A 144,179-nucleotide genomic window follows, 5' to 3' on the forward strand; every position below is an offset into this window, starting at 1 on the left:
ATTGTCTCTGGACAGTCTGTCCGGGCCGTCGTTCAGGTGGCCTGGCACGTGCGTCGCCCTCAGCGGCGCAGGTGGCACTGGGACCAACTCAGTATGCGTTTCGTCAGATGGAAGAGGTTCCTGGATCTGACACCGCCCTGACGGTTTAGGTAGGATACCACAGATCTGTTGTCCGAGCGGACCAGGGCGTGGTGACCCTGAATGACCGGGAGAAAGTGCACGAGCGCGTACTCGACCGCTATCATTTCCAGACAATTTATGTGAAGGAGCTTTTCCTGAACTGACCATAGGCCGAAAACCGGAGAGCCCTCGCGAGACCGCGCCCCAACCCGTGTTGGACGCGTCTGTCGAGATGACTTTCGGCGAGATACAGCTCCAATTGTCACTCCCGCTGATACCATTTGGCCACTGTCCAGGGCTGCAGAGCTGAAATACAGGTCTGAGTCACCTTGATGGGCTGGCGGCCTGTGGCCCAAGCCCGGCGAGACGCGCGGTGTTTAGCCAATGCTGAAGCGGGCGATGTGCAGTAAACCCAGCTGAAGTACTGCTGCGGCTGAGGCCATGTAGCCTAGCACTCTCTGAAATTTCTTCAGAGGTGTGAGGCTGTTCATCTGAAATGACGCGGCTAGTCGCTGCACACGCGGCAGCTGTGTAGATAAGCGAGCCGTCATTGCCACTGAGTCTAGTTCTATTCCAAGGAAGGAAATTGCCTGACTGGGCTGTAGTGAGCTCTTGGTCCAATTGACTGCAAGGCCCAAACTGTTCAGATGACTGAGGAGAACTGTCCTGTGAGACAGAAGCTCCGTATGTGATTGTGCCAAAATCAGCCAATCGTCCAAATAGTTCAGAATTCGCAAACCCTGACTCCGCAGGGGTGCGAGCGCCAGCGTCCATGCACTTCGTGAAAGTACGGGGTGCTAAGGACAGGCCGAACGGAAGGACGGTGTATTGATAAACCTGGCCGTCGGCGAATCTCAAGAATGGCCTGTGACGGGATTTATCTGAATCTGAAAGTATGCATTTTTCAGATCGAGAGAAATAAACCAGTCCCCTGGCGCATCATGCGCGAGGAGTTTGCTGGTTGTAAGCATTTTGAGCGGTCTTTTTGCAAGCGCTTTGTTCAAAACCCTGAGATCTAATATTGGTCTGAGGCCGCCATCTTTCTTGGGGACAAGAAAATAACGGCTGTAAAACCCCGACTCGCTCAGGGAGGCTGCACTCTCTCTATGGCCCTTTTGCACAGAAGGTTTGCTATTTCTGAACGAAGCATGCACGCTGCTTCCGTGTTCAAAGTAGTTTCGAGCCAGCTCTGAAGCAAGGAGGACGGCGATCGAACTGTAGCAAATAGCCCTGTTTTATTGTGCTTAACACCCATTCGGATATCCCTGGAATATCTTCCCACGCTTTGAAGCGTAATGTTAGAGGGTGAATGGCCAAATCGCTCTGATTGCCGCACACAGCGCTGAACAGAATGTGTGGCGCACTTACTGTGCTTATGCTGGACTGCTCGCAGACAGCATGGACAGGCTGTTCTGTGAGTGACTTCCGATTGAGGTGAATGGGGAAAGAGTCACGTCTGTTAAGTGATGCGCAAGCATAGCCACGAGCACGGGACTTACATACAGAGTTAATAGTGTTTGCTGGCCGTGTGACAGAGCGGGCAGAGAATGGGCGCGCGCACGTATTCGTGAGCGCATTTATTGACTCTAACACTCGAGTGGTTCGTAACCGCTTTTGAGTGTGCTCTGATGGGGACACGGAACGTGTAATGCTTGTGTGTAGAGGTGAACACTAGATTGTGGGCACATTTTCTACACATAAGGCTGGTCGTGTGACAGAGCGGCCAGAGAATGGGTGCGTGCACGTATTCGTGAGCGCATTTATTAACCCTAACACTCGAGCGGGTCGTAACCGCTTTATGTGAGTGTGCTCTGATAGGGACACGGGACGTGTAATGCTTGTGTGTAGGGGTGAACACTGAATTGTGGGCACATTTTCTACACATAAGGCTTTATTTTGAGTCGCCGTGGAAGCGGCGTTTGAGTGCAGAGCAAGCGGGTAATATCACCGGCTTGTTGGCTGCTGAATCCACCACTGCAGTAGCCTGAGAGAAGGGGACTGACAGGGGCGTCACGGGACTTACATACAGCTGGCCGTGTGACAGAGCGGGCAGAGGAGAGCAGCGCGCGGGCTCGTGGTGAGCGTTTATTAACTCTAACACTCGGCGGTCGTAACCGCTTATGTGAGTGTGCTCTGATAGGGACACGGGATGTGTAATGCTTGTGTGTAGGGGTGAGCACTGGATTGTGGGCACATTTTCTACACATAAGGCATGTTTACTCTTTACAAGATTTCTTTGGGTCGCCGTGAAAGCGGCGTTTGAGTGCTGAGCAAACGGGTAGTATCACCGGCTTGTTGGCTGCTGAATCCACCACTGCAGTAGCCTGAGAGAAGGGGACTGACAGGGGCGAAGCTTTGACGGTGGTCCGGCCGTGGCGGGACTGAGCCGTCGTTTTCTCAACAACGCTAGGAGGACTTCGGTTGCTCAGGTTTCAGTACAATCTTAGGCCGAGGCCCGCAGGTGGCGGCGGTCTCGCGGCGGCTGTCTGAGCCTGATCGAGGGCGGCGCCCTGTCGACGCTGAGAAGTCTGGCTTGTTGAGCTGGGCTGTGAAGAGGCTCGTGCAGGAGGCTGGTCACGTGGGCGGCCTGCAGAGGAGCTAGCGCGACGAGGCAGAAAGAGATTCATGGCTTGGGCTCGAGAACGGTCAACAATGCCACTCACCGCGGAACCGAAGAGACCGGACAGAGAGAGCGGCGTAGTGCGTTCAGCTTCTCCCAAGTCGGCTAGTCAGATCTGAAACAGCCTCTGTCTGTAAGACGGCCATGGAATGCAGAGCAGATGCGCTTGGCCGGCGGCGGTATAGGCGCGCCAACACAGGCGGAAGTAGTTCTGCAGGCCTTAGGCGGGAGCACCAGCTTAGACCGCCATCTCGCGGAGGCGGGCAAAGGTGCGGCGTGGAGTCTGTTGGGAGCCTGCTCAGGGGCGGTGACCACTTTCGAGCCCGAGGCGGTCGACGGCCTGTGTGAGGAGGCGCGTTAGTTCCCCGCCGACTCGGCGCTGGTCCTGCTGGATTCCTGGGCGAGGAGGAGGCGTGTGAGCCTGACCACTCCTCGCTGTCGAAGCCATGATGGAACAGCCCTTATCCTCCGCTTCTTCGTCCGAGATGGCAGCAGAGCAGCCGCCGGCGGCAACTGCGCGCGTCCAGGCGGGGAGGGTGAAGGCGATGCTTCGAGGGAGGGGCTCGGCGAGGCAATCGCTTCTACCACTGGTTCCGGCAGCCTTTGAGAGCGGCGCTTTTACTGCTGCGGCTGAATGGAAGGCGCGCGGCGGCTTCGGTCCTGAGCGCTCGAGTCGAGCCCGCAGGGTCGACATCGAAGCTCCTCGCAGAGATCGCATCCGCCTTCAGCGAGGGCGAGCTCTGCATGCCCCAGTCCCAGGCAGAGAGCGCAGATGACGTGGCGGTCTCCTGTGCTGAGAGGGCGCGGCATGAGGCGCAAGTGGAGCGAGGCATCTTTAAAAAGACGCTCGTACTCTTTTGTGAAGTTCATAAGAACTAGCTTGCTTTAAAAGGATACGTCGCCGGATGGCGTAGCTCGCAGGGCGGCTGAAGGTGGCGAAGACGGCCGGCTTCTTCGGCGCTGTCCACGCTTGCTTGATGCCCCTCGAACAGCGACGCGGCTTCCAGTTCAGAGATGCGAAGAGCTTCGCTGAAGAGATGAAAATCAGGGTTCCAGCCTACGAACTACGCTTATATGCACTCTAGTCATGCCCATTTTGGCGGGCTTTGTTGCAGTGAGCGCGGACGCCTCTCATTGGATGCTGAGTTCAGCCCAAGCTCGTCTATAGGCTGCAGCAGTTGCCGCAGAGCAACCTATGAGCTCGCTAGCTAGCCCGCTCAAGGTCTGCAGCCGCCGCACTGCGTTGACAATGGATACAAAAATTAAGGATAATTTTTTGGCTTCAATATCTCAGAAAAGATGAATCTTTCCCGTAGCGTAAGCTAGCTTACGCAATATGAGAGAACCTCTCGTAAGAGAACAAGGAAAACTAGTTTACGAAATCCATGGTTATGACCATTTTTAAAAGCTTAGCTATATTAAACAAATGTCTCAGTGTAATACTTCAATACTAAGTAATAATGTACTCAATGTAAAAACCAAAACATCCACTATGACAACAAAATCAGTTAAGCAGAGGATTAGATCCATTACGTCATCATGCTACAGTCTGCAGTGAGGACCCTCTCAAATGTTTAAGAATGGGTATGAAGAAAGGTGAAAATTCAAAAATCTCTCACTATAAAATCCTATATTGATTGACCGCCATTCTGAATTTTGGGACAGACCTGGAGCTAGTTAAAAAGCAAATCCAATCCCTTTAGAGATAATACCCAGGTTTTTTCCAAGCAAATCATGATTTTAAACATTAATTTAAATGAAACCTTTCTTTGAATTGTTACATTTGAGTTTTTATTTGACAATATTTGAGATGGAACTTTATCGTCAGCTTCAGAATGGTCCTGCAGTGATGTGTATGGCCTCTAGTGGGCGACAGAACGCTGAATATAGCGCATCATCTGAAGGGAGAGATGACGAGGAAGAAGCTGTTAAAACACGAAGGCCATCGGAGCCATTCAACTATAAAACATGATTTGGTTAGCCTCAAAATTAATGTTTACATCTTTCGTCCAACATTTATGTAGATAAGGTAAGGTATATTTAACGAAATGCCAGCTTGATTTCTCATCAATACACATACACAACGTCGTAGACATATGATAATATAGAGATAGATGATTAAATATAGTTTTATCTTTACGGCTGAGATTTTCCTTTCTTTTGAAATTGTATAATGTTTGAGTTGTCAAGTAAGTCAGCAAATCTATTTAGTTTACTGCTTATCAATAGAAACCCCTTAAAATCTTTGTTTCCTAAATGAATATGGGTTCAGTATAAGAGACTTTCTGACATTTTAATTAATTAGAAAACTAAATTGGATGACAGTAGTGGCTACAGTGCATCTAAGTTGCCACAGTTATATTGCAGCGACAATAAACATGGCTGAAACCCCTATTGACATGGAAAATCTTACCACCAGTATTCAGAATTGATGATCAAACACAAGTTATTCAATGTCTGATTCTTAAACGTCTACATTTGTTCTCCCCTTAATCTTTAACATTTGGTTATATTCTTGAAAGTAACCGAAGTCGCTGTGTTATTTTCCACCATGTACATTTTGGGCTGATACTGATTTAAAAAAAAACCTATAGGCCGATAACGACACCAATATTTTGGCACTTAACTTTATTTATTTTACATAAATTATTATTTAAAAATGTGAAATTTCGAAAAAAGTTTTTTACTGCTCTAACAAGAATAATTTTCCACTGAAAATGGATTGGATGTGTTGAACACACGTCATGCAATGTTTTAAAGAGCAATAAAAGATACAAATAATTAAATATGATAACATGATGATTGATATGATAAAAAGGTTATTTTGTTCTTCTAAAACATTTTTGCACTTCTGTTTTTGCAGTTCATAACAACAGAACTAATATTTTACATGTATGTCCTGTATATGATTGAACATACAAATTCATACTATGCATATGTTGGACAATTCCACTGAAATGTCAACCACATAATGGAAAAATAAATATTTAAACAAAGGATAAAACCATTATGTCATCCAGACCACTAGAGGGCGCCTCTTGCTCTAGTGCTGGGCAATATGTACAAAATAGTTTAACCATAATCGCCTTAAAAATATTGTGATATCTGATTACATCATCAAGCCCCCTGCCATGGGTCTGTGAATTTATTTTTTTTATTTTATTTTTTTTATAGATTTTTCTTGATTTAAGAAAAACAATCAAAAGACATTTCTAAATTCAAATTGCATTTTAAACGGAAAAAGCAATTAAATAACACTTGAACACTTTTTTATTGATTCCAACACATGAAACAAAAGCAAAACATAAATGCACAGAATAAAATTTTAACCCCCATTATTCCCCCTCCCATCCCCACCCTAACCCCCAACAAACATCCCTGTTGTCAAAGCCAAATCACACACACTCAAAAACCCAGAAAAAGACAAATATATATATATACACACACACACATATTCAAACTATAAATCCCTCTTCATTACCCCTCCCTGAGAGCCATCCAAAAATGTCAGATATCTGCCCACTTCATATCAAACACCCTCAGGTTGCCCAGCCTTCTATCTGACATCTCCTCAAATGATGCCACCCTGCCCATCTCCATGCACCGCTCCCAAAATGAGGGCGCACCAGCCAACTTCTATCCCCTCAGACTGATCTGTCTACTGATCATGACACTGGCTAGGACCCAATTTCTTATGTATTTATCCCCTATACTAATGACCGCCCCATTGCCTAAAATACAGAGTCTTGGGCTTAAATTTAAGTGCCCAATAAGTCACACGTAAAACTCTGATCCCTCAACCAGAATTCTTGGATCTTAACGTGAGTTGTGTCCCCATCTTCTGCTTGAAGCAACATTTAAATAAATGTCCGAATTAAACACTCTGGACACTTTTGCCCATACCGCATGTAAATGCAAATTAACGGGGTGTAACTTAACTTCTTCGGTTAGTTTGATAGAAAGGCTTTGCAATGGTGAAATAGGTGCAAGAAATTCTTGTTCAATACAAAACCATGGAGGGACTCTCTGAGGTGGAAGTGACCAATAAGCCAAACGTCTGAGAACGAATGCATATTAATTAAACAAAATCTTGGGTAGGCCTAGTCCACATTGTCAATAGGCTTATGAAATGTACTGAAATGTAATCTGGGATGTTTACAATTCCAAATGAAGGACTTCACTATGCTATCAAATTGCTTGAAATAAGGGAGTGATTGTAGCAGGTAGATGAATTTTGGAATGAAATTCATTTCAATAATATTAACTTTCCCAATCATAGATAAATGTAATGAAGCCCACCTGTCCACATCACTCGAAAACCTATTAATTAAAGGATCAACATTAATTATAATCAATGTTTGAATGATCATCAACGTTAGGTGTGTAAATATGAGACTGTGCCAAAATGAGACTTTGCCCCTGGATTTCAGCTAAAACAATAATAACTCTTCCTAATTCATCTTTAATCTGTTTGAGACATTAGAATTTTAGATGTTTACTTATCAATGTAATGACTCCCCTGCTTTTACTTGAGCCAGCACTAAAGAAAACATGTCCACCCCATATCTTCCCAAATTTTCCAGCTTCCTGTGGGGAAAATGCATTTCTTGAAGAAACACTATCACATTTCTTACATTTAAGAAAATAAATAACCTTCCTTCTTTTTATGGGGTGCCCCAACCCATTCACTTTCCATGTGGAGAGAGACAATCTACTCATATTAACATTTGACATTTTGACAAATTCGTAAAAATAGATTGTGTGTCAAAAATAAAATTATAAAGACCACATTTCAACATTAGTGCAACAGCCAGACTCTGAACCTCCCCCGGAACCAAAGAAACCGAAAAAAGAAAAATGTGCGCATTAACCCTGTGCACTAACTGGCGTTCATCCCTCTAAACTCAAACAGTCCATGTATGCCTACGAGAGTCCCTGTGACAACTTTGTCATTGGATTGCTCAAGTACGGTACTTCTATACAAATTCTGCGAGACAGAAAACAGAAAATAATCTATAAAACAAACTCCAGCCAATAGGCAGAATAAACACAAAGAATGTGAAGATTAATTCACAAAACTGTATCGAAGGTGTGTTCCTTCGCAAAACCAGCTACTAGTGGAACCAGCACACACATACACAAAAATTCCATTCACTTTCCTCGGACAGTCAAACGAATGTTCAGTGAGCCGGCTGTTCATGAGTGAAGCAGATTACCTAATCCTTCCGATGTCCTACAAAAAATTATCAACAAAACAATCTCCAGCCAATAGGAGGCATAAACTCAAAGAACGAGCAGACTCATACACAACTGTCCCGAAGGAGTGTTACTCCAGGTGGAACCAGCACAACAAGAAACAAAATAGGCGGCCAGTTTCCTCGGACAGTAGTGTATGTTCAGCGAGACAAACTACTTGGGGGCAACGTGAGAAACACACTATGACTTACTCAGTCAATTTGGCCAGAAATATCAGTACAAAAGCGTTTCTCCTTCAATGCAAGAGTTTCTCAAGAGTTATTTCACAAAACAAACTCCAGCTGCTAGGCGGAACCAAGACAAAAAGAAACAAAATGGCACCCAGCTTCCTCAGACAGTCAACATTATATACAGCGAAAAGAGCTCACTTGGGGGCCACATGAAAATCACCAAATGGCTAACTCACCCCATTGACTATGAAAGACAATGCTTGCTGGGGACATGTAAATATGTTGCAGCCATCCTTAGTATCTATTCTCATTTTTGGCCAGAAACATCAGTACAAAAGCAATCTTCTGTTGATGTAAGAGTTTCTTTTCATTAGACAAGATTTCTTGGACTCAGAGAATTTTGTTTCTATTGCCATAATCAATCTACGTATTGCAGCAAGATCCTCTAAGTCAGCAACAACTTTGGACCTGTCAGAGGTATCAGCTTGAGCACATGTGTCTTTTAATATCTCCAGAGTCTGAGGATTTTGAATTCTTTGCCATGTTAACTTCAAAGAACAGATATGTAGCAGGATGTATCGAATCTCACTTGCTTATGACACAAAAATGACAAAAAATTAGCAAAGTGCGCAGAGCACGCCGTTTACACGTCTGCTCCTCGCAAGGTGTCACATGGAACCCACATTACTTTATGATTTAATCACTTTCGTCTTTGTATCTTTAAAGCAAAAATATATATTACTGAACCTGCATTCACAATGCATGCTAACCATTTGGAAATAAATTGAACTAAGCTCACAGCACCTCCCAAGATGATTGGAGATACAGTTGAAGTCAGAAGTTTACATACACCTATTATTTCTTTCATCACATTCCCAGTGGATAAGAAGTTTACATACACTTGGTTAGTATTTGATAGTATCGCCTTTAAATTGTTTAACTTTGGTCAAATATTTTTGGTAGCCGTCCACATGCTTCTCACAATAAGTTGCTGGAATTTCGGCCCCTTCCTCCAGACAGAACTGGTGTAAAGTGTCAGTCTTGTAGGCCTCATTGCTCGCGCACACTTTTTCAGTTCTGCCCACAAAAATCAGATTGAGGTCAGGGCTTTGTGATGGCCACTCCGATACCTTGTCATTGTTGTTCTTAAGCCATTTTGCCACAAATTTGGAGGTATGATTGGGGTTATTGTCCATTTGGAATTCCCATTTGTAACCAAGCTTTAACTTCCTGGCTGATGTCTTGAGATGTTGCTTCAATATATCCACATAATTTTCCTTCATGATGATTCCATCTATTTTGTGAGGTGCACCAGTCCCTCCTGCAGCAAAGTACTCCCACAACATGATGCTGCCACCCCCATGCTTCACGGTTGGGATGATGTTGTTCAGCTTGCAAGCCTCCAAACATAACAATGGTCATTATGGGCAAACTGTTTTTTTCCAGAAATTTTTTTCATCAGACCTGAGGACATCAAGTCCACAAAGTATCCCCATGTGCACTTGCAAACTGTAGTCTGGCTTTTTTATTGCAGATTTGGAGCAGTGGCTTCTTGCTGAGCAGCCTTTCAGGTTGTGTCGATATACAGTCATGTGAAAAAATTAGGACACACCATTAAATATTTTGTTCTTTTTTAAGAAATATGGACATATCAATATTTGATCTTCTTTCAAACAACATCTATAGATAAAGGTGATGTAATTGAACCATAAACAATTACATTTTAGCCATGATATAATTTATTTAACAAAAAATTACAAAGATGCTAATTCCTACTGAGGAAAAAGTTAGGACACCCTATGCCCTAATAGCTGGTATTGCCCCCTTTGGCTGAAATAACCTCAATAAAATATTTTCTATAACTGTCTACCAGTCTCTGACATCGACTGGGAGAAAGTTTTTCCCACTCCTCCATGCAGAAAGTTTTCACCTGTGTGATGTTTGAGGGGTTTCTTGCATGCAGAGCCCGTTTCAAATCACCCCACAGCATCTCAAAAGCATTAAGATCAGGGCTTTGACTCGGCCATTCCAGAACTCTCCATTTCTTTCTTTTGAGCCATTCCTTGGTGGATTTACTGGGATGTTTTGGGGCATTGTCATATTGCACTGTCCACATCCGCTTCAGCTTAAATTTTACAATTTGCACCTGACGTAGTGCACCCGATTCTAATTCTATGCATTTTAAGTAGTAAATAAATGTGGGGGTGTCCTATCTTTTTCCTCACCAAAAATTTCATTTCTATTAAGTAAATTTTACAAATCATTTTTAAAAGATTTTTTTCAGTTTTATTAGTTTATTTATATTACCTACATCTCTCAATATTGTTAAAATGAAGATCTAATGTCCATATGTTGAAAAAGACCAAGGTTTTCATGGGGTGTCCTATCTTTTTCACATGACTGTAGGACTCATGTTACTGTGGATACAGATAGTTGTCTACCTGTTTCCTCCAGCATCTTCACAAGGTCCTTTGCTGTTGTTCTGGGATTGATTTGCACTTTTCGCACCAAAATACATTCATCTCTAGGAGACAGAATGTGTCTCCTTCCTGAGCAGTATGATGACTGTGTGGTCCCATAGTATTTATATTCACATAGTATTGATTGTACAGATGATTGTGATACCTTCAGGCATTTGGAAATTGGTTCTAAGGATGAACCAGACTTGTGGAGGGCCACAATTGTTTTTCTGAGGTTTTGGCTAATTTCTTTTAATTTTCCCATGATGTCAAGCAAATAAACAGAGTTTGAAGGTAGGCCTTAAAATACATCCACTTGTACACCTCTAATTGACTCCAATTAGCCTATCAGAAGCTAATTGTCTTAAGGCTTGACATCATTTTCTGGAATTTTTCAAGATGCTTAAAGACACCGTTAACTTAGTGTATGTAAACTTCTGATCCACTGGAATTGTGATATAGTCAATTAAAAGTGAGACAATCAGTCTGTAAACATTTGTTGGAAAAATTAGATGATGTCCTAAACGACTTGCCAAAATTATAGTTTGCTAATATGAAATCCGTGGAGTGGTTAAAAAATTAGGTTTAATGACGTCAACCTTAGTGTATGTAAACTTCTGACTTCAACTGTAATTTGCAGCATTCTCATAGTTTACATTATTCTTCCAAACAGTTTTCAGACAAATGAAACTGAGAATAAAGAGTGAAAACTCTTTACATGTGCTTGTTCCACATGACAGGCTCGTCCTGCATGCCTCTGAACAAACAGCGAATCAGACACGGGCATTGCCACATGTTGCAGATAGATGAGCAAAATTACCCACGTATGAAATACATTTGGACGAGGAGCTTGTGAACTGGATTCAGCCTCATCGGTGAGTGGCAGGTGCTAATTTAACACACAGACTGTAAAATAAGATGGACAACGCACCTTCGCTCTTTTCCATTGGTGAGAACTGAAGCCGCCAGTGTCCCGATATGGCGCTGACATCTTTTGGGACTTGAGTCTGCGCAGTTGCGATTTCGGGACCAGACCTGCGCAGTAGTGAGCAGGAAATAAAGCCGTGAAATCAAGGCCCCGCCCTCACTCTCGCTGAATCAGTCGCAAGCACATGCCCCTGCACTTTTGACTTATGACGGTGTGAAATAAGTAATTATAGAAATTTAAATATTACATTTAAAGCTCCAATCGCCTCAGTCCTCCGAAGATCCCGAAAAAAAGTCAGTTGGTGCTTCAGTGACTACTTTGCTCAGAGAACCTGTCAATCACAGCTGTCAATCATGATGTCACAGCACCGTTTTTATAGCATCAAATAACTAACTAAAAACAAACTTATTTTGAAAACTTATTTTGAAAACAAACTTATTTTGAAATCAACGTGATAGTTTCTGTCATTTACTGTAGTTTCTGTCTTTGGAAAAAAGTGAAGTGAATTTAATTGTTTAGTTGGTCTCACATCCCGTTGAATAACATGGGGAAGTGGGGTTTATGACCTATACTAGGACCAGTCACCGGGGGGCGATCAAGAAGTTTTGGCTTCACTTTTGAGGGCTTGTGCAGCACACTTGGTTTAACACCCTGGCCACTGTTTAATATATTTGGCGACTTCCCAGATCCATGGTTTTGGCATTTCCTGATATTGTTGATCGGCATCAGGATCTTTGTTAGACATTGTTGATATCCGTTGACATGGTCCTATCGACCAGCCCTAGCTCGCGCACACAGTACTGAACACAGACTATCTTTTAAAGCGCAACATTTTAAAGTTTAGTCATATTGTGTTTTCAATTTTAATTCAAACAATCATGCAGCATTAATGGATATCATAGCGATGTCTCAGATGTCAAAGTCTACTGGTTTCAAGCATTTGGATGGTTTCCCTCATTGTGCTGCTTTCACAACTGTAACACTGGGTTTTCCTCATTAATGTGAGAACGAGAAAGAATAAAAATGAAATATTAGAGGTTCTTAGGAGTGCCATCCCTTCTAAATATTGTGACTTATTATTTCTGTACTGTCCATTTGAATTCACAGAGTTACTAATTATTTATAAATAAACCATCTGTTTTTCATATCTGCATTTTCATGCTTTAACCATTATGCAGATGGTTTTAATTTGGTCAATAATCGGCCGATACATCAGTGCATCCCTAGATACTATGTTTGCCACGGTATATATTTATTTGTTGTAAGAGTGGTAGATTTGACTGTATGCATTTGACTTTACAGGAGCATATAAACCTCTGCCATGTCTCAACCCGAGCATATAAACACAAGTCCTTGGGGCTTGTCTGAGTTTTTGGTTAAGAGAAGGCTGCTTGGTTTTGGGGCATTCTTGGTCTGGATGGTCCTCTTCCACTTACTGGTCAATGTATGGCTTCTCTGTGTCTTCACAAGCCTCTTAGTGGTCTTAGGTGGATGGCTCGGCTCTCAGGCTGTCCTGGACTCTGAAAATGTCATTCATATGGAGCGGTTTGTAAAACTGGAAGAGATCCTGTCTAGCTCTGAGAGTGAGCAACAACTGAAAGATGAAATCCAGAAGACAGTTGGCAAGATCATCCGAGACTTTGTCTCTTCTTGGTATAGAACTGTGTCCAGAGAACAAGACTTTGAGGATGAGGTGTACAATGCTATGATCTCCATGGCAATGGAGCTGAAGCGTCGGGCGGAAAGAGTAAATAGGAAAGCTTTAATGCAGAAGGTGTTAGATCTCTCTGGATGCCACCTTCAGTGCTACTTGAGTGCCAAAGAAATCGTTGATGGAAAAGAAGTTGGGTCAGATGGTGATGGTAGTAATGAAACTAGGCTCTGGGAGGCCTACAGCAAATTCTGCATACCTCATCCTGCTCTTCAGAGCTCTGCTGTTGAGGTGAATTACACAAGGGCCATTGTGGATCTCCTTCTGCATGTTCTTGTACCTCCTCCACATTTAGAAACCAGAACGGGTCGATTTGTGGTGGGTGAACTTATAACATGCAATGTTATTCTGCCTTTAATTGCAAAACTGTCTGACCCAGATTGGTTAAACATGTTGATTGTAAGTGCCTTTACTAAATCTAGTGAACCAACCCCAGAACCAGAATCAGTTGAAATTCAACCTCCACTAAAAGTTGTGTCTAATCAAGAAGACACACCGCAAAACCTTGAGATTCCTTGTGTTTTGAACTTGAAAGTCATTCCTGAGATCCCAACAGTAACAGATGCCCCAACACCAGAACTGGCAGCTTATGATGTCATCGACTCTACTGAACTTTTTTCACCACACAATCTGGAAGATGATGAACCACGGCCAACCAAAACATATCCATCGGTTTTCGGCTCAGGGGATTTCCTCAGACTCGGGAAGCCCAATCCGTTTTATCAAGAAACAGACTCCGATTTAGAATCTCCTTTGACAGACTTTAAAAGGGGTTCTCTAGAATCACTGGTTCTGATTGGCACAGAGGATACACTTTCAGAAAGACTCACCAAATGTACCACTCCAATAGATGTTGTCTTGGACCTTGAAGATGACATTCCAACCTACACCAATATGATAGAGAAGGCGAGTCCCAAGGTTCTGATCTCAGAACAACAGGAATTGTCATTAATGTTCACTGGTGTGAAAGAGGAAGAGTCATCAAGCTTTTGCACTCTCCAGCCGTTGGACAAGAGTAACTCGAGTGCAGATAAAGGAAGGACTATTGCAGATCAGTCTTGCATGGTGAACCCCTGTGAGCTGGCTTTGACTGCAACCCTGCAGGCCTCCTCATCAGCTGCTGGGACGCCATCACTGGAGCCTTTCACCTTTGAGCCCCCCAGCAGTCCAGAGGGTCCAGTCATTATCCAGAATCTTCGAATCACCGGCACCATCACTGCCAAGGAACACAGAGGCACAGGCTCACATCCCTACACCCTCTACACAGTAAAGGTGAATTGTCTCTCTATTTTTGACCAGGCAATAATCCACATATAGTTTTTTACTTAATCTGGCTGCCAATAGTATTTGGACACTTCAAAATATATGAATATCATGAGCGATCAACCGCTATTGTTTTTTTATTGACAATACGATACTGATTATTTTGTGTTTATACGATAATTCGAAATGCATAACCGACGGTTATCCCTCGAGCACGCACTTGCTGCAGCTAGATTATAATGCGATGGCTCACGACTTATTGAATCATAATATATGTTACTGTGCATTTCTTATTGTGAAGATTGGATAAGAGAGAGTTTTTTTTTGTGAGTTAAAGATGGATTGAAGTGAACAGAAAGGTGAGAGAGGGTAATCTTCGCCCCATTATACACTGCAACAAAAACACTTTTATGATTTGTTTTGGCTTTTTCTTTTCAATAAAAATATCTAAAACTCATTTAAAACAATGTACAGTTTATTTAGCAGCTATACTGCAGAATAAAAAAATTGTTATCTGAGAAATTTGAATATAATATTAAAAATACAAATATTTTAAAATATCTAAAAATCCTTTAAAAAAGATGCATTCACCTGAGAAGCAGCATATACGATATTTAGACTTTCATTTAGAGAATAGGTCTTGAATGAAATTATATTTTGTCTTTACTGCACTCGCAGAAGTATAACCAAGTGAAAAAAAAATACACGTATATTTTGGACTGTACTCTGGAGTAGATGAAATTCTTTCTATCTGAGGAATTAGGCCAGTTGGTGTACAACCAGTCACTTAATGCAAAAAACATCCCACAAGTTCCAGAAATTTACTGTGATAAACCCTTTGGCATTTGATTTCATGAAAAAATTATCGGAACCAAAATTAACCAGTTATAACCAGTTACCTGCAGTTAAAAATAGCATTTTCTCTCCAGAACAATTGAAAATGACTTTGTTCCGTTATTTGGGTACGTTTGGCAATTTATTTGTTTGTTTTCGTTTTCATTCCTTGAACCGTTTTTAGTCCCTGGTAAAATATTTGGTCAAACCAATAATTGTCTATCTCTAAATATCATTGTGGTAAATGAACTCTAAAATGGTCTAGAATCATTTGTTTACAGATCCCACTTGGTCTGCTCTTTTGTTATCTAATACAGCGACATTCATTTTCAAGTGTGGTTTAAATGTCCAAATACTTTTTGGGGCCACTGTATTAATATAATTACTTCTCTCAGTGAATTATATTTTACAGCGGTATAAATGGATGGATGATGTTGGATTTGTTTGATGTACAGTATGAGACAGCTGTGGACACGGAGAATCTAGAGACTTTGCAGCCGTTGGCGTATCACACTGTCAACCGACGATACAGTGAATTCCTCAACCTTCAGACCCGTTTGGAAGAGAAACCAGAATTACGCAAAATTCTGAAAAGTGAGCAGTGCAGATTACAACTATCAGTGCCAAAGCTTTTTAAAACAACGTTTTTATGGGTTCTCTTGTGCTGTTAAATGTAGATGTGAAAGGACCAAAGAAAATCTTTCCTGAGCTTCCATTTGGAAACATGGACAGTGACAAAGTCGAGGCCAGGAAAGGACTGTTAGAAACATTCCTTAGAGTAAGTTATTTTTAATACATTTTTTTAATATAATTAACTTTCACGTCATTACACAGTTCAGTCTTTAAATCATATTAGGTACTATAGATAGTGTTGACCTCCATCATCCAGTGTTTCCTGTGCCATTGCTGAATCTACAGTACAATGGCAAAATAAATTTTATTTCAACTGAATTGTAAGCTTGTAGTATTTGTCCCTCAGCATATTCAAATAAATCAATAAGAAGCACTTTTCAATATTCTATAGAATATTGACTGCACGCAACAACAAACATACAGAACGACCGAATTGTGATCAAATGAGCCAGTTCTTTTGAATGAATCGATCAGATTGACTTGATAATGATTTTCTCTCTGAATCATTGGAGCACACAAGCTCCAAGCCAGTAGTCAGTTATGTTTAATGGGAATTTCCCCCAAAAATATTTGATTTGTGTTGTGTTGAAATCAGTGTAATTAGAAAAATATAATTTTTTTACTTTATTTTTTTATTTTTTTACAGTTGGCCCTCACCATCATCTCATACACCTTCTTTTAAACATTCACTGAATTATTATTATTTTTTTTACAGCAACTTTGTGCCATTCCTGAAACTGCCAACAGTGAGGAAATGCAAGAATTTCTTGCTCTGAACACTGATGCGAGAATTGCCTTTGTCAAGAAACCTTTCATTGTTTCACGCATAGATAAGGTACTTTAAAAAAAATGCTCGTAGTATGTTTTCTTGATTGAAACACTGAATTAAAGTGCCGTCACTCTTAACGGATTGCTATATATGGCAGATTGTGGTGAACGCTATCGTGGACACATTGAAGACAGCCTTCCCTCGCTCTGAGCCACAGAGCCCTACTGATGACATAGATGCAGAGCCTGATGGGAAATTATCTACGGACAAGAAATCAAAGTATGGCAAGAGAGTGCTCGTTGTTTTATTTGTTTCTGAATGCTGGTAGCTGCAAAAATGTTCCTGCATAAGTCATTCTTCCAGATTTCTTGCATCACTGACTCCTCTTTCTGGTTCATTTTTCTAGGTCTAGAATGAGGTTCTCTAGTAAAATTGCACCTGCTATTAATGTGTCTGAAATGAGACCTAAAGTGGTTTACTGCTTTGAGGAAAGCGACACTGTAAGTAGCAATCGTCATTTCCTGAGGCTTTTTCAATGCAAGTTGTTTGACGGGGATTATGCTTACACCAGTGGTCCAAATAATTGACAATTTAATTATTCTTTCAGCTACCAAGTGTAGTGTAGTACATTGAACTTTATTTCACACATTTTAACATGCTTGATTATCCCCTCAAAGTCAGCCTCCTGATTAGCAACCCTGGAAATACTGTATTGACTTTTAGTTTTTTTTGTTTTCAGGTTTTTAATGGCTTCTCATTGAAAGAGTTTGAGAGCTTCATCTCAGAGAAGGAGTGTTTTGAGGGTAAAGCTCCAAGCTTTGATGCTGATGGAGACAGAAGTGGGTCACACGGACACAGACGGGATGCGAAACCCTGCACATGTGCCAGAGTGAAGCAAGAAAATGCACCTATTCTCAGTGACGCTGGTAAGGACTCTTGCTTAGAATGTAATGGTTAAACAGTTTTTAGGGCAAAATCCATTTTGGTAAATGGGAAACCCACATTTTATCACAGTAATCCCAATGTGAATGCTTATCAAAAGTTTGGACAACATTAATCTGAATTGTGTTGTAATGTTGAAGATGGGATTTAGGGATTTGTTGTGGAAGGGTCCTTTATCCCATACCCGTCCTCTGTGCTTGCTTAATTCATAAATAATTAAATCAGACATTTTTGGAAACATTGATTAATTTTTATTTGTTGGTAGAAACATTATTTAAATTTTTTTTGCTAAATTGGCAGATTTTTCAGGATATCTTTAAAATAGCAGTTTTTACTTTTTTCTTTTTTTTTTTTTTACTTTACAACTAGTCAATGTTGTTATTTTTTTATTCATGACCAGCATCTCTACACCACAACCACCAATTAGTTCTCTAATTTACACCTAATTTACACCATTAGTTCTCAGTGGTTCCTTAAAGAGATCACCCAAAAATGCAGAACACAAACAAATATCTTTAGAAAAATATCTCAGATTTTTTGTTTGTTGATTCAATGCAAGTGAGTAGTGTCTAGAACTTTGAAGCGCCAAAAAGCACATAAAGGCAGCACACATAATCTTTATGATTCCAGTGGTTAAAGCCATGTCTTCAGAAGTCATATTATTTATGTGGGTGAGAAACAGATCCATATTTAAGTCCTTTTTTTATTATAAATTCTCCTCTCTGCCCAGTAGGTGGTGATATGCAGGAAAAATGCAAATTGCCAAAAACAAAAGAAGAAGAATGTGAAAGTGAAAATGATGAAAGAATTAATGCCATGCAAATCAGATCTACACACCTTGCCATGCTAGTGCTTTTTGAGTCAGTCACCTCAGGAACAAATTAATTGTATTAAAGCACAGAAGGATGATTGTTAATAATGTAAAAGTTTATTTACATGGGTCATTTATAATATTAATATCAGTATGGATCTCAGGCCTTGTATTAACACATGTACAGTAACACATAAACACAATATTAATACATTCTTATCCATCTTTAGGGTAATAACAGAAAATAATGTTGATTTTTAGTGATTACGACCATTGGCTGTTAACCATAATGCCCAAATACAATTGTTAAGCATGTAGGGTCAGTCAAATAGTTCTAGAATATCTATAAAATAACTCTAGAGGGCAGCAAAGTACTTTCATAATACTGCTTAGTGTCTTGTGCATCTGGAGAAAAGCTCTCATAGTGATGGAAAATAGACTCAAGGCCATTTAAAGTTCCATATGATAAAACTTGTCAGTTATTGGATCTTTATATATTCATATTTTAGGTGTGCTCATTCACTTCAGCATGCATACAGTATGTACCCTTGTTCACCAATCCGAATGGGAGCCAAAATAATTTGAACACTTATTCCAAGATTGTGACCACTGTCTCTCATAGTGTTTTCCAGCTATGACTCATCCTCTGAGTTATATTGTGTACCTGTGTGTTTGTGTACAGCTAATGAGATGGCTCTGTCTGACCTGGCCTTGAAAATCCTATGTCTACTCATGAAGAATCAGTGGAGCTGGCTGTGCACAGAAAACATTCAGAAGACCATCAGACTGCTTTTTGGAACCTTCATAGAAAGGTGCGTAAACCACAACCCAAAGATAAGTTGACCTGATTAACAATAATTAGGACAAATTAGGACATAAAAATACAATTTCAATTAGTTCAATAATTGGGGTCTCTGATATTCGTAAACGATAAGGTAATATTTAATTAAAAGACATTATGAGAAATTCAATGTCTCTTCACAAATTTGGACAGTTTTTAAATATTCCTTGTTGCTTAGTAGCCTACTCTCAAAGACATTATTGGTGAAGCAAATACGTATTTTGTGGAGTTTTATAATTTTCCACGGCACACCTGACAAGGCACAGTGGTTGGGAAACACTGATTTAAATCTTACAAAGATTTGTATAACTTTCCTTTAGAATTTTATATAAACTTATGTATTTATTTGCCAGTGCCCTTAAAATTGTGCCGTAAAGCTGTTTTACACAAAGACAATAATAGCATTTTTTAGAAACATGTTGAACATGATGTAGAGATGAAGAAACCTAATAAAAGCCGTTTAATTTTACATGGAGTGGGACGCCCCCCTCATTGGCACTGTGTCATGCAATTGACTGAGTTACTACCACTAATAATGACAATAATAATAACATGTATACTTTATATAGCGCTTACAGCAAATGCTAAAAACTTAAAAGTATGTAAATGAAACAAGCAAACCAAACAATATAACAACAAACCCAATATACTAACTACATACAACAACGGAGCACGAGTCAACAGTATAGTCCTGTTATGAAATGGTATTAATAAACAGGAGTGTGATCCACCAGACAGTCCAAATCGAATGAGTGCAAGAGGAAAGATAAATGTCCAAACAAGAGGTCCCTGTTGGAGTCATGAACAAACCGCTACGTCCTGCAGCTCTCACGGCACTGTTAACAGATAAACGGTGCAACGTCAAAGGCCAAGTATGAGCTCAAGGCAGTGTTTAGCCAACAGAGAGCTCACAAGTCACAGTCCAGCGTGCAACAATGTACAAAAACTATTTTGTATAAAATCCAAGAACGTCCATTTTAGGGATGTGTGTAGTATAATACTTGAGAAAACGCATACTGTAAGTAACAAAACAGATGATTAACAAACAGATTTGGTGTGAAGCATTTAGTAAACAAACTTTCAGAATCCAGGACGATGGGTGTCAGTATAGAGTCCAAAACCACAAGTACCGCTGGCCCTGGGGTCAATGGGACGAGTAAGAGCCAGCTAAAATCTTACTGAGTGCACCTTTAAATTCAGCTTAGGTTCATGAATCTAAACCAGATTCAGAATATTGATTTTGCAGCTCCTTGAATAAGAACTCAAAGTTGAATTAGTTATTCAGAGTTTCTAGAAAGTCTTTTTAAATACACTGTTGAAAGGTGAAAAGTGTGTAATTTCTGCACCACTAGCATCACCAAACAAAATGGCAAAAATAAAGATAGTTTTCAAACAGGCTTTATGAACAATACTTTTTTGGCAGATAATGCAAATGTAGAAAGTATGACACTGTCTTTGAGCAGGTTATTTTATGGTAGACCACCATAATAGTTTCAGTCTTCACCTGTCTTTGCATTGTAGTCATTGAATCTCAACCGGACCTAAAGAAAAGACACATCAGATGGATTGACTGAATGAGGTGTTACCTAATGGTATCAGTCATTCCCTCCCCAAACTGCTGCACAATGGTGTGATCATTCTTATTTTTAAATGTGAATATATATACTTTCTTAAACAAGTTGGGCAGTGGGGATTGATGACAACTTAATTTAGGAAGTGAGGACTTTGTGTTTTAAAGCTGTCATCAGGAACATTTCCCCCATCCACTGCTCCACTTCTGGAGTTAATTACAGTCACAAGACAGCCATCGAGTTCAACTTTGGTTTCAGTGTGTAGTTTAAGATTTCTGCTTGGCTTTAATTAAAATACTTCTTGTTTTAGCTGCTCAATTTAGTGATGACTGCATGTCCAGTACAGATTTATCCTGTGGCACAAGAATCCCTCTTTAACAGGGTTTCTCAACCAGGGGGCATGGGCCCACAAGAGGGCCTCAAGATGATATAATGGAATAGTTCACCTAAAAAGGAAATTTTCATAATTTAGTCACCCTCAAGTCATTCCAAAACCATATTACTTTCCTCCAAAGAACTCGTTAGAAGAAATTACCTTGCTTGTGCCTGAATTTGTGTTCACAATTCTTTCTTGGTTTCTTTAAAACCATCTGGTCCATGCTGGGAGATTCAAGCTGAAAGGACATGCCTCACATTAAATCGCACACACAAGCGCTCAGCTCCGTGCACATCTGTTTTTGCAGATACACGTGGTGGGATGTCTAGCCATTCAACTGGCTTGTTTGTAAGGCAGTGTATTAAACACCTGCTTGCTGACAGGCTTCCTGCCATGTTTAGCTGATGGCGAACAGCCATGGGAGGGGAAAATTGGAGCGAGGCCCACACCACACAGTTGGTCAGAGACAGTCTTAAATACGTATCTGTTTTTGCAAAAGCTGATCAGGAAATTGTTATTTGTTCACCGAAATAAATGTAATGTGGTGACTTGAGATGGGATAATTTTTCCTCTACTTTCCTCACAATTACTTAGTTTTTAGGCTGCAGAACATATTTAATCCTCTGTGGGCTTTAAACAACATAGTGAAATGAACATTTCATCATTCCTAACTTGGTTTTTGTTCAGTGTTGTTTTTTGGTTAAGGCTTTCGTTCTGAGAAGTCTCATTCTGTGTTATTATCATTAACAGAAACTACTGTAAAAACGTTTTAATTTTAACAGTAAAAGAATGTAAAAATACTATGGTTAAAAAGAAAATTAATTGGTTAACTGGATAACCTTAACAAATACAGTAAAACATAAGATATTTAAAAAACAGTTGAAGTCAGAAGTTTGCATACAGTTTTTCACAATTCCTGACCTTTAATAGTAGAAAACATTCCCCGTCTTAGGTCAGTTAGGATCACTACTTTATTTTAAGAATGTGAAAAGTCAGAATAATAGTAGAGAGAATTATTTATTTCAGCTATTATTTATTTCATCACATACCCGGTGGGTCAGAAGTTTACATACACTTTGTTAGTATTTGGTAACATTGCCTTGGGTCAAACATTTTAAGTAGCCTTTCAATATTGTGTTTCTCACAATAAGTTGCGGGATTTTTGTGCCATTCCTCCAGACAGAACTGGTGTAACTGAGTCAGGTTTGTAAGCCTCCTTGCTCACGCACGCTTTTTCAGTTCTGCCCTCAAATTTTCTATTGGATTGAGGTCAGGAATTGTTGTTCTTAAGCCATTTTGCCACAACTTTGGAGGTATGCTTGGGGTCATTGTCCATTTTGAAGACCCATTTGCGACAAGCTTTAACTTCCTGGCTGATGTCTTGAGATGTTGCTTTAAAATATCCAATGAATTTTCCTTCCTCATGATGCCATCTATTTTGTGAAGTCCACCAGTCCCTCCTGCAGCAAAGCACCCCCACAACATGATGCTGCCACCCCCATGCTTCACGGTTGGGATGGTGTTTTTCGGCTTGCAATCCTCACCCTTTTTCCTCCAAACATAGTGATGGTCATTATGGCCAAATATTTTTGTTTCATCTGACCAGAGGACATTTCTCCAAAAAGTAAGATCTTTGTCCCCATGTGCACTTGCAAATTGTAGTCTGGCTTTAATATGGCAGTTTTGGAGCAGTAACTTCTTGCTGAGCAGCATTTCAGGTTATGTTGATATAGGAGGCATTATACTGTGGATATAGATACTTGTCTACCTTTTCCTCCAGCATCTTCACAAGGTCCTTTGCTGTTGTTCTGGGATTGATTTGCACTTTTCGCACCAAACTACGTTCATCTCTAGGAGACAGAATGCATTGCCTTCCTGAGCGGTATGATGGCTGCATGGTCCCATGGTGTTTATACTTGTGTACTATTGTTTGAACAGATGAACATGGTACCTTCAGGCATTTGGTAATTGCTCCCAAGGATGAACCAGACTTTTATTTCTGAGATCTTTACTGATTACTTTGGATTTTCCCATGATGTCAAGCAAAGAGGCCCTGAGTTTGAAGGGAGGCCTTAAAATACATCCACAGATTCACCTCCAGATGACTCTTAATTTGCCAATTAGCCCATCAGAAGCTAATTGGCTCATTGTCTAAAGGCTTGACATAATTTTCTAGGAATTTTCTAAGATGCTTAAAGGCACAGTAAACTGTGCCAGTCTGTAAACAATTGTTGGAAAAATTATAGTTAACCTGTTGATACGCGCGCGGCTTACGTTTAATATATAATTTACCATCTATACATGTAATTAATGTTAACAAATTATGCATCTTTTCAAAGGTCTAAGGGTTCAACATTGATATCTGATCTCTGTTTCATGATAACAATGCTCCAGAAACAGCAATTTAGTTATTTGTGCCACGAGTACAAATGAAAACATGCAATATCAAAACGGGACTTCATACCTTTGTTATGAAAACATGATCGCCAGATGAATCCAGTTCGCCACACTTGGGTCAATTGTCCATGACAAGCGTTCATTGAAAAGCATCCAATAGCACTTTTTGTCCATAAAAGTGATAAATCTGAGAAATATTGATATATTCTCCATTGTTTACATGAGATCTCGCCTGAAAGAGTTACCATTCGTCATCGTTCATCAACAAACTGCAATCTGAGCAGCATTCATGTTGTAAAACTGTATATTATCTTATATATTAGAGTCTCGTAAACAAAATGAGCCTGCCTCCAAAGTCTATTTTTAAAAATGCGGCATAGTTTTATTCATAATAGCCGAGAAGTGTAGTCAAATTTTGTGTCGTTTTGAATTTTACTCTGCAGTGATTTTACTGAGAAAAAAGCTTGCAGGAACATCATTTTTAGTTGGATCATCTTCACATTTGAAACGTAACTTCTTTAGACTTTTGGCTTTGAGAACATTGTATTTCTGGGATGTCTTGGTACTTTTATTATTGTTTTTTTAGATTATAAAAACATGTTCAGCACAAAATATTTCCATTGCTATAAACTTCAGCTTCTCTAACTTTAAAAAATAACAACATATATTAATTCTGAAACTTGTGAAATAAAGCCCAAAGTGTCTTCTTTCAAAAGATACTACAACTGTGTCCATACTCCAAAGGGTCAGTAAATACAACCATTTAAGTTCAGGTATGTCATTTTCATGGTTTGTGCTCAAAAAGGGGGTGCGTATCAACAGGTTAAATACAGTTATAATTACGGTTATAAAACAATAATCGGGCATCCCCAGAAGTCCCTGCATGACCCATCACATTTAATTATATTTTATGGGAATAGTTTATTTTTATTTTTAACATCAGTTATGTACATCAGAGTGTTTTGCTATATTTTATGTAGTTTAGTTAATGTTTATTGCTTTATTTTTTAATAATCACATTTTAGTGTTACCCTGATGGTGTTTTGTGTTTGTGTGAGTATCAATGAGCACTGTTTTACATGTGTATTAATTATTGTTTCTGAAAAGGGCCACTCTAGATGAACTAAGTCATCATGTGGCCTTTTGTTGTTACTATGTTCATTTAACAATACATTTTAAAGTGAAAAGCAGACTTTGCTGTTCCAGAGGGTTAGTATATTAACTTTGTCATTTAATTATAGAAATGGTAGTGAACCATAAAATGTGCAGGCATTAAAATTACATCCTGTAAAGCCTGATACGTGGTCACTGTATTTTTAACGGTAATTTTTTAGCATTCACAGATGCCAGTATTTTACTGTAATTAAAAATAATAATAATTTAATTGAAAACATTTTTGTAAAATATATTTGAACAACTCTTACTTAAATATGTCTTCATGGGTCTAAAACTATATTATATACATTATATAATCATTATAAAATTTGAAACATTTACACCTTAATTTTATTAAACATGAAATTTAGACCCTGAGAAATTTAAATATTTGTTAACAAATTATTGTTGGCAGCCCTAAAATACTACCATGAAAATAAAAACTGAATAATAATGAAAAACACTGGAAAATGAAACTTGAATAAAAAAAAAACAGTAATTGATTGAAAAAAAAAAATAATACATTGAAAGGATAAATAAAAAATAAAAGTAGAAATAAAATGTCTACATCATAATAACCCCAGTCTCAGTGGGGTAATTGACAGCACAAAAGTTTTTTGTAGTTGAGTTTTGAAAATCTTGGGTTCTTTGGAGGAGAGCAGTTCAGAATGTTTCCTACAGCCCCTAATTTTTTAGTTTTTAAACCACAATGATGGTGTCTAGCTTTGATGTTGTCCATCTCTGGATGGAAAAGCATGTTACATAATCTTGTTCGTCTTGCTGTCCTGGCCACTTTAACATCTCTCAAAGAACATGCATTCATTTTCCCTGTAAAGTATTTCAACTGTTGGATTGTGTTGATATAGAAGCAGTTGCCATATTCAATCTTATGGAGAAGTACTTTGGATGAAACAGAGCTCCATTTTGTTATGATCAGTTAAACATTATGCAGGACAAATAAAGGAAAAAGTCTGTTTTGACAATGTCAGTGGACATGCCAAAGATATCTTTTCAAGTGTGAACCCCTCATTTTCTGTCACTCGATTAAATTTACAATTGCTCAGAAAACTGCTACTAATTAACTTATAAGCTATTCACAGTCTGGTATCTGAAAGGATGTTTGGTCCCACAACACCGTTTAGTTACTAACAAACTAGACACATGATACTGAGCTGATGTCTAACTCTCAGGGAATCACTATGTTGCTTCCTAGATCTTATAGATTTTTACTCAAACAATTACTCTATTACTATATAGTTATGGGTTCAGAAAGGGTTTAATTCTGTTACAGTCATTGTAATGTAAGCGATTTAAACAAATAGTTTTTTTTTTACTTTGTGGGAAATTTAAGTTTGTAAATACTGGAGCTACAAACCAACATTTTGACCCAAACTAGCTAGCACCTACCGAATTAACATAATTTGGGCTCTTTACTTTCAACCCTCCTTACCTATTCTTGTTTTATTTATTTATTTTTGTTATATGTTGATATATTGGTGTTTACTCTTTAAATTAATATATTTTATTAAAATGTTATGTTTATTTAGTGTTTTTTGCAAGAAAATAATGAAATCAACCAAATCAGGGTTGAAAACAATATTTAAACATGTCCCAAATTTTGGTAACAGGGTTGCAAAAATGCCAAAGTCATACAAAATAGAAATTAAAGCAGCTGTATGATATTTAGTTTCATATTCTGACTCCTGAGGTGGATGATCAGCTTTTTCTGAAGGTCCTTTTTTTGGTCCTTTGTTGAAAAAGTATAAAATGACTTGATGAGCTTCAAGCCCAACTTTGTACTCTAGTCATGGAAAGTGCAATGTATTTGTAATTATGAGACAATTTTCAAACTGGCACATCATTTAGGCCTACTATAGAATTGCACTTATTAATTCTAAGATAAGTACTTTGGAAATAATTCAGGTAAAGATTTAGCTGAAACCTGTCATTCACAATTGCAACGGGTGCAGTTTTTATCTAAATAAAAACATGTCGGAGACAGAAACATGAGCCAGCTGCCGCTCATGTCTTGGTACAAACAGACACAGTGGCTGGACATCATCTCGCAGCTCTTCTAGCACTTTACCGGATGTCTTTAGCTAATTATCAAGAGGGCATCAGAGTTTCCAAATGGGAATTTACACATTCTGCCTCAATGATGAAAGCAGCTTTTTTTTTTCTTTTTTACGAAAGAATGATACATTGCTTTTAGAAAATGAAGACTGTATTTAGGGCCATTCACTCAATAAATATTTTGTCTGTTTCTAAGATTTACGCATTTCAATTTCATAACAAAATGACATCACATTGATCTGTGTTGTTTAACATGATTTAATAAATTTTTTAATTAAATTAATTAATAGTTTATTTTATTTCCTGTTAGATCACGCTGTACAATTTGATGGAATTTTATGAAATGTTTTTTATGAAGTGTATTTTTTTAAAAAACATTTTAACTTTATTTGGTATTATATTATTTATGCACATTTCCCCCCCAATTCTTATTACTGCAATGTGAAAAGTATTTCTACATCATAGTAGTACTCTCTTGGTAATGCCATTCATTTGCGCCAATTTTAATCATTACAACAGCTTTTTCTGTAATGAAGTAAAAAATAAATAAAATAAAAGTCACTGAAAATATCACAATGCAAAAAATATTAATACTCCTAAATGTTGGCTTCATTTTCTTTTATGTTTAGGCTAAACATCTACAAAAAGATGTTTAGCCTTTTATTAGCAAATGGATCAATTATCACATTAATATGTAACCATCCAAGACATAAGAATTTTACGGTAATAGCACCCTGTCCCTTGATGAGAATTATTTTTAACATATGCCTCTAGCCTTTATAACAACAGTGGAATGATCACTATAATCAGGGATATTTAGTCACCATATTGATTCCTAATTTTATCCCACTGCTTGGAAATGACTGCAAAACCTGCTGCAGCTTTGACTTAAACTACCCAGCCAAACACGCAAACGTTTATTCTTATATAACGGTTCTGATCAAGGGTAGAGGGGTGAGTGCTTCAGATCCAAGGGTGCTCATTCCTGCACCAGTGTTGCCCTAACACACCTGTCTGTAATTTTCAAGAGAATGTAAAGACCTTTGATTATCCTCTGCTTTAGATTAATGATCATGTCTTTAAAACCACTTGGTGGCAGTGTCTACTGTTCAAATACTGATTGAAGATGTCGGTAAATAAGTAGTAAAAAAATGTTTAAATGGGCCGTTCTCAGCTGTTGTTTTATTACTATCATGACATTAAATGGAGCATGTCTTAAACTACGGCGTATTGTGATGGAAGTTTTACAGGATATATGTTCATGACAGACCAGATCAATTAGTATTGTTGGTAATGGTAATACATAGAGGTATTCCTATTGCTCAACTGGTGTACAGCATGCCACTAGTAATGGCAAGGTCATGGGTTTCATTTTCTGGGAAAACACAAACTGATAAAATGAATGAATGTAAAATGTAAATTAAGGTGTTCTGGAGTTAAATGTTTCATTCATAGTGTGATTTTGAAGTTAACATGAAAGCAAAATTGAGCCTTTTGGTGACTGATTCATTGATACACAAAATGTTTGTCTTCATAATCATTTTTCTAAATGCAGTAACGTGCTCCATCTCTAAATGACTACTTTTTGAGTAACATCACCAAGCCCTCTTTTTTTTTTAACCCCTCCAACCACCTGTCACATAGAGACCACTTTTCATGAACCATTCAATTCCTGATGGAAAGTGGTAAAAAAAATACTCATCCAAAATCCTGTTTCACCTAAAAAATATCACATTATGGAAGAAAAATGGGTTGCGAATGCATTTTCATATTGACTCCAATAGTGGTTACTGTCTTGATTCACACAAGCAGTAAGCCATGAACCCTTACATTGTGCTTTTGTGCACGTAGACGCAGGTTGCTCCAGATGGATTGTTCCAGTAATATGTTAATAGCACTATTCAATGGTGACATCACATGTTTTAAAAGTTGCAGAAACAAATTCACCGTCTCTGATCATGTGGCAATGAATAAAGATTCTGACTAAATGGACTGAAAATCTCCCTTTCTGCCATTTTTTTTTTCTTTTCCTCTGATCTATCATTCTGGAGACTTTGATTCTGGCTGGTAGTACTGCAGACTTGTCTCCACACTGCAGCAGCAAGTCCGTCCAGTGGTTATGCTTTGTCACCCCAATGTCAAACAACCACAGCAATACATATACAAAAACACAGACCGTAGATTGGTCCTGTCTTTTGCAAATGACAACATCCACTCAAGCTTGTGGTTGTGCTCCAAAGGATCCCTTGATCTGACTTATTACTAACAGAACACTACATAATTTTCCTTCTTTTGTAGAAGTAAACTTTGCATGCATGTGATTATGGCCATGGTTTCTCATTTCATGAAGTCCCAAAGTCACATTTGAAAGTTTATTCAAAAATGTAATCACCAGATTTTCATAACATCCTGATGTATGATTTTGTTTTTCTCAGAATAATCTTTTATTGATTTTATATTTTCACATGGTGAGGAGAGACAATTATAACATAGGTGTTTGTGACAAAGGGCTTTTCTTTTCATCCAGGTCTTGCTTAACAACACCGTTATAAATAAAACAATGTTGATATTGTTAATCTCTCTGTGCATGCAACCACACTACCAAACACTTAAGGATATCTGATTGGAGATTAAAGTTGTTGATCAGTGATTTTGATCAGTGTTGAACAAAATTGAACATCTTCCCAGCGTTCTTAGTGGATGAGATAGCGTTATTACAAAAGCATGTAAAATACTCCATGGTTACAAGATACAAATTGCACAGTGCTTGGCAATTTTCCAATCTCCAGGCCTACACAGAATCTGTGCATGCAGAATTCCACAGAAAACTGAACTCCATACACATTGTCTACTCAAGACATGAGCAGTGCATCGTGACACATCAGAAGTAGTTTGTTATAATTGTAATCATTGAAGCGGTCTACTCTGGAAGAGTCCATTGCATGTTGTTGCGTTACGCCAATCTGAAATAAAATTATTTTACTTAACCAAATAACATAAAAGTGAATATTTTTGCCACAAATTTCATTTGTTGTATTAAAATAACTTCTGACTACAACATTAAAGCCAACTTGCGATATTTTTGGTCTCTGTCTACTAATCTTTTCAATAAATCAATCGATCAATCTCAGTGAGTCTTAATGATTCATTAGCAGTTCTGTCTGAATCGAACAAAATTTTTAAAGTCCCTTATTCAGTAAACAAAAATGACTGGAAAGGTCATGGAGAAGTCATTGCAATTCATTAGTCAAATGTGTGTGAGTGCTGTTTTTTGCAAAGGTGTTAAACACCTGACAGCAGTTTAGGGACTCTAGCTAAAGACCTAAAGACTAAACTCTGAATAAATAAGGCAGAATCTATCAGTTTACATCTGTAAATAAGACCCCACAGAGAAAGTCTCAGTAGTGAAGCTTTAATCTCATTTCACTGTCTCAAAGTTTGTGTTTGACATTTTTTTTTTTAGTAATTGCATTTACATTTACAATTAGTCATTTAGCAGACACTTTTATCCAAAGTGACTTACAATGGCCTCAGAGGAGATTTTTTTTTTTCAGCAAATGCATAGAAGATGCTGTCCAAACCAAGATATTATTTCTAGCCTTGAATATTGCCTTTTAGGTGAAATATGTTCTTGTTTTACAATAGCTATGTCTTGAGATGGATGTAGTTAATTTGGACTTTGGGAAGACAATCTGTTTCAGTCCAACATTCCTTTGGGTTTTGAAACAGACTGCTAAATTGTAATGGCTTGTTTAAAAAGCTGGAAAACAACCCAGAGCATTTGATTATTTCAGAGTGCAAATTGATGCAGTTCAGCTCTTGGCTGCCCACATAGGTCACTATGTTCCATTTGGTAAGGAAGCAGGAGCTGAATTGGTCTCCTTGTTGCCTCTATTTGGACAGGGAACTCTGATTTATTAGTCTGCACAAACACCTGTTGCAGACACCTGCACAAGAATCAGTTTTTGTCTATTTGTGGCATTTCATGGTCCCAGACTTCACCTACCTCAAAGTTTAGCTCTTGCCTTGTGAAAGAAATCAACTTTGAACACTTTGTGTTCTAAATGGATTTAAAAGTTATTATAACTCGCCTGTGAGATCAAACTTGCCAGAATCAGCAGTCGCAATCTAAGTGGAAGGAACTTGGAATGGCTTGGGTAAGGGTCATGTCAGTTCAATTTACTATGTCCTCATTATATTGGCTTCAACAGCAGTTATTGTACAAACATAGGTTAGGGTTAGGTTTTATTTTTTCAAATTCCCTAACCTGGTACAACATTTTTAAAGAGGTCATGTCATGGGGCCTGGGTAGCTCAGTGAGTAAAGATGCTGACTACCACCCCAGGAGTCGCAAGTTCGAATCCAGCCAAGTCTCTTAAGCAACCAAATTGGCCCGGTTGCTAGGGTGGGTAGAGTCACGTGGGGTTAAACTCCTCGTGGTCGCTCTAATGTTGTTCTCGCTCTCGGTGGCAGTATGAGGTTTCGTCACCATGGTAAAGTTTTCCCAAACCAACAAGAGTGCAGCAAGGAGTACTACTTCGCTCTATAACAAAAATAAAAAACCCACAAAATGATCAGACATCAAAAGCATTCAGGTAACACAAAGAAACAAGTGCTCTACTTGAGAAATGGTATTTACGGAGATCTGAAAAAAAAGTAGAGAGATCGAATACTCAACGAGAATAAAGATACAGCACAAAATGATGCATGCTGCCTTCAATCGGACAATTGGCCAAATCATTAACAAATCAAAAACACAGGGTACTACAGAGTACAGGGACCATGAGAAGGACAAAAGCAAAAGTGACAGTGGACAGCAGCGATGTTTTGGCCTTGGACACCGACCAGCCTGTTAACTAACCAGGACATTGAATTCAGCAAGTAATGCTCATGACAAACAGTGAATCACTGGTGTCTTCAGCAGCTGATCTCAGTTAGTTGTTTTTATTTGCCTACTTTGTTAGTTTTTCTTACACTGTTGTCATCTTATTTTGTGCATTGTTTTGTTCTGTAAGGGGATTTTTGGCCAGCTACTCACTAAGTTTGGAAGATCCCGGCTATCTGTTATGTAAAACGGTGGGATTCTCAATAAACAATATTATATGGCAACAAAACAAATACAACCATCTGCTACACCAATGTTAATAATGATTCCACTGTAACAGTTTACAGAACTTAGCAAGTTAAGCCATAGTTCATAAAATATAATGTAATTACATTACCTGTCCTCTTTAGAGTAGATGTCGTCTCTGACAATCTTGTTGAACAGTGTAATAATGATGGATTGCATTAATCCCTATGTTTGTTTATGTCCTCAAATCAAAAGTAAAAGCTGTATACAAACACACTGTGATGCGCCATGTTTGTTTATGTTTGAGGTAGTCATGTGAAACATGTAGACAGTAAACAGTCTCCGTTCGGCTCTCAGGTCAGTGAAAAAGCATGGCCGGTTTACAATAGGCTCCAGATTGCCCCGCCCGTGAACCAGTGGAGCACAGGCTTGGCACGAGAACCATCGCAATTTCGGAGTAAAAGGGCTATGTCTGAAATGCTCTGTTTTCTGTGCTATCCCCTTCAATACTTCAATATACATGCCCACCTTTGACTGGGGGAGCGAATCCCCCTAGTGTGTTTCGCTACTTAAAGGTGCACTCAGCGATTCCTGAGAAACACTGTTGATATTCGAACGCAACTGCCAAAACAAACACACCCCTCCCTTCAGTGCTCCTTTGAAGCTCCGCCCATCAAATTCATCCAGCTCCAGTCACTCACAGCTCTCCTGCAACTAAATCTAACATTACAACAACAGCATATATGGGTTCTGTGAAGCATAGCAAAATTTATGTTACCTAACTATCGAGAAGAAAACGAGCAACTTCTGAATTCGTCTTCAAAGCTATTACCTCTCGGAGGTCTCTCCACGCTGAAAAGCCTTGCCGATGTTGACGAGGCTCCTAGCCCTCGACTTATCATAATCCTTATTTTTTAGTTTATATTCGTCTGACCTTTTTCTATTGGTCTGTTTCAGCCATTTGTCCTCCTTGGATTTAAGAAAGTTTGCATCAGCCAGATTTGCTGTCACTCTTCTAATGAATTTCCTTCTCGCTCTGCCCCACCCCCCATCTTGTGCATGTGCAAAAACCACCCCCTGTTGCTGATTGGCTCCAGTAGAGTTGTGTGGATCGGTCCAATCTACTTTGTTTTTGTCCCAATTACAGAGCCAGGACTGTGTACTAATACTAGATTTTTTTTTAGCCCACCCACAGAACGGACATCTAGCAGATTGTGAGGAGATATTTGCAGAATTTGACAAAAAGTGTATTGGATTAGAATTACTGAGTGCACTTTAAAATACAGCGCAGTTGGCATCCCGATGCATTAATTTTGGCCAAAATACGGGACGTCGTGTCTAATATGATACGGCAGCCACTAGTGTGTGCTAGACCACTTGTCTTTCATTGTACATTGTACTACGCATTCGTCTTATATAATACAATATTTTGTAAATCTCATTCTAAATTGTTTCAACATTTTTAACAAAATCTAACATAAAACAAAGGCAATCAGAGTAAACACAAAATAAAATTTTAAATGATAATGTTATTTATTGAAGCACAAAAGTTATCCAATACCAACTGGGCCTGTGTGAAAAAGTATTTGTCCCCTTAGTAACTAAATCCCCAAATCTATGAAACTACATTCATAAAGCGGTTCAGCTGGACTAGACACTAGACCCTGTTCAATAAAATCAACTCCTAAATATAATTTTTCAGGAGCATGAAGTTGGCTAAAAGGTCTCACCCAATTGTTCACAATGCCATGGTCAAAAGAAATTCCAGAAATGATGAGGAAAAAGGTGATTGACATAAATCAGTCTGAGAAGGGTTACAAAGCTATTTCAAAGGCTCTGGGATTCTAAAGATCTACAGTGAGAGCCATTATCTCCAAATGGAGAAAACTTGGCACAGTAGTGAACCTTCTCAGAAGTGGCCGACCTTCCAAATTTCCTCCTAGAGCACAGTGACGACTCATCCAGGAAATCACAAAAAAGCTAAGGACAACATCCAAGGACCTGCAAGCCTCTTTCGCATCAATAAAGGTCACTGTTCATAACCAGTCCAGTCCGTGAGTTGAAGCTCAAGCTCAACTGGATTATGCAGTAAGACAATGATCCACCTCTGAATGGCTCTAAAGAAGCAAAATGTAAGTTTTGGAGTGGCCTAGTCAAAGGTCTGACTTGAACCCGATTGAGATGTTGTGGCATTATCTTAAATGGGCAGTTTATGCTCGAAAACCTTCCAATGTGGCTGAACTAAAAGCAGTTCTGCAAAGAAGAGTGGGCAAAAAGATTATATTTACTCAGGTTATATCTCGTTTGAAGATCTAAAACAATTTAGTATGAAAATAGCATAAATCAGGAAGGGGGCAAATACATTTTCACAGCACTGTATTTCTTTGGTACGAAACCATGTAATAAGCATGATCCGCTTCACTTTGGAGTTGTTATCATGGTTAATTTTGTGACAAAACGGCTTACTGTACCATTCCTTACATATCAAACAGACAGATGAAACAGTGTTATTTGATATTAACATTTTTATTGATTCTTATGTGAAATATCTAATAAACAAAACATATACATACAGAATCAACTTAACAACCATTATTACCCCTTCCCAACCCCACCCTGTCTGTCATCAAATATCCCTGTGGTCAAAGCCTAAATTACACCATGCACACATATAAACAAACAAATCAAAAATAAAAAAAAATGTAAAATTAGCAAACAAAGAGAAAAGAAAGAATTCCACAATAGAATTTACAATTACCACCACAATTCTGTTTCTCTCCTCATGGCACTCACTGAGAGCCCTCCAGATAGGCCAAATACCTGTCCCGTTTCTTACCATACATGTCTATTTTATATGACATCTTTTCAAATCCTCCAACGTGCCCAGTTCGGTGAACCATTCTTGAAATGGGGGAGCACCAATTGACTTCCATCCTCTTAAGAATTATTTGCCAGCTTTTTGTATATTTGTCACCTACTTTAATGACTGTCCCATCACCCAATACACATTGTCTGGAGAAGAATTAAAATAAGTTGTTTTTGCTGGGTGGAAACAATAAATGCTTTTTCCTGACTGGAGAGGAAGTTTTGAGTTCTGAAACTTACAGTATGTTTTTTAGTACAATGACCTCTTACATGTCAAAATATCAAGACAAAAATGGACCAAACCAATTTAAAAACCAAACCAATCAAAAACACATAGGCTTCTGTTGACCTGCTTCATGTGATGCCACTGTATGCTTCTTTTGCATTCTGTGTATTCTTCACGAGTTGAAAGCTGCAGTTACCTTCATGTAGATGGGATCATAACAGACACTTTGAAATTTTGTTACCAAATCAGACCAAGAAACAACACAAAAACATTTGTTACTTCTGAATGAGAGATTTTTATAATGATGTTTCTGTAAACGTGTGTACTTGTTGGTCACACATCAGACTCACCGGTACAGAGATTAATTATGGATAAAATATATTAAAATGTCTGAGAAAGTCAAATAACAGATCCGTCTTTTGGCAATGCTGTGAGAGGTAAACATTGGAGCGAGTGCGGCACGCTATGGAGGATGATTGCATATTCCTGGTTTTTCTGTTAACAAACAGCAAAGACATGGACCATGTCACTTAAATATAAAGTGAAGAGATAAAGGTGCAAGGTTTTCCCTCATTTGCTGAGGGCTTGTGTTTGCCACCGGACACGAACATGCAGAAATTTAACAGTTCCCAGACTCACTAAAATTATATATATATATATATATATATATATATCATATCATATCATATCATATTAGATGACAATAGGATATGAGAATATATCAATGTATTTTGAGATTAAATGAGCTATTAATCTACTTCGCTGACAAAAAAAAGCATTTAGAAAAGAGATACCAAACAAGTCAAACAGGGAATTATATTTACAAAACAGGGAAGTATATTCTACCAGCACGGTTGAGAACGGTTGAGTACGGTTAGCTAACCATGCCAAGAATTCCGGGCTGAAAATTGTTTATAATCATGCCGTGCCGAACTGTGCTCCAGTGGAAATGCTCCTGTAATCATTCCGTACCGTGCTGAGAACCGTTTGATACGATGGTGGAAAAACGCCTAAAGTGATGCCTCAGAAACGGGTCAATTGACAGAATATTCATGATTTCAAACTCCCACAGTCAAGCGGTTTGAAAGTATCTGTCTGTCTGTCTTTATGTCTGTCTATCAGTAACCTTCATCTTTTTTTACTTTAACACAAGACTTTGTCAAGCTAACATTTAAAGTCTTTCACATTGTATTCATTATCACGAAAGTGGCTGTGAAACTAATGACTTTTTAAATTGTTTTTCCATTCATTTACAAAGTAAGATCTCAATTGACTTTTTGAATAGTGTGGTTGTTAAACTAATCTGCATCTCTCTCATCACAGACAGTTTACCATCTCATAATTATAGCTCTATACAATTCAGCCTCCAGTTCCTACTCAGATTAGTCTTCCAGCACATCAGTTTTTCCAAGTGTATTTGAGATGCAGATTAGGCAAAGCTCCAAATGGAATATACTTATCATGTTTATGTTTTTGGAGTGTCAAAAGAAATGAAGGCTCATATTAAATTCTGAAAAGAGTAGTTTAAACTTAATTGGCTCCAGTGAGCTCCACGCACCCTTGTTTTCCACTCTTGTTGGCTTGAGAAATGTTTTCCCCACTAATTCTGCATGTCTCTGTCAAAGGTAATGCAAGTCTGCTTGAACTACCCTTTATAAATGGCAGAAATGCCATTAATGGAATAAAATGCTCTACTTGTTGTTCTGAAATAGCTAGTTTTTGTTCCATCACCTTACATCAGAGCATCTTAAGGATTACGTAGGTGCTCTGACAGAGCTGGTGCAAGCCTTTTCATAAGCTCTATTAGAAACTCCTGGCAACCTAGAATTTTGAGAGTGTAGTAGCTGACACATTTACAGAAATTAGTTTTGAATTTCATTGTTGGAAAAAAAACCTTTAGGCCCTATTAAAGTCTACTGCAGACTCTAAAATATTACTTTCATGGAACAGAATGGCCATGCTGTGAGCATGCACTCCCTGCATCTGAACATGCATGCCTTTTTATTGTTGCACAGGATGCAAAAGGCAGTACACCAAATAAGTACGATGTTCAAATACTCATAAAACTATTACTAAAACAATAGGCGAACAATACCTACTAAATTTTACATTTTACATTTTATGCATTTGGCAGACACTTTTATCCAAAGCGACTTACAGAGCCGTTATTACAGGGACAATCCCCCTGGAGCAACCTGGAGGTAAGTGCCTTGCTCAAGGACACAATGGTGGTGGATGTAGGGATCGAACCAGTGACCTTCTGATTACCAGTTTACCAGTTATGTGCTTTAGACCACTACACCACCACCACTCCACAATACTAAATGCATTCTGCACCTACTGATGTTCTGAAACGTGCAATCATTGGGCACTTTGCTATCCCATAATTCCACGTTAACCTTGAATCCATCAGATTCAGAAAAAATAGCTGAGAATTGAGAGCTTTTAATCAAGTGCAAGTGCTATAATAATGAAGAAAAGTGTTCCTTGTGGTAAAATGTTACTTTTTGTTTTTGTTTTTGTCAGTACATGATATGTCCAAGAACACATTTGACAAAGAACAGTGGCAACATAGAGGATGTAATATGTCTAGGAATATATGTATTCTTCCTTCAGAACATACTTCATCAACGTTCAAGAAGTAAGTTCTTAGTCAAATTCAGTACATACTATGAAAGTACAGGAATTTGGATGCAACCACTAAGTATTCATATTTTCATATTTTTCCAGTATTCGATGTTGTACTTTTGTAGTACGTTGTACTTTTGTCACTGTACTGGCATTGAGTGAGCATGATTTTATGACCTTCTATGGATGGTATGCAGTGTCAAACAGGCGCTGTCACCATGCAGCATCTGTGTCATTTCAAAGAGTTAAGCCCAAAATAAACCAGCTATGTAATTGAAGAGCATGGCCGAGTTAAATCATTGACACATGAAATTCCTGGGACACATAAAGTGGACAATACCTTCAGTTGTTTTCCCAGTTTCTTTTTGAGGTTTTTGATTGGGTTATTTATAGTAAAATGGGTTTGAAGACTTTTTCAACATCTTTTGTAAGTTATTGTCATCATTGCAACTTTTCAGCACTACCATTTCAGTTTATCAGGTTGTTTTTTTTTAAGAATATTTTTTATTAGGAATATTTTCTGCTGCTTTGAATCACTGGCGCACCACATTTTATTTATTTTTTTATGAGTAATGGTAACATTTTATACATAAAGGAGTTTTATGCTGTCTACAGTACTTCTATTAAGACTACTTTATTTTCATGTTAGGGTGGTTTTGCTGTCTAGATGTCAAAATCGCATCACTTGGCTACAATCTATTTTCTGCACTTCTGTAGCATTTTATTTTCTTTAGACCACTTTTAATGTTAGTCAAGGTTTCTTGTATCAGAAACTGTCAGAATTACATTTTCCTCAAAAAATAAAACTGCTCTATTTTTCATGGGGTTTACTTATCACAGCACTGTAGTTTAAATTGGAAGTACACCCCACAGACCGAAGCTTGATGCACCTTGTATGATTTTGGCCCCTATTTTGCCAAAAGACAAATTTCAGCAATCCTAAAAGATTGTTTTTATTGTTGGGCTAAATTTGCAGTCTTTGATTGCAGTTAAACATGCTTACAGATGGCTGATTAATTGCCTTTGTGAAATCTTAGCAATGAACATTGTACAGTCTTGCATAAGAGCAAGTTAATGTTGCACAATCTGCCTTAACTTTTAACTCAAAATATCACGCAGATCTTATTGTACAATCTGACGTGCAACAATCGTGAAAGACCACAGTGTGCACTAGGCTTTATGATGAAATGTACAGCAGGCTCTCTTCATGAAGATGGTGGTGTTTTATAAAACTTTCTCCACCTCTTTCATGTATTTCCATTTGTTAAGATGACTGTCTGCCAAAATGGTAGTGAATATTAAAAGATTAAACACAATCTCATCCATAGTAAGTTTATGCAACACTGCAGTTATACACAAATTCTGTAATGTATTGTGAAGTGGCCAAAAGTAATTTGTGGTATTAATGCTGTGAAATGAGACAGCATTTCATTGCTGGAGTTTTCGTTAGGACAAACTAACTCCATATGTGTCAGGTCACAGATTTTAACCAAAAAAAAGACAAAGATCTTTGTCCGCAGGAGTGGTACATTTGAAAAGCACCTTGTTAAGGAACTATCGTGAAATGTTCTATTAAATTACTGGATGTTTTCCTTGACTTCTCATTTCCATTTGGTTGACGTTTTGTCTGTATTTTGATCAAACAGGATTTATGGTGTGTTTCGTGCAGTTTCCATGCAGTTCATCAGCATGTTACAGTCGAATTTACCAGCAATATATAAATATATTTTTTTTATTGCCTTTCAAGCACCAGTAGTCAGAAATAGGGCTGGGCGACAAATGAAATAGTCGTGAAATACTGTATTCACACGTTTGCTTGCTGGGCGATAAATCAAATTGTCGTGATCTAATTGGCCTACAATGGCTGTATTGTCAATATGATGGTTCCTCTATTTGGAGAAAAAAATCATTCTTTAAGTCGAGAGAAAAAAAGTAATGTTATATCGACAGAAGACTGAAAAATGTATAGATTTTTTTTATATATATATATATATATATATATATATATATATATATATATATATATTGCCCAGCCTAGTTCCTTCCAACCCATTAGTATTTGCTATCTTAAATGTTTAAATGTTTTAGCATATTTATAGGCAGCACACAGAATTTTCATCACTCGCAAAATCACAGAAATATCCTGTTCTTTAAATTTGCATTTGACTATTTTTTCTGTTTTACTTGGGTTGCTTTAGGGATTATTTTTCTGTGGTCACAATTTATTTCTAATTGAGCTTTGTACATTTGTGTATTGGACAATGACAACTATTTTTAGCTGACACTTTTATCTTAACTTAGCCTGGAACATCCTGAGGTGCCTTGATCATTGACACAATGGTTCTAGTTATGGTTTTTCATTTGTGGGATTTGAACCTACAACCTCTAGACTACACCTTGCGTCAGCCAACAGTCAACCACTTTTACTATTCTGAAGCCTCTGACATGATAACAGTTGTGTTAAACTCTTTTTGGTTTGTTCATTGGATTGTAGATGGCTGGAGGTGGGTGCGGTTAACCTGACTTGTACGCAGTATTGGGTTATTTATCTGCGAGTGCTGCAGGAAGCCATCTGGCCCGGGGATATCTGCCGGCCCAACCCCGGCCCCAACGGAGCCGGCAGCAGAAAGAGGAGTCCAGAAAGCAGGCTTTGCTGTGCCTGATGAAACTACTGCCAGGTGGGTTTCCAAATAATATGCACACAAACATAAACCTACTAGTTGTACTTAATAATGAGGCCTCCACTGAATAGATTTAAACAATTTGTAAAATATTTTCACCTGCTTACTAAGTGACTGACCAAAAAGTGCCACTTGATTCTTCATTAGTATCTGTGATTAAATTGCAATAACAATAAAAATAGCAAAATATCAGTTCTTTCTTACTTGGTCCTTTTTATGTAAGGTAAAGATGAGTAATGTAAATTATTCCAGACCCCCGAAAAAAGAAAAAAAAACTTGGAGTCCTGTTCTGTTTCATTGATTATAAAAAAAAAAAAAGACAGAAAAAATCAGTTCTGTCATTTTATTGCCCTAAAAAAAACAAGAGCACACCATTATTCACCCCTATAGACTGACATACTAATTCCCTACATTAGTGTGTCAGTACAATTGGTCTAACAGTTAATAATGTCTGAAACAAGTAATTTATCTGAAATGGAATATGAGGAAATCAGAGAAACATGCCACATTCAGATATTTTCCTCTGCCTTTCAATTACTTAATAACTGTTGAGTAAACATACTAGATGTAATTTTTTCTTTCATTTAAAAATTCCTTTTGGGTTGAATAGTTAAAATTGGTTTTGCAAATAGTACCGTACATTGTAATTCAGACAAATAACTGTTGAGACGCACTGCACCATAACTCAAGCAAGAAAAAGTCAAGAGGAAACCAGCCTCTCAACACAGAAATGTCCTATTAAGTTTAGGAAACTCTACATGGCGTAGGCCGATAGGTTCAGTTACCGACACCCTACGTAAACATTTCAGGCATTCACATCCTTCTGTCAAAATGTATAAAACTGGTACTCACCACAACAACCTTGACTCAAGCCCAGCAGTGCACCCTTGCAAAACATTTACCCTCCTCCCCAACTCCACCTGTCTAGACCTGCTTTATGAAGGGTGGGTTATGTGATTTTGTTCAGTAGCACTAGCATGTCTGTCTTCAAATGCAGCACATTTCCAACAGCAGCAGCATATTGACTATTGTCAAGCACCTGCATCAGTGTGCATAAAGCAGATCTAGTCTGCCAATGCCAAACCTACTCCAATATAATTTAGTCCTGCAACAACTAATCGATAAAATCGATCATTATTTTTGATGAAAATCATCAACAACAAATTTCATTATCGATTAGTTGGATATGTGCGGCAGGCATGGAGAAGTTCTGTCAGTGACATCACTTTATGGAGGGAAAAATGCTTTTGCATGATGAAACTCATTTGAAAAACGACAAGGTTGAAGAGGAAAAATTATGACCCATAACTTTCATTTAACTGCAATATTCTATGTTTTATAACAGGGGTCGGCAACTATGAGAGGTAATCAGTGGCACGCTAGCAACGTCGAGAGAGGAATAGACTATTTTATTTATATAAGTTCCGCACCTGCATTCCAATCTACATCTTGATGTAGACCTCATGATCATGCAGTGTGACGAGACTGCAGTATACCCAACAGTTGTGCAGTGTGTGCAAATCATTCACTCATCACGAGCCGGCAGCGCTTCGCTTTCGGTTGATCGCAGGAGTAAACGTGCCTGCTTTGCTTCGGTCAGACTGCGTGGGTGACAGCCTACATTCCGTGTTTCATTTGTTTCTATTTGTTTTCAGAACAACACATGATGTAATAAGAAAAACACCACTAATAATTCTTGAGATTTCCAACCCAGCATACATGTACACCCTCCTTAAACCATAGTCACACTCAAAATTACATTAAATGATTAAAAGAGAAAACATAAACCCACATTGTGGGGTTCAAAAATCTGTCTATTCAAAATATAAATTAAACCTGGAACAAAATGTTTAGGATTTTGCAGGTGCGATTCACCAGAAAGGGCTAAATAGTTGATCGGCTTGTAATTTGCAAATAGCTTGCATGCACAGTGCCTTGTCACCAGGGGCGTAGCAAGCTTTTCAAGAGTGCGGGGGATGGATGTGGTTTGTTTATTAACAATAAAAATGATGAATACATTGACAGAAGGGTACAAAAGGTATAACATACAAGATATAAAAAGCTTACATCCCCCATAATCCATCCGTTTCTCTTGTGGAATTAAAATATTGTGATAATACCGTATACCGTGATAAAAGCTCAATCAATTAACCGCAGCATGAAAATGTGATACCGGCACATGCCTAAAACACACACACATGGCCTCTCTTCCTTCATAGACCTCTTTCACAAACGGTAACATTCATTTCACCTGTGAATTTTCCTGTGCTCTCTCTGAAACTGATGCCTCCAGCAACTTCCTCTCCTGAACAAGGGTGCAGTGGTAAAGGAATAGGGTCAAACAGTTACAGCTGTGGCACTAGCAAACCTCAGTGAATATTGAAAATTAATATCATGAAATAAATGCAAACAATATCTAATGGTAATAGGCTACTGTTGTTTAATGTCAACATTTTTTAACTTTCAATTACAAGATTTCTCTTGAAAAAGGTGTCAATCTTCTCCTGCCTCTTTCTTTTCTGCATCTTAATGATTCTGCGTGACAAAAAGACTGGTAAGCTTGATAGTGACATGGGTCTGACAGGACTGTGACTGCTAAATTTTGCTTACTTGTGCCCTGAAAAGGGGAGATATAAAAAAATAAAAAAATGCCCACACAAAGCTTTTTCTCTGGTGGTATAAATAATGTAACAATTTACTGTTTTTAAACATAAAATAATATACACTTTTCTTTCATATTTCTTCAAAAGGTATGCAAACAATGTTCTATTTATGTCAAAAACATAAATAGAACATCTTCCCAAACACATATCAAGCTTATTTAAAAACCTCGAAAGCATAAACACTCATTCAAAGCACCTGGAAAAGGGAGATGCAAATAACCATAACCATAAGTTCCCTCCTCCTCAGCACGAGCTAACCGATAAATCTTTATCGGTGGCAGCATATACTGCCACCAAGAGAGGCGGGACTTAAGGTAGAACAGCCAATCATCAGCCGGTCACACTCAAAGCCGGTGTCATGTTTGAGAGGGAGGGGGAGAGGAGGCAGCCGCAGCGAGCGCAGACACAGAGCGGCCAGAGACACGGAGGAGCGGCTGTAGTAAGGCGTTTGTGCAAAACTGCGGCAAAACTGCAGAAAAAGTGTGGGTGTTGAACCCTCTCATCGGGAAAAGTGTGGGTGTTAAAACACCCACATCCCCCACAGGTGCGACGCCCCTGCTTGTCACACTTTATTAGTGTTTAGTTTCCCATTATGCTGATGAAATCACGCTGCGTGATCATGAGGAAGGATTACATCAATAGGCGGTCCGCAGGCCTCATCCTGCCCTCAAGAGACAAATGTTTGGCCTGCATTAAAGGCCTGTTCACACCAAATCCGTGACGATTTTGCAGATGAAAGGTCTATGCACACAGTCTGTAAAACTAATTAAAAAACGATTTCACCCCTGTACAGTAGGTGGTGCTGTTGCTGTTCCACAAAACATTATGCCAGTCTCATGCCCGCACCGTCAGCTGTTAGAGATTAATATATTGAATGCTGTTAAAGCTCTTATTTACCTAATTTGGTATTACTGTTTCATTATGTTCTTTCCATGGTGTTGATGCATTCTGAGGAGTATATAATCTGTGTTTTTATGCGAGTGAAGTGAGTAAAGAGCGCTGTTGCATAAATGTATGTCCTATTCATATTTGCACATGTATTTTCCTACAGGCAGGTTTGGGAGGGTTACTTTTGAAATGTAATCCACTACAAATTACAGAATACATGCTGTAAAATGTAATTTGTAATGTATTCCATTATATTACTCAAGGTCAGTAACATTTCTAAATACTTTGGATTACTTCCAGATTTTTTCACTTGTCTTGTCTATAAAAAATTTACAGTAAGACAAAATACACATGTTAAAAATGTATTCTCTGAAAAACCTAAATGTCTTCTGCAGTGTTGTTTCTAAAACAAGATAAATCAAATTGATCTTGTTTTAAGGATTTTTTTATATTTTTACAGGAAAACAATACAATAATGATTTTCAAGATTTTTGCCCTAATATCAAAGGTCTTACTTGGTAAAAAAAAAAAATTAACACAAGGTTTATTTCTATTTCTTCAAACTGAATAGAATGTGAAATGAAATAAATGACAATAAATTGCAAAGTAATTAAAATACTTTTTGAATGTATTATAATTACTAATTATTTAAATTGTAACTGTAGTGGAATACAATTACTTATATTTTTGAAGTACTCCCGAAGTCAACTACTTTTTTTTTTTATAATGCCTGGATAATATAACACAAGGTACTGTGATACAAATACACATGGAATAGTGCGCAGTAAGAATAACATTGTACAGTAAAAACATATGATGCATAGCATGATATAAAAAAATTATATATAAGAAAGCATTGGCTCATCAATGCTCACCAGCCTCCAAAAACAGCCTAGTCCTTCAAGAGCAAGGATCATTTGAGACTTGTCAATTTGCCAACAGATGCGTAAAGGGCAAGACAAAATGTAAAAATTTTGGAGCAGCATATACTGCCATCCAGCATTGTCTTTTCCAGGGACATCCCTGAATTTTTCAGCAGGACAACTTCAAAATGCTGCCCGGATTTGGTGCTTTTCAGCTCCACATGAACACACAGCTTCATTAGTCTCTGTCTCTCCCGGAGTCTCTCGTGGACTGCCGTTCTAGTCACGGCTTTATCTCTCGCTCGTTAAGACTGCAATCACCCACAGCTGGGCGAGATAATCCGCTGCAGATGTCCAACACGGCCTCGCTCTGCACAGTTGCCGCTCGGCCTGCCCCACTCTCCACACACAGATTTTAATAAAATACAGGATATACAATTGTATTTTTTCCAGTATAATCGATTAATTGAAGAAATAATCGATGAGTAATCGATTATCGAAATAATTTTTAGTTGTAGCCATAATGTCATTTACATGAATAAATCTTTTATAAACTACTCCTGACAGAGTTGTCCTGACTGAATTACGGTTCACCCTCAATAGTGAAAAGTAGTCCAGCAGCACTCTCAATCTCTATTGTTCTTTGTTTTCTGCTTGAGTTTATTGTGTTTTTTTTTTTGTCTTTACAGATCTAATCTCTGATATGCTCGGCTCTGAGAAATACAAGATATCTTGGCAGACGGTTGTGGATTCTTTTCAGGACCCCACTATAAACAGGTGTGTTTGAGTACTAAACACAGACAGAGATAGATATCAGCTTTGTGGCCACTTTTGCAAGACCTTGCAAACCTATTTTTATGAACCCGGACCAATACCAGACACCCTAAGACCCAGACCAAGACCTGACCCCTCAAAACGCAGATCCAGACCAAGACTAGACCCTTCAAGACCCAGATCCAGACCAAGACCTGTCGGTCCAAGAACCAGGCAGTAAAATTTTATGAACCGATATGATGAATTTGTAATTAAAGAATCTTCTTCAAAGTTTTAAAATGAAAATTTTACCAATGAGAAAAAAAACAGTCAAATTTTTAAAGACGCCTTTGGAATCGTAACCCAAATCCCAAACATTAAATGCCAAATTCATCTTTGCTAATCAAAGTTAAACAGAGAGATGGAAACTATTGCTGGAAAATTAAACTATTAAAACAACTCTGCATAAACAATGTACTTTGCTGACAACAACACTGAACATCTCTGATCGAAATATGAAAAATGAAAGATGAACACTGATATTAATGCATTCGTAATAATCGAAAAGAACAGTTTGAAATAATAATTCACGGAAATTAGTTGGACTTCTGAAAACCAAGGGTATCTAAGAATTGTGTTTCATATCCAGTATTAATAAACAAAATAACAATGCATCATTTTCAAAATCACAGACATCAGAACACAGTTCACAGTCTGTTGAACACACGAATGCAACGGCTAATCAGAGGTGTTGAAGTTGAAGTCATTGGTGCAGAAGAAATCCGCTCGGCAATGAACTACTTCAGGAGCACAGTTCTCAGCATGTTTGGAATGTGTAGCTACATAAATAATACGGCATGCAATACATTTATATTAATCAATATTATTTATAACGATTACAATATCAAGTGAAATAATATTCGGAACGTTGTTATGGACCATGCGCGACATGGACGGTGTTCAGCCATTGCACACCATCTCCAGTGTGCGAGCAGGGTCCGAGTTGGGGTGACAATTGAGGTGGCAAAGCTCATTTTTAGTGTGGAAGCTGCAACCCCATGAACACCCTTCTGGCCTCGCCACTGAGATGTACATGCAAACTTTCAGTAATAGTGAAGATGCCACTCCAGCTAGTGGTTGAAATAATGATCACATTTAGTGCACTGGTGATACACTGCAGTCTTGACCATAAGGCGAGACCCAGATCCAGACCAAGACTGTGTTTATATGGTCTCAAGAGGTCCTGTATGAGGTCTTCCTCATACAGGCCAAAACACAAACTGAAATTCTGACCCGGAAGGGACATTTCAAAGTATAATATACTGGCGGCAGCATTGTTTTCAGAGAAGCCAGTATTTACACTTAGCATGTTTCCTAAATGTGTGATAACATATTACGATAATGTTACGCTTTAGTACAGTAAATATATTACATATTGCACCTTTACATTTATACATTACCAGTCTTCTTTTTCACTACTTTCTACACTGTATTTCCTGACCAAAGCAGGCAGAAAAGAGTTAGACTTCTTGAAAGCACAGGCTGATTTTCTTGTGACCTGTGACTGTGGTTTCTCTTCTGTTTTTGTGTTTTTGTTTACAGGCACCTTGTTTTCTGCATCTGGGATCTGCTTATTGAATTTCTTGTCCTGGAGGCATCTGATGGGGACTTTCAGAAAACACTTCTGCACAGCCTGTCTAAAAATGCTGAGAAGTTGCCACCATAGGAATGTTGAAGCGGACTTCAGACATTAACACGCTTGCACACAAACATGTCATTTATAAACATGTTAAAGTGTGGTCAACTAGCAGCATCAGATGGAAATACAGGTAAAAAGATGTACTCAACAATTGTCATTGTCCTGTGTTCAGACTGTGGATTTGGAGCCATGATTGCTTATGTCTGGCACCAATTTAGTCTCCCTGGTCCTGGGACCCAAACACACTACGCACATCCGGGCTAGACTTGATTAATGGCCATCTGTTTTGTATTTTATCAAAACACAAGTCCAATCTCTAAAGCCCTACATACCGGATCTGAATTATTCACATGTTCTCAAGCCTTTATCCACCTTGTTCCCACTTCAGCTTTGGGTAAAGCTCTTACAGATGGACTTCACAATGGAGCAGAGTTAAAAATCATGACAGTGTAATATTCAGACTGATTTGAGAACAAGTCTAATTGGGTGATTCTCACGACACCTCTCAAATGTCCTGGTTGTATATTCCTAAATCGATACAAAAAGAATATGCATTTGTATTTTTATAAAAAAGATGAAGCCTATTTAGGACCATTATGATGTTTTTGCATGGTGACATTATTTTCAGAACACTTAAGCACATTTAACCCCCAATTTGTCATTACCGTAACACTTCCTGATGTTGCAATTTTACTATTCCCATTGTTTTCAGTTATGATTCTCATTACCGTTAACACAAGTCATGTTTTATTACAGCTTTTGCCATTAATGAGAATATCATAACGTCCATCTTTTTTCGCATTATGAGAATTATAGGGAAAAATTTCTTAAATTGCCACAAATAAAATTAGCAGAATGTAAAAAATCTTTAATTGTCCTGAAAATAGGCTTCCTTTTCTATATGCAAAATATCATTTTGAATAAAAAAACAAATACATTCCCTTGACAGGTTTCGTGAGAATCACCCTGTTAGCCTTTCAGACTTGATGTACCAAAGTTTATTTATTTACATTGCATTCCCTCTCTTTGCACTTGATATCCCAACTTTGAGCCTTATTAGAGATGTTTTAGAGGTCTTCTCTCTCCTTTATCCAAGGGGGAAACCTATTGTTCCATGAGAGGTTTGCTTCTCAAGTATGAAATTCAAAGTTCCTACATGCCATATCTGCTTCTGATGTCACGGTAATGCTGTACGTGCTTTGTGCCCTTTCAGCTACGTTACGAAGCCCTAAAAACATTACTTCTCTCTTCACAACCTGTGATTAAGTGGTTAGAAGCTGACAGAAAGCTGCCTCTTAGACAAAAGGATTATGTCTATATATGGCAAAAACAGGGCCAGTTTTCAATTTATTTGACGTCTTAAGGTTCGACAAAGGTCTTCTGTTGTTCATCGTGGAGATCTTGTAGATCACTGGAGATTGTGTCATTCCCATTTGATTACTGTACATTTCCATACAACACAGTGATCGCACTTGTCATATTCTCTTATTGAAGTATTTATCTTAAATTGTATGTTTAATAAAGTCTATTTCTTTTAGATTAACTGTATATAGAGAAGAAATTAAGTTCTAACACCAAATTATAATGAATGGCAGTTTTTTGGATTTGTGGATTCGCATTTTCTTTAGGCCACTGTCTCTTAAAGAAAGATCTAGCACAATGAGGTAATGTCTTGTTTACCTTAATGTGTGTGAATTTAATTTGATGCGGCTTAAAAATATAGTAACAATTGATGCACATAACTGAAAAGAACCATGAAAGCTACTGAAACAGCCTTGTTCATTCCACACAATTATGTATGTGTAAATGTGTTGAGTTACTGTCAGTGTTTTGTTACTGTTGCCTATATTTTGCTTTGCCTAGTCTTTACTATGCTTGCACAAATAACCTAGTAGGTGTGGTAAAATAAACCAGTCTTTCATTTTTGTATGTGATCGTGTGATCCACATCATGAATCGATGCATGTTGGATTCAGATTTTGCACTGTGAGCGCTGTTGCTGTTGGTTTAGCATGCATTACAATGGATGGATGGCTTTGTTACATTGTACTTGTGCTTTTAATATGCTGAATCTGTTTCTGGCACGTAAATATCATAGGCCTTACATTGTCCTGATGTATGTTGAAATAAGAGTAACAATTATGAGTGTTATTGACAATTCAGTGGAGGTGCATATTACAGGTTACTGCTACAATGTGTCTAGAGTCTGTTCACTTTTAGAATCAGTTACATGTTATTCTACTCAATAGTAATTTATTCTAACTTTATTGTGAATCAAGTGTGTTCTGAAATGTAAAAAACAGCTGGTACCAAAAACATCAAGAACTCAAATACATATTAAATGATGCAAACAGAGCTATCAAATATGAACAAATACCTTTCTACTTTTATTGGTTACACTGCAACCCACAGGTTACATTTAGTTATTAAGAGGTGAAACTTGCAGAATATAACACTAGTCTGACAAAAAGAACAAAACGAATAATTCTCCCTATCACATCACGTGCTAAACCCTCTCATAATACTCCATTGGTCTTCCATAACAAGAGATAACAAGCACTGATGAAAAACATCAGAACCAAAAAAAGTTTTTGCCCTCGGAAAAAATTCAACAAAAATACAAAGTAATTTTATTTGTATAGCGCCTTTCACAACACACATCGTTTCAAAGCAGCTTTACAGAAAATGAACCTGTAATATCTATAATGTCTTAGAGTCATTGTGTAGTTTGATTAAATACGATTATGAAGTGTGTATAAAAGTAAATAATAATTGTATTTATAACCCCATTGAGCAAGCCGAGGGCGACTGTGGCAAGGAACACAAAACTCTATAAGATGTTGGTTAAAGGAAAAATAACCTTGGGAGAAACCAGACTCACTGTGGGGGCCATCAAAAATACACCAACAACAAAAATAAAACTTGATAAAACCTGCTAATGAACATCAGAAGCATCTGCACCTAATTTTTCGCAAAATTCAAAATGATTACTTGAACTTATGATCTGGTGTCCAGATGCTTGAGCTTCCCCATATTCACTGTTACTTATGCATTTTAAATAGAAACATTATAAATTAAGATAAGGAGGTTGCTGTGGGCCATTTTTTACATTACATGGAAAAAAAGAGCAGCATCAACATTCTTCAAACTTTCTCCTTCTCTGTTTCACATATGGCTAAATTATGACAGAATTGTAATTCTTGGGTGAACTATCCCTTTTATGGAAAGCAGAGAAGTAATAAACAAAGCTTTTTGATGTCCTTCCATAAAAATCTACATCTAAAAGACGTGTTGGAAAAGAAACCTACAGATGTATGCAGCATCACATGGAAAATGTTTTGTTGTCTGAGTAAGTGATTCAAGGACAAATGAGCTAAACGTTTCTTAAAGGAAATAAGGTTCAATGGGGAGTTAAGTAAATTATTTCTGCAAAACCAAGTCGATGAAACCTAATCTGTTGGTTTTATTGAAGTCCAGCCTTTTCAATCACTGCAGCAGTGCTATGCTAATGAGGCTAGGCTAGCTCAAAGCCTGACGTCATTAACTTTTTTAATACAGCCCACTGAATCGAAACACATTTGTTGACGTTTCACATTGTGAACAATTGTGACATTTTCTGCCAGAGGGATAAGACAAGTCACATTTCTGAGTATGAAAATTGTTAACCAGTGATGCTATTGAGCTACAGTGGTTTAGATATTGACAAGCCAAAATGTATTTTTAAATCTTTAGTGTTTGCAAGCAGACACACACACACACACTCACTCACTCACTCACTATGTGTACCAGAAAGCAGTAATTTAATAACAAACACAAATCATTTGGGAATAGCTGTGCATATCAGTTGAAATGCTATTTGACAGATTTCAAGTCTCGTGTCCCAAGTCATTATGATTCTCAGTGCTTACTGTATATGGGACAGAAACAGCAGGAAACACATTCCTGTCAGCAAGAACTGACTTACCTTTAAGGGACTTCTATAAGATGCAGTTCATAAACTATCACCATTGTGCCCTTGAACAAGGCACTCTTAGTAATAATGGCCCAATTTACCTGAATTGTAGGTTGCGTTCAATAACAGTAAAGCTAAATGACAAATCAATAGTAATTAATAAAGAATCAGATATCTGTGTGGTTGTAAGTGTTTAGGAAACCAGTTCTTCCAACATATTTACACAGGAAATCCATGTTGATTCTGTAAGTTCATGCACCCTGAAATCAACCCCATTCTGCTGAATTACTGGCAAATGCTATCTCCCATCAGAGCTGTTTGCATCAGTTCAGACACAAACACCTTTACATCTAGCTTTGCTGATAGTGTGTTGCACAAGCAACCTCCCATATACGGGTTCTTGTCCCAGTACTGCCGCTCACTAAATGCATATTACACGGCCTGCATAGGGCACCAACTCACCAGTGGGGGCACCACCGGCTGCCCTCACTACCTGATAGCAGTCGCTGAACACAGACCTCGCAGCTCACACCAGGTTATCACCTTGCGTACCCGTTCCTGTTAACTGTATTACATTATTTACAATTAAAAATGCAACTCACTTTTGGTGCCACTCTGTGGACATTTCATCCAGAAACTGCACTTGGCCATACGTTCAACAACACTTCCAGCTTTGATTCTAATTTTGGTTAACAGACCGATTTCAGAAGCAAAACTTTAAATCGGCTGTCGCTGAATTCACAGTGGGAAAATGTTGCCCCCTTTCTTTAGGGCAAGATAACTTTAAGAAATGTAAGACCCTGACATTCAGGCTTGTTCAGTTTCAATGCATGGGCAAATAGAGGGTGAATAACCCTCAGAGAATGACAGAGAATGTGATTGTTTTATCGCAGGATGTCAACACCTCAGAGCAGCATTTAAAGATGATGTCTTTCATTATTTCTGGCTTAGGGCTGATCTTATTTACAATAACTTTGATTACATGTAAAGGATATCATGTTCTGGGTTGATACATCTCAATCAATTTCATCTGTGTGACCTTTAAGCAGTTTAGTACTTTAAACTGATAAATCATATCATCCGCCGTACTGCTAGAGAAAGAATATTGACAATAACATTTCCTCACTGTATCTTTGGCCATGTTGAACATTTTGGCCATATGTATATTTATTCAGTGATAATTAATTTCATAAGGCCTGAATTATCTTGTTCTTTGTAGGCTTATTGAATAATTGAAGATTAGCATACACCTCAGGCCCATCCTCATTAATTTGGAATACACATGGTTTCACTGAAGTTATGCAATCACTTGCTAAATGTTTATTCTCCAGAACCATTTCGCAAGCTTTAGTTTTGGCAAAAATTAGATTTCATATAAAAAAGCAAACATATTTTTTTTTAACTTTTCTTATTGTTCTCTCTGATTTATGCAACGCAATCCAAGTATACAGTACAAATGTTAGGTTAAAGCACAATGGTTAAACAAATACTCTTGATTTATTTTTTCCTGTGGCTTTAGTCCTTGCCAACAAGATGTTTAACACATCACTGTGTCTGACTGTGATTCTAGAGTCATGTCCTCTTTACGAGGTTTCGGTAGCACTATATTTTACAGTATGTGTACTCTGTGCTGGGTGGTAATGGATTATCTTTATTATGTAATCAGATTACAAAAATATAAGTACTTGTAATTAAATTACATTTCAAAATTATTGTAATCTGACTACAGTTACTTTTTATAGCTTACATGGTTACATATTAACAATTAACAATACATTTTTTTATTTATTGATCATCCTAATCATTCTCTTTTTTTAAACATTCTAAATCAACACACTACTGATATAAGTTCGGTAAGTCTTTGAGTGTTTTCGGAAGAGAGGGGGAGAGTAAATCTGGTTTAGGGATAGGTTGTGGTATGTCCTTGAATGGCCCTTTCAATCCATCATTAAAATCGTTGTTAGTACTTCAAGGAAGCACTGGCAGCACAGAAACCAGAGAATGTCAATGAGCTAGAAGCTTTTGCTCTTTAGAAATGTGTAAAGACTCGAATACAGAGGTCAGAAGCCTTCGAACACTTACCTGAAACATTTATTTGATGTTATTAAGGGTAAACGATGCTCTTCCAAGATTGACTTTGGGGGTTGAACATTTTTGACATGACATTTGTGGAAAGAATTCATTATTTTTTATAAAGAAATTTGGGAAAATCTCTTTGTTCTCAAAATCACTCAAATCTGCATTAAAAACATACTTAGACTGTTTACTGAGGTTTTAGTTTATGTGTTTTAATATACATATATAATTGAATAATTTTTATTGCAACTGTAACTGGTCTGATTTAGATAAAATGGCGAAATTGCATGACCACATTTGTGTAAACATGTCCCGGAAACCTGTCCATAATTTTAGAAACTAATAAAAAAGCTTGTTAAACTCAAGTCAGTCAAGTCAAATTTATTTGTAAAGTGCTTTTCACAACAGGCATTTTTTCAAAGCAGCTCTACATTAAATTATACTATAACAGAAAATGAATGAATATAATTCCAATATTAGTTATTTATGTTTAGAACTATTAGTGGCTAAAATTAGTAAGCTAAATAAGTGGTGTGTGTCAATGGTTAAACAAAATTATTTTGTATGAACTATAAAGTTTAGTGTTAAAGTCCTTGAAGTCTTCCCGAATTAACTGAGGAAAGGCATGTAAATGCATTGTTATTTGATTTTGATGAAGGCTTTTGTTAGTGGTTAATTAATTTTCTATGTATGTAATTTTAATTTTAGAGAGTGTTGCCCCTTCTTTGACCAAGTTGATATAGGTATCGCTCAGTGAGGAGCATCGCAGTCTTGCTGGAAGCATGTGGCAAGTCATTTTGGTGAACTCAATCCTGAACCCATGCTTCAGAGAGTGACTCATGAAGAATCCCATGTCTTTGAGTTTGTGTCAATTCATCCTGTCTTATGAAGTCTAGCTGGCACATGCTGCAGTTGGTCGTCATCACTTAGCGACACAGTGGGAGTCGGGCAGGACCAGAGATATAATCCCAAGGTTTAGACAGGGAATAAATAGAACAAAATTAGCGTAAATCCGTTCACTCTAAAGTATGGTTAAAGAATAAGAGACGTGTTTCCTGTTCCGGCAGACATAACTAAAGCAGCATAACTATGAACTGAGGGATAAATTAGGTGTATGCTGGGCTAAATAGAAAAGTCTTTAGTCTAGACAAACTGAGAGAGAGTGTCTGAGTTCCGAACACTGCTAGGAAGACTATTATGGTAAATTCAAACATATTTGAGTCTGTCATTGATGGAGGGCCTAGACCTCTATCAGCATCACAGGGGAAAATATGAAAACTTCGTATTTTTATATTTGAGATAATCTTTCAGAATTTGTGGACATAAGCACCCCTCAAATGATTAAACCATGCAGAATTAGGTTGAAATTAATACAAAAGTAATTGGATTAGATTAACCCAAACATTGAATCTACTAGATTACAATACTGGTTACAATACATAAGTAATCCACCCAGCACTGTGTGTACTTTCCTAGTACATAGGAAGTACTTACTTATGGAACATACATGGTAATGACTGTATGCTGTACCTCCAGACAAGTGTGGGGTAATAACAGGCACTTACTTATGGTATACATACATGGTAACTTATATGAAACATTAGGCTACTGTACTTACCAATGGTACATACATGGTAAATATGTTGTACCTACAGGCAAATGTGACATACTGTATATGTCACGGAATAAGTCAGGAATGAGGACCCAAATGCAGGAATGAGTGAAAATAAAAATAATTGTATTAAAACAACTTAGAACATGTAATGCAATTTTGTTTTATTTTTTTTATAATTTTTTAAGGACATGTAGAGTTTAAAACAGTAGAATTCTCATTAAACATGTTCAGTTTAATTGGAAAACACTTGGCTATAACTCATTAAATAAGATATGATTAATTATAAATTATACCCGGTTCTTGCATGTTCAGAAAACATGGTCGAACTCCACACATGTTGTGCACATCAGCATGCTCCAGAGTTAAGATTGCCAGAGCTCTGAGACCGTGCAGGGTGAAAACTTGTGTGTTTCAGTCAGGCTTCACTGGCTCCATTATTATTATTATTAGTATTATTATTAGTATTATTATTATTATTATCTTTACTGCAGTAACACTAACTGGTAACTTGTTCAGATTCATATTAAATCTATTAGGGCTAAACTATTACACTTCAGATATACTAAAGGTGACTTCAATCATTAGGCCTATGTCCTGTTAAACTAATATAATTCTTGTTCAAATAAAATGTCCAAAAAAATGCATGCCGTTACAATCTCCACTTTTTGTGAGGAGGGGCTAGTGACCTTGAAAGTACCAGCCACAGTGGCCAGTGAGCCGAATAGTTCATTTCAAACCCTGGTTACAATGTAGGTACACTTTTGATAAGTATGTATTTTTATGCCACGTTTGTCTGTAGGTACCATTTACCATGTATGTACCATTGGAATGTACAGTAATGTTTCGTATAAGAGACCATATATATATATACACACCATAAGTCAGTGCCTGTTTTTATCCCACACTTGTCTGGAGGTACAACATAATCACCATGTATATAACATTGGTAAGTACAGTAATGTTTCATATTAGTTATTATCATTTACGAACACTTCAGGTAAGGACCTCTTGTTACTACACATTTGTCTGTAGGTATAGCATATTTACCATATGTAAGAGTTTTTTTTTGGGAAATAAGCTTTTGTTCCTGTCTTGCAATAGAAAAGAGAAATTGTAAAGCATGGTGCTCTCACACAGTGCCTCCTGGTGATCATTCAGCACTTATAATCAGCATTCAGTCTTTACTCAAGTTTCTATGATAATCTTTACACACATATCGTCTGTAGTATGAAAACACCATAAAAGCAATGAAACACAAATTACTTGAAATTGAATAGTTAATAAAGAGGTCATTATTTTATATACTTTGGCTACTGCTCTTAGAACTTGCAGCTGCTAGTTTCATTTTATTTTTTAACAGGAAAAATCTAAATATGCATACAATTATTATTTAATTGAATTTGTAGCTGAGATCTCACTGAGCAAGGACAGTTGGGATTTTTAATTTGTTTATTTTTAAGGACAGTATGTTTTGCAGTCACAAGATGGCAGTAAGTGCAAAGACTAAAAAGTTTTGCTGTTTCACTGGCATGCAACCCAGTGTGAATTCCGACCTAAAGTGAGCATCCTTATGTCCTCCTCAGTCTGAAGGGCAGGGCCTTTGAGGTGGGCACTCTGAAGGGAGCAGGGCATTACTAATGTCTTGTGTGTGCGTGCGTGTGGGCGTGGGCAGGTTTACATGGTTAAACTTTTTTTTAGGTTACTAACTGGTAATTACAAGGGTATTATGCTATAAATGTATAGCTTAAAAAACATACTAAATGTTTTATTGAAAATTTTAAAGTGCAGAAAGAATAATTGAAGTAGAAAAATGATGGGGAAGACTAACTAAAATAATAATAATAATGAAATAATAAAGGCATGATTTTTAATCTTCTATAGATTGTCAGCATATAGTTATCCATTCATGTGAACATTTTTGTTGTGTGTTTTACACTCAAAACATTTTTTTTAAACAATACAGAAGATATTTAAATGCCAGAAAATGAATGAAATAAAGCATAATGATGCACTCTGACAAATTAAGAATTTGCTTGCTATAATGTCTCAGTTGTTATCAATAATTCAATGTATTTTATCTGTTTGAACAGTTCTCTGGAGAGAATTTTTTATTAAATAAAATTTACATTTATTTAATCCCCCATTTCTCCCAATTTGGAATGCCCAGTTCCCACTACTTAGTAGGTCCTCTTGGTGGCGCGTTACTCACCTCAATCTGGGATGTGGAGGACAAGTCTCAGTTGCCTCTGCTTCTGAGACCATCAATCCGTGCATCTTATCACATGACTCATTGTTCATGACACCCCGGAGACTCCGCATGTGGAGGCTCATGCTACTCTCCGCAATCTATGCACAACTTACCACAAACCCCCAAATCTCGAAAGCGAGAACCACTAATCATGACCACTAGGAGGTTACTCCATGTGACTCTACCCTCCCTAGCAACCGGGCCAATTTGGTTACTTAGGAGACCTGGCTGGAGTCACTCAGCACGCCCTGGATTCGAACTTGTGACTCCAGGGTTGGTAGTCAGCATCAATACTTGCTGAGCTGCCTGGGCCCCCCCTCTGGTGATCATTGAAATTTTCTTCACTCTTATACTTATTGATACCTAACCTCTATTTCATGTTTTCATGGAAATATGGAACTTGTGGCATATGATTGCTGGCAGGATTGAAGCATCCCATGTTGTTTTACTGAATGCAATTATCCCACAGAAACATTTATTCAGAGAATTCTCTCACTGTCATCCTTAGACATCACATGTGTGGTCTGTCACACCAAATTCTGGATGGAAAAATGTGATCAAATAGTCTCATTTGATTTGTTACATGATAAATTCACTCTTAATCATTTAATTGTCAAGTTATTAAACTTACCCCGCCACATCAGCCAGCCATTGCCACCGCTGAACTGGCGCTGTTGCGTGACGTCATCGCATTTAAAGATGATTCATATTGACTGATTGGTCAGTTGTTCCAGCTCTTGTGATTGGTCATGACTTCACTGGACCCGCCCCCGCCCAACACCGGAAGTCTGTTCTCTCACATCTTGATTTACAAGTTTTAGCAAAAGTCAAGGTGGGAAAATTGGAAGTTGCAGTGGCAACTTTGTTGTTGTACTGCGAAAGTGAATTAAAGTACAAAAGTAAATATGTAATACAAGTTTGTGTCTGTCATTGTATTTATATTAATATCATTTTACACATTTGTGACTATTTGTCTGCAACTTTGTCAAATTAAAAACACAGGTTTTGTATTATTGTCTGTGAGTGCAGATTGCAACATTCAACATTTTTATTTTCAAGTTTCCACATCAGTGCTGTGTGTGTAAATTTCATCTTACAAGTACAAATATTTATTGTACAAGTTCTCACATTCAAATCTACAAGCTCTCAAGTTTTGCAACAGATTTAACTTCACATAGACTTTTGCAGGGTAAACTTTGAAAGCAGAGAATGTGAGATCACAGCAAATATTATTTTCACAAAAAATCCGCTATTACATATGAATTACTTTCCAGAAGAGGAAAAAAAAAAAATAGGGAGCGACAGTAAAATGGAAGAAGATGCAAAATGTACTGTCACTCTCTCAGCAGCTGTAATAGAAACCCGCTCACAGCTGTGGGAATAATTTTTTTTAAACTAATTCCAGGGTAATATAACACAAATCATAATGTAGTAAATTTACTCTCAATATTTAAAACATTTCTAATATAAACATTGTGAGATTTACGCTGCTACATGAGGCATATCACAATCATCATAGTATGTGAAAAAGGTTTATTTAGGGGGTATTTTAGTGTCACTGGGTGCTGAGCACCCCAAGACCAAAATCATAGAATCGCCCCTGGCATTTATTATATAACGTTTTCATTATGTTCTTTCCATGGTGTTGATTTTGAAGAGTATATAATCTGTGTTTTTCTATGTGATTGAGTGCTGTCGGAGATGTATTTGCACATATATTTTGTAAAGAGTATCTTTCGAATGGACACCTGAAGCCAACTTCTCTTTTCATAATGCCTGGATTAATGCCTGGAAAATATAACACAAGGAACAGTGATATAAATACATGTGTAATAATGTACATTACGAATTTCAGTACAGTATACAACATATAGGTGTAAGGAGATTAATGGGAAGTAGGAGGCGAGAACTGGCTCGACAATATAAATTATATTTAATTACAAACTTAAACCAAAAGACACAAACACACGCATATGTCACTCTCTGTTGCACCACCGTCTGCAGTCGGCCTTTATCCCTCTCAGAGGCTTGGTTGTCTCATATTTAAGCTGGTCAGATGGCATCATGGTGAAATCATTCCAGGTCTCTAATTTAACATTGATAGAAGTTGGAAAATGTGCCTATGGTAGGTAAAGAACTGTCCCTAAAGTCCACAAATGGTGCTAAAACTGTGGAAAGTACAGGTGAAGGAAGAAAAAAATATGTATAAACCAACCAAAATGTACACAAGATAAAAGAGACAAATATTTGAAAAGATAAATATAAACATATTTAAAAATAAAAAATAATGTCATTTCTTTTATAAACCAGGGGTCATGAAAGTTCTCATTTCAGCATATAAGAAAGGGTATACAATTTGTATTAATAATGCATATTACCTCAACGCATTTATTGCTAAAACTTCGTTGTCTCTTATTTTAAAACTTCAAAAGTGGCAACCCTAGTATAAGCTGTACAGCCAGTTATAGTGTTTGCCAGTTGATTAGCGCCAACAATGTGTTAGATTAAGCGATTCTGGAAAATTACAAAAAGCTCTTATCTTATAAATAAAACCTTCGGATTGTCGGTAGACGATTTGTCAGACCCGGTGTGAATATTGCCATCAGAATCCATTTTTACCATACAAAAGCTTGTTTGGAACAAACATTCGCACTAAAAAAACGGGTTTGGGGTGAACAGGCCTTTAAGACATATTCTACATTTGCCTATCCCTGAAACATTCAACTAAAGGCCTGTTCACACCGTCTGTTTTTTCAGTACGCATGTTCATTCCGAACAAGCTTTTGTATGATAACAATGCTTTCCTTTGGCGCTATGTACATCTGGTCTGACAAAGCGTCCGCCAACAATCCATTCGTGCAGCTGTTACACACCCCTGAAAATTATATAATTAAAAATAAATAATTGCAGTTCATGAACCCGTAGTACTGCAAACATAAACCTGTTCTGTTTTTGAAAGTCTTATTATGGTTTTTTTTGCCTTAATGTACATTATTTAAAAAGAATATCACCAGGGCTTGAAATTAACACCCGCCAAATGCAGGTTAAAATGGGCAGTGGGGGGTAATATGTGAGCACGAGATGCCTTTGAGCTGTTATTTTATAATTAAAAGCTGAATTGTGTAATTTTGTAGCACCAAACCATGCAATTTCCTGTGTGAACAAGATCTACAGTGAAAAAGGCATTACATTTTGGTCTTTTCTGACCAAAATATAGATTGGATAGCTAATGTGCTTTTTGAGCTACAAAATTCTAGTCACCATTAATTTGCATTGTGTGGACATACAGAGCTGAAATATTCTTTTAAAAATCCTTCTTTATGTTCTGCAGAACAAAGAAAGTCATACACATCTGATGGCATGACGGTGAGTAAATTATTAGAGAATTTGTATTTTTGGGTGAACTATCCCTTTAAGCTTTAATTTACATAAGTTAACTAGCCTTCATGGTGTAAAGACCATTTGCGTAACTTAAAATGCCATTGATTGTGATGCTATTTGATTTATTACAGTTTTTCTCAACTGCTTAGACACTATAATCAATTTCATGAGCCAAATATTCTAAACCATAACAGAATTGTCACACAATTTGCTAATTTTTAGAATTAGTAGAAAGCAATAGCATTAAAAAACCCTGGCAATTATCACTCAATTCTCACCATGTGAACACTGTCACATTAAGCAAAATTTTCATACACCAATCAGAATGTTGTTCCAGGATGTATAGAAAAGGGCTACAGGTGAGTATCCTGCCTTTGGAAAAAATTTATTCCAACAATTCAGAGAGGTTATAGAAAATTAGAAGAAGATTAAGAGGGAAAATGAGAGGTGGTGTTTAAAAAGGAAGAGGTGGTGGTGGTGGTGGTGGAGGTGGAGTAGATGGTGGAGACGGAGGAGAAAAGAGCGGAACATTACAGTATGGGCCACCGGGCCATTGTGGATGTTCCTGATCAGTGTGGCAGCAATTTCACAATGTAGTACTCCTCTGCTATGCCATCTTGTTCTCATACAATATTGCAGATCTGACGACATTTCTTGATAATCTCTGAGATTGTTTGTCTCAGCAAGATCAGATACAGATAGGCCAGTCTCAACAGTAAAGCTACATTGTAATCTGGTACAATGTCAGTTTCCATCACACTGCTGTGGTGCGGCTGTGCTTCACTGCCAATCCCAGACTTTTAAATCTTTTTCTCACACCACATTCCCCATTTCTCAACCCCATAGAGGAGTTCTTCTAAGTATGGCATTGAAAAGTAAACGATCAAAATCCATTACAGCGAGAAAACCATCTACAATCAATAGAGCATGTTTTTGATGACACTATTTTCAGGGGTGGATAAGGTATACCAGGGGGTACATTTCCCACCTGGCCAGGGCTAACAATGCATGTGATGTTGAGGAGGTTCTTTGGCCTGACCCAGCCCAGGGCAAGATGCCCAGGGCCTCAGGCACAGTAATTGTATCTTTTTTCACAGTATACCAACCATATTTTTTCGTGTTGTTGTGGCTTCAAATAAATAAATAAATACATAAAGAGAAAAAAAATTTAAATCCTCCAACATAAAAAGAAAAATCTGTCTTAAATTCTGTAATCAGGAATATTTTCTAGAGGTTTGCAAAGTTTCTGTTCTGCTCAAAGTGTTATAATATCAGTATATTATTTAATTTACTGAAGTAAGATTTTATTGTATTGTTTTTAAAATATCTCCAAGTGTGTAATAAACGTTCTGTGCAGTTGATGGTTTTGTGCGCCATTTGAAGGGAAAGTTTGAATTAGATTAGAGATAATAGAATTTTGAATAGAGTGTTTGAATTTGTCCTAAAAGTTTGAGGCTACAAAAATTTTGTTTGTTGTTTTTCATTTTGTGGTTTTAGTTTTGAGATGTGTTCTAAGTTTTAGCTATTGAAAAACAAAAACAAAACTGTAATTACTTTTCTGAATGCTCCATTAGGCCTCTGTTATTCTTGCAATAAATATGAAAATGTGTGAGTAATCTTTGTTGTTTTTGTTCTTTCTTCTCTGTCCTAAGGATCATTTTTCATTTATTTTCTTTCTTTCAAGACTCAATGGACTAAATTGTGAAGTTTGTTTTCCTGTGTTGATATATTTCCTATTTAAACAGCAATTTTGGATGGGTACATATCAAAGCGCTCAGCTTTTTACATCTTTTTACAGCTTTAATATAGGTGATTGATTTGCTTCTTGCTAGATGTTTGCAGGTGGTATAAGGGAGAGGGACATTCTAGACATTTTCATTCTAGAGAGCATTTGATTGGACAAACATCTCTACAGTGCAACATGAGACATCAATATCTTTGGTCTGTTTTCTTGGATCAGAATGACTGTAAATTTTAAATCTGTATATCTGATAAAAGTTACTTTCGCCAACTTTTAGGAGTATGCTAGCATATAAATGGCTTCAAGGCTAATAATTGTGTACTAAAACCACAAAACTCCAAATTCAATTTCATGGGGTCTTAAATATCTTACCCAACATCTGTACCTAAATAAAAGCTTGGCTTTCATAATGATGCATTATGTTTTAATCAGAACCACTCTGGACTCTCACAGGCTGAGAAATATGTGGACTGTTAAAAGAAGAGGAGTGTTATGAGAATAGGGATGTACTGCAGTACTTCATGACGTGTCTGGGACACTGTGTCCCTAAATGACTGTGCTCTTCAGGTCAACATGTATGAAAACGGGCCGTCCTAGCAGCGTGGCGCTCTGTTTAACACAGTTTAAAGGGGCCGTGATCCAACTTGGGATGGATCTCGCGGACGGTCTCTGTCTGTCCTGTGCTTTACTTTGGCGTGTGATCAAAGGCTGAACCTGAATTGACCCGCTATGTTTCAGGGAGAGATTTACATAGCAGCATTTACAAAGAGGTTGAGGGCAGAATTAGCCATTATCTGCTGAGGGTCTTGTTGGGCTGATACAGGATGAGACACAGTTTTCATTTTGTCGGTCTTCCTGTCTTGAATTGCAAAGCCTTTGGTGGTCTTTGTGTAATAACAGAAGAACGTTTTCCATTACTAAAGAAACCCCAAAGATTGTTATCAGTGGCAACTCAGACAATTACACCTCAGTATATATGATGGAAACATATCATATCACTGCGGAAGACATGGATTTAACCACTGGAATCATATGGATTGCGCTTTTATGCTGCATTTATGTCCTTTTTGGAGCTCAACGTTTTGTCACTATTCACTTGAATTGTGTGGGCATACAGAGCTGAAATAATCTTTTAAAAATCTGCAATAGTGTTGTGCAGAGTAAAGAAAGTCAGACACATCTCTGATGGCATGAAGTTGAATAAGAGATTCATTCATTTTTGAGCTAACTTCCATTTTAATGTTTTGAACTATTTTAATATATTCACACATAGCTAACCTTTTTATCAACACCATACACTAGACAAAAATGATATTGCATGCCTAGTCTTTTTGTGTTTTGGAGATTAATATCCTTCCCGGAAGGACAGCTGATCAGCCCCAGAAAAGAAATTGACAATACCAACTGTTGGAAAGGAATATTTCTCAGGAATCTGGTATGTGTTTATTGAATTCCCGATTAATAGCACACTTTCAGCTGCAGCTGCTGTTTGGTTAAATCACTCTTTCTTTCTTTCTTTCTTTCTTTCTTTCTTTCTTTCTTTCTTTCTTTCTTTCTTTCTTTCTTTCTTTCTTTCTCTATCCTTTTCAGTGATTCATACACAATTATAAAAATCCAAACAGTCTTAGTGAAAGGTGTTTAAAGGGTAGTTCACCTAAAAAGTTTAATTCTGTCATCATTTACTCACTGTCATGTTATTCCAAACTTGTATGGCTTTCTTTCCTCTGAGAGACACAAAATATGTTTTGCTGAATATTTAATCTCTGTCACTGTTCACTTTCATTATATGGAAAAATAGATGCAGTAACGAGAATAAAGACAATTTTTTAAAGGTGAACTATTCAAGAAAAATGCAAAGGAATGCATTGTTTGGCACATACACGTCACTGTCAGCTTTTGTGTTTCTTAAGATGTTTGGCAAGTTGAAATTGTGTCCTACTAAATCTGAATTCATCAATAAAACATTTATTGGACAAGCTAAATCAGCAAATTTGTTTTTCCCCATTTTCACTGGAACAAGAAAAAGGATGATTATGGTTAACCATATGATTAAAATGTTTTACTTCTTTCAGTAGTGAGCTTTCTGCTCATTGAACTTAGTTGAACTCCCCCTATAATTAGCTGAGTTAAGCCCAGGCATTCTTATAGTAGTTCTTCAAAAAGTGAAAATTCTGTCATCATTTACTCACACTCATTTCTTATTAATTAAAACAAAAATCTTTAGCTATGTGTTTTGATTTAATGCTTAACTAAACAAGTTAATGACACTTTTATGAATGGGGTTTATAGGCCTGTTGATGTATTACAATATTATAAATTATTTTCTATTTTATTTTGTATATCTTTTATTTTGTATTCAAAATAATTTTCCAAAATATGTTTAAAATGAAAATATAAATGATGGGATTATTTGCACTCGGGAGATAAGGTACTCATATTACTCCCCACATCAAGCTCTAAATTACTCGCTAAGTGGCAAGGACCCTTTGAGGTCACACGACGAGTGAGGGAACTCGATTATGAGGTAAAGTGAACCGATAGCAGGGGCGCTAATCAAAGTTATCACCTCAACCTCCTGGCCCCTGTGACATTGGCTATGTTAGTTACAGAGAGGGCAGAGCTCAAGCTAGAGGTAAATACAAAACACAATCGTGTCACCCTCGCATATGCAGCACCTGAGGGTGGTTCTGAGGTCGCTGTGACGGGCGGAGCTCACTGCAAATCCAAGAAGTGCACGATTGGGCGGGTGGAGGTATGGTATCTGGGGTTTCACTTGGGCCATGGGCAGGTGTGTCCCCAAATTGACAAGACGGCAGCAATTGCGACCTGCCCGAGGCCCGAGACCAAAAAGGGGGTGAGACAGTTTCTGGGGCTGGCTGGCTATTATAGGAGCCTAACTATTTGGATGTCAACAGCCAGCTGACTGATCTCACTAAAAAGGGAGATCCAGACCCGGTCAAGTGGACGGAGCAGTGCCATCAAGTGTGTGTAGACAGGCCGGATGGCCCCCCGGCCTGAGTCGGGCGGTGGGGATATGTGGCAGCGGAGGCGTTGTCGAGCATCCATCCGGAGAGAGAGAAAGCAGTTAGGGCGCTTACACCTGAGCTAGATTATGTCTAACACCTGTCTCTAATTCCAGTGAGCATGTGGTGAGGGGGATATAAGTGGCCACGCCACCAGCGGAGGGGGAGAGAGAGTCAAATGCAGTGTGAGTGTCGAACAGTCCTTTGGGGACGAGTCGAGTACTCAAAAGGATGGGGACAGGCTTGTCCTAGACGTGCAACCTTTCCATCTTTTTTCCTTTTTCTCCACAGAAAAAGAGAGAATTCGCTAACCAACCGGGACGCCAGTGTCCACGTCGGGGGGTGTCACTCCCAAGGGGAAGACACCGTGGAGGTTCCAGAGGTCTGGTCGCGGGAGCCAGACAGTGCCCCATCCCTGAGAAAGAAGGTCCTTCCTCAGGGGAATTTGCCAGGGAGGGGCTGACGCGAGGAGCATGAGGTCCGAGAACCAAGTCTGTGTGGGCCAGTAGGGGCCACTAGGGTGACCTGCTCCTCATCCTCCCTGACCTTGCACAGGGTCTGTGCAAGTAGGCTCACTGGGGGGAACGCATACTTGTGTAGTCCAGGTGGCCAGGTGTATGCCAGCGCGTCTATGCTGAGGGGGGCCTCGGTCAGGGCGTAGCAGAGCGGACAATGGGAGGATTCCGGGGAGACGAACAGGTCTACCTGTCCCTGCACGTATCGACTCCAATTTAGCGGAACCACCTGAGGGGGGAGTCTCCACTCTCCCTTGCGGTGACCTGTCGCAACAGCTTGTCTGCCGTGGTGTTGAGGTCACCTTGGATGTGAGTGGCTCGCAGCGATTTGAGGTGCTGCTGACTCCAGAGGAGGAGACATCGGGCGAGTTGTAACATACTGAGGGAGGGAGCCGCTGGGGTGGCTAGCTTTCTTACAAAAGCGAGCCACGACCACAACCGCAATGAGGGCATGACGCAACCAGGAATAACACACAACCGGAATTCTTGTGTCTTGAAAAAGACGTTCCGATGTGTGCTGCTCTATTAGGAATATATTGTCTTTTCTGAGGGAAAATGCTCTTTCAGAATATACTCTTTTAGATCTGCTGAAGCGCCCAGGGGCGATCTCTGCAGTGCACCCGTGCAGAGAGGGGAGAAAGCCGCTGTAATGCACTGTAACGTTCCAGCAGAGGTGAGGGATGGAAATCGCTTACTCTGCTTGAACCATCGACCGTTCGGCTCCGAAGAGAAAAAAGAAAGAGCGGTATGCATGTCCCCTCCTTTTACATCCGTATGTCTGCAAATACCACTTGCCAATTCCCATTGGCTCTTTATCAAAGATCAGAGGTGTTTCCGGGCCCTCAAGAGTGACCCCTAGTGTCACTACATCGAAACAACGTTGAGTGAGTGACAGATAGGGAAACCTGGTTCCCTGTGTCCTCCTTCCCTCCTAATGTGAAGTCCATTACAAAAAAAATTACAATTATATTTATAATAATTTCCTTTAATTTAACAGTAATTGTTTCATGCAGTCATGGTGAATAACGGCTGTCAAATTCGCTTCAGTTATTGTTATGTCACTTTGTTATGACAAATAACATGAGAATACTTCTCACCAGAGGTCCAGATGAGTCTAACGCTACAATATGTTGTAACGTTTACAATGACATCATGCTTTCTTTGGGAAGGAAACAAGTGCTGTCATATGATTGAGTGATTAGCAGCATACCCCTCGTCTATGTTGGCATGCGTGCAGGGGAAGTTCAGTGTTTTGCGTCACATCATGGCATGTTTTCCTTGATTTTTACATGGATGTGCTTCTGCTTTAGATGTGTGAGAGTGAAAAGGGTGTGTGAAGCAGACAGTATGTTGTTTATCTGCTGATTACTGAGTAGTTCAGGCTGGCTAGAGAAAGAGGTGCTCCAGAGAGAACTGCATCTCTTGAGGAGTGCAAACAGATGCAGTGTTAGAATGGTACTGCTCCTCCTGCACATACCATTGCTGTGTAGTTAGACAATTAAAGCAATGATCTCTCACAGCCAGATTTCAGAGGGTCACTTAAATCATCAAAATTCTATTTTTTTCCCCTGATATATAACATCATACAAGAATAAATCTTGTAAATAAGTATTAAACTCACCTGTACTCTTGCGTGGCCAGACTTAAGACTACAGCAAAAGGTCTTTGGCTTATTGCTGCATAGACTGCCTGCAATCATTTCTCTGTCAGAAACACTCTGTTTTGGTGCTGCTACTTGTTTAAGACTGGACTGTAAATGCCCACTGTTGTGATTGGCTCTCTGCTCTTGACTGACCTGGCATCTCACAGGTACTGGGTGGGGCTACGGAAGTAATAAGGTACAGTGGGCATTAATGTGTTGTTGTGAGGTAGTCAGATGCAAATGACTATTGTATCAAGAATATCGATCCTCACATAACAATATCTATATGTTTTTATATGTGACTTATACTCACCAATTTTTAAAGGGTAAACAAAGCATCCTAATAATTTTCTGTTTTGGCCTATACATATATAAAATAATAAAAAAGTAATAATTTAATTTACACATTTTTTCCAAAGAATTTGTAAAAATTCAGTTCATTAGAGGTATCGATATTGGCAATACTGGCCTAAAAGTATTTTGTATCGGATCGAAAAGAAAATAAGTAGTATCGCCCATCCCTAGTACTGTCACAGTATGAACTGTATTTGATGAAGGACGCTCATATGAACATAAGAACAAAAATGAAAATTATCTTAAGTGAAAGGAACAAGTATCTTGCTATTTGTAGCACTTACAGTTGAGAAGAGCTGTCTGACTCATGGTTCACCGTTGTTCTTTTCAGACCATCATTTTGAATGTAACGTCACCTCAGCTCCCAAGGGATTATGGGATCGTTATGGGTCCAATCAATCCGGACTTTAGAATCTTGCCAGAAATAGTAGGTAATTAAGGTATTTCTCGCTTACTTCTTCATGAATACTGTGAATTCGGACATACTACTCCATTGGCATACTGTTTTTGGCATACTATAGTACTATACTATAATACTATAGTAGAGAAGTATGGATATTCGGACGCAGCGCTGGCGTGCATTAATATTCAACTGAATTTCTCACTCCCCTATTAGGCCACAAGGGAGCCCCCTATAATTGACTAATTTAGCCATAATAACTGCCTGAGTCTCACTCGCAGCTTTAAGTATATATATATATATATATATATATATATATATATATATATATATATATATATTTAAAAAATATTTTAAAAAACAACTTGCTTTTCGGGGCTGCCTTGTGGCTTAGGGGCCCTGAGCGGCCGCTTATACCACTTAAGGCTAGAAACGGCCCTGCATCATGTGAGACTAAGTCTAAAGGCTGAAACATACTCTATGCAAGTATGTGAATGCAGACGCTTCTAATTACGCTAGTTTGATTTAGTCCCAAAATGTGTAAGAATGCAGTTCATAACACGACGTAAGTATGCATTGCATTCTCAACGGTGCCACAAGGGGTGCTCTAGCGGGCATTAATGGGAGTTTTCTACTTCAATGGTGAGTTTTCTCTTTCAAGTCAGTTACTGTCATGGCGGAGTAACAGTTAGAAGAGAAAATTGTTGAGCAAGTAAGTTCATATTCCAGCAAATTACCTGAATAATAACACGTCTAGTTTAATGGCACAGAGTACAAATTCCTTCCCCTTAGGGCATGAATGATACCTCAAATTGCATTGCTTGTTGAGGAGAGGTGTCAAAGTCTTTCTAGCAAGTCAGTCCAATGCCGGCCATATTTGGGACGCTCTCGGGGGCTATTTCCAGTCATGCCATGCCACATTTACTTGAATGGGGGGGACACAAAAATCTAAAAAATGGTTGGTCAAGATTGTGATCAAAGAACATATTTCAAATCAGCAGTAACATTTTATAATATTGGAATCATAAATTGTGCTTCTTTACCTCATTTTATGCTAAAACACACAATTTTCCCAGCTTGAATAGCTAATGCACATGTGCGTTAGTGAGTTGATTGACAAACGATGTATGTATCTAAAAGGTGATTGGCTCTTTTACCTGTAAGGCGGGATTTCCTTTCTACATCTGTTGACCATTGAGCGCTAGAGCTTCTTGGTTGGGCGTTCCAATTTCTCCCATTCATTTAAATAGAAGTGGCAAGTCTCTGCTAAATGGTCTCTGGAGGTGTGCACTATTACTTTTGTATGCAATCTGACTAGCGATTTTTACCTGGGCAGTAGAAAATTATCCTTAGACATACATTAAAGCAAGCACCTAGTAATCACCAACAACACAATATGTAGCGGTGACTTTTGCACTTGCTAGCACCACTCATATTGTTTATTAGTGTACTGCTTACATATGGAACTCCACTTTCTATTTATTTTTGGTCCATTGTTCTGGAAATTTAGCGAAAAATAAGAAAAGAAGTAGAAAAAAGACTGACTCTGCTGTTTTACTTGTTATAATAACCCTTTAAAAGACTTGAGAACATTCAATCTCAGGCACAAAGCTTGGCTTCGGTGTTGTTGATTTGGAGAGAAGTTGTTTAGACTGCAGGTATTGCATAGAGTTTGTTGTGCCCAGTAGGTCTTGGTTGGCATGGCAACTCTTCTGCTGTATGTATAAGTCACAACTCACCAAGCTTTGTCCTCCATCATGTGTATTTGTAATCATGCAGTCATCATGCCTTACAACAGTGTTGTCTCCACACCCGCTGACTGTGTGTTTCTGTTTTTCCTGGAGAGTTTCTCTTGCTCTCCTAGACTCAAGGTCATTGAGAAGGCAGACATGTGCACTCTAGATCATCTGGCATTGTGACCAGATGAGGTGATGAGGTAATGATGAAACTTCTTCACCAAACTCATATTATCCATTATCCATCCTCTTGTGTCTGAATGTTCAAACATCTAGTGGAAAGCATTCCCAGAAAAGTGGAAGCTGTTAGGGAGGACCAACTTCCTATTAATTCCAATGGTTTTGTAATTAGACACTCAACAAACACAGATGGGTGTGATGTTTTGTGTCTAAAAACATTCAACATAATTTAGTGACATTTCTAATATGTCTCTAATGCTCAGAGTCTGGCTGAGTGTCTCTGGGTCAGAGAACCCTGAAAGAAAAAAAAAAAACCTGCATAAGGCAGAACAGAGACTGGCATGCTGCTAACCATGTGCACTAACAGCCAAAATGTGAATTATTAGCTGATGGTGTCACTTACAGTTGTGTTAACAAAAATAAACTGCTCTGACTAAAATTTACTTAATTTGTTGCATTTTTGTGTCTGTTCAGTTGGATGTACAATCTCTGAAAAATGGTACTGTTTAGGTACAAGTGCTGTCACCTTTTTTATGTTCCAGTTAAAATTTACAGTATAACTTGTTTTGAGTACATAATTGTACCATAAGGACCTATTGTGTACCTTTTAAAGGTACATAATATATATGTTTTTTCCTCTGAGAAAAATAAATATATAAATAAGAATATTATCAACATCACTACTTGAAAATTTTTATTTTTTATTAAATCTAGACAGGCCCCATTTCCAGCAGCCATCACTACAACACCTTGTCCTTGAGTAATCATGCTAAATTGCTGAAAATCCCTTGCCATTATATCAAACACAGTTGAAAGCTATTTGGTTCGTTAAATGAAGCTTAACATTGTCTTTGTGTTTGTTTTTGAGTTGCCACAGTCTGCAATAGACTGGCATGTCTTAAGATCAGTATTAGGTCAGATACAGCTTTCTCTAGAAACTCATCAGTCAATCATTGTTTTGAGGAATGAAGGCTATCCAATGTTCGAAATTGCCAAAAAACTAAAGAATTCATACAAAGGTGTACACTACAGTCTTCAAAGACAAAGGACAACTGTCTCTAACAAGGACAGAAAGAGTTGTGGAAGGCCAGATGTTCAACTAAACAAGAGGATAAGTACATCAGAGAATCTAGTTTGAGAAATAGACACCTCACATGTCCTCAGCTGACAGCTTAATTGAATTCTACCCGCTCAACACCAGTTTCATGTACAACAGTAAAGAGAAGACTCAGGGGTGCAGCCTTATGGGAAGAATTGCAAAGAAAAAGACACTTTTGAAACAGAAAATCAAAAACAAAAGGTTAAAGTGGGCAAAGAAACAGACATTGAACAACAGATAATTGGAAAAGAGTGTTATGGATCTTAACCCCATTAAGCTTTTGTAGGATCAGTTAGACTGTAAGGTGCGTGAGAAGTGCTCAACAATACAGTCACATCTATGGCAAGTGCTACAGGAAGTGTGGGGTGAAATGTCTCCTGAGTATCTGGACAAACTGACAGCTAGAATGCCAAAGTTCTGCAAAGCTGTCATTGCTGCACATGGAGGATTTTTTAATGAGATCTCTTTGAAGTAGTTAAATTTTTTTCAAATTGTAATAGTAATTTTTCACATGATTAATGTCCTGATTATACATTGTGTTCAGCTGAATGGTAAATAAAAGTACCAATTTCTTTCCATAAAAGCAAAATCTGTACAGTATTCCAAACGTTTGGCCACCAGTGTTTATCATCATGCACTTGTGTGTGTTCTTGTTTAGGACATGAATGAGAACTAGAGTTTATTAAGTTATTGTCCAAGATTTCTAAAATGTAGCGTAATAAATGTCAAGAGCAAATATCTCCAGTTTTCCAAAAGAGAACTGCAGGGGGAAAGACATGCATGTGGAAAAGTAAAAATAATATCCGACATCTTTGGAGCATGTAAGCAGCTCTTTTCCCCCTTAATTTTTTCAGAATAAAGACTTAATCAGAATATGGAACTTAATCAGAAAATGTTGTGCAGGTAAACTTAATATTTACCAAACTTTTCATATATACTGATACATTATAACATGAACAATCCAAAGAAATAAACTTCTTTATCTCATATTTGTATTTACATCATATTTATTCTTCAACTTTTAAAGTATTACAAATGTTCTGCTTTGAAAGGGAATGATTTATACTTCAAACAGCTCAGCTGACAATTCCAGAAGTCATTAGCAAAATGGCATTAGAACAATACAAAATCTGATCCTAGTGGGAGTCTGGGAGAAAGTCACGATGTTCCTCTGATCACATTTTCAATTTATTTGTCCACTGCACCTGGTCCTGCTTCTCAGCTCCTTAGTGGGAAAATGCTTTAACATTTTGTCATCATCCTCTGGGAGAAAAGGATTCGGTTAACTGTTGTGAAAGCAACTTTCTGAAAATCTGGCAGCAGCAGATGTGATCCAAGTTTGGCTTGGTTATTGTTACCACAAAAACCTTCCAGGAACTATTTAAATGATTAATGATCCATGATATTTAAACTATTTAAATGTTGTTACCTTAACATTTTTACTGTCGCAGAACTTCCTGACAACATGATTATACTAAACATGAGAACAGTGCAAGGACTTAAAGGGATAGTTCTTACAAAAAAAATGACATAACTTAACAAGTGTGGAATGATGGGCAGACTTTTATTTGGGAGGGAACTATCCCTTTAAGAAGCATTTGAAGCATTTCACTATATTTCCCAATGAGTGTTGAAAGGTGTCAGTCTTTATCATGTGAAATGTTCTTGGCATCACAAGTTAGTTCATGAAATGGAAATATTTGTTGTCAACTCACATGCTTGGTAAATGATGTAATGTGTTCTTGCAAAACAACAGTGGCCTTCTGACCTAGCGTATAGACCGAGGGATGCTGGATGTAGATATGACTCATAGAAACAGTTCCTCCAGTGTGTCTCAGGTTTCAGCTGAATGATACGATTTTGCTGGGCTCACTCAGACTTCCCACTGTGAGCTTTGACTCTTGCCGTGGGAGACAGGCTGGAAATAAGCGAGTGTCCTGTACTGCCAGTTCAATGATAAGTTATTGGCATCCTGAGTGAAATAGGAGGGGAGCTCCCTCCCCCATGTCTCCTCCTCATTCAACAGGAAACAGAGCAAGATATAATTATCACACATGAAAAATGATTGCATTAGTGTGACTCACCTTTCATGGAATTTGTCATGCATTATGCTAATCTCAGTGAGTGGATCAAGGAGACATTCAAGCACCATATCAGACTTTCTTTGTGCAACGACAACAATTACCCTGTGTGGAATGGATCAGTCTAACAGAAAGCAGTAGATAACACTTTATAATTACATTCAAACATTAAAAACTGTGTTTGTTTTTGTTTTGTTTTAATTTTTTTTGAAAGGGGACAGTGTACATTAATCAACATTGAAACAATGTAAATGTACCCGAGTTAGCTCAGAAGTGCTAATTTCCATCGGTAGTCCCCCATTTTGTTAGTGGTGCTTTAGTGGTCCACCGATATGGGTTTTTCCAACACGATCACACGTGAGGTCGGCATGTTATACTCTCTTTTGACGCCCCTCCGAGGCACTGGGGGGCAGTGTTTCGAATTTCGATAAGCAGATAGAGTTCAGCTAAAGTAAATTCCACCTACAATTTCCGAATTCAATGTTAGATCAGACAGTTTTTTCAATGAGACCGATTCTGACATCTATTGTGAAGGGTGACAGACATCGGCCACCATATAAAATGCAATATAATGATTGTACATGTGTTACATACAGAAAATGTTACATGTTACATACAGAAAATTGCAATTGAAAAATGAACAAATGTATTTTATTCCAATGCTGTGCACTCTGAAATCCAGACTAATGTTGGCTATGGCTGTAATATAAAAATCAGCCAAATAAGTCAGCCTGGCTGATATATCGGTCTAACACTTGCAAGCATCACTATTACTTTAGCTCATACTGAGAGTTAACCATGAGCATTTTAAGGAATATTCCAGGTTCAAAACAATTTAAGCTATGACCACAGGATACATCACTGATGATGTGTCCCAGTACATCCAAGGATATATCTGCATAACTTTATGAATTACATTTGCAATGTATTTTTAGTGATGGGAAATTTAACATGTTAATTTAATTAATAGTTTTTGTTTAACGTGTAAAAAACATTAACACAATTAAATAAATATTCCAGGCTCAATACAAATTAAGCTCAATCAACAGCACTTGTGGCATAATGTTGATTACCACAAAAAATAATTTAGACTGGTCCCTCCTTTTCTTAAAAATAAATAAAAAGAAAGTTACAGTGAGGCACTTACAATGGAAGTGAATGGGATAATTGTTTTGAAGGGTTTAAAGGCAGAAATTTGAAGCTAATAATTATATAAAAGCATTTACATTAATTATTCTGTTAAAACTTGTTTAGAATTTGAGCTGTAAAGTTTTTAAATTGTAGTTTTTACAGTTGTTTTTAGTTTTAGGGTTTGTTGACATTACATCATCATGGCAACAAAGTTGTAAAATTTGCTATAATTTTACACAGAAAAGGTTAGTAAGTGATTTTATTACACTAAAATCATGTTTACTTGCATATTGTTTGCCTTGTGGCTATACTTTTGAAAAAGTGAGTATTTCAACGTTAAAAAATTGGCCCCCATTTACTTCCATTGTAAGTGCCTCACTGTAACCCAGATTTGTGCTTTTTTTTTAAAGAAAAGGAGGGGAAAGTCAAAATAATTTTTTGTAGTTATCAACATTATGCCACAAATGCTGTAGATTGAACTTAACTTGTATTGAACCCGGAATATTCCTTTAACTTAAACAGCCATTTGTGCTACAGGTATGAATGCTACTTCAAATTGTGCAACATATTGAGGACAGGTGTGCTATTACTTTTGTAAGCAGTTCAGACTTACCTACCAGTTTTAAACTGAGCAATGCAACAGGCAATAAATAAATAATTAAATAAATAATATCCCTGTGACAAATCTCTGTGTCTCTTTGAAGGAGGAAGTGCGAGCCAGATAAACAATCCAACGTAGGTTGTTTATTGCCAGACCTTTTCAATCTAATACATACAAAACTAAATGGCTTTTCAGCATTCTTAACGTCACACACACAGGAACACACAATGCTTTGTGTGTCTCGCTCTCTCTCTCTCTCTCTCTCCGGCGGTCTGGACTGCCCTTTTTACCTCCTCCAGCTCTCACTGCAACACAAAACAATGGTTAGAGGTGATTTTCCACAGGAGTTAATCCTTACTGCTCTTCCTCTCCTGGCCTTCCTCTCCACAGACGTGGCTCGGCCATGTCCACATCATCACAATCCCATAGATTAATTTTGAAGAAGTCATGTACAGGGACAATATGACAAGTTTTACACCAGCAAGCATTAATTATATTTCCTAGTTAGATTATACAGTAGACTTCTTATCATTATACATTATATAGATCTTTAAAATACATGCAGATTGTTATAAATTAGACACAGGGCAAAGTGCCCACTCCTTTGGGATTAAGAGCACACTCTACGGAGAGTGACATCCTCTTGGGCACTTGCCAATGGCACCTCTCTAGCAGACCTCAGCAGGGCAGTGGGCTGGGCAACACCCAATACCTTCACAAGATTTTATGATCTCCGGTTTCATCACGTGCGTTGTCAGGTACGAACAGGCAACTTTACGGGACAGCTGGCCGGGTATAGCGTGTTTTTTGGGACATTGAAGGAGGCTACGTGCAGACCGAGTGCACCTGCTATTTCACACGCAGCAGCTTGCTTGCACCTGAATCAGCTTTTCATGTAGCGCAGTTCACCAAGTTGTGGCGTTTTGTATAGGGACCCCTAGTGCCACTGCATCGACACAACGTTGAGTGAGTGACAGATCAGGAACTTCTTGGTTACTGTCGTAACCTCCATTCCCTTAGGGAGGGAACGAGATGTTGTGTCCCTCTTGCCACAATGCTGTACTATCCGCTGAAATGTCCGGGACACTGTCTCGGCTCATCAGCACAAAACCTGAATGAGTGGTTGCGAGCCAGCTCTTTTTATACCCATATGTCCAGGGGAGTGGCATGCAAATTCCACTTGCCAATTCCCATTGGCCTTTTCGCAAAGATCAGAGGTGTTTGGGGATCCCAAGTGCGACCCCTAGTGTCACTGCATCGACACAACGTCTCATTCCCTCCATCAGGGAATGGAGGTTACAACAGTAACAAGACGTTTTCATGTGTTGTCAGATTTTTTTTTCATAAATTGATTATAACACATTGGTATGCATGTAAACGTGTTCATTGATTAGAAGGGCAGTTTCTATGTCCATGTGAAGAATTATCTTTTCTGTGTTTGGACTGAGAGGCTTACTGTATATGCTTTGTGGCTGACGTTTTTAGATCAGTGTAAGCAATGCAGGCACACAAGCTAGCAACTATTGCTTTTGACAGTTCTGTTGCCAATTAACCTCTGCTCTACAGGACAGAGAGAAGCCTGGTTGCATGCTGCTGTTCCCTGCCCACTGCACAATTGTTCATACAGGCAGGACCCCTAATTGTTCTGGACATATAATGACAACAGTGACCTCATTGCCAATGATATCATGGGAAAGATTGCAGCTTGTGCAGGTCATGCAGATGTAGGCCTGCTTTGCGCAACTGCCACACCACAGAGAAATAGCAATAGATTGAATGGAGCTCACTGTCCTGGATCCATGTCCAGCCCACCCTGCCCACTGTATATGACACCAATACAATTACCACAAGACCCTCAAATCCTCAAAGTGCTTGCTGAAGTGAGCATTATACAGTATGTAATCTTTGCACATTCTTTGAAATGAGTGCACTAGAAATTCATTCCGAGAGAAAGCTCTCATGAGATAAGCGTAATCATGTAATATTGTAATAATATTTTCATTGCTAATCTCCATAATTGTGCGCTAAAAGCATATTCCCAAATATGAGTTGAAAGGACACTCAGATTTCATTACCTTCCTCTTCACCTTCTCCATAGATGCTTGTTATCTTCTTCTGAGGTGCAAATGACCATAATTACCATTCGTGTTCGAGTGGCACAGATGGGGAACTACTGCCATAACATAACCCATTGATAGTCTGTCATAGAGAAGGTTATTATGATTTTATCATACATTATAATCTAAGCTCTTTTACTTTTGTGTCAAGACGATTAGGTGTTGTTTGGCTTTAAAGCTGATGATTCTTGCTTTTGACTTGTCATGAGTCTGTCTTGAAGCCTGTAGCTCTACAAAATTGTGAGCAGGCCAAATCCACACTAATCCGTTTTCAGTTTTCTAACCTGATTGTTTTCCAAAGTATGCGTTAATGGACAGTATTTTAAAAATGCTCAGTTTTCTTCAGTGGAAAACACTGTTTTAGTGTTGATGAGAGGCGTAAACATAGCTAAATTAATGTAAATGAATTAATGCTAAATTATTGAAATGAGAAAATGCATTAACATGGATGTGCAATGAATGGCTTGATATTATTGGAATCGAAAGAACAGACTTTTTTTTTTATAAATTAAGATACTTTTCTGTTTAATCACTACTTACACTTTACACTTGCACAAAAATTTTGTGAAGAGCAACCAGTGTGAAGAGATCTCCACAGAGTTAGACACATGTTTAAAAGACCAGAAATGACCCAAAAATGAAAACTTTTGTTAAAATGTACTCATCCTCATGTCATTCCACACCTGTATGGTGCTTTCTATCTTCCATGGAGCATAATAGGAGATGTCAGCAGAATGTCCAACCTCTTAAAAGGACCAAAGTACCATACAAGTAGAACACTATTTTCCTGGTCTTGAAATCCTCTAACTTTTTGTGAGGAGCTTCAAACTTGGCACCACAAGATGTGTCGCTCCAGGTATGGTGTCAAACGGCATTGGATGAGGTATCTTGTGACTTATCACAATTTATATTAAGTCTATTCTGACTGTTTAAAATGTGGTAACCTGCGATTGATACTTCAAGGATAAATTTCTACTTGATCTATCCCATAAAAATTATGTTCTTTGGTGTAACCTAATTTGTCAGCTAAATTGAATCACATAATTTTTTAACATGGTTTTAAATCAAATTTAATAATGTTATTTAGATGTTACCATAATCAAACCTGCTCGATCCGCTCTGAGTGGGATTCGATTACGTCCTCATGCCTTTTCTTCAGAATAAAAGCCTTTTCACACGGGACGTGGTGAGAGCTAAATTACTGCAAATGTATTGCATGGCCTACTGTTATGATTGTGGGATGCAGGAGAAGGCAGATGGGAGGTTTGGATCCAAATGTGGGTTTTTATTAACAAGCTTAAACAAACAAAATAAACAAACACAGGAACAAACGAAAAGTCCACGATGGGAAAAAATCAAACTCAAACACAAAATAACATCAGAAGAACTCAGGTTGAAAAACATCCACGAAGGGCACGGTTTCCTCGAACGGACACGAATGAACATCAGGGTGAACGTTAACAGCGAACATGAAATGATAACGATTGACAAAGGAAGGGGGAAACACCAGGGTTTAAATAAACAGACACGATGATGACAAAATAATAATCAGGTGTGGACAATAACGCAGTGCTGGCAGTGAGGGCCGGGAAAGATGGGAAGTGTAGTTTTTACAAGGACAGTGAAACACGGGGCGGACAAAAAGGAAAACGTGACATGGAACGTGAGCAGTGACGAGTGAAACAGAAAACACGGGGCAGACAACAAGGGTTAATGACATAGCCCCCCTCAAAAGGACCGGATTCCAGACGGTCCTAAGGAATGAAACAATAACAAAAATGACAAAACAACAACAAAAATGTTCACAGAGAGAGGGGCTAGAACCGACAGACAAAAGGGGGCACAAGGGACACAGAGACAGTCCAAGGAGGCACAAGGGGCAATTAGGCAGTCCACGGAGGCACAAGGGGCGGACAGGCATACCAGGGAGGCCGAGAGGGCAGACAGGCAGTCCACGGAGGCGCAAGGGGCAAACAGGTAGACCAGGGAGGCCGAGAGGGCAGGCAGGCAGTCTATGGGGGTGTGAGACGGGGCCAGGGTCAGGTGGCCTGGGGGGTATCCACTGGGTAGGGACAGACTTAGGAGGCCAGGGAGGTGGCCACAAGGCAGGGACAGGTTTAAGTGGCCTAGGAGGTGGCCATAGGGAAAGGGCCGGTTCAGGGGGCCTGGGAGGAGGAGTGGCCACTGGGGGAGCTGGCGGAGCCAAGGATGACTTCTGAGGCGGAGCAGTCGAAGACTTGGGTGGCGGCGCCAAAGGAGGCGTAGGCAAGGCCGCAGGAGACCCTGGGGGCGGAGCAGTGGCAGGCAGAGCCGTGGGAGACCCTGTGGGCGGAGCAGAGGCAGGCAGAGCCGTGGGAGACTCTGAGGGCAGAGCAGAGGCAGGCTGAGCCGTGGCAGACTCAGATGGTAAGGCCTTGGGTGGGTCAGGAGGCGGAACCATGGTGGGCGGAGCCAAGGAGGACTTCGGAGGCGGAGCTGTAGAAGGCTTGGGAGGCGGTGCCATGGAAGGCGTAGGCGGAGCCGAGGGAGGCTCAGGAGGCGGAGCCAAGGGGGGCTCCGGAGGCTCAGGAGGCAGAGCAGAGGGAGGCTCAGGAGGCGGAGCCGTAGGAGGCTCGGGAGGCTCAGGATGCTCAGGAGGCGGAGCCCTAGGAGAGTCAGGAGGCAGAGCCGTAGGAGGCTCGGGAGGCTCAGAATGCTCGGGAGGCGGAGCCGTAGGAGGCTCAGGATGCTCGGGAGGCGGAGCCCTAGGAGACTCGGGAGGCAGAGCCATAGGAGGCTCGGGGGGCGGAGCCCTGGGTGGCTCAAGAGACTTGAGAGGCGGAGCCCTGGGTGGCTTGAGAGACTTGAGAGGCGGAGCCCTGAGAGGCTCGAGAGGCGGAGCCCTGGAAGGCTCGAGAGACTTGAGAGGCGGAGCCCTGGGAGGCTCGAGAGACTTGAGAGGCGGAGCCCTGGGAGGCTCGGGAGGAGGAGCCCTGGAAGACTCGGGGGGCGCTGGCTCTTGGACGGTCATGGCTACTGGCGCTGGCTCAGGGACGGTCGAGGCTACAGGCGCTGGCTCAGGGATGGTCGAGGCTACAGGCGCTGGCTCTCTGACGTTTGAGGCTTCTGTCACTGGCTCGCTGACCGTAGCTGACGTGAGCTCAGGCTCGCTGACCGTGGCTGACGTGGGCTCAGGCTCGCTGACCGTGGCTGGCGTGGGCTCTGGCGTGGGCTCTGGCTCGCAGACCGGGGCAGGCGTGGACTGGGAGGCTGAAGCCCGTCTTCTCTTCCTCCTCCGGGCAGACGAAGTTGACCGCACTGGCTCATGGAAAGTGACTGGCGTGGGGGTTTGCTCAATGACCGGTGGGGCTGGCGTGACAGAGCGCTAAGGACGACTGGAGAGTCACCGCCGTGGATGGAGAGGTAGGGTCCTCCTCAGCAACGCCCTCGGTGAACGGCGAACCGCAGACCAGTAAAGTCGCCTCCACGAAGTCACGGAGCGTCCAGTCGCGCGTCGCCGGTGGCAACCGCTCCTTGATTGAACTACTCAAATTGCCCCTGAAGACCACCAGGGCGGAGTCTGGGAAGTCCGAGACATTCACCAGGTCGAGGAAGTCGTGGATGTGGTCCTCCATCGGTCGGTCCTCTTGCTTTAGGCAGAGCAGCCGGTAGTTTGCTTGTTGCACTGCTGGATCCATTGTTGGTCAATCGTTCTGTTATGATTGTGGGATGCAGGAGAAGGCAGACGGGAGGTTTGGATCCAAACGCGGGTTTTTATTAACAAGCTTAAACAAACAAAATAAACAAACACATTAAACAAACACAGGAACAAAGTCCACGATGGGAAAAAATCAAACTCAAACACAAAATAACATCAGAAGAACTCAGGTTGAAAAACATCCACGAAGGGCACAGTTTCCTCGAACGGACACGAATGAACATCAGGGTGAACGTTAACAGCGAACATGAAACAATAACGATTGACAAAGGAAGGGGGAAACAGCAGGGTTTAAATAAACAGACACGATGATGACAAAATAATAATCAGGTGTGGACAATAACGCAGTGCTGGCAGTGAGGGCCAGGAAAGATGGGAAGTGTAGTTTTTACAAGGACAGTGAAACACGGGGCGGACAACAAGGAAAACGTGACATGGAACGTGAGCAGTGACGAGTGAAACAGAAAACACGGTGCAGACAACAAGGGATCATAACACCTACATTGAGAACAGCTTTTTTTATTTTTAAATGCAGTGCTCGCATAACAGTTTCAGGTGTTAAACTGAAAAGAATGAACCTTACATTTTTATGGCAACAAATAGTTTTCATTTTATTTTTAGGATACAACTAAAATGACACCCTTATCTATTATGCAGTTGTCTCTCTTTAACATCTGGGTTATACGATTTGCATAGACAAGATGTCACCTTCACTAAATGCTTTCAACCATTACGCAACAAAATGTTATTTATGGACAGCGAATGTGTTTAAAAACTTATTAGAAATTAAGTAAAATAATTGTTATATATAAGTAAGTCTCTTCTAGCCACAATGTGATTATGGTTTTTAATATTATTCCCCATTATAATAGCCAGCCTTATTAATATTAGGCCTATACACCATGTGAGTGCCTTGGATTTTTGCCTTGATATTGCCTAACAGCAACATGATTCTCTAAGACTAGGGTGGATTAACAGGCAACACTTTTAATACACTTTTGGTGTAGGCCTATTAAATGTAACTTTTTGATACAAAAAAAGGTTTAATGAAACATATGATCAATTACTCAGATGATCAGTAAATTAATTACACTAGGGATTAATGCTTTGCTTGTGAGAGGGCCGTTTTCAGATTCAAGTAGGTAGGTCTAATGATTTTTGTTTTTCAATAAATCAATTAAAATGCTACTGCATGCCAGCGAAAGCAAATCAGGAACCCGGCACGTTTAGTTGCATTTTTTTCACTAATTCAATGGAACGGTGAGCAGGCCTCGGATCAGCTGTAAGTGAAGAACTGCGCGCGGCTCATGCCACGATCTGCCTGAACTCACATACAATTTGGCAGGTGTGTGCCAATTTTTATTTAGCCAATATCGGTATACTTTGACCGAATTTTAAAACACTGCCTTCAGAGGCTAAAGCGAGAAGTGATTCAGAACATATAAACAAGTGTGACATCCATTTATATCCAGGAGAGGTCACCAGAAGCCAGTAGTAAAAATAATTATTTTCAGCAGAACAGGGTGTAAAACAGTGAAGGTAAATGCTTATTTTATTTAATCTATACCACAAACAAAACCCATATAGACCCTAACCATTAGTAGAGACAAAATGCAATGTTAGGGATAAAAATGCAACCTCCTTAATACACTTGTGATTGTTTATACAAAGATGATTACTTCCTCATTTGAATGGGGATTGAACTGTGGTCTACACAGTAGTGCCACGATGGAATGTAATTGTTGTTGAGCCGTTCAAAATATGTCCAATGGGAGATCGGACATATTTTTACAAGAAGGCCATGTCAGTGAGTCGGCATACAGTTGCCAATCCTAGGGTAGCCTACCGGAACTATCCGAAACAGCATGCCGACTTCCCATGTGATCATGTTGCCCTGACAATGAGCTTAAAACTTGCCGAATAAAGACTGGAAAGCAAAAGGTGTAACTATGAATGAAAATAAAAATTACAAATCGAAAGAGAGAATAAAATAAATAATAATACACGAACAATAAGGGCTGAGCCCCTTCCCTCGAAAAAATCTCATGGTCCTTTTGTGTCGTTTATACTCCTCAAAACCATGACGATGTCCTGCGAGGCTTATTCGCATCCAATGAACATTTAGATTTCCTCTTATGTTTCACCTGCAGTTATTGGCTTGATTTAATTATCATTAATAATAACAACAATAATTACCAGATAACAAAGTATAGGCTATTTAGTCACTGTTAGGTCTATGCACAGCATCCCAATACATCATTTTCCTTTTAAAAATAAAAACGCACTGCCACCCCATCCCGCAGTCACGGTGACATGCAAGTTGGTGAGTTAAATGGTTGTCGTATCCAGGTGTCCATTGCTTGATGAGAATGCAATAAACATGCAGTAGTCAGAAGCAGGGCTGTAACCGCAATATACATTGAGGGAGATACAAGTACCATCCAATAATCAGATATGACCAGATTGACTTTCACCTACTGTTGCACTTGTGTATATGGTCGTGTGACAATAAAAGTGATTTGATTTGAGATTGTCCCCCCAATAATTAGCATCCTTGCTGCTGTTCTACTGCAGTCCAATGTGCACTACTGTCATTAAGTTGTTTCAGAAATAACATAATGGTGGAAAAAAGTAAATTTTTAGTTTGCATAGTAGTATAACACCGCCCGTCAATGTCATATTCAATCAAATCGATGAAAGCAGGACTCAAATTTAAGAAGCTGAGAGGAAACCTTGTGGATTATCCCAGCGCCATGCATTAGCAAGCAGTTCAGGTAAAGAGTGTTTGTGTGAGATGAAAGAACATAACTAAACATGCTAAATTTGACCACTATTTTATGATTGAAATGCAAATTTCAATCATAAAAGTAATTTCCAAGGGTTCAAACTATTTCCCATTTTGCGAAATTTGCCATTTTGAATTGAAAATATTTAATGAACAGAACATGATTCCAATGTCATTAATAATTGTGAATGTGAAAACGTAACAGTGTCGTTTTCAGCATATCAGGCTTAAGACAAAGAGCGAATGTATGTATATTGCAAAGAAATTTAATGAATGTGGTTGTCTGGTAAGTTTCTGAAGTATCTTTTTAGAAAATTCCTTTGACATTGAAAATGATTGATAAAACACAAAGTAGAGCATTTTCACCCTCAGATTAAAACTAGAACATGGTAAGACCTGTGACTTGTGACTATACAATTGAGTTTTTAGGTTTTGGCAAGGACAGTCTAATTTTTTTTTTTATGCAATTAGCATTTTTTTTATTTTATTTTAATTAACATTTAATAAAAATTTTAAAGGAGTGGTGTGGTGATGGGAGCGTGGTCGTGTCTGTCTGCGGGAGAGAGAGTGGTAAAGCTGGGTTGTAATTATCTCTAACACCTGTCTAGTGTTATAGTGATGGCAGAAGGAGACTTAAAAGCCGCTCCAGCGCATCAGTTCAGTAGAGAGAGAGAGAGAGAGAGAGAGAGCGCGACCTGAGCGGACGAACTCGACACTACAGAGTGTATTGAAAAGTTTTCTGTTATCTTATTGAGAGTTGTGAATCTATGTGAATTGAGCACATTAAAGAAATCCAATAAAAGACTTGCCTGCACTGCTTTGTTGTCTTCTGACTCCTCCATTGCCTAAAAGAACTGTCCCTAATACAAGTAATTCACCTAAAATGGAAAATGTACTTTTACTCCCTCATTAACCTTTATATTGTTCAAGACCTACATGATGTTACATTTTTCTTAGAACATAAAACTAGATATTTTAAGCAGCTCTATTGCATAGAATAACAGTTGAGCAGGAGCTCTCAAGCTTCATAAAGGACAAATACTATAAAGCACTATTAAAGGTTCAGTATAAAGACATCATGACAGTAGTCCATATGACAAGTGCATTATATTCCAATCTTTCTGGGGCCACTCAATAGCTATGTGTTGTATGGACTACTTTTATGGTATAATTTTATAATGATTGTTTAATTTTTTTACTTCTTTGGACCTTGACAGCAGTGGTCGATATGAACTGTTTTTTGTATGGAAAAGAGTAGCGTTAGGATTCTTCAGATTATAATTTTATTGGTTGCTTCTCAACATGACACATAACAAAGCAAAACATTCATATAGAGTCAACCATCAAACCCCATTGTTTCCCTTCCCCTCTCCCGATCCCGAACCCCACCCTGACCCTCAACAAACAAACCTGTGGCCAAAGTCCGAGTACACACGCAGATAAAATAAAATTATAATAATAGATATTTGCTTACATATCAATGTAATGACTCCCCTGCTCTTACTTGACCCAACACTTAAGAAAACATTTCCATATCTTCCCAAATTTTCAGCTTCCTGCCGGGAAAGATGCATATCTTGAAGAAACACTATATCATATTTCTATATCATATATACATTTATGAAAATAAATTACCTTCCTTCTATTTTGGGTTGCCCCAACCCATTCACACGAGAGAGACAATCCACTCATATTAACATGAAAAAAATAGATTGTGTGTCAAAACTAAAATGATAAAGACCACATTCCAACAGTAGTGCAACAATTAACCCTAGAACAAAACAAACAGAAAAATAATATAGTGCGCATTAACCCTGTGCACAACAGCGTCAACCGGCGTCCATCCCTCTAAACAGTCCACGAACACCCACGAGAATCTCCGCTACAACTTTGCCGTCTGATTGCTCAATTCCGGTGTTTCTATACAAATTTTGTGAATTACACAACAAAAGATAATCTAAAAAACAAACTCCAACTCATAAGTGGAATAAACCAAAAAACATTTTGATTCATCCACTTAATTGTCTCGAAGGTGCGTTTCTCCACAAAAAGCTCCAGCTGCTAGCAGAACCAGCACAAATAGCAAAAAAACTGGCAGTTAAGTTCTTCTGGCTGTCAAACTCACTCCACACAAAACCAAGGCATTTGCAGATTCATCCACAAGCTGTCCCAAAAAAATTATATTACACAAAACAAATTCCAGCTGCTAATCGGAACCAGCACAAAGAGAAATTAAAAAGGCCCCGGGTAGTCGAGTGTATGTTCAATGAGACTGTCCACTAGGCGACAACATGAAAATCCAATGTTTTATGAAGGAAAAATTCTCTATGGCCATCCTTAGTATCTATTCTCAGTTTAGCCGGAAACATCAGTGCAAAAGTGACCTTTCATTGGTGTAAGAGTTTTTTGCATTCCTTGAATCGATCACGTTTCTCTCTTGTCAAATTCGCAAAGTCTGGGAACAAGAAAATATTGTGGTTCTTCCAAGAAAGCTTTGCTTTGCTCCTCTCCTTGCATAACACGAGATCTTTATCAGATGATCTCAGAAATTTGGGCAGGACTGATCAGGGTCTCCCTCAGCCGATCTCCGAGCTGGGACTCTGTGAGCTCGCTTGATGTTATGTTGAGCAGACTCAGGAAGAGTCCGTCTAGGAATTTCACCATGTCGCTACCTTTCTCATGCTCAGAAATTCCAACAATTCGGAAGTTGTTTCGCCGATTAAGATTCTCCAAATCCTCCAGTTTTTCCAAAACGCATTGCAAGTCTGTCTTAGTCACAAGCGGATTAGGAGCTTATTCCCTCTCCCATGATTCCAGATAACCAATAAATTTTTCAACATCCGACAATCTTGTAACCAACTCAGAGAATTTAATCTCCATAGAAGTAATCGATCGACATATTACAGCCAAATCTTCCAAGTCTGCAACAACCTTCGTCAGCATTGCCAACATGTTCATCAAGTCATGCAGGATTTCAGGATTCATTGCCTGAATTGAATCCTGGGCTTCCGGCCTGCTGCTGCAGGGAATCAGTTTGAGCACTTAAGTGTCTTTTAATGTCTCCAGAGCCCAAGGATTTTGAATTGTTTGACTTATTGTCTTCCTAGAACAGTTAAGAATCAGGGTGTATCGAATCTCACTGGTTTATGACACAAATAGAATTAAAACTAGCAAAGTGCGCAGAGATAACCGCTTGCACGTCCGCTCCCAGCATTAGGATTCTTGAAGAAAAGATTGTTGTAAGATTTATGTTCTGGATTAAAATGAAGCCCCACACTCTGGGGTCACAAACACATTTTATTCAGAGCACACAGTGAACCAAACAAGCTCTAATTTAAACAAGCTCACTGGAAAGATTTTAATATTCAAACTGCTATAAAAAAAACAATGGAAATGCAGGAAGGAACGCAAACATTCCTTTTGAATGACATAAAGTAGGTCATGTTAGGCAGGCTTTTTTTTGACGATGAAAAATTTGTGAAATTGGAGTGCTAGATGTTTAATTGTTATAGTTGTGATGGCACAGTATTATGTATGAAATGATCTGTCTGTTGTTTTTTCAAAATCACAACGACATTATTAGGCTAGTGGAGAACTAAAACAACATTTAATATGCATTCTATACAAGGGCGGACTGGCCATCGGGAGAACCAGGACCAGTTCAACAACTTTTGGGCCAGTTTCTATGTAAAATCCCAGTCCCATTTGTCTTCCCAGTCTGCCCCTGGTTCTATATGTACATAAATTATGTGGTGAGTAATGAGTGAGATGTTTGGTGTGTTGAGAGCCAAGAGCAGGAGACAGGTGTTCAGCTGAACTTCAACATATTAGCTGCCCCTCTCTCTCCCTTCTGCTATATAAACCCTCTCCACCCAGTCTGAGTGCTGAAACAGTGGGTTGCCATGGTGCTCTCAGCATTGGGGAAACAGGCCAACCCTGTTCAGGCATGAGTCCCACCTTCCAGCTCAGAGATTACAGGCCTCATTCTCTCTGCATTCCACCAGCTCGCAGTTTTTATGACATGGTCAGAGAAGAGTCAGTGAGTTAGATCATCTAATGAAGGCGAGCTGGAGGAGGTCGGCAGTGCTTTGTGGGAAATTGTAGTTGTGAGTCATGCCCAAGAAATTGCTGTCACAGAATCCAGACATTAGTTATTTGGAAAAAAAAAAGTTTTTTAAGTTGTATCTATCACATGAGATCTTAACTCATTAAAGTAAAAACGTGCCCTACTGGGAATATGCATGTTTTGTGTGTGTTAAAATACGTTCTCCTATATCAGTTTAATTTGCTGAGAAATCCATAATTAAGCCATTTGTTTGTTTGAGAATAACAATCAGGCGAAAACAGCAACATAGGCTCCACCAATGGTGTGAGTTTAGGGCAAGATTCATTGTTTGATGACTAACAGAAGATGAGGGGAGCACGCAGGCAAACCTGTTGGAAAAGTTTGTCATTAAATTGAAAAGTTATTTCACATTTAAGGAGGAGATGTTTCTGCTTGATCTGACACTTAAAGGGTTCATTCGCCCAAAAATAAAACTTCTCTCATCATTTACTCACCTTCATGCCATCCCTGATGTGTATGACTTTCTTTCTTCTGCTGAGCACAACAAAGATGTTTAGAAGAATTAGTCCTTTTTACCATAAATTCTCCTCCCTGCCCAGTTGGTGGCGATTTGTACAAAGATTGCAAATTGCCAAAATCACAAGACGAAGAATGTGAAAAATTATAGTAAAAAAGGACTTAAATGTTTATCTGTTTCTCACCCACATCTATCATATCACTTCTGAAGATATAGATTTAATCATTGGAGTCTTATGAATTACTTTTATGCTGCCCTTATGTGCTTTTTTATTTTTTGCATTGTATGGACCAACAGAGCTGAAATGTTCTTCTAAAAATCATAATTTGTGTTCTGCAGATGAAAGAAATTCATATACATCTTGAATGGCATTTGGGTGAGGTAATGATGAGAGACTTTTCATTTTTGGGTGAACTCTTTCTTGAAGGATTACTTCCGTTTTGTAATGCAAGGGTGCACATTATGTCGATCTCGTCAGTCCAAAAGTGAACGTGAACTGTGGAACAAAACAGCAGATTTGTCTCAAAATATCGGACTTGAAAATGTGTAACTACAGCCCAACAGATCAGCCACTGTCTAGTCTGTCATGAATATAAATCAAAAAACAATAACGGGAAAACAACTCACAGCTCTTTGCTAGATTAATTTAGTGTCTTTAAAGAGTATTCCTGTATTATAATCATAAAGTAAAGACCAGTAATATAAGTAGTTTTATATCATCATGGTTGGGAGGTTTACTTTTGAAATGTATTCCACTACAGATTACAGAATACATGCTGTAAAATGTCATTTGTAACCTATTCTGTTAGATTACTCAAGGTCAGTAACATTTCTAAATACATTGGATTACTTCTTCAGCACTGGTTGTTTTTTTCACTTGTTTTGATTATAAAAACTCTGCCAGTACAGTAAGACAAAATACATGTGTAAAAAATACATTCTCTGAAAAACCTAAATATCTTATGCAGTGTTGTTTCTAAAACAAAATAAATCAAATTGAACTGGTTTTAAGGATTTTTAGATATAAATCAATACAAAGATTATTATCAAGAATAAAATTTTTCATGATACTTGATTCATTAACTAAAGTTAACAAATAGAACCTAATTATGAAGAGCTACCAAAAGTACAAACTCGCCTAATGTATTCGACTTAAATTTGGGACATATTTCTGTGGGTCCCACAATAGGCCTGTCATGACTTGCAATTCCCCTTGAACAATTCAACAATAATTAAGTTTAAAATATCTAAGACAAATGTCTTACTATAAAAAGAAAATATGATCCAACGAGAATTTTCTTGATAAAAAATATGATCGTGTCTGGTAACATGTGCACGTAAAATGGCTAGAAATAGCATTTTAGCTTAGCATAAAGCCAACAATTTACACAAGGTTTATTTCTATTTCTTGTGCTCCAAACTTCAAACGTACTTCTCTGTCTGCTCATATGAATGTAACACATCATAAGAAAGTGTTTCACTGCTGTTCAAATGCACTTTGGATCGCACCATTTATGTTGATAAATGTTTTCCATCTGAAAGAACTAAATATTAAAAAAAACAAATGACAATAAAATGCAAAGTAATCTCTTCAGACATAAAAATACTTTTTGAATGTAACTGTATTCTAATTACCAATTATTTAAATTATAACTGTAGTGGAATACTGTTACTTATATTTTGTATTTTAAATACATAATACTGTTACATGTATTCCGTTACTCCCCAACACTGTATATCACATTTCACTACAGTTCATTCTGAATTTACTTGAATACTTGATGATGCTGTGAAAACTAGCACTGTAAAATTAAAACAATGTTTAAATTAGTTACAGTTTCTGATGTGCTATCAAAATTGGTATAGAGAATCATTACATTTCACTGGTAAATGGTCTTCACTTACTGTATATAGCACCTTTTTAACTGTAGCGGCATTCAAGGCACTTTACATTGTGTCTCGTTCAGCCATTCACACACACATTCACACACCAATGATGGCAGAGCTGCCATGCAAGGCCCTATCCTGCCATTGGCAGCAACTTGGGGTTCAGTGTCTTGCCCAATGATACTTCGGCATGTGGGCTCTTGTGGGCCAGATTCGAACCACCAACCCTGCGATTAGTGGACAACCCGCTCTACCACCTGAGCCACAGCTGCCCATGGTATTGGCACACACTACTGATTTACAACTACTAGTTGTGCATGGTAGATCTTACGATAATAACAATATGAAAAATTCCAATTCCACATTCCATACGAATGTGAGCAGCCCTGTTGTAAACTTATGTAGTCAGGTTGATGCCAAGTAATATTTTTGACTTGAATAAAACCAACTGTCAGAAGAACAAGACAGAAACCCAAGAGCAGAGGAACAGTTCAGAGGATTTATTTACAGTTCAAATAATAATTTCAGCTGAGTTATGAAGAATCCTCCACAAATAGCGTTCCTGCAGGCGATTGCAAGCACCTCATCACATGAGGAACCTTCGTTGAAGCCTCTTGCGTACAGCCAACTGAAAGGCAACCACTCTCCTGATCCATGGGCAGAGATGAGCAACCAAAACAGATACACAAGACAGGACCAACTAGGCAGAGAGAATGAGGTAAGTTACTTCACATCAAACACACTTCAACACACATCACATTCAACATTCCAGCCCAGAACATGACACACGAGGGGATTAAAATAAGTAGGAACAAACAAGAGACAAGTGCCGCTCGCCAATTGAAAGTTGGCATGATCAGCTTTCCCATGGAAACAATCAGGGTTCCCATGGAAACGCTGATTCCGCATGCCAGCGGCACAAGAAACACATGAGGCAATGTAGGCACAATTACACCAAAATAAACAGAACATGGAGCATGAGTGTCTGGATCCCGAAACCATACAGGAAATCAGGATACAGACACCATGCTCTGGACATGAAACAAGACAGAAGAGCGCATGGCAGTAACTCACAACCGGACCTGTGCACTCACACAAAGAAAGTACATTACATAGGATTATGATGTCACGGTCCTGTCAGATAAAACCCAAACCTGACAGAGTGACAGCACCATCACTCTGTTCGACTACAGTCAGTCGGATCATTAATGTGCTTTCATTGGCAGACACAGCCATGAGTTTAGATTCCCTCTGATTGGCCAGTGATTATTTAAATGAAGACAAAAAGATTTTATTTATTTATATAAATGAAAATCTTCATAATGTTGATTCACATAACAGCATGTTACATAACAATAACATTATGTTGATTTAGAAATATTACTTTTTTCTGCACTGTTTAAATGTCTACAATAAACACTAATTTTGTAACGCCATTAGCAGCAGTGTGGTGACCAGTACTGTTTTGTTTTTACTGAGGGGTACTTAGCATAACATAAGTGACACTAATGGGCCATCTGACCTCTCTCTTTCCCAAAAGCCTGTGTTGTTTAACAGATCGCCAACTGCTTTTACAGAACTGCTTTTACACAAGTCTTATCAACTTACAGGATCAAAACAAGCACGGAGTTCTCAACCCTGCATCTGCACCCATACACTCAAAGTAAATGAGTGATGGGAAAATACAAACATTTACAAAAGATGTACAAGTGTTTTGAGCCAAACCCATGTCATATATTTTAAACTTAATTATTGTTGAATTGTTCACAGGGGAATTGCAAGTCATGACAGGCCTATTGTGGGACCCACAGAAATATGTGTGGATAGCAAAGTCCCAAATTTAAGTCGAATACATTAGGCAAGTTTGTACTTTTGGTAGCTCTTCATAATTAGGTTCTATTTGTTAACTTTAGGTAATGCATCAAGAATCATGAACAAACAATTAACAAAATACAGTAGTTTTACAGCATTTATTTATCTTATGTAGTAGTACCTTATAAAAATACAATAGTTCGTTGTTAGTTCATGTTGATTCATAAGACATTAACTAATGATAACGTATAAAACTTTTAATTTTAAAGATGTATTAGTACGTGTTGAAAAAACATTAACCAAGCTTAATAAATGCTGTCAAATTATTGTTTAGTGTTTGTTCATGTTACAGTAACTAATGTAGTTAACTAAAGTTAACAAATGCAACCTTATTGTAAAGTGTTACCATACTTTTGAAAATCATTCAAAATGTCATACTTTTACATTTTATACTTGGTACATTTAATATCTTGGTTCCAATTACATACTTTTTGGCAGGCAATTTCTTACCAAAGTGACTTGAAAGGAAGTTCGCAAATCACTGACCCGGTTAAATCATTTTAAAAGTTGTTTAAGCAACAACAAATTGATTATCTGCTTTGCCACATTTCATATTATGGAGAGGATGCCACTCTTTTTACTCCCTCTGAACGGGACATTGTTGCTGTAACTTGGTAAAGACTTTTTCCTGAGGCATCTGACCCTCCACATAAACAGTTCTATTTCAACCCCTTATTTATGGTTCACTAAGCAAAGCAAATCTTTCCTTGTGGAGGTTTCTTTTTTCACAGTGAAATTGTTAGGAACGCAGGAACATTGCTCTCTGTGTTGCATTTGATTAGATGTCTCCCTTCATTGTATGTAGTCCGCTTCTGGACAAGTCTCAATATTCACAAACGGAGTTTTGATATTGTGTATTTGATAGAATATGTCCTTGGGTTGTTTTCTTCAGCTCAGAAAGGCTGATATGATACATGTTCTGCATCAGTAGCTACAGCTAGTGAGTATGATGATGCTTGTACTCAGTTCTGAGTTTGAGATAGTGTGTGTGTGTTCTATATGTGTTCTATAAAGAACCCAATTGTTCTTTACTCAGCTCCAAAGAACCATTTATACCAACAATGTTTTTAAAAACTGATTTATGCATTAATTTACATGATTCAATTATTAGTATTTTGTTAGCAGTTAAGTGCTGCATATCTTTTAACTTCTTCTGTATTATTTAATTGATCTTATAATTCTAAATAAAAATTTACTAATGTTAACAAATACAACTTTTGATTTTAAAAATGTATTAGTATATGTTGAAAAGAACAATAACTAAGATTAATAAATGCTGTAAAAGTAGTTCATTGTTACTTCACAATAACTAATGTTTTTATCAAATGGAAACTTATTGTAAAATGTTTACTATAATTCTTGTATTTTTGCATCGATCTGATTCTGCACTAATTTTCAAAAAATGTTCTATGTAAATGTGCACCAGATGGACACCTTTGACCATTGCGCCGCCTCTCGTGTGGCAGTGGCAGATTTTTTTAGATGCCAGGTCAGGTTGAAAAAAATAAATAAACTTGAGATACTTGCATTCTGTTCTGTTTGTTGCACTGTGTCTAGCTTTGTTTTAGCGCAAGAACGTGTTCGGTCTGAACTATGAGTCAGTAGTGAAGCAATAAGGCTTCACTAGTTTAGGCTGTGCTCTTTATTGTATTGAATAACATATTGCAGGTATTCAGCTGTTATACATTACTAACTTTAAGTAGATTGTGCAAATCTGTTTTCAATTTTTTCCAAGGGCAGAATATATATTTTCCATCAACACATGTTCTCATGACCATGCAGATGAAGCTAGTGTTCTGTATGCATAATCCAGGGCAGTGGCTTTCTACTTTCAAAGTAATTACATTTTGTAAAAGTTTTTTCTTTCACTCTTAACCATTGAAATTCTGAGGGTCCAAGTGTAATGCATGCTGTTTCAAAAATTAAAATAAAATTCAACCAGCAGTCTAAATCAAAGTGTTGACATTTAAATGAGAAACGATGGTGACATGTAAGAAAAAGGTCAAGGGAAAATTGAGAGTTAACCTGTGTGATGCCTCAAGAACATTGCTGTTCCACCATCTAAAAGGCTTTGTGTAATTATTGACCTTGGGGAGTCACGTGACTGTATTAGCATAGTTGTTTTGACAGCTTTTAAAACATCTGTGGTCACAGCATTTTTCGTGTGTGAGCCATGCTTATAATTCAAAAAAGGGAAAATCTTGTTGTACCAGTGCTAAATCTCTTACAGATGTTTAAAGATATGATCTTTGTGTACTAGCCAAGTACTAAATTAATTACTAGTTACTAGTTTGACATTTTATCTTTAGTATGTGATCCAAACAGTATTTTTGATTCTACTTCAAGGAGTAACTCTTTACAATTTGTAACAACTTGGAAGATTTAATGGAATTTAATTTAATAGCAGCTCATTTAATGGCGCAAATACAACCAAAAATGTATTGCTGAACGCAGTATGCATGCCGCAATTCTCAATCTTGTGGGTCAGTTCTGAGTGCTAGATTCTGGACCAGACTGATCTCACTGTAGATTCAGCAACAGTGGGTTGAAATTTCTTCACCTAAAATCAGTCTGTGGTTACTGAAATTCAAGCCACTGCCCCCAGTGTACGAAACTGGAAGTGTTGTTGAATGTATAGGAATTTGAGCTCCAGATTCCACGGTAAATATCCACAGAGTGGTGCCAAAAGCAAGTTGCTAAGCAAAGTGTATTTGTAGTTATTACATTTTGTAATACAGTTAAAGGAATTGTTCACCCAAAAATGAATATTTGCTGATAATTTACTCACCCTCAGGCCACCCACGGTCCAAAATGCATATTTTTAAGGTGCATCAAAATAATCCACAAGACTCCAGTCGACAAATAAAGATCTTCTGAACATTTTTAGTTAAAAAGTATGTAAGTATTGTTTTGTTTCTCAAAATAATCAATCGTTTGCATTAAGGAGAACTTTATTTGTCGACTGGAGTCGTGTGGATTATTTTGATGCACCCTAAATTTTGTTAATACCCTAAATATGTATTTTGGACCGTCAAAAAATGGAGTACATTCACTTGCATTGTTTAAAGGAGGAGGCCTGGAATGAAATCCTAAAAGTCTTAAATTCTGATTTGATGAAGAAAGAAACTCTCCTGGATGAACATCCTGGATGGCCTGAGGGTGAGTAAATTATCAGTAAATTTTCATTTTTGGGTGAACTACTCTTTTAATAAGAATGCCTCACACAAACCCCAACCCTAAACCTAACTGTCAGAGGAGGAAAAATTAAACCACCAAATTACACTCATCATTAATTATGAGAACATGGGACCAGATCCCTTGTAGCTGAGATTGCTTGTGCAACAGGAAAAGGTAACCATATTTTAATTGATGGAAGAATGTCTGATGGGAGATGCTGCATGTCAGTAACTCAGCAGAATGGGGTCGATTTCAGGGTACCTGAACATTTGTTAGTAACATGTTGATTTTCAGTGTGATTACAGTATGTTGTCTGGAGGGAGCAGCAGACTATGACAATCTGGCATAGTTTAGTGGGGCTGTTCAACATCGGTTCACCACTACGATCCAAGTTCCTGACTTGGCTCTTTAAAATTGCAAAAGTTTGCTCAACAACACAGCATATCTGGATATATGGTCAGTTATAAAGCTCTTCTCCATCATTTAATCATCATTTTATAAATTACTTCTGAACAATAGAACAATTATGCAAAATCTCTTTTTGAACAGCACAGAGCTTTACAGCACATTTAATGTTTGGTTAACTGGATTGCAGGTTGTTAGGGAATTAAACAAAAGCTGAAAAGCAGCAAGCAGAAGTATGTAGAGCTCTTTAGTAAATTTGCCTCTCAGAGCTAGTTTTTGATCTGTTTAATTTATACTGTTGTTATGATAATTTAAACCAACCAAAATCTCTTTGGTTTTATTCAATGGGCTAAGTAAAAGATGACTGGACTGAGTTTAATTGAAGATTTGTTTTTGGATTCTCAGGATTAAGTCTGCACCTGCAGAAAAGCTAGATGTTAAATGCTGTTGAATGCAGCAAAGGCGTGTAGCACCTCAAAGTCATGAATAGCTAACAGCACTTCATTATGTCAAGTCTGAAAGAACATTGTGAGCAGTGAATGAATGAGTGCTCTCCAAGAAAGTTTAAAACACAGTTAAAGGAGTTTGCAAAATCACTCCCATGAGCGCCCAATGATGGATGAAGGACCTAAATGAAAACAGCAACCCTATTATTTTCAGCGTTGCATGGACTGGTATATCACTGGTCAATATGGGTCTTATAGCAACTTCAGTGCAGTTCTGAACTTGATTAATGAGTCAGTCCCTTCATGTTGAGAAAGGTTTTGAAATACCACTTTAATATGCAGTACATGTATGTAAAAACAGTCTTCAATGCTCTCCCAGGAATCATTGGGAAACACCTGAGCATTACAGTGACCACATTTCCAACTGCAGCTGGTGTGGGAGTGTGGTGGTACAATGGTAATTGTCTATCGGATATTTTATTTGTACCATTGCGACACTCTTTGCAAAACCAGTGTGAACTGTTTACTAAGTCACTTAGAAGAAATATGGAAACAGAAAACAGAAGAGGATGATACATTTACTTAGTGTTTAGTTTTAGTTGTGTAGTATGTTATATGCTTCTGAGTTTAAACGTGCCTGTGCTGGTCTAAGGTGGAAGACTGATGTCAGTGATATGCTGCTCTTTATGGAATGTTTAGACTTTGAAGTTTGGTTCCACTTCACTAAACTTTTTGCCATTTAACATTAAAATCGAAGGCTCTGATGACAGTCTGTGTAATGTGCTATTATTCTTCATCACGAGGGAGTCAAACTGGAACATTTGTCATGTATTAAGATGATGTTTATGTATTAAATGAGACATACTTCTTGGAATAATTTGAACAATCAGTCTACAAATTGGTTATCTCATCTCACTTCATTCTTCAACTCCATGCAGTGACTAGAATTGATAATGAGAATGATAACAAGTGACCTTTAGGATTTTCAAAGTGGATGGGTTTCAAATGTTTTACTCTCTTCATCGGTTGATGGTCCAGTATGCTCTAAACTCAATTAAACAGACATCCAAAAAGAGAAAGCTAGGTTTGCAATTGTGGTGAAATAATAGATAATACAGTACATTGTACCATATATAACTAATAATATTAATAACTGAATGATCAGTACAGAATATTGGTAACATTCTTGTGTCACATTTCTAAACAGTGTCCATGTGCTTGCTGATGATGCAGAATCACATTTATATGCACGTTGGGAGTAATGACAGCATGACTATGATTTAATTCACACACAACATCATACATGATTCACTTTCATAGCCCGGTTATGTAATGGATGTTCCATTGAGTCATTGCGCTGGCAGTAGAATGCATTAGTGACTTTTGTAATGGAAATCCCCATTTCAGTCCAGAAGAAAATATTCATATACAGTTCTTCATTCTGCTTCGCCTTATACTCAGAATTATATAGGTCTATAATCCTATAACACTCTGCTTTGTGTAACCATAATTTAAAAATATATTATATGCTTGACTGAGTAATCTTTACATTTAATAAAGTTACAATTAAAAAGCATCAATTAAAAAGTGGGGTATGAATAGTGATTTCTGAAACCTTGTGTTAATACCTTAAAACCTTGTGAAAAATGTGTATGGACGTGTGGGGTCCGGTATCATATGGAAATTAAAGTTCAGTTAACAACTTCAAAGACTTAAAAAAGACTTAAACAGACCGCTTTACCTGGACAAATCATAAGTACAAAAAACATTTGTGATAGCATCAGTAGGCCATCATTGCAGGAACACTAGAGAATTGGTATGGCCTCTGTTATATATGAAAGTCATATAGAGTGCCTGAACAAAGGGTGCAAAATTGTAACTGCACATCCCTCAATTCGCTCAATGGATACATTTGAGCTAAATCTAAGGCCACAGAATATGAGACTGAGCATTAGTAAAACTAAAGCCATAACAAAAAGAATAGAAAAGAAATGAACCTACAAGGTATAGTATATGATTTAGAAACTCGGTAGCAAAAGAACATGCATAGTGCAATTGACCCTTCGCTAAGTTCCACCCCCCTTGGTTACGGTCGCTTGCACTGACAAGCTCTGCAGAACTCCCCATAAACTCCCCATAAATGGAATGGATAATATTTTTAGGTGGGCTGTTATGAAGAGTGACATTGTAATTCAGATTTTTCTGAAGTTTTGTGTAAAAGAATATTTTTTATTATTTTGATAAAATCCTGCTTAAAAGTACTCGAACATTTATCAGGGATTGTGAAGGGAAGAGACGAGAGAGAGGACCCAAATGTAGAATTTAATTTTAAAACTATGAAGTTTGATATTCAAGGAAGAATGAAACACAAACACTACATCAATATGCTGGCTAATAACGCACTACAAACAAACATACAAACAAGAACCGACATGAGAGCAAGAACAAGAGGATATATATACTGTACATATGGGATAACAAGGAGATGAGGAACACCTGGGATACAACTAGGGCAAAGATGAGGAAGACAGACATAAGACAAAGATACAAAACTTCAAAATACAAGTCCTTGCTGAAAACATAAGAATAACGTGAAGTGACAGAACCCCCCCTCCCGCAATGGGCTGCTCCTGAAGACAAAAAAGCAAGTAACAATAGTCCATGGAGCTAGTGAAGGGCCCAGCGACCGGCATAGACCAGGGTACCAGGGTGGAGCCGGTGAACAGGGAATTGGCTTCAGGAAGGGAGTGGGGTTCAGAGGCCAGGGAGATGGCTCTAGAAATGGAGCCAAGTCTGCAAAACTTCAAATTAAGGGAGGGCGTTTCAAGAAGGGGCAGGGTACGGAGGCCAGGGAGGTAGCTCCAGGAAGGGAGCAGGGTCTGGAGGCCTGAGACATGGCTCCAGGAAGGGTGCGGGGTCTGGCATCCATGGAGGCGGCTCCAGGAAGGGAGTGGGGTCCGGAGTCCATGGACGTGGCTCCAGGAAGAGAGTGGGGTCTGGAGGCAGGGAGGCAGCTCCAAGAAAAGTGACATAGTCTGGCAGCCAGGGATGAGGATCCAGGTAAGGGGTGGCTGCTGGATAGTAGGAGTCTGAATGAACATGGAAGGCAGCTGAGCAAAGGTCAGACTGGACTTTGGCAGCCGCTGGACAGTGGTTAGACAGGACTTGGGTGGTCGCTAGACAGGGGTCATACTGGGCAACAGCCTCTGTGGTCAGGAGCGCTGGCAGCGACAGGGGAACGGCCTTCGTGGCAGTGAGCACTGGCAGAGACTGTGGTGCCATGGTGTCAAGGGTTCAGGAGGCAGAGCTGCAGGAGGTGGAGCCAGAGGCAGCTCAGGAGACAGATCCGCAGGAAGGTCAGTAAATGGAGTCGCAGGGGGCGGAGCCAGAGGAGGTGGAGCCAAAGGAGGCTCATGAGAGGGGGTGGGTGGAGCCACTGATTGAGATCAGGAGGAGAAGCGGGCACAGCCACAGTAGGCTCAGGGAATTGAGCCTCAGGAAGTGGAGCCACAGGGGGCGGAGCAGTATATGGCTCAGGAGAAAAAGCCACGGGAGGCTCAGGGGATGGAGTGGACAGAGCCAAAGGAGGTGGAGCGGGCTGAGCTGCAGAAATCTCATCAGGTGGAGTGGGTGGAGCCACGGAGACCTCGGAGGGCGCAGCCATTGAGGGAGGAACCACTGAGGGTGGAACCTCAGAATATTCATAGAGCGGAGAGGGCGGAGCTGCTGGATGTGGAATGGGTGAAGACGCAGGAGGTGGAGTGGGCGGAGCCACAGGAGTCTGATTAGTTTGACCCCCATCATCAGCAAATGCTTTGAGAGACTAATCAGAGATTTAATCTGCTCTGTCTCACTGGACTCACTGCAGTTTGCTTACTGAAACAACTGCTCCACTGATGATGCCATTACATCTACACTACACACTGCTCTCTCCCACCTGGAAAAAAGGAACACATATGTGAGTATGCTGTTTGTAGACTACAGCTCAGCATTCAACACCATAGTGCCCTCCAAGCTTGATGTGAAACTCTGGGCTCTGGACTTAAACAGCTCGCTGTGCAGCTGGATCCCGGACTTCCTGTCAAGCAGACACCAGGTGGTTAGAATGGGCAGCAACATCTCCTCATCACTGGAGCCCTGCAGGACTGTGTTTTCAGCCCACTTCTGTATTGCCTGTGCACACATGACTCCAGTGCCATCATTAAGTTTGCTGATGATACAACGGTGATAGATCTTATCACTGACAATGATGAAACAGCCTACATAGAGGAGGTGCTCCCACTGACATGCTGGTGTCAGGAGCACAACCTCTCCCTCAATGTCAGTAAGACCAAGGAGCTTGTGGTGGTTTCAGGAGAAAAGACAGAGAACACAGCCCCATCACCATCAATGGATCACCGGTGGAGAGCATCAGTAGCTTCAAGTTCCTCATGTACACATCACTGAGGAACTCACATGGTCCTTCCACACTGAGGCCGTTGTGAAGAAGGCTCACCAGCGCATCTTCTTCCTGAGATGGCTGAGGAACTTTACAATGAATCACCACATCCTCACATGGTTCTACACCAGCTCTGTAGAGAGCATCCTGACTGGCTGCATCACTGCCTGCCAGCACCAGCATCAACCGCAAAGCCCTGCAAAGGGTGGTGCGAACTTCCAGACACATCATCGAAGGTGAGCTTACCTCCCTCCAGGACATCTATACCAGGCAGTGTGTGAAAAAAGCTCAGAGAATCATCAGAGACTCCAGCCACCCGAGCCATGGACTGCTCTCACTGCTACCATCAGGCAGGCAGTATCGCAGCATCAGGACCCACCCCAGCTGACTTCATGACAGCTTCTTCCCTCAAGCAATAAGGCTTTTGAACTCTTGATTGCTCACAATACATATATCAGCACCATACTTTATTAGCCTCAGACTGGACCCACATTTTATATTTGACTTAATAACACACTGGCAACTAGATCCCGAAGCCATTTGTTTTGAGAATAATGGCTGGCTGATGAAGTTATTGGCTGGCTAGCCGGCTCAGCCAAAACCTAAATGGCTGCTGCAGCCGCCAAACTTTTCATAGCTGCAAATGGCTGAAGCTGCCACTTCATGTCTACAGAATGACGGCAGAGATCGCGGAGAAGTATGTTGATTAAGAACGCAAACTTTTGTTGAATTTACGAGAAATCTACAGACGCAAACAGACGAAGTGTAGTAAAATAAAGACCTAAATGTGTATTTCTGACTTTTTTTCACCACAAGTCTGAAAGAAGACATGTTATTGAAGACAAATATCCAAAAATCTCAAAATTGACCAGTAAAAAAAAAAAACGATGTTTTTGCCTGCCGTGTCTCGCCTTAATATAAACACACACTGTTATCAATATTATTTTGGACAAAGTTTTGCACAATTCACTTCAATGTACACTGAAGCATGCGTCGTGAATTAGCAATGTGGAAACGGTGGTTTGTTACTGCAGTAATATCATGTTCAGTGCTATAAATCTCTCCGTTCCAGAATATTTGGTTCATAACATCAATCTTTGATTCAGGTGTTTGTGCAACCGTGCCCTGAAGATTTAACAAAAGTCTGGGTAGGCCTAAGTTAAAAAAAAAAGTAAGTAGGAATTAGGAAAGTATGTGAGAAGTGAGATCAAAATTACCTCGCTTGCTTCTTTCCGCCATTTCACCTCAGTGTGAGAAAAAAATGCATCGCTTCTTCTGTACGGAAAACGAGCAATTTTAATTGGTCGTCAATTCACTGTGAGTCTGTGTATCGTAGCAACGAGCACAAGACTGTGCTGTTATGAATCCAGTGGGAAAATAGATCTCTTGTATTGTTTATATATTTCGTGTGTGTATGTCTTTATCAGATGGCGGCTCAATTTGGCTTATGAAATTATTGGCTGGCGGCGGCTGAAATTCTAAATGGCGCAAATGGCGGCGCCTGGCGGCGGCTTCGGGGTCTACTGGCAACTGACTATCACCCGACAGCTGAATGTCAACACAACACTTCATATTTATTTCCACTGATTACATGGGTACAGTGTACTTTTATTATATACAGTCTTCTTATTTTGTGTATATTGTATATTATTAGGTGTATATTTTATATTGTGTGGTGTTACAAGATGTGTAAACTGTGTTATGTGTAAATCAGATGTTTATTGTAATTGTCATACTGCTATGTTGCATAGAACTGCACCCAAGACTTTCACCCACTGTTGCACATGTGTATATGGTTGAGTTACAATAAAGGGACATAAACTAGAGCAATATGCTGTCCAAAAACACACTAAAATACAAAAAAGAACCAACACGGGAGCACTAGAACAAGAGGTTATATATTGTATACACATGGGATAACAAGGAGATGAAGAACACCTGGGATACAATTAGGGCAAAAAACAGGAAGACAGACATAAGAGGAAGATTAAAAACTTCTGTTATTCAAAATAAGAGTCCTTGGGGAAAATTTAAGAATGACTTGACAACATTACTCCTTTAGGCTGCCATTGGAAAATAGCAAATGCGTGTCAGAGTAATGGCGGCATGGCAACAGTTGCTAAGACAGGATTGGTCAGAAGATCTTTAAAGGTGGGGCTTGGCGAAGAAATATTTTTCAGTAATCAGTATTAAATAAAGTATTTTTGTCTTGTTTTCTTAACCCATTTGTAAATGTTTTTTTTTTTTTTAAAGAGCACTCGGTGAGTATTGACGCTGACGTCACCTCTGGAGTCACGAGTTAGAATCCAGGACATGCTGAGTGATTCCAGCCAGGTCTCCTAAGCAACCAAATTGTCCCAGTTGCTAGGGAGGGTACAGTCACGTGGGGTAACCTCCTCGTGGTTGCAATTAGGGTTTCTCACTCTCAGTGGGGCACGTGGCAAGTTGTGCATTGATCATGGAGAGTAGCATGAGCCTTCACATACTAGGAGTCTCTGCGGTGTCATGCACAGCGAGCCACATGATAAAATGCGCAGATAGACTGTCTCAGAAGTGGAGGCAACCGGGACTTGTCCTCCACCACCCAGATTGATGATTCAGTTAATCCATAAGTGAAAGTGTCCAGTAAAAGAGCAGTTACTGAGATTAAGCAAGTGGTATACGGCTGGTCATGTGATCCAAACATGGCACCCCACGTAAGGGGATCCTCCAGCTTTTTAAAGGTTACTGATACGACCGGAGTCTTCTGATGCATTCCATTCAAGTCAGATGTGGGATATTCCTACTTGATATCTCTGATCTCTGACCATAGAGGCATTTAATTTCCTGATGCTTGAAAGATAACGTTTAAGGAAACAAAACTGCAATGCTTCCGTTAGCTTAGCAGGTGTTTTAGTGTCAGCAGAGAAGTCTCCTAGCAATTTAGCAAATTGCTAAACAATGCTGCAATGCTAGCATTTGTGCGACAGGTGTACAATTTTCAAAAAAAGTGTTATTTAACATATTTTATTCACCTGCTTCTGCAAGCATTTACTAAAACTTCAGTATCATATAATTTGGTAACTTTGACTCATTGGTTGATATTTTTTAATAAAAGTGAATGTTCATCACTTATTTTGTACATTTCCCTGGGTGCTGACATGTTTGTGTGATGTCACACACCTGCATCACTGTGAAATCGTTGAAAAGTTGAAAATTTCCAAACGTGTTTCAAAGAAGGAATTCCAACTTCAAGTGTCTTTCCATTGCACTTTTCCTAGTAGTGAGTTGAAAAATCTGACTTTCCGAGATGAATGGAATGCAGCCTTCATCTCATGTGAGTGCTCATGATTTTATACTAAGATTTCAAAATTATAATTCACTTTTAGTAGTAACAATTTTTTATTATTGCTGAAGGGTAGAGGTTGAAACTACTCTCATTACAGTACTTGAGTGCATTTTCTAAAAAAAATGTAGGAGAGTTGATTGAAAATAAAGTACTCAACTTCGCTACAGACATTTTTCACCACAATTTCAAAGTACAAAAAAATTCAGAATATTTCATAATTCTTGGGAAGAAGAAAGTTATATGTGCTAAATCTTTTTATAAACTTAAACACGCAGTGCACGGCATGACGGATGCTCGCAGGGAACAGCATCACAGCAGCTTGCATAAACTGCTGCCGGTGTCCTCTCTTCTCTAGCTTCTTCAAGACTTTCTGACCTGTCACTAAACAAGAACTGTAATACTGTGATTTTCTGCATATTTCATTTTATTCTGGAAAGGAGCCGTTTATTCAGATATGAGGGAAATGTCTGAACATGTTTAACCACTGATTAAACTTCACTTGTTTTTAAGGTAAGCAATGTTTTAACTGGTTCAAACATTAACACAATGTAGTCATAATATATCTCAGTGTTCTACTTGTACTCAAGAGAATAATTTCTTCAGTAGCAGTGAATTTACTCAAGTAAAAAAAGAAATCAGTACTCTTTCCACCATTTTTTTGTTCCTGCTTAATAACACAATTTAAGTTTCCTCACATGTTGCTGCAGTCTTCTGGAATATCACCAAGATGGATTACAACAAGTCATGCATGAATATGTCATGTATGCCATTTCATTCCAGGACTTGAAAATCATACCGTCAGAGAACTGGAATTTCCATAACAAGCCAGTTAAAAGCACATCAAACAAAAATCAAAGGAACTTTTTGGCAATGAAGTCTAAAAGGCAATGAAGCCTAACCAGACAGTAGTTGTTGCAGAATTGTATCTATTCAAGTCATTTAATGTTTTCTTCCATCATATTTTTTTTTTTTAATTTTCTAACTCCATTTAAGTATAAATATGAAACCAGTTCGGGTGATGTTTGAACTCTTATGTTTAAAGATAGACACATACAGGATTTTCTATGTTTAAATTAATGTATTTATTTGAAATTATATTATCAGCAAATTTAAGGCACTGTTTGAACAATATGTTCAGTGCAAAAAATGTGTATTGTTTATGCCCATTATAAATGCTTAGAAATCAAAATATGTCCGATATGTGAGCAGTTATTTTATTGCTTAAATGTTAATAATTTTTACACCATAATATGATATCGACACATCCATATGGTAGGCAAAGGATTTGTATGTAAAAGTAAGAATATGTGCTTTTGTAGATTGCTGTTGTGACTACATGAATTTGACAACATTTGCATTTCTAGTTGCATCAAATAGATTTTTTGTTCAAGTTATCCATAATTTCTCCTACTGTGCTGCTTGAGCACATGGGAATGAGAGGGAGATCTGTCTAGTGCTGTACGACTTCACCCATACTATATAATTAATATCAGAGGAGAAAGTGAAAGTGAAAAGTACTCATGACAAAATTGAATAAAGAAATATTTAGTTGTTGTTTAGCCCATTGTTTAAGAGAGTTCTTTAAAGTTATAAATCTAACAGAACATATAGACCATTAAAGAGATAGTTCACCCAAAAATTTAAATTCTCTCATCATTTACTCACCCTCATGCCATCCTGGATGTGTATGACTTTCTTTTTTCTGCTGAACACAAACAAAGATTAAAAAAATATATCTCAGTGAAAATATCACTAATGGTCTATTCAATGCAAGTGAATGGTGACCAGAACTCAGAAGGTCCAAAAAGCACATAAAGGCAGAATAAAAGTTATCCATATGATTCTAGTAGTTAAATCCATGTGGTGATAATCCATGGTAGGTGTAGGTGTGAAAAAGTTCAATATAGATTCTTTTTTTTTACTATAAAAATAATTAGGTGGTTGATATGCATGAAGAATGTGAATAACCAAAAACAAAAGATAAAGAACTCGTAGAAGAGAAGAGAAGTGCTTAGGAGGGCTTATGAAAGTGTACATTTATAGTTGCCTAAAAATGGAATTAAATGTTTATCTGTCTCCCATTTACACCTATCATATCGCTTCTGAAGACATGGATTTAACCACTGGAGTCTTATGAATTACTTTTATGTTGCCTTTATGTGCTTTTTGGAGATTCAAATTTCTGGTCACCATTCACTTGCATTAAATGGATCAACAGAGCTGAAACATTTTCTAAAAATCAAAGTGTTCAGCAGAAGAAAGAAAGTTGTTCATATCTGTGATATATAAATTGGGTGAGTAAAGGATTTCATGAGTAAATAATTTAGTGAGTAATTTTTTATCATTTGTGTTCAGCAGAAGAAAGAAACACATCTGGTATGGCATGAGGGTGAGTAAATGATTAATTTTTTTGTGAACTATCCCTTTAGTTCACAAAAGGGATAGTTCATGCACAACAATTGCCTATTGGTAATATTCTAACAATAGATATGTTGTTTCTAAAGAAATTAATCCACATAATCATGTAAATGTCTATCTATCTATCTATCTATCTATCTATCTATCTATCTATCTATCTATCTATCTATCTATCTATCTATCTATCTATCTATCTATCTATCCTAAGTCTGATAACTTATATAACTTGAATTACTCTTACATGAGAGCAAAATAAAATTGATTAAGTTTCACAGCATAATCAAGTGTTGACTTTTCTTTTTTATTTCTCATAGAAACAAGACAAAGATGGACACTACCTGAGGGCAGTCATATAATACCTTCGTAAATATTGCTTGAGACTTAAAAGATTATGGCCTTACAGAGATTGTCAGTCATAAAGACAAGCTGTCCTCAGCTCTCATGTTGGACAGATCAGAATGCTGTCTTGATTTTTCAGGCTTTCAAAGTTCTGTTGTCCCTGAGTTCTTCTGAGTGCTGTGTTGAAGTCAAAGTTTGGCCCTCCTAGCCTGTTGGGCCTTGCTTCAGTTGAGCTCAGGGGCCTTTGTGTTTACTGAACACAGAGGTATTCTTAGCATGGGCTGGCAAAAGAATCAATCTCTGTCACGAAATTAGCAGCTCTTTGACTGTTTAGAATTACTTGAGACTCAAAAAATGTTTTCCTCCTTTCTTTACCTAGCCAAGAATGGCAGAAAATGCCAGATTCAATGGAACAAAGAACAGCAGGTTGAAATAATATGATAGCTTAGAGAAATAGCCTTCTCTAAACTGCACAAAGACACTGTGTGGCACTTATGAATCAGCCTCAGTTTTTTGGAATGCAGAACTGTGGTTCTACCATAAAATTAGCCCAAACGAACTGTAAAGTTGTCACAATCAGGCTTGCATTCTCCAGTTTGATAGTGTAGTTTGTAGGTGGCAGCTGTTAACCATAAATGTTAATACTTTCACTCTCCCATGTGGGTCATGATCTTAACAGTCAGTATTTGGTTGTGAGGTAATTGAGAATCAATGTTTTGGCTTTCACAGTCTAACCATTTCCATGTGGTGTTAAAGACATGTCGTATGTTGGATTAAATCCAAACATAAAGGCACATTTTCTTGTCCTTTCAGTCGTGGTCATATATAATGTGTATGTAAATGTGTGAGGAAAGACCACTGAAATCTCGAATTCCCTAAATATTTTAGTGCATGATATATATCAGAGCAAAGCTCTACATCTTTTTCATAAAAATATATTTTAAATCACATTTTATTCACAATTGTTTTCTGGCACAATTGTTATACTATATCAACCTGAGGAAATATAACCAAATTTGATTACATAGTTTGTGTACATTGTCTATTGATCCATGGCAGCAGTGTTTGATCAAACAATGATAAAATGATGGACAAGAGCTTTATAACATGGCGTATATCCAGATGTGTCATGTAATTAAGTGCACTTTCAGCTTTTAAAGAGCTGATTCAGGTGTCTGGATCACAGTGGTGGAACAATGCTTTACAGATCGTGGTATTCGAGTGCATCCATTACAATAGAACACTCAGAATTGTCAGGAAAGATTGGAAATTGTGCTGTGTAAACTGTGTTCAGCACAGATGTTTTGTCCGTGTTTGTGCCGTTACCTGATTTACATCATTTCTTTACTGCAATGCATGTTTACTCAATGCAGACAGCATGTGCAATTAAACAATGCTATCACTGGGTGCAGTTCATTCCTAGTAAATTACCCCCTTAGAAGTATTTATTCAATCTTTTAGTAAATGTTAGGATGTTTTGAACCTGTGTGTCTCATACCTAAGCCAGTCACATGCTCTTCTGCACTTTTGGCTTTTACTCAACATCTTGTATATATTAAATACTTAAGTAGATCTGGTCCCCAGTACAATTTGTTTAGTCCTTTTAGCTAAATATAATTTATTTGTTACTCTGCACAGGAAGACAGCTGCGTATGCTAGCAAGTCTAGGTGCTAGTTTAATCAATAACATTGCTAAATACAGGACAGAATATGAGGCCTGCTACTACTTTAAACTCAAAAGGTCTGGTGAACCTGATAATTAAGAGCATTTAAGGTGACTTGTATGAACTATGTTTTATGAAAAGTATAGCGGTATAACTAACAGTTGTTGACATGTAACAAGTTCCAGTCCATACGGCCAAGGTTCATAACAATAACATTAGCAAAACAGAACTTAAAAAAAAAAAAACGATAAGTAGGTCTACAAACCACAAATAGACGAAAGTTACCTTACCTTTACTTTTTCAATATATCTTTTTTGTGTGTGTTTTTGCAGTATTTATATTTAATTATTTTTTGTATAAAAATAAGTAATCAGTTATTCTGCAGCACTACTACTGTATATCTTGTACACTATTAGTAGAAACTAACATGATTCTTAAAAGAATAGTTAATCCAATAATACAAATTCTGTCATCATTTACTCACCATCGACTTTTGAAGTCATTGTAGACCATTGTATGGCTTTTGTGTGGCTTAAGAAGACTTTGAATATAGTGCACAAAAAAGTTGTCATATGGATATCATACTCTATATCATATATCAGTGGTCATATAATTTGATATCATCACTTTTATCCTGTCTTTATGGTGCTTGACAGACCCTGTGCACACTCACTTTCATTTTATATAAAAGAGCAGCCTGGATTTTATAAAAAAAAAATTATGAATTTGTTGTTCACCAAAGAAAAGAAAATAATAATGGGGCCCTGGGTAGCTCAACGAGTAAAGATGCTAACTACCACCCCTAGAGTTGTGAGTCTGAATCTAGGGGGTGCTGAGTGACTCTAGCCAGTTCTCCTAAGCAACCAAATTGGTCCAGTTGCTAGGGAGGGTAGAGTCACATGGGGTAACCTCCTCGTGGTCACTATAATGTAATTCTCACTCTTGGTGGGGCGTGTAGTAAGTTGTGAATGGATGCCACAGAGAATAGCGTGAAGCCTCCACACGTTATGTCTCCACAGTAACGCGCTCAACAAGCCATGTGATAATATGTGCAGATTGACGGTCTCAGATGTGGAGGCAACTGAGATTCATCCTCCACCTCCCGGATTGAGTCACAATGCCACCATGAGGACTTAGAGTGCATTGGGAATTGGGCATTCTAAATTGTGGAGAAATATTAATAAAATTAAAAAAATAAAAATGGTTTGGAAGGACATAAAGGTGAGTCAGTAAATAATGACAGAATTTGTATTTTTGCTCACAGACACACCCTGCCCCAGTTCCTTTCTTCCCAGAAGTGCCCAAAGCTCCCGTCTAGCACTTATAGGTTTACATCATCCCTGGCGGCCAAAGCCTATGGTGCTGCTGGACAAGCCGCCTTCGCCCTGCACGCCATGTCTCTCCTGCAGTCCACCAAGCCAAGGTGCTGAAAGGGCTGCATGAGGGTAGTTCCGCCCCAGGATTGATGCTAAGTGACGAAGGTCACGCCGCGGTCTCTCGGGCGGGCGATGTCCACCTTGTTGGTCCAAGAGTGCCATTTTTGGCTCAACCTGGTCAAGATGAGAGAGGCCGACAAGGCATGGTTCCTTAATGCCCCCATTTCCCGTGGCTCAAGACCCTGCACCCCGTCTGCTCATTGCCATGGGTGTCCCCCTGTGGCGGCTGCATCGGCTCCACTGCGGCCCGCCCCCGTGGCCCCGCCTGAACAGCCGTCGGCCGTCATTTGCGCTCCAAGCTGTGGCACAAACACGCTCATCCCCAGGTGGTTTCAACGGGCCGTGGGGATGAAACACTCCTTCCCCACTCCTCGACCTATCTGCTGGTGAGTATCAGGAGTCAGGTAAGTGCTTCGATGTCTCTCGACTCAGCATGGCCACAGGGCCCAAGCCCGTCAATGTGGCCTCTCTGGCTACGCCCCGCCGCGAGGCCCCATCCGCTGATACGTCAGACAAGATTGTCCCCTTGGTCCCCCTTGCCTGGAGCTTGGACGCGTGGTTTGCGTTCTCAAACACGTCGCAATGGCGGAAACGGATTGTTCAGCGGTATCCACTTCAACACAGTGAAGGGCAAGAAGGCCGCTACCTTACGTGCAGAAATCGCTATCCACCCACGGAAGGGTGCGCTGGATCCTGTCCCTCTGGCCTAGATGAAGAATGGGTTTTACAGCCCCTACTTCATTGTACCGAAAAAAGGCGATGGGTTGCAGCCAATCTCGAACCTGTGAGTACTGAACCGGGCCTTACACAGACTCCCGCTCAAGATGCTGACGCAAGAACGCATCCTAGTGAGCGTCCGACATCAAGATTGGTTCGCAGCGCTAGACCTGAAGGACGTGAACTTCTACGTCTCGATTCCACTTTGACGCAGACCCTTCCTGCCATTGTACCAGTACAAGGTCCTCGGCCTGTCCCTGCTCCCTCGAGTCTTCACGAGGATCGCAGAGGCAGCCACTGCCCCGTTAAGGTCAGCCGACCAGGGCTTCGCGTCAAGTGGGAAAAGAGCAAGCTTGATGTCTCGATGACCGCGTGCCTCACGAATGAGTGCACACAGTCGGTGCTGACCTGTTTGAAGGCGTTCAGACAGAAAACAGCGGTTCCCCTGAAACTATTTCAGAAGCTCCTGGGGCATATGGCATTTTCAGCGGTGGACACACTGCTCGGGTTGATGAATATGAGACCGCTTCAGCACTGGCTCAAGACTCGATTTCCTGAGATGGGCATGGCGCTGCGGGACACTTTGTGTGGTCATCACGCTGCTCTGTCCACCTCTTCAGCCCTTGGACCAACCTCACATTTCTATGGGTAGGTGTTCCCCTAGAGCAGGTCTCCAGGTGCGTCGTGGTTACGACCGATGCCTCTATGACAGGCTGAGGTGCTGTATGCAATGGGCATGCAGCCACCGGCTCCTGGTCTGGCCTGCAGCTACGTTGGCACATCAACTGCCTCGAGTTGTTGGCAATACTGTTCACCCTGCAGAGGCTCTGGCCGTTGATCCAGGGCAAGCCCTTGTTGGTTCGGACAGACAACATGGCAACACTGGCATATATCATCCGCCAGCACAGTTTACGCTCCTGTTGTATGTCAACTCGCCCGCCGTCGCCTCCTCTAGAGTCAGCAGCACCTCAAGTTGCTGCAAGCCACTCACATCCTGGGCGACCTCAACACTACAGCAGACACGCTATCATGATAGGTTATACACAAGGGTGAGTGGAGACTCCACCCTCAGGTGGTCCAGCTGATCTGGAGGCAATACGGGCAGGCACAGGTAGACCTGTTCGCTTCCCCAGAATCCTCCGACTGCTCGCTATCGTACGCCCTGACCAAGGCACCCTACCATGGGACTTCTCCACATGACATACTTTGGCAAGACCATGTGACGTATCTCAACTAGAAACTAGACACCCGGGCAGGGTGTGGTCTCTGCGGTGTCTTCCCCTTGGGAGTGAGATACTGATATCCCGGTCGGTTAACGGATTACTCTCTTTTTCTGGGGAGAAAAAGAAAAAAGAGAGAAGAGGCACGACTGGGCTAGCCTGTCCCAATCCTCTGGGCAGTCGACTCATTCCCAAAGAACTGTTCGATACTCATACTAGCATCAGGGGAGGTTACATGCTGGCCTGGTGCACTGGCTATGTGGCACACAGTAGGCTGTGTAACATAGTTCAGCTAGTTGTGGTGTTTTTGTAGGGGACCCCTAGTGTCACTACATTGACACAACATCGAGTGAGTGACAGATAGGGAATTTCCTGTTTACTTCCATAACCTCCGTTCCCTGATGGAGGGAACGAGACGTTGTGTCCCTCCTGTCACAAAGCTGAACTACCCGCTGAAATGGCCGGGACCTTATTCTCGGCTCCTCAGCACAAAATCTCCTCCTTAATATCCGTATGTTTGGGGGAGTGGCATGCAAATACCACTCGCCAATTCCCATTGGCCTTTTATAAAAGATCAGAAGGTTTCTCGGACTCCCAAGAGTGACCCCTAGTGTCACTACATTGACACATTGTCTCGTTCCCTCCATTACATTTACATTTACATTTGGCAGACGTTTTATCCAAAGCAACTTACAGTGCACTTATTACAGGGACAATCCCCCTGGAGCAACCTGGAGTTAAGTGCCTTGCTCATGGACACAATGGTGGTGGCTGTGGGGCTTGAACCAGCATCCTTCTGATTACCAGATTACCAGGTATGTGCTTAGACCACTACACCACCACCACTCCATTATGGAGTTTTTAAAAGCCACAGGAAATTTAAGCTAGAGCTAGATATTTGTATTACTTCACTTGCCACTCAACTAAGAAAATTCTATTTTATCTTCCTTGGAGCTCTTAGTACAATACATTATAATTGGCTTCTTAAGTACTGTCCTAACTGAATTCAAATGCTGTCTTTTGGTCATCACAGAGTTCTAATTAGCTGACTTCAGCAAACAGCAACAGTTCTTGAGTGGTTGAAGGGTGAATGGTTTCAATTCACATGAAGGATTTGAGGTGTGCCAGGTGATCTGCTATGTGACAATCTAGGTGACAATGAAATATTTTGATTTGACTTATAACTTTAATTTAGTGTGTATATTTTGGTGTCAAAAAGATCTTTATAGTAATTTGTTGTGCTCCTCATATTTGTTTTCTTCTCTGCATCCAATTATCTACAGCCAGAGATCTCTGCAGATCAGGAAAACAGAGAACATCTGCATTCATTTTTTTTAATTGTTTTTCCACTAGATGGACAAATTTGACAGCTACACCCCCTAACTTGGCCTAACTGGAAATATTTCTGAAAATTCTGAGGCACCCAGAGTGAGAATAGTGAAAGTTGTATTAAAGGTGTCTGAGTATCCCCTCTCGTTTCAACTGTATTTTTTCACTAACAGTTGTTAGAGCAGCATCCGCCATTGTAGCTAGCTTTATGGCTGATTCTTTAGCTGGTTTGAAGACTAAAGCATAAAGTTACAGAATGCCTTATGCAAGTTTAAAAAACTAGTAATTGGGAGTAGTTTTTGCTTTTGGTTGTGACCCAATCAACTTTTGGTACTTAAGTACTTGAGTGTAACCCCACAAGGACTTGGGATGCAAGACGAAGATTTCTGTTCTGTGGAACTCACACTTTCATACAGTGACATACAGCTTGTTTTCAATGAGTCTCCAGAGGTCTTTGCTATTCAGCATGTCATTAATGTAATCAACAGTGTGCAATACACAGTTAAGTCTATATATATTATCCAACATATCCAGTTCTGCCATTACATACATTGCACTGTACATAATATACTGTATTTTTGTTCTTTATATAACGGATTTGTAATAGATTTGCACTACGTGTGTGTATGTAGGTATGTATGAAGGTGTACGTATATGTATAATTATTATTATTATTTTTTATTATCTGTCCTGCTGCTGTTTTCATATCCGACTAGCAACAGTATAGAATCTAATGTCTAAAAGCTCTGAGCAAAGCCTTTATTGTTGAGTTGTGAATGTTCCAACTGCTTGTGCATTAGAGTCCTCTGGGATGCACCAGCAAGAATTACCTCCAGCCAGTGTTCTAAACATAATCCAAAAGAACATACTTTGATTAACCTGTGTCTGAAAATTCACAGATGTATCAATGACAAAATATCCATTAAGAAATAGCGTTTACTTGAGCATTCCAAGTTTCCACCTCCAACAGATTCTCTGGCCTTTTATTCAGAAAATCTGATTCTTAAAGTAAAACTTAAAAATTATATTTACATTCTTATAAAATAGCAAGTTTCCACATCCATGCTATTAGTCCCTGTATTTTATAGATTAAAGATGAAAATGGATTTGATAAACATCTCATCATCTCATCTCAAACCTCATTATTAAACAACCATTGAACTGTTTTTTGGAAACTGTTTTATTGGTTTATATTTTGTTGCCTGCTCCTTTAAAAATGCTTCACTGTATTTTCGTTCAATTGCTCATGAAACCTACTCCAGAAAATATACGAGGTCTTCTCAAGAGGAAAGTCAGATATAAAATGCTCAGTAGTCTCTTCAGAAAACCTGACTGAAAAAGAAAAGTGGAATAAGCAGCACAGATGAACTTTCTACAGAAAGAATTGTGCTTCTCTTTATGCGATTAGCCTTTTATCAATGCTGATGCATTAGGAGCAGCTGAATTTTGTCGTTTCAGACTTTCAAAGGCATTACATTGCATGCTGCAGTCATATTGCTAAAGTAAGATATAGGCAACAGTGAGCCATTTACTTCACTCTCCCTGCACAAAGTGTTTATATTGAGGCTGATCTTTCATTTCGGAAAAGCACATACATTTAGTTTTAACTGTGTAAGATTGTTTGTCTTGTCATAGATACAGCAGAGCAGTATTAGATGGAGGGTTAAAAGTACAGTACATGAATTAATGCATAAAGTCCTGTCCTCCTTTTCTTCATTGTTTTAAACTAGTACATAAAAAAATGAAGATTTTGTCATCATTTACTCACCCTTTGCTGTTTCAAACCTTTGTGACATTCTTTCATCCATACATTTCACACTGTAAATTCTGCAACTGTAGGTCGAACGTTCTGCTGCTGAAACCGGTCTGTGCTTAACAAAATTCAACCACTGCCTCCAGTGGCTGAAGCTGAAAGTCTTGTTGACTGTCCTCTATGTGAAATGTCCACAGAGTGGCACCAAAGTTGTATTTTTAGTTGTAAATTATGTAATACAGTCAACGGGAATGCATATAAAAAAATGAACACTTATCCAATCATTCATGTGATCTTGCTTGTCATTGGGGAGCACTTGCATCTGTCGGAGGATGTTGCCAGAAGATCTGACATAGCCACTGAAGTCCATTCCTTGATGTTTTTCTTGGTCTCCCACATCTTCGACTCCCTTCCAATGTTCCTTGAAGAATAGTCTTTGGAAGGTTGTCATGGCGGGTGACGTAGCCAAACCATGCCAGCTTTCGACTCTACACAGTGGCCAGAAGTGGTTCTTGTGGGCCGACCAGAGTGTTACTTTGTTTCGCACATATTCATTGGTCTTTTGCTCAGGGTATAAGATGCGGAGTAGCTTTTTCAGGCACTTGTTTTCAAAAGCCTGGATTATTTTTTTGGTGTCTGCCAGGAGAGTCCATGTCTCACATCCATAAAGCATGATGGAGACAACAAGTAACTGATAGGGTAGTCTTGGCACTTTTTCAGGTTCCCTTTCTTTGGAAATGGGATGATGTGGGCCTGAATTCACTCCTTGAGACACTCTGGTTTCCCATATCTATCGTCACAACTCAGTAATTGCATTGGTTGTCGTGGCACCTTTTTTATGAGCTCAGCTGGAATGTTGTCTACTCTTGGTGTCTTTCCTTATTTAAAAGTGTGAATGGCCTCTTCATACACTTCCTTGAGTACAGATGGACTCTCATCTTCTCTGGCAGGGGCCTGGATGGTTTGGAGTACACTTACATCTGGGTGGAGCCAGATGTAAAGTTCAGCGCCTTTCCCTGTCCACCTATTTAGGACAGTTTCATTTTAATTTAGGAGGTTCCCACTGCTGTCTTCTATGACTGCTGAGCTGAGGTGGTTGGCTTTGGTAAACACAGTAGTCAGTAGTGTAAAAAAATGATTTTAGAGGGAAAATAAATGTTCCATGACCACTGTGGACTGATGGGTTGTTACAGCTGAGAAATGTGTGGTGACAGCTTGTGGTATTCATGTTTAGTCCTAAAGGCTCTCATAAATGGATAGGGACCATTGGCATGACTAATTATCATATTACTGAGCATGGGTGGCCAGGTCTCAAGTTGGCTTTACTTGTGCTTTACCATTACATGTCGAACTGATGGACAATAGCTCTAGTCTAAACACAACATGCTTTGATTCAAAGGCTTTAATTTGTTTAGTATAGTATAATCCTTGTGCTTTCTTGCACTGTTGTAAACACTACATTATATTTGTGATTCACAACTGATCTGTCACGGAAACAAACAGCTGGTTAGTGGCCGAAGTTGAGACTTGTGATGTAAGGATGTCAAGGGATCACATTTTAACTAGATAAATTATCTACATGGTGGCTTGTAAATGTAAACAACATTTTGAAAGTCAACATGTCTAAAGATTGTCATTTTGTCATGTTGAGGTAATGTAAAGATGTGTACTGGATAAGTGCTGGGAGTCAACTCACAGTCAGCATTTGGACTAAAGCAATAATATATATATATAAATATGTTGGTATATAACCTCCTTAAATAAACTTGATTTAAATCATTAACAAGATGAATAATCTATCCGTATATATTAATCAAACTCACTCAGAATGCAAACATTATCCAACACAGTTTACCATGCGCTATTGTTTTATTATATCCAAGCATTACAGACAAATGATACTGAGCAGTAAACTCCCTCTCAACATTACAGTAGTTCCCTTATATCCCTTTATTACAAAACTTCTCCTATGTCTTGCCTGCACTTCACACCAGTATGTCACAGGAGACGGATAATGTGAGCTCCGCTGTCTTCACTCTCATTGGCAGTCCCTCACAAAAGTTATTTGTCATTTGCATGAAGTTAAACTTCTCAACTTTGTTATGTTGCTTGCTGTATGTTGCTCTGCTCTAATTGAAAATGAATGACATCCTGTCACTTTGTTGCTGTGTGTCGTTGCCGGTGTGGATGGGGTGTAACAGAAGTAGATAATGTGATTGTAGCTTAGCTTCGTCCAGCATCTACACACGTTAATTCCATAAGTGGCGTAAGAAAACAGCATTCTATTTATATGGCGTTTCAGAACACAGCTTTCTGATAAAACCCTGGAATAAACAATTTTCTTAAGTGCATGTAAAAGTGGTTAATGTCTTCTGAAGTGATCCAGTTGGTTTTGGGTGAGAACAGACCAAAATATAACTCCTTTTTCACTCTACACCTTGCCAGTGCAGTCTCAAGGCACGATCATTATTTCAAGCTTGATTACACTTCCTAGTGCTTGACTCATGCACAGAGCACTAGATGGTTTTATAGGAAGTGTAACTGAGCTTTAAATCATGATCTCCAAGGAGACTGCTGTCAAGATGCACAGTGAAAAACCAGTTACATTTTGGTCTGTTCTCATCCAAAAAACAAAATCACTTCAAAAGTCATTGATTTAACCACTGCAGTTTGATGAACTATACTTATAATGACTTGATCTGCTTTTTGGAGCTTCTAGGACCTGGCCACCATTCAGCTTTGAATAGACCTACAGAGCTGAAATATTCTTCTAAAAATCTTTTTTTGTGTTTTGCAGAAGAAAGAAAGTCATACACATAATATATGGCATGAGACTGAGTAAATAATAAGATAATTTGCATTTTTGGTTGAACTATGCCTTTAAACAAATATGTAAGCTCCAGTTTCCTTGTGAAATGTCCACAAAATGGTGGCAATAGCGAGTTGTGAAGCAAGCTGTTTATAGTTGCAATTGATGTAATACAGTCAACAGGAATACATATTTTTACCATAAAACACATTTTAACCACACACCCTAACCCAAACCCCAACCCTAACCGTTAGTTGAGTAATATCACACTCACCATTATTAATGTGAACACAATGACTTCCTGGTTCCCACAGGACCACAAACCATGTCTCTGAGGTTACTCAAGTAAAAGTTAAACATGTCTGATGGGAGATGCCGCTTGTCAGTAATTCGACAGAAGAGGGTTGTTTCAGGGATACAAATATTCGGTAGAAGAATGTCGATTTTCTGTGTGATCATGTTAGAAAGACAGAGGTGACATGCAACATGTATTTAACAGTTTCTCTGCTGACGTCCTTCATAGAAATATTAGATTACGCATTGTGTCCTCTATATTTTGACAATGGACATACAGATTAAAACTAGCTTGATAATGCAAAAAAACTGCTGTTGCTTGATTATAACTGTGCATATATAAGTACTGAGGGATTGTAATGTGTACTAGGGCATACTTGAACACTTCCAGGTGTGTGCCTGGAATGGTATTGGATTTTGGTGAGAGTAATTTTTTAAAGAAATGTTCATGTCTACCCAACATAAAGCATGAAAGAGATAAATAAAGCAGTATGAGCTCTTTGTAGTTTGACCTTGAGAATACTGGAGTATTTAGTCTTTTTTTTTAAGGCAGCTTGGAACAGCTAGGCTATACAAAGGTTTAGCTTTCTGAATGTTCTCATGCCAACTGGGCTGTCTTGCATATCTGTTTTTTTTGTCTGACATATAACTCTTAATAGGTTTTGTACTAACATTATGATACATTGCCAAAAACATTGGTAAAGTCCTCCCTGAAGCCACACACACCTTCTCAAACTCATGCCATATTGGTTCTTTTGTTGTGGACGCCGCAAGCATCTTAAATTTGACAGCTCTCATGAGGGACTGAATAATACTGTGTTGCCTCCATCAAAAACCCTGGCACAGAACAGACCCACAGAATATTGTGCAAGTGCTCTGAATTGAGACTGAAATATCTCTAGGCCTTAGTACATGCACTACCTCATACTGAATACCGACAGACCAATGATTGAGAAGGCTGACAAAATACTGAGGGCTTTTACAAAACATACCTGACACAGATGCAAGCAACCAAGATGTTGAGAGGAATAGTTCACCCAAAATGAAAATTCTGGTATTATTTACTCACCCTCATATCATTCTGAAGCCATACAACTTATTATTTTATATTGAACACATTTCTTGAACCTCACAAAACCTGGGCGGATTTACTCAATGAGTAAGTGCACTATAACAAATACAATATTTTTTTGGAAACCTAAAAGTTTGCTTCATGTAGTAACTAATTTGACTAGTTTTATTTCAGTCAAAACTATTATTTAAAATGACTAAATCAACCTGACCACATTAGGTTCATGGCTGTAAACAATTATTGGGTCTGTCAAATTGTCATATTCAAAAAAACTTTTTAAAGCTACAGTACTGAACAACTGAAATTTTTTTAATTGATTTAGGTCAGTTAATCTCAGATAACTTCATTATACAGTGCAGTGCATTTATATCTTAAGTAATATTTATTGAAAACGTTTTTATGTCCCTCAGTGCTGGTCGGGATGGACCAGTCACAGTCGTTTATTATTACTGGATGGATGAGAAGTTTAACAAATTATTGTATAGATAAAGCTGCAGCAGGATTCGATCCACAGGTACGAATCATCGCAATTATTGTTTTTAAATAAAAAGTACAATTCAGTGTAAAAATGTCTCCAATTAGATATGAAAACGTCCTGAGATTTGAATACAGATCAGTGGAAGATTCAGTTTTCTGAGCCATCAAGCGCCCCCTAGAGGAAGAAAGTTTTGTGTTTAAAAGAAAACAGTTTCACAATTTCGAATCATCGTATGACTTTAGAAAACATGGAAAATAGCACATGAGTCAGTGAAGAAAAAAAGAAAACCTCAAATCTTCTTCAAGAAAACTCCATATCTTCATCCCTAGGGGCACTAAGGGGTCTTAATCTAGCCCTGCTGATTCATCATGACATTACCTGAAGCGTTCAAATACAGTAGAACACAACACTAGTACACCATCTGTAGTACAGACGAAAGTATTTAAATTGGATCACTATATAGCAGGAAACTTTCATTAGTTATTTAATTATTGTGATGCGTCACACCCAACATTGCTCAGTAGCAGTTCTGTTTGTACTTTGCACTGAATGGACGTAAAACAAATTTAAAACACAAAATCCAAGGGCAGTGAAAGTAACATAGGCTCTTAGCAGTATAGTATTTAGAATAAAAATATTAAGCCTATGACCAATAGATAAATACTCTAAATAAATAATTTAAAGACACATTATCGATTTGTTTCTTACACCAATCTATCGATTTGCTTCAGAAGCCATTCATTGATTGACTGAAGTTGTGTGAATTACTTTTATGCTGTCCAGGGCTGGATTGGGAAGAGAATACGCGATATGCAGACCTTTTCTGCATATCGCGGCGCCATTTTTTGGTCTGTTCTGCATAACGCTGCGGCTCATTTTAGCTTATCGTGGCCCATTCGGCAGGTTACGTGCTCTACCCACCGGCCCGCTCAGATTTCCCGATGGTCAGTCCGCCCCTGATCGGCCCCAAAGTGTGTAGGCCCACTGGGAAAATGCCCGCTATACCAGATTACTAGTCCAGCCCAGATGCTGCCTAAATACGCCTTTTGGATAGTCAAATAGACATCAGCCTGATGGCACATACATTACAAGAACCTACAGAGCTAAAAATCTTTATTTGTGCTCAGCAGAAGAAAGACAGTCATGTACATCTGGGATGGCCTCAGGGTAAGTGAATGATGTGAATTTTTGGGTGAACCATTACTTTAAACTCGCATAACATTACAAATAAAAAGTTGATGGAATTGTGGCAATCTAATAGCATCATCCATCATTTCAAAAAATAAATAAATACTATTTATTACAGTGATGTGGCCCACAACACCTTTTTTTTCTGCATCTGGCCCACATTTAAAAAATGTTGGACATGCCTACTTTAAAGGAATAGTTCACCCCAAATTGAAAAACAAACACAAAAGGGGAATTTTTAAAAAGTCTTCACTGGGTTTATTTGCCATAAAATGAAAAAGGCACATGGGGTGTAAACTTGCCAATCGTTGACAAAAAGTTATATATGATCCAGCCAATGATATTGGAACTTTTAAATGTAATTACCTCGATTACTTTAGACAGACGGTAGGTGTGCACTTATCTTGTTGCGGAGATGTATTAGAATATTGAAATGGACATTTGAAAAAAAAAGTTTAACAGCTTCGGCCGGCATCATCACTTCAACTGTAAGATGCGGCTGCTTCAGGTGTGTGTAATTACTGTATAACTTATTGATTGCATTGTCAAATGAGGCTAACTATTTGTTGCTTAACAGCCCTGTAACTGTACAACTATAGATTTCTTCATAATATTATTCTAGCTGGTGGGTTATGAATATACACACAGGACACAAAACAATTTTTTGAGGGTTTTATCTGATGGTTTCTAAAATAAAATCTAAATCAGTGGTCGATGGGTCCATAGATATGTATGTATATATATATGATAAAGAAAATACAAAAATGAATACAAAATTAAAATGGTGATAAAATGCAAAAATATATGCAATGAAATAAAGTAGAAGCTAATGTCAAAAGAAAATACAAATAGGGCAATAACCTACCCATATGCTTCGGCATACATCACCTTAATAAATGCTTTTATCATTCACAGCATTTTGTGCATTTAAGTACTTGTTTAAATTACTCAGAACCTGGTAAGAAATGTATAAAATGCTTTAAGGACACATTTAACAGTTTAAACAAAAAAAATTCTCATTACACATATTTTCACATATAACACCTATTACTCTTATTCCCTAAACTGGAAAACACTCTGGGCTATAGATAATAAATAAGATTAGATAAGATATGATTAATTCTAAATTTACATACCCAGTCCTTGCATGTATGTAAAACGTGGTCAAACTCCACAAATGCAATCCATATGCATCCTTAACCAATAACCAATAACCAACCCTCAATTTTAACATATAACTCTTCAGAACACATATTTAATGCAACTTATCAGCATTTTGTGTAAAATGTTATGTTTACCCAAAGAATTCTCAAACAAAGAACAAGACATGGGGCTCTCTTGCACAACGTATGTTCTCATATCTCTAACACAAAAGAGTGCCGGAAAGCTGGTGTCACAAACCTCTTAAAATGACATTTTAAATTACATGAAATTTCTTCACTTGGCCACATTATTTTCATTTTTGTGTCATTTTTAAAAGAAATTGTTTCTGTAGTAAGGAAGAAACGTTTCTTCCTAACTTTGTACAACAGGGACAGGTACAGCTCCTATTTTCTTGAATGGGAAAAGACAAAATTTCCTTAACAGTAGGACAAGATTACATTTAAATAACATATTTTAAATCAGCAATAAAATCTGACACCCATGGTATCGAAATAACATAAAAAAATTCTGTTTTGTCAGGGTGGTCTTACAGCTAGCTAATACACATGCACATTCTCGAGTAAACTGACAAGCAATGTCTTTTAGCTGTAAGATGGGACTTCCATTCAGTTGCCATATTTTCTGTTATGATTTTTCCCAATCATATGTACATGAGTGACCCATTTCATCCTTATTACATCTCCGGTTACCCCCAGAAAAGTCGTTTTTAAGTCAGATCAGGTAGAAATAATTCCATAAGGCAACAAATGCATGTTTTCACTTTTACCTGCTTAAAGATGAGAAATTACATTTGTCATTTTGCATTAGTTTAATATAATGATAAAAAACTTGTAAAAGATATGGTATGCTAATAGCCAATAAATAAAGAACAACCTACAGTTTTATTACCACACATATAACATTTTATATATACAAATCAACCGATTTCATCACGCCCATCCAGTAATGGCAGTGTAAGCCCAGATCTTTGTTCAGTACATACCTTTTCACTGCACCCTTATCTGAGCCCTGTGTCTGTGCAGCATGCAGAGAGAGGAGGACAATCACCCCCTTGTCAACTTGCCATGAAAACACCACAAATTAAGATTAAACCCATGCTGTTCTCCCCTGTGTGATTAAATCACACTAACAGAAACAAGCCAGTGGTCCAGCTGTGGAAATGCAGGAACTTTATGCCTTGTAAAACAATTGTTCCACTGATTAGCTGGTATTAAATGTATGGGTCATTCATTATGTAAATTTTCATCTAATTTAATGCACTTGTGAGTTACCTTATTTTACTGAATAACTACTGCTTTCAGCTTCATAAATGCCAAGCTTCAGTGAATACAGTCCAGTGGATCAAAGCTTTGGCATTGCTTGTGGATTCCTGGCATCCATTGGTTCCATCTCCTTAAGATAACAAAAGACAGTTTTGTTGAGGAAAGGCATGAAAAAGTTGAAATTCTCCAAAGACAGTCTGGCAAGAGAAGCAGTAGTGCTTCACATCTTCAAATCAATGTGGAAAGAGAAGCACAACATGAAATTTCTACCTGTAACCTAATATGCCTGGAATATGGCGCACAAGACGCATGGAATTGACTACTTTTATTATACATTCTGGCCTTTTTTTTATGTAACAATTCACCCCATAATGAAAACTCTCTCATCATTTACTCCCCTTCATGCCATCCCGGATATGTATGACTTTCTTTTTTTTGCTAACCACAAACAAAGATTTTTAGAAAATCCTCCTACGCGCGTGCGTTCATGAGATGCTTTCTTTTGTTTTTGTTGATTTGCATTCTTCATGCATAACACCACCTACTGGGCTGTAATGCAAATATTATGTATTTATTATTTTCCTTTCCTTAATCCTTTCCTTTATTTCTTCCCCCTTCCTACCCAGTAGGTGGTGATATGCACAAAGAATCACCAACAAAATAGAAGAACTCGGTCCTCTTGCAAATGCACATAGGAGGGCTGATTGAAAGTGGAGATTTATAGTAAAGAAGGACTTAAATACTGATCTGTTTCTCATACACACCGAGCATATTGCTTCTGAAGACATGGATTTTACCACTGGAGTTGTATGGATTACTTCTATGCTGCCTTTATGTGCTTTTTTGTGGTTCAAAGTTTTGGTCACAAATCAGTTGCATTGTATGGACCTACAGAGCTGAAATATTCTTCTAAAAATCTTTGTTGTGTTCAACAGAAGAAAGAAACCACATCTGGGATGGCATGAGGGTATATGATGAGATCATTTTCCTTTTTGGGTGAACAATTCCTTTAAGCTTTAAAGCGAGACACTATATTCATTAAAACATCTCCTTTTGTGTTCCTTATAAGGATAATGTCATATAGGTTTGGAACAAAATAAAAGTGAGTAAATGATGACAGAAATGTCATTTTTTGGGTGATCGATTCCTGTAAGTCTAACTGACATCATCTAAAATTTGTTTGCTACTCCAAAGAGGAACCGGCTTCTAACGTTTTTGTTTTAGGAACAGCCCATAGAAACAGAGAAACAGTCATTTTGCAAATGGATGCTTCCTTCTGTGTTTAACAAAACAAGGGGAAGAGAATGTCAGATGATTCTATATAAAGGTTATGCCAGTTTATTACATCAGAATGCCTTTCATCCTGTTCTGTGGTCTAAGGTGGGGTCTCCAATAGGCTGCCTCACTGTTTCCACTTCAACATTAAACATATCAATAATTACCTATTTATTCCTTCCTCCATCTCAGCAGTACATTTTGCTGCATGCTGCAGGTGCCCATCCACCCATTGGGTAAATGTTTGTAGCTGCACAATATCACAAATGTGGCTATTTCAATGTGTTGATCATCAGGGAGTGCCCATGATGTCACCAATTCCAGTTCACTGTCCCTGATGTCTCTTAGGTTTCAAACACATTAAACACAATCCCTTAAATCCCTTATTTTTATGTGCATCATACCTTTTCACCATAGCAACTTATAGCTGCAGGAAAATCCCCAATTATACCCATAATAAAGAGGGCGTTGGTGTTTTTGCCATTTTTCTCTCTCCAAACAAGTACTTGCTATTCCTTCAAAGAACAAGAAGCATTTTGAGAATATCCATGATTTGTAAATTATGACTGAAATATAGAAATTATTTAGCTTTTATTCATTTAGCTTTCACATTGTTCTAGAAGCATTTAAAAGATGACTGTTTTGTATTGTTTTATAAAAGCCAACTGTACAATAACAATCACGCATAATAATATTCATTATTCAAACAGTCAAAAGATGTTAAAATTACTTTCAAATAAGTCATGGTTACTGTCCTAACCTCCATTTCCTGATGGATGGAACGAGACGTCGTGTTGATGTAGTGACACTAGGGGTCACTCTTGAGAGCCCCGAACACCTCCCATTCTTTGAGAAAAGGCCAATGAGAATTGCTGAGTGGAATTTGCACTCCCCCAGACATATGGGTATAAAAGGAGCTGGAATGCCCACTCCATTCAGGTTTTGTGCTGAGGAGCCGAGACATTCCGGCCATTTCAGTGTTCAGTGCGGCTAGTACAGTGTTGTGGCAAGAGGGACACAATGTCTCGTTCCCTCCATCAGGGAACGGAGGATAATACAGTAACCATGACGTTCCCCTTCTGTCACTCACTCGACGTTGTGTCAATGCAGTGACACTACGGGTCCCTATAGAAAAACGTCACAACAGCTGAACCATGTTACGTGAACTGCTAATGCAAGTGCAAGCAAGTTGCTGCATGCGTAATAGCAAGAGCATCAGTCGTAAACTCCCCCAATGCCCCAAATACGTCATGTAGTTCCCCACATCCCTGGCCAGCCGCAGCCTTTTCTCTCTTTGTTTTTCTCTCCAGAGGTTATTAGATTCGACTGGGGCCAGTTAACACTATTGTATTCGCTGGGGAAGGTGTTCTTTTCCTTTCCTATTCTTTCAGGGGAAAGATCCCATGGAGGCCACATCCTGCCCAGAGGGGGAGGTTAACATGTGGCAACACGTCATGTGGGCTCAAGAGTCCCACATGGAAGAGCAGAGGTGGTAGGTCCTGCCGTGAAGGGGAGGAGCTCTAAAAACACAGAAAGGGATCTGCCCAAGGGAGACGCGGGTCCGCCGACAGGGAGACCGTACGCAGAAAATACATCACAGGGGGTTACCGGAGACCAAGCCCAGTTTGGAGGCATCTGTGTTGACTATGACACATCTGGACACTTGCTGTAGGGGAACTCCTGCCCATAGAAATGCAAGGTTTGACCAAGGGCTGAATAAGTGGTGGCAGAGCGGCGTGATAGCTACGCGATCTGTGCCGTTGCACCATGCCCATCTCGGTACTCGAGTCTGAAGCCAGTGCTGAAGCGGTCTCATATGCATCAACCCGAGTGGCGTGACTGCCGCTGAGGAACCCACATGCCCCAGGAACCTCTGAAAGTCTTTAAGTGGAACCGCTGTCCTCTGCCTGAATAACTTCAGGCAGTTCAGCACCGACTGTGCACACTTGCTTGTGAGGCAAGCTATCATCGCGAATGAGTCTAACTCCATGCCGAGAACAGAGATACTGTGAACCGGGGAGAGCTTGCTCTTTTCCCAGTTGACCCAAAGCCCTTGACGGCTGAGGTGCCTGAGCACCTAATCCCTGTGCGACCACAGCAACTCTCAAGAGTGTGCTAGAATCAGCCAGTCATCGACATAGTTGAGTATGCGGATGCCCACTTTCCTTAACGGGGCAAGAGCTGCCTCTCTGACTTTCATGAAAATGCAAGGGGACAGGCCGAAGGGGAGGACCTTGTACTGATATGCTTTGCTGTCGAAAGAAAACCATAGGAAGGGTCTGTGTCGAGGTAGAACCGAGATGTGAAATTATGCGTCCTTCAGGTCTACAGCCGCAAACCAATCTTGATGCCGGACACATGTCAAAATGTGTTTCTGCATCAGCATCTTGAACAGGAGTCTATGTGAGGCCTGGTTCAGAACTCGCAGGTCCAAGATTGGCCATAATCCACCGCCTTTCTTTGGCACAATGAAGTAAGGGCTGTAGTACCCTTTCCCCATCTCAGCTGGAGGAACAGGCTCTATCGCGCCCTTGCTGAGAAGGGTCGCGATCTCTGCACGCAGAGTGGTGGCATTCTTTCCCTGCACCAAAGTGAAGCGGATGCCGCTGAATCTGGGCTGGTGCCTGGTGAACTGAATCCCATAGCCGAGTCGGATGGTCCTGGCCAGCCACAACGACGGGTTGGAAAGCGTTAGCCATGCGTCCAAGCTCCGGGCGAGGGGCACTGAGGGGATGATCGCATCGGACGTACCTGGAGGTGGGGCCTCGCGGCACGGGGGAGCAGGCAAAGCCACATCGTGGGGTGTTGCCTCGTCCCGAGGTGGCTGCACTGAAGGAAACCTCGAATGACTTACCTTGCTCTGCATACCCGGCATAGGGCGGGTTAGTGACTGAGGAGGAGGACCTCTTGTGTCGGCCTTGAGACTAGTCACAACCGGTTGGCTGTAGATATGGCACAGCTGGCTGAGGTAATCTCATTGATTCATTGAATCATTGACTGACCTTATTGGTAAAAAGAGTTGTTCAACACCGAAACAATTGAAGATAAAAAATAATGAATTCATAAATTTGATTTGTTTATGAATGAAACCGCATTAGCATGAGAACAGTGCAGAAAGTGAGTTGTGCTTGATGCTTTGGCTTTTTTGGAACTATTTTCACTGGCGGAGAAGAAATGCACAAACTAGCTGAGCAATTTTTGTCTGAAATGTAAATTAATCAATAATATATATTTGTTCTCTGAATTGCTGTATAAAAGCAATATCACACTTGTAATCGTGCTGTTGTTCCATATATCAGCATATGCTGATATTCAAACCAACATTACTCTTGCTAGGTCCATATTACTTAAATAAGAACTTTTCATACAAAAAAAAAATTATAATATTTTAATAATAAAAAAAATAAAAAAAGTTTTGATTACTTAACATCATAAACAAATAAATACTTAATAAACTAATATATTTTCTAAGAGATTCTTTCTAGCAGTGACTTAACTGTCGACCCTTCACTTGAACTTCACCCCTGGATCATCTTAGGTTTGATAGATGCTGATTTCTTTGTAAAGTTTTACGTGTTGAACAGTCCAGAAGCTCATTATGTTCGACCCTTATAACAAAGGTCCTGCTCATTTTCTCAAACTCTTAAATTACCTTGGAAAAGCTGTGTCTCAAATGACATAGATTGAAAGCAGGTCCCTGAATCAGGCAAGTACAGCCAAAGAAAATCTAAATGTGGCCTCTTGGTTCACAAAGATTTTCTTCTCTCTTTGGGCTTAACTTATGGCTGTCTTCACGCTTGGCTTTTTATTTCAAAACTTAATGGCTAACAATGGGTTAAAAGCTTCAATAAGGCTACGCCATCCACTAATGTTCACTGAATGAATGGAGATTTGAGATGATTTAGGGTTTCATTTAGTTAATCACCAATAAAAGGGTTAATTCAAGTATATTTTAGCTATTTATATGCCTAAATACACAACAGGCATTTCAAACTCTCCATCTTGAAGCATTAACCTCAGCAGTGCTTATCTTATAGATTTTCATGGGTGTTCACAAAGTTCAACTGCAGGAGAGGTCAATCCTGTGGAACAATAGATCCATAGCAGCTGAGAGTTTTAATATAGTGGAGCTGCACAAACTGTGTGCACTGTATGGATGGGAGACTGAGTATTTTTACTGGAAGTCATTCAAACATGGAAAAAAAAAGTTGTTTCATTTCAGGTTCATCAAATACATCAAGTGTTTTCTGGATTAGTTAAGTTGTAGACAAATGCTTTAAAGTTTTTGGCAACATGGTTATAACAATGTGTTGTGTGTGTGTGTGTGTGTGTGTGTGTGTGTGTGTGTGTGTGTGTGTGTGTGTGTGTGCATTGAGCATTGTGCATTGAGCAATTGTGCAATGCTAAAAAAACTTTACTTTATTTCTTTGTAGGTGTTGAACACAATCCCTATTATGTTAGACCCGTAATGTGAAGCTAAAAGTTTCATTGCCAAAAACATGTTTTATTGCAATTGTGCTGTATACTGCATCATCCTCATTATGTAAGAGCTGTGCATATTAGTAGATCTTGTGACTGAATGGAAACTGTTTTTCTGCTTTGCATCCTCTCAGTTCTCATATTATTACTTTTGTCTTTAGTGGAAATATTCTTTATTTTTGGTATCTGGATTGACACCATTTTCTCATCATTGCCAGAATAGACAGATATCATCACTCTTAGAATTGTTAGACATTTAAGGTGTTAACTATACATGCTTCCACATGAATTCAACAAATCAAGCAACAAATTTCACTTTCTATTTGACTTTGTAATAACAATATTTTTGAAATAATAGTACTATAGAAATCTGAAATAATATAAAGCAGAGTGGTATTTATCTGTCTACTTTGTTTTATATGATTTCATTTAACCTAGGTATACTGTTTTTGCGGCTGTAATTTCAATGCCAGAGTAGAGCTTGCTGCTTCTAATGTTATCACCCTAGCAGGGAGAATTTAATTTGTTATGAAATCACTGAGTTGGCAATATTCAGTTGGAAATAGCTGACCACCACTGGGTAATTAACAGGAGATTTGCAGAGTTGGCAAAGAAAAATCAAACTCCTATTATCTGTCTGCTTGTAAATGCAGATATTTTATAGTCTCCGTTTTCTTTTAGGTAGTATCTCAATCACTAAATCACAATTAACAAATTTACTTAACCTCATGTTGTTCCAAACCCCTTTGACTGACTTTCTTCAGGTGAACACAAATTAATTAATTTATTTTTTTCTCCATACAATGACTGGAAAACGTATTTTGTGTGTTCTGCAAAAGAAAGAACATCATGCAGGTTTGGAACAATACAAGGGTAAATATAAAGTGACAGAATTTTCAAGAGAAACCATCAAGTTTGAGTTGATAACAGTAAATATTTTACACATGCTTTGGTCCTTTTACTGTACGTATGTTCTGTTTTTCAGTCACACTTTATATACTCTTTAACTACTAAGTTCTAGCATTAAAATACATACAGTACAATACAATGTATTCACTGTCATGTTGTTCTGCAAAATTCTCACAAGATCCACATTTGCTGCTATTGAGGTTGAGGTACGGGTAAGTTTAGGAGTAGGGTTAGGGTTGGGGTTAGGGGTTACAGTTAGGTTTAAGGGTTGGGGTTAGGTGTAAGATTAACAGTGGAACTACAAATAAAATTACATTTACAGAATATACATAATAAGTACATTGTATCAAATGCTTTAGCACATAGTTGTTAAAGACAACTAATATGAAAAGGGACCTGTTTTTCTCTTGTTAAGTGTTTGAACAGTAGCCCTAAAAACACATTACCTCACCTGTGGCTCAGCCTGATATGTGAAGCAAAGGAGATGGTTCAGCTCACTTAGTTTTATTGGTTTTTCTTCCCAGGAAAGACATAACAGTTGTATCAACAGAATTCCAATGTCACTGAATGCCATGGAAGCATCCATGGCACTTCATCTGGCCTTTGGTGAAGAGATTAGCAAGTGTGACGTGACAAAATGACTTGAGCCACTACACTTTTCAGCACAGTTTGAGGCTTTCCGTTAACATACACAGGACATGCGTACACATTTCCCCAGAGCCCAGTTGTGTGATGAGATGCCTCAAAACAATTTGTCATTTCTGTATTTATTTGTGCACAGTGATGAATGTATACATAGTATACGATGGATTTCAGTAGAAAACCTAAGTGCCTTTTTTTGTATTAATATCAAAAAATGAAATAAGGAAGCACCTTTCAGACAAATATGTGTAAACAGCAACAATCGATCTGTGTACATGGGTCATTTGTACAAGTTACAATAAATCTTCATATGTCTAGCAGAGAATAGATCATGTACACATACAATAAAACATTGTTAATTTTCTAGGAAAGATGGTGATTTTACAGCTATCAAGTTATTGTGGACATTGCAGACAGACAAGACAATATAGCCTTCTTTTTTCATGTTATTGAGGGGAATATTAAAGATTAAATGTGTACATCTGACTACTTTTTTTATCAAATGAAGGGGAAAACTATCACTAACACTTTTAGATGTGGCAAATAAATCACTTTCTGTAATAACAGGCCATGGCCTGCTTTTATTACATTTTGTGAAGCCTTTCTGTAAAATCATGTGCAGTATAGATGCCATATCATTAAGAATATCAAGACAACCAAGAATATTTCTTATGGAATACTTACATACTGTATGCAAATAGCTAAATTGATTAAATTGTATATTAACTATTTTTGTCCCTTTGTGTACAGCACAATGTCATCAAGCTTAATACTTCAGATTTATTATTAATATAAATTATTATTATTAACATAAATTTGTGTTTAGGATCTATCTTTTTTTTGTGTGACCCTTAGTTCTGCAAGTTGAGTCTTCGGTGATTTCGAACACTTTTAAAATCAGTTAGCTAGTTCAGCTATATTAATAGAGCATGGACCGAGTTGCCCTATTTTTTTGCATACAATATGTATCAGGTCAAATTGTTCATGTGTATTTAAACAATATCTGAATACTACAAACCCACATTTTTGCCACAATTCTGCTATCTTCACATCAGCAACAAATCACACGCAGAGTTGCCGTTGTAACTGTCTGTTTTTTGATGGATTGTAAAATGTTTAACCTGGTCTGGGTTATTTTGCTGCTCAATTGTCCTTTTCGAGGTAGGCAATACGGAACTGTACCTTTCAACATAACATACAATGGTAAAACAGTTTGCACCCTTTTAAACTCATCCGTTATCATGATTTTTTGACATTATATGAATTGCAAAGGTCAGGCACCTGAGGACACACACACATGCACATACACACACATATAGACACTCTACAAAAAGAGAGCCAACCTGGTCTCACAGCATCACGTTACTATACCTACATTTTTGCAAAATTATTTTTACATGGTTTGTTGTACGTGTCGCAGCAGTTTCCCGTTGAAATGAACACTAGAGGAGCTAAAACATCAATGACTTCAGTTTCTCACACTATTATTTGACATTGAAACACTTTTTCTTTAGTGCATGACTTCTTAGTCAATACATTTTAACATTTGCATTACACAATCAACTACATTTACAAGCTTTTTCTAATTCAATCAAGTTGCTCGTTAGTGTTATGCTTGCAATGCAAAGGACCGAGGTATGAGTTCAGAAGAGCTGAAAGTGTCGTAGAAGCACCACAAAATTATGTGGTTGCTTTAGCAACTGTCTCACATTTCACAAATCTCACATTTGCTTTTTAATACACTATTGTTGAGTTTTAAGGTTTAGGGTAGGGTTTTGTTGATTTAAAACTTGAAAGAGCATTAACCCTAAACACCTCATCTGTTTGGGAATACATTTATCTTGCTTTAAGTGCCACACAATGGACATTTCACCTACGAACTGCCGTGACACGTTTAATAAATCACTTTATGACATTTTACAAAAAAAAAATATTTTCATGAGATCAGGCTGAAGAGATCACTTCTTTTACTCCAAAAGTCTAAAATAGTCACTAGCAAGGCTTAACAGTGCAAAAGTCCAGTTCTTGTGGCTTTATTTTGCTCGAGCAGTGATCTCTGGGTAAAAGCAGCCCTGTCTGAGTTATGCAGCGCAGTGGACGTCTCTTAAAGCCTTTCCCACAGGTTTTAGAGCATGTGGACCATTCACCGGTGTTCCACATAGGGCAGGGGTCACCACACACCCGCATGGGACTGGGCTTTTGGGTGCTGTCACAGTGTGTGGCTGTTTGTCCATCTGAGTCCAAACACTGTATTAGTCTGCTCTGGACTCCATTGCCACAGGTAACAGAGCACTTATCCCAGTCCGCCACTAACCATTTATAAGAAGTTGTCTGATAGTCTGGCTTCTTTAGTTCCACTTTTTTGCCATTCTCCAGCACACTGTTCTGTGCATGGTCTCTGTCCTCCTTCTTTGAGATCTTGTCCTCCTTATACCCCACAGTCAGGTAGAAGGTGTACCGCACACGAGGAGGTGTCATTTTACCCACCGACAACAATTCCACTGTTAGGGACTCTTTAAGAGGTCTGGAAGCATGCAGAATCTCCACAGATGTGCCGGTTCCACTGTAGCGTAGCAGACTTCCCTTGACAATAATGTCTTTTTCTACAGCTGATACCACAAAATTTCCATTTAGGAGATACTTGCCATGGATGTTCTTTACTGCTAAATAATTGTCATCGTTGACCAAACCACGGTAACCACGCTGCCTTACGTCCACGTTTGCGGCCCCAACAGGTAGAGTCACCACAAAGTTATACCCATGTCTAAAAAAATAAGATCAGAATATTGCCTCAAGTGATGTTAACCCTTTAGGCAAGTGGTTCTCAACTGGTGGGACTGTTGCTGTTTAAACACAGTGAGTTGCATTTTATTATTTGCATTTAGCAGTGTAGTTTGAATGATTTAAAAACGAATAGGCTTTTTAACTTTTAAAATGGAGGAAAAAATGCTTACCATATCTTTTGGTATTAATGCCATAGTGTGCTTCAAATCAATGCATATCTTGGCGCAAATTGATCTGCCACTTAATAGGATAGCTAAAACTGATTCAACATTTGGCCCAATGTTTCTTCTATGTTTTAGACTGGTAAATCACACTTCTGCTGTTCTTTATATTTAAACAAAATTTTAAATATTGTGACACCAGCACCAAATTAAATTTATTTTACAAGGGTCTTTACACACAGGACATGTATTCACCTCCATCTGCACTGCTTTTTGATTGTTTTTCTATGTAAAAATGGGTTAGATGCACGTGTTTGACCTTTGCATCTTTTTTAGCATCTTTGCAGGTGTGTTGCTTTTTTGGACAGCTGTATCAGGTTATAAGGATAGTTCACTTAAAAATTAAAATTCTCTTATAATTTACTCACACCCTCATGCCATCCCAGATGTGAATGACTTTCTTTCTTCTGCAGAACACAAATGCCGATTTTTACAAGAATATCTCAGCTCTGTTGGTCCATACAATCCAAGTGAATGGTGACCAGAACTCAGAAGGTCCAAAAATGGCATAAAAGAGGCATACAAGTAATCCATAAGACTCAAGTGGTTAAATCTATATCTTTTGAAGCTGGTGGTTTCTGGTGGTGGTGTAGTGGTCTAAACCACATAACTGGTAAACTGGTAATCAGCCACCCACAGCCACCACCATTGTGTCCTTGAGCAAGGCACTTAACTCCAGGTTGCTACGGGGAGATTGTCCCTATAATAAGTGCTCTGTAAGTCGCTTTGGATAAAAGCATCTGCCAAATGCATAAAATGTAAATGTTTTGAAGCAATATGATAGGTATGTTGGAGAAACAGATCAATATTTAAGTCCTTGTTACTTTCAATCTGCACCTTTAACCAACCCAACCAGTAGGGGGCTGAATGTGCAAGTCACTGCCGCACCAGAAGGTGAAAGTGAAAGTATAGATTTACATATGGATTACTTTAATGCTGCCTTTGGGGGCTTCAAGGTTCTGGTCATCATTCACTTGCATTGTGAAGGCCAACAGAGCAGAAATATTCTTTTAAAAATCATACACATCTGGGTGATTAAATGATGAGAGATTTTTCATTTTTGGGTGAACTATCCCTATAAAAAGAATGTCAACTTTAAAAAATTTGACATTTACAAAATGTGTTGTATACTGCCATGAACTCCACAGGCCCAGCAATGTGAAAAAATTATAATATGGCAATAGATTTAAGAAATTTGATGGTCCTTTAAGAATATATTATTGTGCTAAAAAAAATTATTTGGTGCAATTCGGGTCATCACTTTAATGTAAAATTTGGTTCCTGAAATGAAACCAGTTGAGAACCACTGCTTTAGACTCTTTATGACACTGCTAAAACATTCAAAAGGACAAAGGACTTACATGGGTTTTGAAAACATTCCAGAGACTTTCTTGCAGTTCTTGTTATCTCCGCCACAAATACCACACTTGTCAAACTTCATGTTGGATCTCAGCTTGCCATCACAGCCAGCCTTGATGCACCTTCCTTGAACACAAACTGCTGAGGTATCGGGGGAACAAGGTGTTCCATCCACCACCTGTCACAAAGAAAATAACATTTACTTTCACTACTTGCACTATGCAAATATACACTGGCTTTTTAAGTGTGGTATCTTAAAGTACATAAAGATGTGAATTAATGCAATAACGAGGGGCAGCATTAAATCAGTGTCTTATATCTGTGTCCTATTCACTAATACCCTACAATCCAACTTAACTAGGCACTAAATGAGCAGAAATAGCATTGCACATTTAAATTAAGTTAAGCACTTAATTCAAACATGCCTTCTTTTATGTAAATGAGCCTATTATTAAATATTATTAAATAGACAACCACACCTGGAGTTGCGAGTTCAAATCCAGGGCATGCTGAGTGACTCCAGCCAGGTCTCCTAAGCAACCAAATTGGCTCAGTTACTAGGGAGGGTAGAGTCACATGGGGTAACCTCCTCGTGGTCGCTACAATGTGGTTCGCTCTCAGTGGGGCGCATTGTGAGAATAGAGTGAAGCCTACACACACATGCTGTCTCCACAGTAAGGCACTTAACAAGCCATATGATAAGATGCACGGATTGACAGTCTCAGATGCAGAGACAACTGAGATTCGTCCTCCGCCACCCGGATTGAGTCACTATGCCACCACGAGGACTTAGAGCACATTGGGAATTGGGCATTCCAAATTGAAAAAAAAAACTGCTATTTGCCTGCAGAAAAAAAAATACTTTGCACTATTAAAGGGATAGTTCACACCAAAATGAAAATTCTCTCATCATTTACACAATTTACCCTCATGCCATCCCAGATGTGAATGACTTTCTTTCTTCTGCTGAACATAAACTTCTTCTGCTCTGCTGGTACATTCAATGCAAGTCAACAGGGTCCAAAACTTTGAAGCTCCAAAAATTACATAAAGTCAGCCTGAAAGTAATCCATACGACTCCAGTGGTTAAATCCATGTATTCAGAAGCGACATGATGGGTGTGGGTGAGAAACAGATCAATATTAAGTACTTTTTTACTATAAATTATTCTCCCTGCCCAGTAGGTGGTGATATGCAAGAAGAATGTAAACTGGCAAAAACAAGGGTTAGGGTTAGAAACTCTTAGAAGAGATGAGTGGTTAAAAAGGGCTGTTTGAAAGATTTATAGTAAAAAAGGACTTAATATTGATCTGTTTCTCACCACACCCATCATAGTCATATAGATTACTTTTATGCTGACGTAATATGCTCTTAATCAAAGTTCTGTTGACTTGAATTGCATGGACCTACAAAGTTGAGATATTCTTCTAAAAACCTTTGTTTGTGTTCTGCAGAAGAAAGAAAGCCATACACATCTGGAATGGCATGAGGATGACTAAAAGAGGGGAGAACTCTCATTTTTGGGTGAACTATTTCTTAACGTCTGCGGAATGCAGGTGGTAAACAACATTTTATTAAAAAGACACATTTTCTATTGATCATGGCAGTTGTAGTTCATCAAATATTTATCAACCAATAGAAAAGAACAATATAACTGGGGATATATCGAGATGTGTGCTGTACTGTAGTCCAGTGCATTGTCTAAATTTTAAAGAACTGATTCAGGTTTTGCAACCATCACAACTTAGCACTCAGAACCTTCCGGAAAAGTTCGGGAATTGCTCTGGGCAAATTATGTTTAGCATAATTTCTTTAGTGAATCGGGTACTAAACAACACAGGCAGTGCTTGTAAATAAGCAGCTCTATTTGCAGCTTCAAATCATTCTTTGTGAATTCCCCCTGTACTACCGAGGCAGAGTAAAGGGAAAACAGAAATGGAGAGGCTCGCCTGTTTCTAGTTTTAAAAGGTTTAATAAAATGAGATGTGTAACCATTGTAAACTGAAACACTGCAGCTCTATTCGTTACTAATACTGTGAGTGTTGCTCCGTTTCCATCACAGAGTCAACGTGACCTGCACTCCTTCACTCCACACGGCCATATCTGAGAGATAAGCGGCCACCATTTTTACACGTCTATTCTTTTCTCTGCAAAAGGGATGTTATTACTTCTCCTGAGCAAATGAACCACTAAAGTTAAAAGAACTTAGAACTCTGAGAATGTTGAGCAATGTTTATACAGAAATATCAATTTACTTACCTTTTGTGAGAGGACATAGAAGTATCCAGTGCCGTTGGCTCGGCAGATAAGCTTGCATCTGTCCTTAACAGAGATTCCAGAGTATTTAGGAACCCATACCACAGAGGGGCTAAGTCTGTTCGTGTTGAGATTGAAGCCATTGAATACCTCACACTGCTCCTCTCGAAAGCTCTTTCCTGCCAATGAATCAATGAAACAATCAATATCAAAATGGAATATTGACTAAACCATGTTATTACACATGACATAAATAAATAGAGACAGTTTACCTGACTCTTTACAGGGCTTCAAGTTGCAGGAGCGATGCTTCACTCGCAATCCTTGGCAGTATTTGCCTCCATTTGCCGGGATAGGGTTGTTACAATCTCTCTTAGCCAGCTGTACTCCTCCCCCACATGTACGGGAACATGGACCATACAGACCCCACCGACCCCAATGGCCATCTACCTGCAAAAACAGTCCACATTGCTCAGAAACAATGACATCCCTGCTGAAAAGACAAATTTAGCTGGTGATCTGGATGCTAACCTACAGCATAGGATACTGGTGTATTGGTGTCCCAACAAAGCTGCTTAACTAACTTAACCAGGAAGTCAAACAGCCTCTCTAGACAGACCATGCTGGTTGACCAGCTTCACTAACTAAAAGTACTTTTCCACCATCTGTCTGGTTCTGAGCATGGTGCCTAATGGTTACAGTAGCATTTCCACTTCAGTTTGCATGGTTTGATATGATTTGATTAAAGCACAATGCTGGCCATTTGTTCATGAGAACCGTTTGTCCCAATGGTGGAAAAGTGCCTTAAAGGGATAGTTCACCTCAAAATGAAAATTCTCTCATTATTTACAGTACTCACCATCATGATAACCCAGGTGTGTATGACTTTATTTCTTCACCAGAACAGATTTGAAGAAAAATAGAAAAATATCTCAGCTCAGTAGGTCCTTAAAATGCAAGTGAATGGAGATTTCTCTTTTGAGTCCCAGACAGTCAGCATAAACACCATCCATACAACACCAGCTGATAAATTAATGTTTTTTTAAAGCAACACGATTGCATTTGGTGTGAAAAATTAAAGATTGAAGTACTTTTTTAACCCTAAATCTTGCTTCTGGTGAGCAGCGGTACACCCGTGTGACGTAATCGCATTGGAATTTGAAACACATGAGAAGTGAAACACGTGTGAAGTGACACACGTGCGTCACAGCCGGAAGAGCAGCATCAGAAGTATGAATGCTATACAGTAGCTTGGTTGGTTTTGGATTAGATCTGTATTTATCTGTTTATTTACTCACAATGGTGCATTTGTGTGCTCATCCTGGATGTCTCAACCAAGTGGAAAACATGAGATTACATCTGAATCCATAGCAATGTGAATATGTTACTCAAGAGACCACTTGGACACCACCGTGAAGTGTTGATTTATAGTTAAAAAGTAATTAAATACTGATGTTTTTTCACACCAAAAGCAATCGTTTAGAAGACATTAATTTAACAGCTGTTGTCATATGGATGACGTTTATACTGACTGTCTGTAATTTTTGGAGCTTCAAAAGAGAAATCTCCATTCAGTTTTAAGGACCTACAGAGCTGAGATATTTTTCTATTTTTCTTCAAATGTGTTCTGGTGAAGAAAGAAGGTCATACACACCTGGGATATCATGAGGACGAGTAAATAGTGACATTTTTGGGTGAACTACCCCTTTAAGTTTGCTGGTGAGTAGTATAGCTCTGCAACTAACATATGTTATTTTTGTTGGCTAAAATGATCTGCCATTTTAGTCAGAGTCAAATTTATCAAAATGAATAAATTTGACGTTTTTGCCAAAAGATTATGACTAAAATTAAAATCTGTGTAAACATTTATATAACTGGCATGTTAATAAACAACACAATACAAGCGCATCTATCTGCAGTCAGACATAGTTGCTATGGAAAGAGATAAATTCTATAGTACCGGGATCACTCACCTTGACTTCAGTGGCATTTTGCTTATCAGTACAAATCCCTCGGTAGCACAGCTTGTTGGTGCCACAGTTAGTACCATCGGCCCAAGGAAAGTGGCGAGTCTGGCACACCAGCTGTCCTTTGGCTTTCCCTGTGCACCACAGTTTGGAGCAGGCCTGCATGTAAGGACAGGGCTTAGAGCCTACACCGAAGGCCAGCTCGCATTGACGACTGATTGAGTAGTTGACGCCTGGAGGGTCTTCTGGTAAAGCTAACAGCTTTTGGGGCTGATCCAGCAAACATTCACCTAGAAAAATACAAAAAGGAAAATTAGATACAAACATCTTTCTATTAAATATGAAGAATTTGTAAACATTCGATAACAATATCAAATCATCATCACAAGGGATTACAAACTCCTAACCAGTCACTGATTTAATTATTTCATGTATGCCTTTAACATCAAGACTACTTGACTTAGGACTTATGTTGAATGTGTCGTAGCATTTGAGAAGCATTGCCAATGTAACTGTGGATGTCTTATATAATCATGTGTGACAGGTTATTACAACAGAGAAGCCAAACTTACCATGCCCAGCATCAAGGAAGTCAGTGATGATGGCAGCACTACAGATGGACCAGGGACTTTGGTGGTCAATCTGGATCAGTGTGGGGGACATCATATGGTTGTTCTTTAACTTTCCAAATACCTCTTCACAAGCCTTAACATTGTCATGTGGCATACTGAAGACATGTCCTGGACAGGAGAAATAGCCAATCAAAGCCTTGTCAGTCTTTATCTGTTTTCAATTTTGGTCTGTCTCTCCGTCTGTCAATCCATCCTTCTGTCTGTCTGTCTACAGTATCTATCTATCTATCTATCTATCTATCTATCTATCTATCTATCTATCTATCTATCTATCTAGTCTGTCTGTCTGTCTGTCTGTCTGTCTGTCTGTCTGTCTGTCTGTCTGTCTGTCTGTCTGTCTGTCTGTCTGTCTGTCTGTCTGTCTGTCTGTCCAACCGTCCGTCAGGTCCCTTTTGGCAAGGTGTAAGATGGTTTCAGATGAGTGACTAACACACAAACATGTCTAAGGATTGAATTGGTCTGTACACACTATTTAAGGTTAGTACTGATGGGATCACCCCAGCAAATGCTGTTCTTTCAACGTCTGAAAATGTTTTCCCATCTGTCTTTTGTTAAAACCTTGTTTTCACTGGGTTCAAGAGATGAGGATAACTCTTGATTGTAGTTGTCATTGTTTTAGTGATTACTGTAATAATAATGCCTTGATAGGAATTTTCTCCTGGAACTGCTGACACTTACTGCAGGCTGAACAAAAGTCATGTTTGAAGATCAAAGAATCAAAGAAAGAATTTCAGGAGTAAGAAGCCTTTGTCAAAATTCCATCATGGTAAAGGATTCAACCTAATTACTCCACAATAAGAGTTTTAGAGTGGGCACTGGCCAGAGAACTCAGAACCATGAGGTGAACCATGTTCAGGAATCTTCAGTTCACCTTTTACTTGGCTCAACTACAATTGCAGGCATATATATAACCCTCTTATTCAAAGCAACCATTGTTTAAGATGGTTTTGATAGTCTCTAATGAAAAGTCTTGGAAGCCAAACAGAGTTCTTACCTAGTTCGTGTGCAGTTGTGAAGGCTGATGGGAGGCCATCATCTTCAATTACTGAACAGCTCCTTTTAGGATCACACATGGTGCCTACATCAGCCATACCAAGAGTGTCGCAAGTAGTGGCCCCACACAGGTCCTGTAAGAGACAATGATTATGGTATGAAACCAGTGATGATCTGAAAACATTTAAAACAATGTGACATAACAAGCATCAAATGATTCTGGAATAGTTAATCACTTCTTTTAAGAATTCAATGATGCCAGAGTGACATTAGCTAACTTTATTCCAGCCTGTGTAATCACAACATTACAGTAATCTCCAGACTGACTCATTGTACTTTTCTCAGTGATTAGATATGATTCAAAGTGTGTGTGTCTGGACCGTCTTTTACCAATCTGTCAGATTGGAGTATAAGCTTAATCCACATAATGAAAAGCACAGGGCTGCACGGATCAGCAAGGGTGGTCAAAAATGCCTGTAAACAGCTGTAGTTACGACATAGTTCAGTGGACAGATGGAACTATAGAACGAGAACATCACAGTGCAGCCACCTGGTGCCCTTAGGGATAACATTTGGGAAGAGTGAATACATTGCATTGCATTTCTTTTTACTTAAATGGTTAAACTTTCTCATACAGTCATACATTTGAGGAACAGTGACATTTTAGAGAAATTGTGCATGAGAATTACACATTTTTATATATATTTTCCTGAAAATATTAATCAGCAAAAACTTTCTCAAAAAATAAATAAATAATATATATATATATATATATATATATATATATATATATATATATATATATATATATATACACTGAAAAGGGTTGTTATCCCATAAATGAAAATTCTCTCATAATTTACTCACCTTCGTGTCATGCCATTCCAGATGTGAATGACTTTCTTCTAAAATGGGCTTAAATATTGATCTGTCACTCAACCACATCTATATAATTTCAGAAGACATGGATTTAACCACTGGAGTAATATGGATTGCTTTCTGCTGCTTTTATGTGTTTTTTGAAACTTCAAATTTCTGGCCAACACTCACTTGCATTGAATGGACCAACCAAGCTGAAGTATTCTCCTAAAAATCTTTGTGTTCTGCAGATCAAGAAAGTCATAGACATCTGGGGTGGCATGAGGATGAGTAAATGATGAGTTAATTTTCATTTTTGGGTGAACTATCCCTTTACATTAAAAGTTGTGCTCCATGTGGTAACAATTGGGTATTATTCAAGTAAAAATATTATTTAACATAACACATTAGGTTACACCAACAAATCTATTTTCAAGGGATAAATAATAACAACTTGAGGTTTCCACCTTAAACAGTGTGGCTTATATTATTTATGTAAGAAATAAAAGCACGAGTTTAATGTAGTTAATATGACAGGTGCCATTGCACTGCAGATACCATTCTGATGACGGCTGACTTGGATCACCCGTGTGCTCGAGTCAGAATTACTTTCCGTGTTTTGGCAGGAACACGTAGCGTGTCCGCTCAACTTTCGTGTGATGTAATGGTACACTTATAAGTTTACATTGGCATCAAAGTGTAATGAAGCAAATTACATTTTCATTTAGAGGCACTCCCTTGCCATTTTTTTTTATTTTTATATTTTTACTATTTTCTATCTTGGTGTATCATGTTAGTTAGCAAAATCTCTGTTTTGCTGAGAAAATGCGCAATTGCGCACCAAACACCCCACATACGACAATAACACTTTAAAAGTAGTGACATGCAATTGCTATCTTAAGGGGCTATGTCTACCTGATCTAACCCTTAAAATGTGTTTTGTTTGTGTGTCCTGATGTATTAAGGTTGATTCATTCATATTACAGTCAATAATTTTTTTGACTTAAATACACCAGTTAAATTAGATGTTGGCACATAAAACACAACCCCCAATGTAAGAAGAGACTAATTTCGGATATGTGAACATCCCTTCTTACCTGTTTTGTAAACAAAATAGCTGTGTCCCAGTACTCTGGATGTTTGTCATTGTTCTTATTGAGCTTCTTCTGCCAGGTGCAGAAATTGCGCAGGGTTAGCGCCGCGTTACTGGATACTTTAGGTCCTTTCTCAGCCTCATTAATCACCAGAAACTTCACAACCACTATACTGATGGAGTTCAAGATACTGGGGTGTTTGTACAGCTTTGCAGTGACAGACATAAGGGTCAAAAGATAATGCTTGAGGTCGTCACCGTGGAATTTCGCCATAGACTCATCGGCAACAACCAGGACCTCAACGTATCTTGGTATAGAGGCGAATCTTTTCGATCTGCTTATGCTTTTCAACAAAGTTTCTGTCAAGTTCCTTTTATGTCCCTTTAATTGTCTGTACTTTTCTAATGACCCCACAACGTCCTGGTTTGAACCAGATGCAACTTCGCACCGAGAGGTTGACTTTACAGTGAATGGACTGTGAATGTGTCTTGTCCTGCGGATGATGTGCGTTTTTTCAGCATCGTCTGAAGTCAGTCCTTGAGTTTCATTGCTCGACCTGCGTTCGAGAAGGTATTCCATCCCATTGTAAGAAAACGCTCCTCGGACACCTCGACAGAGACTGAGGGCTGCGTATGAATTCGTGTCTGTGTTAACATCACCGGAGTAAAAGCACCGTCTAAAATCAGAGCCTAAAGACGAGGTGTCATACTGAAATATGCCATCAGGAGCAAGAAAACTGGAGTCAGGCAGAAGATTAAGATAAAATTCCTGATTAAATGCGCGTAATCTGTAAACAACATGTTCTTTGCTCAGTTTGTCACTCATTTTGATGAGGTGACTTGGGAAATGTTCATTGTCAAGTAGCACAGGTTTACAAAAGTCACTTTCCACACAGAGGTATGTTTTCGTTAAAAACAGCATTTGTAAGAGAGCAAAGCAAAACACGTGGAAAACCGACATCGTTGTTGGTGGTGATTAAATATCCCTCAAAGTGTCACTCACACCGTGATGCTCTCGATCACGGTCCTGTAAATCCGTCATGAGAATTAAGGATCGCCACAATAGTCCATCACCATGCTATTTGATGCTGTGAAAACGCTCCGTTTTATTCTTCATGTATGCGTCATGTGTAAACATTGCAGATTGTAATGAGAGTTCTGAGCAGGTTCAGATGAGAGCTCATGGTTCATGTTCATGAACACCGCAGTCACTTCTGGCTCTCTAAATACGAGCATCACTAACCCACGCGCGCGCGCTTCAGAGGTTTCCTCCCACTCTTTAGAAATGTGCATGTATCTTTTGCAGAGAAGCAAGGGTAGTAATAACTACCATAGTACTTTACCCAACATCCGTTTGTCACTTTAGACTGCAAAATATCCCTGATCCATGAGATCATTGCGTACAATGTCTAAAGATGGATTTTTAGGTAATTTTATGTAGTCCTAATATTTGATGTTATTTTTAATGTTGCAAATTTATGTAGCTAATGAGAATTCCTGAAATGAACAGATTTACAGCATTTTGAGACAAAATGCATATTTGTCTTTTTCAATTGATAAAGTTGATTACATTAAAGGTTTTTAAATAAATGTCCACTAAGTGAAAGGACAGTATTTGGGGTAACAAGCCCCCCCAATTGCTAATTATGATAAATTTAATGGGGGCTATTTGCCCCCATTAAACACATTGTTTTTCGTAAGTGGGAGGAATAGATTTGTTATGAAAAATATTTAAAGTGGGCTCACAGTGACTGATCTAACTACAATGGAGATTAATTTGTTTATAGAATACT

At 38.8% G+C, this 144,179-nt stretch overlaps 2 protein-coding genes across 2 annotated transcripts; one reads left to right on the forward strand and one right to left on the reverse strand.

The window, feature by feature from the left end:
• Positions 1-4,686: 4,686 nt before the first annotated feature.
• snx19b (sorting nexin 19b) lies at positions 4,687-49,692 on the forward strand. The gene is given in 13 exon segments (XM_052110251.1): positions 4,687-4,769; positions 12,856-14,536; positions 15,817-15,955; positions 16,039-16,139; positions 16,710-16,829; positions 16,921-17,042; positions 17,170-17,263; positions 17,503-17,689; positions 19,199-19,328; positions 40,214-40,302; positions 40,305-40,397; positions 45,504-45,591; positions 47,170-49,692. Coding segments are annotated over 12 exon segments (2,949 nt in total). The 5' UTR covers positions 4,687-4,769; positions 12,856-12,874; the 3' UTR covers positions 47,294-49,692.
• An 80,385-nt stretch (positions 49,693-130,077) lies between these two features.
• On the reverse strand, positions 130,078-143,564 carry LOC127631730 (A disintegrin and metalloproteinase with thrombospondin motifs 15-like). Its single transcript, XM_052109994.1, has 8 exons — positions 142,391-143,564; positions 140,437-140,569; positions 139,383-139,550; positions 138,817-139,100; positions 137,116-137,293; positions 136,847-137,022; positions 134,590-134,765; positions 130,078-132,987 (listed from the first exon to the last, which is right to left on the reverse strand). Exons 1-8 carry the CDS (start codon positions 143,345-143,347, stop codon positions 132,216-132,218), a joined length of 2,844 nt encoding a protein of 947 aa, XP_051965954.1. The 5' UTR covers positions 143,348-143,564; the 3' UTR covers positions 130,078-132,215.
• Positions 143,565-144,179: the final 615 nt, after the last annotated feature.

This window comes from Xyrauchen texanus, chromosome 38, assembly GCF_025860055.1.
Source record: "Xyrauchen texanus isolate HMW12.3.18 chromosome 38, RBS_HiC_50CHRs, whole genome shotgun sequence".
NCBI lineage: Eukaryota > Metazoa > Chordata > Actinopteri > Cypriniformes > Catostomidae > Xyrauchen > Xyrauchen texanus.

Excerpts from the sequence above, each read along its gene's own strand:
- LOC127631730 (XM_052109994.1), bottom strand. The coding sequence starts at position 143,347 with ATGTCGGTTTTCCACGTGTTTTGCTTTGCTCTCTTACAAATGCTGTTT. Across the intron at positions 140,570-142,390 it reads CTATTTTGTTTACAAAACAG|GACCTGTGTGGGGCCACTAC; the intron begins GTAAGAAGGGAT and ends TGTCTCTTACAG. Across the intron at positions 139,101-139,382 it reads CTTCCTTGATGCTGGGCATG|GTGAATGTTTGCTGGATCAG; the intron begins GTAAGTTTGGCT and ends GTATTTTTCTAG.